This window comes from Xenopus tropicalis, chromosome 4, assembly GCF_000004195.4.
Source record: "Xenopus tropicalis strain Nigerian chromosome 4, UCB_Xtro_10.0, whole genome shotgun sequence".
NCBI classification, from domain to species: Eukaryota; Metazoa; Chordata; class Amphibia; order Anura; family Pipidae; genus Xenopus; species Xenopus tropicalis.
The window spans coordinates 138,971,012-139,115,190 of record NC_030680.2 but is presented as its reverse complement, the minus strand read 5'-3'; the positions used below and the strand labels follow the sequence as shown (position 1 = coordinate 139,115,190).

At 43.4% G+C, this 144,179-nt stretch overlaps 2 protein-coding genes across 9 annotated transcripts in view; one reads left to right on the top strand and one right to left on the bottom strand.

The window, feature by feature from the left end:
* setd5 (SET domain containing 5) overlaps nucleotides 1–54,638 on the top strand; it is a 57,227-nt gene extending 2,589 nt beyond the window's left edge. Inside the window, exons 2-25 of one of the 6 annotated variants that reach the window (XM_012961697.2) lie at nucleotides 21,579–21,640; nucleotides 28,769–28,952; nucleotides 29,692–29,867; nucleotides 31,915–32,020; nucleotides 32,324–32,538; nucleotides 32,687–32,745; nucleotides 34,001–34,188; nucleotides 34,811–34,849; nucleotides 35,702–35,944; nucleotides 36,547–36,695; nucleotides 37,172–37,289; nucleotides 37,946–38,055; nucleotides 39,392–39,644; nucleotides 39,927–40,175; nucleotides 40,888–41,211; nucleotides 41,595–41,837; nucleotides 42,552–42,669; nucleotides 43,029–43,285; nucleotides 46,288–46,344; nucleotides 47,918–48,397; nucleotides 51,814–52,112; nucleotides 52,194–52,327; nucleotides 52,656–52,735; nucleotides 53,070–53,708. In XM_012961697.2, the coding sequence (XP_012817151.1) occupies nucleotides 29,824–29,867; nucleotides 31,915–32,020; nucleotides 32,324–32,538; nucleotides 32,687–32,745; nucleotides 34,001–34,188; nucleotides 34,811–34,849; nucleotides 35,702–35,944; nucleotides 36,547–36,695; nucleotides 37,172–37,289; nucleotides 37,946–38,055; nucleotides 39,392–39,644; nucleotides 39,927–40,175; nucleotides 40,888–41,211; nucleotides 41,595–41,837; nucleotides 42,552–42,669; nucleotides 43,029–43,285; nucleotides 46,288–46,344; nucleotides 47,918–48,397; nucleotides 51,814–52,112; nucleotides 52,194–52,327; nucleotides 52,656–52,735; nucleotides 53,070–53,648 (4,344 nt within the window). In that variant the 5' untranslated portion in view covers nucleotides 21,579–21,640; nucleotides 28,769–28,952; nucleotides 29,692–29,823 and the 3' untranslated portion in view covers nucleotides 53,649–53,708. Of the gene's footprint in view, nucleotides 1–21,578; nucleotides 21,641–28,768; nucleotides 28,953–29,691; nucleotides 29,868–31,914; nucleotides 32,030–32,323; nucleotides 32,539–32,686; nucleotides 32,746–34,000; nucleotides 34,189–34,810; nucleotides 34,850–35,701; nucleotides 35,945–36,546; nucleotides 36,696–37,171; nucleotides 37,290–37,945; nucleotides 38,056–39,391; nucleotides 39,645–39,926; nucleotides 40,176–40,887; nucleotides 41,212–41,594; nucleotides 41,838–42,551; nucleotides 42,670–43,028; nucleotides 43,286–46,287; nucleotides 46,345–47,917; nucleotides 48,398–51,813; nucleotides 52,113–52,193; nucleotides 52,328–52,655; nucleotides 52,736–53,069 lie in introns of all 6 variants that reach the window. The other 5 variants (XM_012961696.2, XM_004914108.4, XM_002938389.4 and 2 more) reach the window with 5 other exon arrangements.
* An 11,643-nt stretch (nucleotides 54,639–66,281) lies between these two features.
* On the bottom strand, nucleotides 66,282–143,798 carry lhfpl4 (LHFPL tetraspan subfamily member 4). Of its 3 annotated transcripts, XR_004222168.1 has the most exons (6): nucleotides 142,898–143,798; nucleotides 77,980–78,216; nucleotides 76,980–76,996; nucleotides 73,733–73,845; nucleotides 67,099–69,842; nucleotides 66,282–67,049 (listed from the first exon to the last, which is right to left on the bottom strand). XR_004222168.1 is itself a non-coding variant. In XM_012960480.3 (5 exons), the coding sequence occupies exons 1-5, from the start codon at nucleotides 143,301–143,303 to the stop codon at nucleotides 69,806–69,808; spliced, it is 810 nt and encodes a 269-aa protein (XP_012815934.1). In that variant the 5' UTR covers nucleotides 143,304–143,798; the 3' UTR covers nucleotides 66,282–69,805.
* Between the last annotated feature and the right edge of the window lie 381 nt (nucleotides 143,799–144,179).

The following is a 144,179-nucleotide window of genomic DNA, read 5'->3' as shown; positions in this document are numbered from 1 at the left end:
CTTTGTTTAACCCTTTGCGCATCAGCCTTGGCGTGAAGCTCAGTCACAGATCCGTGAAAATCTGTTTCTGTGGAGGCTTATGTTTTCCTGGTAGGTTGCTGTCTAGAAAACTTCTGCATTTTGCCTTGTGCCTTTGCTGCAAAATTGTGTAGAATTAGCACCCAGGCACCAATCTGGAGTTAATATGATTACATTTGCTGAATGGAGTTTGTAACTTTGTATATATTATTTCGACTTTGTTTTTGCCTACTCAGTGGATGTGTTTGTTATCAGTACTTATTCTGTAGGCAAGCTAAAAGGCAATTTGGCTCGCTTGGAGTTGGTATGCTAATTATTTGTGCATTGTGCTTGTTGTACCTCTCCTATTGGCATGTGCTCTGGGGTAGGGGGTGGGGGGGGGGCTTGCTCTGCCTGCTTTTGTTTATCCCTATAGCACGATCTGCTATTTGACCCCATTGCCTTTTTTTTTTGGTCAGGTTTTTCCCTTTCTTTATGCGTAGTATTAATTGTGCTTTGGGAAAACTTACATTTTTTTTACAATTTTACAATTTTATTTTATAAAATTAGAAGGTGTATATAGGGTGTATGCATTTGTGTATGTGCATATATATATATATAATATATATACACTACTATATATACTACAATTTATCTTTATCAGTGCCCAGTGTTCCATTAAGTAGTTTCATACAATCAGACCTGGGACCCCCCTTTAACCCATTGTATGCCAGACTGCTTACTTTGTGTTTTGGTGTGAGCTAAGCATTTCCTGCTGTTCTATCATGTGGATCAGTCTGTGAGTTTCTAACTGGCCTGTAATTTCCTGAACGGAGATCAGTGAAGCAGAGGAGCCAACTGTACAGGTTTGCTGCTCTTCATCTCATTTTTGTTCCTGTCCCCCTTTTTTTTTTTTTTTTAATAAACACCGTAAATGTGCTTTTGTCATCCATTAATGCAAATTCCAGCATCAGGCTACTATTCACACCCACTTTGCTCATGCCCATGGTTATTATCCAAGTTGTGCTGTGTATTCCACCCCCCCCAGTGCCATTTCACATGGGCTGAGTATCCTGAGGATAATGCATGGTTGCATTATGATCAGTACAATTATGAGGCTTTCCTGGGAGAGGTTTGTTGCATGACGGGGGCCACTTCTGCTAGATCAGGAGGGGAGAAGGGTTTAGTGCACAGCCCTACAGCCCTGGCTCTGCTGTTGCTACGTGAGAACCTCAAGTGGTGCTGTCTGTCTCCTGGGAACGGCGCAGCGTCCATTAGCACTGCTGTTCCTCGGAGGGAGGCAAAGGCTGAGGTGTATCTGGGAGATGGCTGGTTTTGTTTTTACCATCTGTTTTCCACCCCCCCACCTTAGCAGCATTACCATGACTTTTGCTTATCCCACGGCTGGAACAGTTCAGTTGCAGAATACGAAATATTAATGTAGTGCATTGCCCTTCTTTCTTGACCAAACAGCAATCTCATTTTATTACTTGGGCCATCCTACTTGCAGCGGCGACATTTGGAAGTAAACTTGCTTGTCATTAAGTATTTATAAAGAACCAGCATATGCTGCAGGGTGTATAAAGCAAACATACAGTGGTATGTTTTACCAGTGGTAAAGGGGACCCTGCTCTTTAGAGCTTACAATCCAACATGTTGCTGCTTTATTTCATTCCTTATAAAGGTCACATTTAATATCTCAATATTCCCTTTTGCTGCTTGTTTATTTTATTGTCTGTTTTATTGAATGGGTGTGTATATATGAGAGGTCTGAACTGTGACTTTTGCTACTTATATACACGATTATTTCTCTCTTATGAGGGACTTTCATATATCCTGCTCTGTGGCATAATGGTTAGTATTGGTGCCTGGAAGGACAGAGATCTTGGTTTCAGTCTGCATTACTTATGTGTTCTTTTGTACTTTGGTACTTATTCTATTAAATGTTGCATAAGGAGGAGGTTGGTGAACTACAACTGTGTATAGTGGCAAATTATCATATATTAATGATTTGTGAAACGTTTTTGTTACCAAGAGAGAGTAACACACTCCAACATTTGGTACTTTCATATTATTCACTGCATAAGGAGGAGGTTGGTGAACTACAACTGTGTACTAGTGGCGAATTATCACTTATTAACAAAAACGTTGCACAAAGCAATAATAAGAGAGAGTAACACACTCCAACATATGGTACTTTCATATTATTGCACTGCATAAGGAGTAGGTTGTTGACTACTACTGGGTACTGAGAGATCTCTATAATATCAGTTTTTCAGCACAGTGTACTTTATTTTTTTCTGATGAATTTTGTCTATGAATTGAGTAGTCCATACATTTTTAATGTTTTTTTTCAATGTATATTTTTACTGTATTTGTAATTTATTGATTCTTAAGTAGACTGGCCAGTCACTAATGAATTATATGTGTTCATGAATTGAAGTAAAAGATATCTGAATTCCACATTGGGTTGTTTGTTCTTTGGTACTTCTCAGGCGCTTCAGTGTTGAAAACTGGTTTGTTTATTGCCTACTTGTTTTAATTGAACCTAGTGAGTTGGTAGGTAGGGGCATTACATTATAAGCCTGTTTCTGAAATATTTTAAATGCTGCCTCTTTGCAGCTTAAGTTGATTTTATTACAGCCTTTATAAATCTGGCCTTAGCAGTTTCAGACTGGGATTCAAAATAGGCCCTGGCATTTCTAGTACAAAGAGGCCCAATAAATAGTGAGTGTCTATGGCACCTTACAGCAGCCCCTCTGGCATTTGCCGGAACCCCCAGATTGCCAGCCTGGGCCTGAATTCAGAGTTATAGATAAGAAACTGATTGCTGAAGGTTGCCCATCCCTTCAAGGGCTGGTCTCCTGGATATATTTCTTCTTTTATTATTGCAGTGTCAGTTTCCCTTTAACCCTGTCGGTGCCTGCCTCCCCGAGGCCTAATGAGGGCTTCCCCGTGTCCCCAGTGTTGCACACACAGCCTGATATGGGCTCACCTAGCATGGGCAGTCTGATGAGCTCACCGGCCCTGCGCCCTCCAAAAGATACGGAGGGTGGAGGATGGGATATGCTTGACTTTCTTTGCTTCTGCGTTTCCTGTCAGAGGGGCCCAACCCCCTGGATGCAATTTCTAGCATGCCATTCCATTAGAGTTAAAGCAGCAAGTTTATAGAATTAACCCAGATTGCTTACTTTTTACCATCAGTTCCTTCCTTCGTTTAAAGAGAAAGGTCTTTGTCTGCAGACCTAACCAGCCTGTTTTGCTGAATGACTCAGCATTGTTTCAGTCCTTCCTTTAATGACAGTTGCTGACTTTTTTGGATTTTTTTTCCCAAGGCACTGCATTCTTTTGCGCTGATCACCTGATGGATTGTGGGAATGTTTTGTTAGTGAGAGCATGGCTGAAGATTAGGTTAGAATGAGCTAAAAACCTTTAATATGTCAGTATACTATCTATATGCTGTGGGTGTTTCATTCTGTAATCTGCTAGCAGTTCTTTTCATTTATGTAGCTGGCCACACATGCCCTGAAATATCTGACAGCTTTTCCTCAATATATAATTAAGCAATAAATGTTGAGTGACCAGATATCGGTTGGTTGCCACACAGGCTGGTCATTCGAATGTCTGTATGGAGGCACAGGTCCTTATAGGTCTGAATTTTCTCTACCCAGATGGTTTGGTTTGCTTTTGTCAATTCTACCAGTTAGGTTGCCATACTTACTTTGGATTGGCCAAATTGCTCAGCTAAGGCTACCAATCACTGAACTGATTGCTGATAATGATAACCATTCTACTAACAAAGCCAACATATATGTACCAATAATCATACAAAGCCCTTAGGCCTTCAGCTATAAGACTTGCCTTTGTGCAAATGACTTATCTAGGCTCCATGGTGAGATTATTCTTGTGCCTACATGATTATAACACAGCAGTGCCCTGAACCTCCGTTCCGATACTGTAGGAGTTGTTCAGTAATTCTATGGGAACCATATGGGGAGGATCCCATCTCATGTGGGTCTTAACACCAAATAGTGCTCTGAATTGGCCTCTCAGGGCTTCCTGTACGTAGGGTTGTAGGCCTGACAGCAGCCCAGAGCATGGGCAGTGAATCAGTAAAAGAGAAGATGAGGAGAAACTGGGGCGTTATTGAGGGGCAAACCATTTAGGTTGTCCTTTAAGGCCTTTGGGTTATGCTAGTCATCAGCATTTGCTGTTTTTCAGTTTGAGCTGTTCCATTATAATTTGTGTTTAACTATTTCTGTTAGTTTGGTCATAGGGGCAAGACTAAATTATTGTAACTCCATAAATACTAGTTAACTGATGAATATCTTTGGCAGCAGTTCAATAACAGTGTTTACCAGCCTATGATGTAACTGATTAACCACCTCTTTTTTTTAAAGCTGGTAATTGTCTGTGTGGGTTAAAGGTTTCCTTTTGGTTTTATGCAAATATGCACTCCTCCAGATGTATACGTACATAGGCCAGTTCTACACAGAACTTTCTTAATAATTCTGATTTTAATCTGTAATTATTAATGATTCTTCTCCAGGGTTGTTTGTTCCAATAAATGTCATATTCACAGGTTAACTTACTGTGTGTTTTTTTGTGACACATAAAGCAACTAAGTGTGGTTTTGTTTATGGAAGCTGAAGTATATGCATTTTTGGGGGTGGGCAATTTTATGCATATTGGCCTTATGTAAGTTAAATGCAGGTGGAAGGCAGCAAGTTGCTTTTTTGCATTCTTAGTCTATTTTTGTGGCAGTTGTCTTTTAGACAGTGCAGAAGATCATTCTTGATTGAGCTCTAAAATGATATACCATCTGATCTTTTTATGGCATAGGTTATTACCCAAGTAGAAAACATAGGCATAATAAACTGCTGTAATAGGCCAGTACTGTCATTTGGTCTATAATGACATTTAATGCCTGTGTCCCATTTGCTTTTGACACTGCATATAAATTCCTGAACTGCAACGTAAGCACATTGTGGCACCTTGCTTTCCATCACATTTACCTTAGGAATGGCAGACCAGCGATGAAGCCTGTATATTTTATTGATGTGATTAGCTGCCTTTTTTCTGGAATATTGCCCATTATTTTCCTCTATGATGACCTTTGCCAAGACTTATCTTTCTTACCCCATAGGGCAGCTACATCATCATCTTAAGGGCTGTGGCACATGTAGAGATTTGTTGCCCGCGACAAATCTCCCAGAAATGCCATCCCACAGGCGAGAATGTAAATCGCCGGTGGGATGGCATACGCGGCGCAGTGATTTCCCCCGAAATCACAGAAGTTGCCTTGAGAGGAACTCTACGTTCCTACGTGTACCACAGCCTTAAATGTAGAATCTTTCCTTGGTAATTACTATAATAAAGTAATTTTGCCCTAACTATAAGGAAATTAAGGTATTAGATTAAAAGAATAAAAGGAAAAGTTGCCCCTTCTTGCCAGAATTGTTTCAGAGCAATTTCCATCTGACAACCAGTGTCTGCCAAAGGCAACGTGCTTCCCCAATTTCAAAGAATGAAAATTGCCCAGATATTGATCAAACAAGTTTAAAAATCTCACTGACTAGGAAAGATTGGCTTGTTGATGGGGTCCTTTCTCTGAGGACCTTTATAGCAGTCACTGGCACCCTAGGGCCAAACGATTGGATCAGTTCCATATCACCCAACTCAATGTGGGAATATCCGCTCAGTTTGTGACCTTGATAATTGAGTGGATCTTTTAATGTATGGCCAGCTTTAGCCTATTTCTGTCTGCAGAGATTTGGTTAACCTGTTCCCGGCCATGTTGGCTAAACTTTACAGGTGACGAGAGCAATGATCCGGATCACTTGGTCAGGTTTCACAGTTAAATTAGGATATGTTCATATTTGACTTTGTATGTGGCTGTTGGCGATTTTCCACAGGGATCCCTAATGATCCAGTGATTTGGGTGGATGAGTGAATAATGGTGATGGTGTGTAGCAAGCATAGGTATTCCATTGAAGGATTTGCTTTCCAGCAGCCCTAAGCACTGTAGCAAGATATCAGCCGTGACTGACTGCGTAGATCTGACCTGAATGACAAAGTAGATGCTGTGTAGTCATTTCAGCAGGATACAGCTTGAGAATGAAACAACACAGGGCAGTTCAGAATGGAAAGTTATAAATGGAGTAGGAGTAGCCTAGATTATTTCCCTTTCATATTCAGGTCACTTGCACATTGCTATATGCAGTACTTTATGCTTTTTGTAGACTGGTACAGGGTAGGAAAAAGGCGCTCAGGCTCCCCCACCCATTACAGCTCAAATTCATAGAACTTCATTGATCTCCTTCCTGTGAGTGCAGGGCAGCTTAAATACACCCTTTTCCTTGGCAAACAGCACTAATGTCTATAGAATCACTCTAAGCAAAACATTGCCCAACAACAGTCTTTATTCTTGTTTTGTCCACAAATTTTAATGTTTTATCACAGGTGGCTGACCACAGCTTGTGAAACTCAGGGAAACAAAATTAAGGCCGGGATTCTGCTTTGTGACCCAAATATTGGTTTAGAACTAGTGATGCACCACTTTTTCTGCAGTATTAAAGGTAGTCATGAAGACCCACCCTTCAAGGGGACCCATTTTCTGATCTGCATTATACATTTTCCCCAAAAGTGCACCTCTGTCTGTATAACCAGGGCACATACAGGTTAGCACTCTGACCTCTTCTGTTACATGTTGCCACCCCTAGGCAGGGTTAAACGGAAGTAGAGGAATCGGGAAAAGAAGCATTGGCTTTGGGGTGGGAATTAAACAGTTACACATACGTTCATTCAGGATTAGTTTCCCTTTAAGAGGTAACAGATTGATATATGTATATCTCAAGTTGCATAAATAGAACTACAAAACCCTATAATGCTGGTTCTAGACCTCTTCAGCTCTATTTCAGCCTCCATATGAGCCACGCACAGTGGCTTATTTCCCACTTGGCACACAGGGGAGATTCTGTTCATTTTCTGGCTTTGCACTCTTACTTTTCTGACCCAGTCCAGGTTTCCCTTTTAGGACTTCTCCTTACAGGGATTTTTTTATGCTGAACTCCTGCTTTTCTCTGATAATCACAGTGCCAATGTAATATTGTAGAATTTTATTGATATTTTTAGACTGGTGTATTACAGTTGAGGTTGTAGCCTTAATATATGCTCCACATTAAGAAAAGACTCCTTTATCCAGAAAAACCCAGGTCTCAAGTATTTCATATAAAAAAATAAACTAATACCAGTATTGATTTTACACCTTGTGTTCCTGTAGTAGTCATATGCCCACTCGGAGGAAGCTAATAACAAATGTAGGGCTTTTAATTTTCCTATTTTACGCTGTCATGTTTCCATGGAGACCCAAACTGAGCTGTGGCTTTACTATCCATAGCTGTAAATGGGAATAAAGAGATTGCAGAGGTTCATCAATACAGAGCAGGGAGTAGTAATGGGCATTGCAGCAATGGAGAATATACCCAGTAAGTAGAAGAGTTTATTGTATATTTATTTTTTTCCTATATACAGCAGAATGGGATTTACCATATTGCTTTCCCAACAAAGCCTATGCGCTAATGAAAACATACTTAGAGGTTGTTCCAATGCAGAGGATTTTTCCATGAGAAAATAATTGGGTTCAAAGTGCTGTGTGCATCACCGCTGAGGGCTGTCATATGCACTATTAAACTGCCGATACAAACAGTGGCATCAGATGGCTGCTTCTTCATATTTATGATGTCATTGTCCCAGTTGCACACTAAGCAATCTGTGTATTGGCCCTTTGGTCAGTTCATTGGAAATCAACCATGATGTAGGCTACTTGTCATAAAAATCAGACAATTTGTGGCCAGCTTTACGGCCATTGTTTGCTTTTAAAGGAGAAGTAAAGCCTTTTATGCTCCATGGGCCTCTACCAGCCTCATCACCCATGCTCCCTGGCGAAGGGTCCCTGTTCTGAAACATGGTTAATAAAGCTGACCTGGCCCTGCTTTTCATTGCACAGGTTCTGGCTTGGGATGGCAACATGTGGAATGTGCCACTCTTGCCAACAGGGAGAGGGGCCCTTTTTGGGAGATGGGACCTATGCAGGGGGGCACATTGTAAATGAAAGGCTTTACTTCTCCTTTAAACATTTGAGAAGAGAGACGCTAGAACAAGGAGTGATAAGACTACATCATTTCCTTAGTCTGATATAGAGAGGAAAGTTACTTTTCCTAATCAATTATTTGCCTTTGATAGTGTCAGTCATTACTAAACTGAGTAAACTAAATGGCCAACGCCTTACAAGGAAATGAGGGGGTGCAAGGATTTTGTGCAGCAGTAAAACAATATATATCTGGTTCTTTTAAGATATGAGCCCTTGATCGGTATAATTGTTAGGCTAATGCCACACGGGGCTGAATCTTGGCCTGCAGATAAATGCCTCAGCATTGGCATTGGCATTGCCCCGCCTCCATCGGGCCTACCTGATTGACATCAGATATCAGTCAGGTTGGATTGAGAACCACATTGGCTTGTTGATGCAGTCCTCTCCCTCACTGCCTGTATCCATGTGATTTGATTTTGCCCACCTTAGGTTGGTATATCGGGGACAGGTCTGCTAGCCAGGGATAACTTTGTGCAAACATAGTGTTGGTTGTGGGAAAACAAAAATAAAATGAATAAAACAAAAATAATAAAATAAAGAAAATGTGTATGCAAAAAGTAATTTTTAAAGCAGTGTTTGGCATTTAGATGGTGATGTGTGTTTTATGTGCAACGCTGGGCTAGTGCATATACCCTGTGTAGTTTTACTATAGTGCACACACACACCAGCCCAGGGCTCTGTGGGAAATAAATATGGAGGTGCAGGGTCCGACAATAGTGATTAGATGCACTGAGGGTTGCCTAACAAATTTGGCACTCTTCCTCTCTGCAATTGGCCTTTCTTTGTCCTTTAATACTTTCCAGCACTTTGCCTGGCATTTATGTAGATATTAGCCAAGGCCGGGCCACCTTTTGCTGAAGACAGGGCCATTAAGAGTTAATTTAACCATATTGGTTTGGAAGGGCTCTTACAACTGCTCTTTAGTTTTAGCAGTTTCAGCAGATAATTTGAAAAAAAAAGTATCTGTCGCTTGATGGCTGTGCACCTTGTTACTGCCCAGGCAGCGGGAAGTTAATTCACCTTGAGGTTTCTTAGTCCTCTAAAGGAAACATGTCAGCAGTTCCATGTGCTTACAGTGAAACATATGTTCCATCGAGGTACTGAATATCACATTCTGACATGTTATAAAAAAAAAAATAAAAATGTTGGAATGTTTCTTGTGGGCAGCAGTGATTTGATTTAAGTAAATAACATTGTCTGGAACCCAGTGCTTGTGCGTGGCATGCCTCCATTTGTAAGTGTTACAGTGTGTGAGCAGTTACAGAACATCACCTCTTTCAGATGTTCCTTGTCCATTTATTGAAATTATTAGCTTTATTCATATTGAAAGCACAATGTTTCAGATAGTGCTGCCTTTTTTTTTATTGTGAAGATCTGCTCAAAAATGCCCCCAAAACTGATGGAAGGTGTCCCTGTTTCCACACTTTTGCTGTGCTAATGGCACTTGCATGGGGCATATAGACCAAAGCTGCACTCAGGTAGAACACTCCTTTCTGCCTATGGCAAATGTGCCAGTGACTGGTGGACCCCCCATTCAGAGACTCCAAAGTCCCAGTGTGCCTTTAGCTTTGTTACATTCAGTTGGATATCTGGACCAGTAAACCGTTAGATTAGTTCATTCACACGTGGAAAGGAAGATTGGGGTAAAGGTTCCAGTCTTTTGTTTGTTATTACTGCATATTGGATATTATACATTTTGGTCAGGCATCTGGATTGCCGAATGACGCTGATTTCTGGCATTGCTGTGTCAGGGCTTTGGTAGCTCGCTCCGGAGGCCTGTCAGTGAGCATGGTAGAAGCTTATGAATTATAGGAAAAGCCATTTTTATTTTGCTCCGGAGATCTATCAGTGGGAGTTGAGGGCAGGTTATGAATTATAGGCCATGTTGTCACAAAAGCCATTTTGATTTCAATTGTGCCCACCTCCCAGTTCAGTGCAGAATAGCAAGGCAAATGCAATAACGGGCAGAATTCTGGGCTCAGCCTTATTGATGGGGTCCCCTGCTGTGCATAATGTTTATTTTCTAACACTCTAGTGCTGCTGCCACAGAATAGAACCTGGCGCAGGCAATTTCTGCTTGCAGCACTGTGTGTGCCTATGAAAGACCTAATCACCAGTGCATATTTGATCTCTCTCCCTGGAGACGTGGCTTGATCTCTATCTAACCTTCTGTCCATCTCTCTAATTGTAGGCCTGGAATTTTATGGCTTGGACTCTTCTTTAGGCTAAGTTAGTAATGTTGTTTTATTTTAATTCAAATAAGACTTTGTTCTATACATACATGCTGTATTGGCACTCTTAGATTAAATGATTTTTGTTGAGCAGTTCAATGTTTTGTCATGCCACATGTATTAAAATAATGTCATACAAAAGTCTATGGGGCTCTGGGCAGGCTGGGGGTCCATAGACTTTGCAGGGCCACATCCAGCCCACGAGCCCTTAGTTTCCCAATCCTGTATTAAGGCACAATGTTGTGTTGTGCTTCCTAGAGACAGCAGCTCCGTTCTGCTTGTGTTCCATTTCCTTAGTCTCTTACTACAGTGGATAGGTACAGTGCAGGTACTTAACCCACTGCTGGACTCCTTCTGGGCCCCTTTATGCCATAGACCAGTGATCCCCAACCAATGGCTCGCGAGCAACATGCTGCTCACCAACCCCTTGGATGTTACTCCCAGTGCCCTTAAAGCAGGTGCTTATTTTTGAATTCCTGGCTTGAAGGCAAGTTTTAGATCATCAGTGATCCCCAACGAGTGGCTCGTGAGCAACATGCTGCTCCCCAACCCCTCTGATGTTGCTCCCAATGGCCTCAAAGCAGGTTTTGATTTTTGAATTTCTGACTTGAAGACAAGATTATGAGGCATAAAGATCACGCATACTGCCAAACAGAGCCTCCTAGTCATCATTGGGCTACCAAATAACCAATCGCAGCCCTTATTGGTCATCCCCTAGGAATTTTTTTCATGCTTTATTTAAATGTTGCTCGCAGGTAAAAAAAAGGTTGGGGACCGGAGTTTTAGATACATAAAAAACATGTGTACTGCCAAACAGAGCCTCCTGTACGCTGCCAGTCTATATAAGACCTACCAGTAGCCAATCACAGCCCAAATGTGGCATACTGAATTCACAACTGCGGTTCTTAGGGGTGCACGTATCAGGGGTTTCTTGACGCTTTTAGATTTCCTTTCCCCTCTGGCCCAAGCCTTGCACAAAGCTTCTGATAATGTCAGTAAATCTCATCTCCCCCCATGGCAGTCCCTTGTGTGGCTTTACATTTAAAAAAAACACTTTCACTCTGAACTTGGCAGAAAAGCCAATGTTTACTATTTTAAATACAGCCTTTGTCTTTATCTTTGCAAATAGCTATATCTTTCTATATATTATGCTCCAGATTCTCAGGCTTCTTGTTTGTGCCTGTCAGGTTTTGTGGCTTAGATAAGCTACTGCATTGTCATGTTTTGTCACTTATATTGGGCTAAATTATGGGCCTCTGGAGAAGGTCCCCCCCCATCTTTTTCTCTATGTGTTAAAGGACCAGTAACACTAATACTTAATATTCATATAATATTCATTATCTTGACATGCTGTTTCTTTCTGTGCTGTATGTTTGAAATGTCCAAGTTAAATCTAAGGTCTTGTATTTTTATTACTGTATGTTTATCAGCTCTTGCACTGTTCAGCCATTTTTTATCTGTTCTCTAAACAAAGCTCCACCTGGTCATTTGTGTTCAATATAGTAGATAATACATATTTATGGTCTACTGCCAAAAGCCCTGCCAGAAAAAGCACAGGTATTTTTTTTTTAAATAAAATATATCCTTTTTAACTGACGCCCAGTAAGAAAATGTGCACTCAGATCATATGTAGGAGTTTTAAATATTGTTTTGGTGAATTTAAAAGGGCGTGTAATCCAGAAAAAATTTTTGGTTTTAAAGTTATATGTAAATGTAATAGCTATTGAAGCAGTATCTGTACCGCTGGGTTTTGGTTGGAGACATTCTTTAAGGCATTGCGCCCCAAATCATGAAAAACTCCTCATTTGTAATAATACGCAATACATTTTATACCTCTATGAAATGTTTAGTAACTTTATTATTTTTTGCATGCCTTTTTAAGCACCTTTTTAAATTTGAAATTAAATTGACTTAACCCTTCGTTTGGAAACAATTTCCTATAATGTATTCTTAATGGTTTAATTTGCGTTGCTGGTTAATAATCTCACTCGACTGTCTTCATTAGCACGCCTGTGAAATAGATGTCTGATGCTCACTGATATATAAAGATGAGGCAGAGGCAGTTTTTTGATTGTCTTGATCTAAATCAATTTGAGAATTTGGTGGGATTTCTTGCACAACAGTTGATCATGGCATCAGCTTACGGTGGCCATACACTCTAAGATCCGCTCGCTTGGCAATCTTCTCCCGATTTCCCCACCTACGGCTATATCAAGGAGCTGATGCGTTCCCCCGATCTGACTAGTTTTTAAACCTGTCTGATCAATTTCTGGCCAGGCGTTGGTCTGGCAGGCCCGTCGGTAGTGCCCATACATGGGCCGATAAGCTGCCGAATCAGTCTAAGGAACCGATATCGGCAGCTACAATTGGCCTGTGTATGGCAGCCTTTATGGGGGCATTGCCACAAAGGCAGCTGGTTGATGGCTGGTTGTTTTGTGCTTCATCCAGTCAGAACAGACAGCTTACAGACAGCAGGAAACAGGTACAGAATTTTCAGTAGCCCTCGAGATAAGGGACACAGTTGAGAGTCCCTGTTAATAGGAACACCCTGACCTTTGGCCAGACCAGATGTACAGCTGAGCACATTCTCACTTGTACCCTGTTGTGGAAAGCACAATGATTTGGGCACAGTAGTGCAAGGCACAGGGTGCTGTGTGCTAGTGAGCTCGACGTCAGATCTCCCTTCTTCCTGTTGCTGCTTTCAGTTCTGGTTATGACTTGCCCCTTGAGTCATTTTAAGCACCCTGCTAGGTATGTCGTAGGCACCTTGTGGCATTTTGTCCTTTAAAACAGATTTATTTGAACTTATTCTGGCACATATCACTGGTTATACTTTTCCTGCTTTCAAAAAATCACATTTAAAGGGCAGAATAATGAAATAAAATCACTTTAATAGAGCAGAGTATTTCCTGCATTATTTACTCCCTTCTCCCTAAAGGTGGCTAAACACGGGCCGATTGTAGCTGCCGATATCGGTCCCTTGGACCGATTCGGCAGCTTGTAGGGGCAGGAACGAGGGGCATCCCTGACCGATATCTGGCCTGAAATTGCCCAGATATCGATTGGGCAGGTTAAAAGATTTAGTCAGATTGGGGACCGCATCGGCTCGTTGATGCGGTCCCCGAACTGATTGCCGCCATTGCCCACCTGTAGGTGGGAATATCGGGAGAAGATCCGCTTACTTGGTGACCTTCCCAAGCGAGCGAATGTTTATGTGTATGGGCACCTTAACAGACCTTGATGAGACTTTAAGAAGTTTGATATTTTATTGAAAACTGACTGACTCCTTGTAGCAAGTCACATGACCAACTGTACTTTTAATGGCCGATGCTATGGGATTCTTCCTGATGGCCATAGGCCATCTTTGGCAAATCTAGGTCTATGCTGGCTGCCATATGTTTTGGGCTCTGAGTTGTTATATCAGTGGGTTATAGGACAGGTTCTTGGGCGAGCAATATGGCAACATAGAATAAGGAAGGGCAGTGCAGATGGCACAGTTTATGGGGCCCCAATCATTGCAGCATTTTTTCATGTATTGTGAAGGTGTTACCACTGCTATACCAAGGGCTGCCATCTGAAACCTACTGTTTTCAAAAGTGCCGCCTGTAAGTATGTAATTTTTTGTGCAGGGTTTGGAACCACTGTAAGAAAACTCCACCACTTTAGAATAAACATAATGAAAATGAAGGTGTAGTGGCCCTTTCAAAGCAAGGTAAATGTACATATTTGGAATTGCTAGGCTATGTAGTTTTTTCCTTTTTTCTTTTTAAAACAAACATTTTCCTTCTGAATGCCTTCACACTTCTCTGCTGTAGCATGACTAAAGAAGCCTTGTTTGCCTGAGAAAATAAACCCTCTGTGCAGCTACTTTGTATTGAAAGGCACAGTCAGAAAGACAATTAGTAGCTTGCTGGCTACTTATTACATTGCGTTGTCTCTTATGGATCTCTCTGACGGGTGCTCAGAGTCATTGCTAATGTTATACAGCTGGGATGTCTAGACTGCTGCCCTCCAGCATTCCTCAATAACTCTTATATACTGAAGGCATGATGGCGGGTTGGCCATAGGTTGTTCAGCAGTGTTAAGGTGGCCATACATGGTGAGATCCACTCGCCACCTACTGGTGGGTGATATTGGGCTAATTTGGTCGTTTGGTCCTGGGGACAAACAATCAAATTAGAATGACGGGTATAGGCGCCGTTGGTTCGAGGAGCCGACACAGTCCCCAATTTGACGGAAAAATCGAGATCTGGCTAATTTCAGGGCCGATATCAGCAGTTAGAATCAGCCCGTGTGCCCACCTTTACAGATATGGCTCATTATGATTATTATACACTTATTCAACCTATATGGTAGCTCCATTCAAAAGAAAGGTTAATATATCAAACATACAAATACTGATGAATACAGGAGGCAAATTGGACCCTGTGTTGTAGAGCTTACAATCTAAACGCATGCCCCTAGCAGTGTGCTGTTAATGTCCTACAGCAGTGTGCTGGAAGATCCCTAGTAATGCACAGGGCATGTCTGTGACTGCACAATCATCCGCAGAAAGTCATTTGTATGCAGCCTTGTGACTGTGTCAGGCACTCAGATAGGACTGTGCCAAGGGAAAATGTGCCATTATATATTCAGACCTGCTCTCATGGCAGCCCATCCTGGGATGCTGCTGAAATTCCCTCCCCCTGTTTCCTTATATCAGTGGGAGAGATGGGGCATGAACCGTCCAGATGGCAAATACTCAAAAATTCAGGAATCTTATTTTTCTAAAAGATACAGCTGGAAATACTGCATTCCCCAAAGTGCAAGATAGCCTCTTAACATACAGACTCAGTATAACATACAGTGGGAAGGGGCGAGGATGTCATCTCCACGGTGAGATTACACGTATGTTGGAGTAACCCTCACAAGCCGTGTTCAGTGTCCTGTCTCCATGGTAACGAGGACCAAATCTTGGCAATCTCTTCTCCTAACACTCCTGTGTTGATAAGGGAGGTAGCTCCCATCTCGCTGTCATACAGTATATTGGACTGTTGCACGACCTTATGAATATTTACAGCGTTGCTGCCTTGTGAGCCTCCGCACAGGGGCAGAAGGGGAGCGGCTGCATGTTGCAGTATTTGGTTCTCAAACTTAAATCAAAGGGGCTGTAAACCCAAAAATATAAATGGGGTTGTAAGCAACTTTCCTGATGCGCTCGCTTTAGGAATTACAGGTGGATTTTAAAATATTAACTGTGACTGCAATAGTCGTTATCTCTTGCAACAATGTAGCTTTCTTCCAGCCAAGGTTTTATTTTTCATCACTGTTTCTTGCCTGCTTCTGCTACATTGTTTCAGTAGTCAGAACCCTAAGTGCAGGGAACAGCAAAACAGATACATGCTGTTTGTAATAGCAATATTTACTAGTTTACAGTATACTGTTTTTATTCCCTTGAAAAATGGCCTTGTGGCAATCTGTGGCCTAAAGGATCTGTGGCCATGTGTATTGCTTTAAACCGCTGGGCACCTATGCTTCTATAATGTCACTGAACTTGAGTGTGATCTTGGTCAGGGTTGGGCAGCCTGCAACCCTCGGCATGTTGTTCTACTGCAAATGTAAGGTTTTGGCAGTTGATAGGATGTGTAGAATGTTTTATTCAGGGAGCTGCAGGCTAATGTATGTCTTTGTTTCAAGGAAGTGTTAAAATGATGCAGTTGTGGTCACTGATCCTTGGTCTTAGTCTCTAAGAATTCTGGGTAATCTCTCCAGTTCCTGCTGCAGACTGTTTGAATGTATAAGTAGCAAACTGTTAAAGGCTTCATGGAATCATTGTGCTGTAGAATGGGGTGGTAGGGTGTTTTCCCTTTCAATTTCCATTTTCAGTATTTTTTTTAGATTTAATTGGAGTATTGGGTGGAGCTTCTGTGTGGGCTTTGTATCTCATTCTGGAGGGGTGGGGGGTGATGGAGGAGGAGCATTGAGTATTAGACTGAGGTCACCAGGGCACTTAGCCATTATATTTCTGTACATGATTAAAACTGAAAGCAGAGCTGCCGAGACTCATTCACCGCTGGTGTCTTACTGGGAATAAGATTAACGTTTCAGTATCGGGGGCAGAATCGATCTAATAGAGGGGAAAGGGAATGATACCAGAACTTGGTACCTTAATGTCCCAGCTAGGCGTAGCCATGTCCTTTAATGTTGTGAATATAGGGGAGTATAAGGCTGAGGGTGCTGGAAGAAGCCAGGGGTGCCGTCCAAGCCATTGCTAGGGCAGTCAGTATTTTTAGACACACATGTTGCTGGGCAGAGCCCTTTGCTTTGTGATCTAAATGCTCTTGCTAATGAGCGACATGAGTCTGCATGCTAGAAGCTGCAATGCAGCCCAAAAAGCCGTATTTGAACCACTTTCTACTCTGTACATTAAGTATAATACCTGCAATATCCCCATATTCACTTACTGGGCCCCTCATTTGGGTGCCTGATTAATGGTTACCCAGTCTGCTTGTCTACATACAGCCGGCTTTATGGATATTTGTACTTGTATGACCACTCATACTTGTATGCAACTAGTCACTGTGACTATTGTGGCTTATATGTGCAGGGTCATATAAGTTATTGTGGAGTACACCGCTGGGCGAGGGCTCACCTTTGTTCCAAAGCACACTCCCTGCTTGCTGCATTTATTCAGCCCTCATCCATTGGGGCCCTGTAGGCCTGCAGAATTAGGCTGGCCATACACCTAGAAATCCCCCCCTTACTAAATGAGCAGAGGGACCACCAATCAGGTTAGCCTGATTTGGTCCAGAACAGGCACAGATTGGATCTTTCAGTGTGTGGCCGAGCTTAACTCTGTTGCAGCAGCTTTATTGTACAGTCTTGTTTTCCCATGAACTGGTTTGTTCCACCGTGCTGGCATTGAACTTCAGATCTCTGTTGGCAGTAAAAAGGTTAACAAGAAAGGCAGAGAGAGATCCACGGAGGTGCCCTTGAGTCTGCATGGATTATTGATACTGCACTTTGTCTGCTCTCAGCCTCTTTACACCAGGATTGCATCATCCGTAGGCCAGCGGCCAACTCCATCCTTCCCTACAAAGAGGGAAGCAGACAAGGGCCTGTCTCTTCAGTGCCTTCTCCCTTCTTCCTGCCTCTTCCTCAAACCACAGAAAGTCTGGCCCATCCGAAAAGAGTCACCTTTGTTCCAAAGCACACTCCCTCCTTCCCGAAGCCTCCTCCCCAGCTGCTTCTTCCTTTCCCCTTGCTCCCGTTACACACTGACATTGTACAAAACCTGACACTGGTGATTTCACTTGCTCTCTGAAAGCTGAATGAATGTATATTGCTTAATATTAAGCCTAAGTTTCATATCAGTCCATTTAATTTTTTAAGCAACTAAGGCTTTGGTAGGGCGGAACTGGACTGTTATAATTGCAGGCTAAGCCTTCAAAGCAAAGCAGGAGACCCTTGTTTTCTTATTCATTACTTTTTAAGCAATTTAGTCTCTTTGCAAACTATGTTAGATTGTAAAAAGAAAAAAATCCCCACCTTTTGTCATGGGCTCATTCAGTTGGGCTTATATAAAGAAGGTGTATAAACACTGTCTCTGATTCCTCAAACTCGGAGGAAGCCATGATAGTTTGCCTCATCCCCCCCCCCCCCCCCTTAGGGTGGCAGTCATTTAACCCCTTCCTCACCTTATTCCATGTTGAAGTGGTGGATTTATGGATTCAAAGTCTCTCTGCTTAGAAGATCATCTGTGCTCCACCCACCATGGGTGTTGTCACATGTATTGTCAAAAATAAGAGTTAAAGGGGTAGTTCACCTTTACATGAATAGTTATGATGTAGCTGATGATGATGAAAAATTTGCCATTAGTGTTATTTTTTTGGCTTTTGAATTATTTAGCTTTTTTTGTTCAACAGATGTACAGTTTGCAATTTCAGCACCTCTGGTTGCCAGGGTACATTTTACTCTGGCAACCAGGAAGTGGCCCAGAAGATGAATATGAGAGGGCCTGACTAGAAAGATAAAGTAACAATAGCAAAACTGTAGAGGCAGAAGAGGAATGTGGCAAATAATTCAAACACTATTTGACCATAGCCATGGCTATACTCAGCCCAGGAGCCCCGCTTCCTTAACTCTTCCGACTTGCAGTTTTTGAATATGCTGCCATGTTATCTCCCCCCTTTGACCTAAATATATTTCCCCCTGTGAAAAATGTTTTCCTCCTGTCATTTGTGTTTGTAACATTAATAAAAATAAATGTGTGTGTATGTTGATTATACATATATCTCTAGGAGTTACCGGCAGATAAGGTATCACATGAGCTAAAAGATTATATAGAAAACATTTCCTTGATAGAAGAAACCCCCCATGCCTTGGCTGAGTATCTCCCAATTATACCATTGTGTGTGGGTGGCTCGTTTATAATGGTGCTGTTTTGTTTCCAGTTTCATATGAAGCACTGCTGGGCACTCTTTTGGGTCTATGAAAACACAAGCGCTTTGTCATTTCTCATGCCGTTGGCATAATGTCTCCTTGCTGGTTGTCCCAATTAAGCAGATTTATGCACATGCAACTGTTTAGCTGTAACCTGAGCTGCTGCTTGCTGGTACCAGGAAGGGTCCAGTCTGGTGCTGATGCTTTTAGTGCCAAGTGTTCACGGGGGCAGCCTGGAGGCAGAATTGGGTGAGATTTAGACAGAAAGACATTGGATATACTGGATGTTTTAAACCTATAAAGTCTGATAATTCATCCTAAGAGTAGACTTGGCATTTTCTCCACTGGCAGCCAGATGCCCATACGAGCCATGCCTGTTACTAATGACTTTAAAGGCAAACTATACCCCCAAAATGAATACTTAACCAACAGTTTATATTATGTTAAGTAACCTATTAAAGAATTTTGCCACACTGCAATATATATATCAGTAAATATTGCCATTTTACATCCTTGCCCTTGAGCCGCCATTTAGTGATGGGCTGTGTGCTCAGCTGACAGGAAGTGATGCAGCTCTAACTGTAACAGGAAGTAGTGTGGGAGCAAAAGGCAGAACTCTGTCCATTAATTGGCTGATGGTGCCTAGCATGTATGTGTGCCTTGGCTTGTTTGTGTGCACTGTGAATCCTATGGTCCCAGGGGGCGGCCCTTAATTCTTAAAATGGGAGTTTTCTATTTAGGATTTTCCAGTAGCACATAATACTAAAAAAAAATATGTTTTTATAAAAATGCTTTGTTAAATGAAGCAGGGTTTTACATATGAGCTTGTTTATGGGATATATTTTTATAGAGACCTACATTGTTTGGGGGTATATCTAGGCAATCTAGGGGATGCATTATGGTAACAAGCCCTCCTTGCTCCTGGCACCCCCCAAGCAGTCACTATGTAGTCTAAAACACCCCCACTGCTGGCCAAAATTGTGAGGTTAAAGTCCCCTCCCAGGAGCTAAACCAATCTTGCAGTGGCCACTTTCACTATTAATTTTAAAGCCATATGTTCTTTGCTCCATTATGGAAGAGCAAATGATTGGTTTTCACTGTTGCTTTTATTAACCCCTCCCCCATGGAAACTCCTTTGTTTACTTTCCCCCCACGTTCAATGGAGCAGAAACACCTGCCCCTCCGGCCCACCATCTTCCCATGAGCACAGTTTATGAAACACATGTTATTCTGCTTCTCTTTCCCCTCCACGTCTTCCCCTTCCTTTCTGCTTCTGTTGGTTCTTCTCTCCTGGCTATTTCTTTTGATGTCGCCGTTCAGTCCTTTCATATTGCTGACGGTGCAGCTCCCAATAATGCTCTCCTATGGAACTGCAAGTAGAACAATATCGTATTGTTGGTTCCTGTGGCCAAGGGAGGTAAAATTACTTGCCCAAGGTCACATGAAGTTGACGGGAATCCAAACCAGGTCTCTACATATCATGTACCAGTGGCCCTGATTGGTACTTTGGCCTAATAGCCCTGCAGCACACCTGGTTCTTTGCTAGGAGACTGTGTTGGAATAGTTAAACTTATGTCGCAGATCGGGATCAGTAGCTGCAATTTCATATCCCGACTTACAGCTCTTTGCCCAACACTGTCACCGTAATTTTTTTTTTTTAAACAATTTTTATTCTTTTTCATGCATTTTATTACAGAAACAGCTTGGTTATCACTGTAATTTTTTAAGAGCTGCTCTGATAACCCTTTCCATACCAAGCCACTGTGCTTAATCTGGTGTTGAGGTCTGCTGCAGCATTTATCAGCCAGAAGAGCACTACTGCCTTACACACCTGTTGCAAAACTGCCGTGCAGCTCCCAACATGCTCCACCAAGTCTTCTGCTTCTACCCGATTTAATAAAGAGTGACGTAATTAATATTGCTTCCTTCAGTAGTCTTATGTATTCGCACTCGCTGCATCCCAGACTGTCGGAGCATTAACCAGATAATATCCAGGGGCATTTTGTGTCCCTTGGTTATCATGGTGTGCAGTGATTTCCTGAGCATTGTGCTGCGTGCATCATTACACATCCTGGGAGGGAAGGAAGGGATTTGCCTTATTAGTACTCTTTGCAGTGCATTTTATTTTATTTATAGAGCAGCACTTTATTCCCCTGTTCTCTATAGTGACGTTACATTGTCATACATCAACAAAACGAGGTGCCGCGGGCCCCCCTGGCTGGCAATCCTAGTACGGTGATAAGGGATAGCGCCTGCATCTGTGATTCCTGGCTTGCCCTCACATCCAATATTTCCCACTTTGGATCTCAGGTGTTTTGCTGTACCCTTTGGGCAACTGACTCCGCACACCTGCTGTCTCTAGCAATCTGCTGCTGGGCTACCAAGTCCTCCCAAGAGACTTGTACAGTATTTTAAAGGGCGCTTAATGCACATTGCAGCACACACATGGCTAGGAAACGATAGGAGACCATGTGCGTAGTTGTAGCAGGAAGAAGAGAGAGAAGAGGGTGTGACAGCAGGAGAAAGAAAATCCTTTGCCACACACTTTTCCTAGGGATGCTGCCAGCGCTCACTTAGCCAGGTTCATGCTAGCCAGCTCTGAAATGCCAGCTCCCTGGGGGTGCCGGAGTGGCGTTTTGGCTTCTCTGACCTGTTTACACCTTCTCTGAATGTTCAGGGTGAGCACTCCTGGGTGTGGGTCCTTAAAGCAAGTCGTTTGAATGTTGGTTTTCTAGTGTTGTCATAGTATTAAAGCCAATCATTTTCTCATTGTGCAGGTCTCCGAAGAACTGGGTCTGAAGAGATTACTGGGACTTCACGGCCATTGGCCTGTCTAAAGGTAATGCCCCTAATCTATTAGATTTCATTTCTTCAGCGCCACAGCCTTTATACCTCGGCATATGTGGGGTTAATGGAATATCTTGTTTTCTTCTGGTGGAATGAAATGTTCTGGCTAATTGAGCTGAACCGATGGAGTGAATCCCAGTGGGAAGATTTGGGGTCAATAGCTCCTCCAGCCACAGAAAGGTGTCTGATAAATCACAGCGCCTCCTGGGGACAGGATAAAGGAGGCGACCCAGTCTGGTTGCCATTAGCACAAGCTGACAGCATTGCTGCAAATCTCACTATTGATTTAGAAGTAGCTGAGAGGTTAGAACGTGCCTGCCTGGGTACTGCTGGGAGTCTTACTGCAGAATGCCAGCTGTGGACAGGAGAAGAGGAGGGGGAATCAATAAAGAGAGGGAGCACAAGTGATTTGGTGCATATTCATAGAGGCATAGGAGATAGCTCTTATGCGCAGTGCACAAAATTCAGCAGCATTTAGGTCACATCAGGGACATTCTCTCATTCTGCCATCTTATCGGAAATGGGTGCTCTTTCAGGCAGGGCAAAATATGTCATATTAACCTTTTCAGTGTCTGGCACTTTGGGCAGGGAGCACTGGCATTGCATTGACAGCTGAGTCGACTTAAGAAAACGACTGGTGTTTGAGGGCGCAGCCTGCTCTGATAATACAGGAGGTGGGGCTCTTGAAGTACCCGTGATCTATGGCACATTTGGTTTTTAGCTTGTATTTTACTGATATTTCTGTACTGATTGGTCCTCCAGATAAGCCAATGTATATCCCACTTAGGGGCTACAGAACACTTGGCCTAGACCTTGGTTGTTTTTCCATTGGTCGCTTGTGGGGAAAGTCATTTTGTCTCTTGAGTCCCAGAATGCTCAGTGCAACTGTAAAGGCAGCCTTGGTTACTGTAGCCCCTGTAGGTGGCTTTGAGCCTTACATGCTGTATACGTGCTTCAAATGGGAGTGTTATCCAAAAATAGACCTTTTAATAGATTCTGTATCTGGTGATTCAACATGGACTGAGTTGTGGTTAGCTGGCAGTTGCAGTCCTGCCATTGCCAAAAAGCTGATGTTTGAACACTTTCTGCATTGTTGGTTGTTAGTAGGTATTCATTTTTTTCTTAATTGTTAAAGAAGTTGTTAAGTGCCCATTAATAATTAGCAAATTATGTTAAACATGTCTGCAGTTTGTACCAGACAGTTTAAATCCTTCTAACACAAAGAATGATCCTTGTTATGGAATTTGATTTAAGCTGGTGGAATAACCAGCAAGTAACCCAGTGCTTTTTAGAATTAAAAGGCTTGTAACCGTGACCCAGGAAGTTTTTGGGTCAGGCTAATGTTTTTTGTGATGATCATGTTTGCAAGCTATCGTAGATGTATCATGCATCATCTAAAGAAAATGCTTCTTTGGCAGCCAGCTTAGCGGTTAGGCAAAGGCTGAATTGTGCAGACTCTGAATACCTCCATACGGCTACCATGGGGAATGGATTATTATGCTGTATATACAATTACATGCTGTCACATGAGCCACCAGTTGCTTAGGTTCCATATCTCCATAGACATTGCAGTCTCTAAACATCTCTTAGCTTAAGACCCATGGCACATCATCCTTCACCTTGTGAAGATAAAGCGGTTAGTTCTCCATCTCAAAGCCAAGACTGTAGGGTTACAGACACTTTGGGTCTCTGTTACGTTTCCCCCGGCCTGCAAAGGTCTTATATCCCTGAATAACGATCATAGGCACAAACATAATGAATGCATTTGGTTTTTGCCCATTGCCTGTGTATTTCTGTGTGCAGTTTTGTCCATGGCCCTTTAATACAGATACAGTAGCAATTTGCCACTTGAACTAGTACAATGCTATTCGAAGGGTTAAATAGCCAGTGTATCTAGTGGTGAGATCAGTTTTTATTTAATGATACGTGGAATCCCAAAGAGCTGATTGTCAAGATCAGGTCATTTAGTTAAGGTCCCATGTAAAAAGGATCTTCATTAAATATAATCATGTGTTTTTAATGGCCAAAGCAGGAAATAGAGACATTGCTGACAAGCTAATTATCAGCTTTGGGTAGAGCTCGAAATAATCAGGCTTGTTGGCTTTGGTCTTCAGTAGCTTAGAAGCAAACATGGTAATAGGAAACATGAAGCGGAGTAAAGCTTTGGCGGGTCTTACTTCCGTATTATTATTTTCAAATGTTTGCCCAAAAATGTGTCTGTCTTAATTGGAAACTCTGCAGTTGCATCATGGGACTAATGGAAGTTCAGATACCGAAATTCACTGTTTGCCCAAGTTGTGCCAACAGGTCCAGAAGCCCAAGCTTCTTCAGCAGATATAATTCCTAGTTTCTAGCTTAATGGTCTTTTTACTCAGTGATTGCAGCGATTGGTTACCCCCGAAGCTACGAGACCCCAAGCTGTTGTGTAATAGTTTCTTAGACTGGATTTACCTTTAACCCAAATACCTTTTCATAACCTCCAGAAAAGCATGTAAACCCCAGATGAGACTTGCCAAATAGCACATTGTCACATTGACTGGCACTTCAGAAACTGTTATGTCGTAGGCCCCTGGGTTTGTTCTCGAAAACTCTTTTTTTGATGGATTGTGCAGTGTAAAAAAATGTTGCAGACTTGCTTAATGGGTCATAATAGCATTGGTAGAGCTTTTTTAGGGCAAGGAAATAGAGTAGGGTTCTGCAGAAATATAGATGGATTAGTTGTCTCCTATAAGTGTAGGCTCAATACTTGTCATGTTTTTGAATTTGCTATTGCAGCACATGAATGTTGGGGATGAGTTTTATGGTGGGCAATCTGGTAAGGAGTGTTTAGAAATGTATTTAGTGTGTTAGCAGGACTAGAATAATACCATTAGTAGGTAGAGATGGTGCCATAGGGAAGGGGCTGTGGGATAGCAGGTATAGTTGGGTGAGATGGTGCCTATAGTAGCAGTGGGGGGATAATAGCCTCTGGGAAGGGACTGTGGCTGTGGGATAGCAGGTATAGTAGGGAGAGATGGTGCCTATAGTAGCAGTGGGGGGATAATAGCCTCTGGGAAGGGACTGGGGCTGTGGGATAGCAGGTATAGTTGGGTGAGATGGTGCCTATAGTAGCAGTGGGGGATAATAGCCTCTGGGAAGGGACTGGGGCTGTGGGATAGCAGGTATAGTAGGGAGAGATGGTGCCTATAGTAGCAGTGGGATAATAGCCTCTGGGAAGGGACTGGGGCTGTGGGATAGCAGGTATAGTAGGGAGAGATGGTGCCTATAGTAGCAGTGGGGGGATAATCGCCTCTGGGAAGGGACTGGGGCTGTGGGATAGGAGGTATAGTAGGGAGAGATGGTGCCTATAGTAGCAGTGGGGGGATAATAGCCTCTGGGAAGGGACTGGAGCTGTGGGATAGCAGGTATAGTAGGGAGAGATGGTGCCTATAGTAGCAGTGGGGGGATAATAGCCTCTGGGAAGGGACTGTGGCTGTGGGATAGCAGGTATAGTAGGGAGAGATGGTGCCTATAGTAGCAGTGGGGGGATAATAGCCTCTGGGAAGGGACTGGGGCTGTGGGATAGCAGGTATAGTAGGGAGAGATGGTGCCTATAGTAGCAGTGGGGGGATAATCGCCTCTGGGAAGGGACTGGGGCTGTGGGATAGGAGGTATAGTAGGGAGAGATGGTGCCTATAGTAGCAGTGGGGGGATAATAGCCTCTGGGAAGGGACTGGAGCTGTGGGATAGCAGGTATAGTAGGGAGAGATGGTGCCTATAGTAGCAGTGGGGGGATAATAGCCTCTGGGAAGGGACTGTGGCTGTGGGATAGCAGGTATAGTAGGGAGAGATGGTGCCTATAGTAGCAGTGGGGGAATAATAGCCTCTGGGAAGGGACTGGGCCTGTGGGATAGCAGATATAGTAGGGAGAGATGGTGCCTATAGTAGCAGTGGGATAATAGCCTCTGGGAAGGGACTGGGGCTGTGGGATAGCAGATATAGTAGGGAGAGATGGTGCCTATAGTAGCAGTGGGTGGATAATAGCCTCTGGGAAGGGACTGGGGCTGTGGGATAGTAGGGAGAGATGGTGCCTATAGTAGCAGTGGAGGGATAATAGCCTCTGGGAAGGGACTGGGGCTGTGGGATAGCAGGTATAGTAGGGAGAGATGGTGCCTATAGTAGCAGTGTGGGGATAATAGCCTCTGGGAAGGGACTGGGGCTGTGGGATAGCAGGTATAGTAGGGAGAGATGGTGCCTATAGTAGCAGTGGGGGGATAATAGCCTCTGGGAAGGGACTGGGGCTGTGGGATAGCAGGTATAGTAGGGAGAGATGGTGCCTATAGTAGCAGTGGGGATGAAACAATGACTGTGGCACCTGTAGCAGGTATAAGAGGATAAGATGGCCCTTAATGTTACAGTAGGCATAATAGACTTTGAAAATGGACTGTGATCCTTTAGTTGTGGCCTGGCTACTCGCAAGCTGTGGATCTCCCCAACCATGTATTGGTGCTATGATTCCAAGGCTGACATTAAGTAAATCTAAATTGTAACATTCATTTTTGTTTTAATAAATAATTGAATACGTCTACTTTCTTGGCCTTGAATGTCAGTGTGGAAGCAAAATTCTTCTGTATATTTAAATAGATAATAATAGAATCTAAGTGTGTACTTAACTAAAGTAATTTGGCCAAATGTGAATGGGTTACAGTTCATAAGCAATAGTTTGGGGAAGTGAAAGTTCTCTTACTTTTCTTGAACATTCTGCTTTTAAGGAAATAGTGGTAGCTGTTGCCCTAAACAAAATCAGTATCTGTTTTTTCCCCTGTTTATCATCCCTTTGTATTGGTTTTAATAGCTTACAGAGAACATTAGGGGTTGGTTCACTAGTAGAGATGCTAAATGCTTGGATTTTTGCTCAGATATTTACTTGTAATTTATAGAAGTCTGATCAAAACTGATTGCCGATACGTTGCCATTAGTGACTGCAGTATAGTTCTTAGTACCTGAGTTGGTAAATTAGCCCATGACTGCTGGCAGCCCTGGATTTTGCTGGACAAAAAAGACCTATTTTCATGGACCCTGTCTTTATCTGTACCCCAAATCCTGTATTTAGCAGAGTGGATTTTAAAAGGTTTTTTTCCAGGCAGGGGATTTCCATGATGCTGATTCTCAGGAACTTACCTTCTGCTCTGATATATCGTCAGGCTTGCTATATTCTCCAAAACGGTTGAACCAAAAATGTGGTTTTCATTACATAGTGATACATGCATCGTTTTCTAAATTCACAATTGGTAAAATGTCACTTTAAATACCTCTTGAATATAAATTAAGTGCCAAGTTGTTCCTTTGCCCCTCCCCCATGTACCTATTTGCACGAAAACAACCATCTTTTTTTTAAACTCAGGTATGTAAGTCACAATATAGGCCATACAATTTGCAGCAAAACTGCTATTCAACTGAGCACAAAGCCTTTACAAGTCGAAAACAGCCCTGCAAGACAAGTCGCAAAGAACGTATTCTGCTAGGGCCCTTTGTGTGTGAAGAACAGTCCCATGCTCTGAATGCACCTATTAATTCATTTTATGGCTCCCCCCAATTAACCTTTCATGTATGTCCCCCATGACACTGCACATCTCTGTGTAATTGTACACCTAGGAGTAGCATGGTGGTACTTGGTACCAAGAGAGAGGGTAATGCCCCCTCTGTACATAATTTATTTTATGGAAAATTCAGTTTTTCACTGGTTGCCAAGCAGAGCCTTCTGTAGGCTGCCAGTCCACATAGAGGCTATGCAATTACCAATCATAGCCAATATTTGGCACCCCTAGGAACATTTTTACATTTGAATGTAAAAAAGGTTGGGATCCCAGATATAGGCCTTCATATTTGTCCACAGCAGTTCTCCAAGGGATCTTATTGGGCCATCTTCCTTATAATGTGCTATTGACATTGTATATAAATGTATTTGTGAGACAGTCCCTAAGCTCAGGTAAGTGACAGAAGCTCAGAGCAGGTGCTGGGAATCGGCTGGCCCAAGGTGTCAGTGGGCCCTTCTGTTCACCCAGCCATTTGCCTTGAATGCCTGTACCATGGCCAGTCCCATTTCTGTAAGATAATGAAGTGGAGAAATGGAAGGATAGGTGACCGAGTATGTATGGAGAAGTGATTAATAGAATAGTGAGTGAAGAGAGAAGTTACAATAGATTGGAGAATGGCTCTGCTGTCTAAGATTTTGTGGTGGGGCCCTGGAAGAAGCCCAGTTCAACACTGGGTGTAGCATATGTAGCCTAATTCTTTGTTGACCTTTAGTTTTCCCTTTTAAAGCTGTAAAAACTGAGCTTGGGGATTTTACTGTCATCCTAAGAGCCCATTGTGAAACTATCTTAGCTGCAATGTGGGAATGGAGGTTTCGGAGAGGTTGCCTAACCGAGGGAAAGGTTATGTGCAACGTCTGCAGCAAAGCATAAAGTGGGCAGACCCGTTCCCATAAATATACAGTTACCAGCAAAAGCCGCTCTGCTGATTCATCCTAATTTTAAGCACATTTTCTGAATGCTTTGCCTTATTGTAATATTGCCGTTTACCTTACCCTGATATTGGTTTGGCATGTGTGTAACAGACTGAGGATTGTGTGCCCTGGCCTTACTGATGTGTATCAGAACGTTTCCCCTGGACTTGGCTGCTCTTGGGCCTTGGATTATCTGGAAGCAAGTTCTGTTTGTTTTTTTTAACATATAATCTACCCTCTATAAAGACCAAAGCTGTTATTTCTGTTTAGCACTGAGTACTACTACTGTAACCAAGCCCCTGCCCACCTATCTTATGAGATAACATGGTTACAAGTATAAGAAACTGTGGTTGGAACAGTCACCCTTGATTGGTTTCAGAACTACATAATACTATAAAATAAGCATTTACCCTCAGATTTGTGTATCCTTATAGCTGTTCCACACAAATTCATTTTATTGGCACTTCCTAGGGTACAAAGCTCCTACAGTTTGGAAGCCACTGCCTTGGTACATGCACAGCGATGAATATTGAGACACGTGTTGATTGTCATTTTTGCTTTTTTTATGTAACTAAATGAAAAATCAGATATCAGATTTGGACAAAACCAGTGAAGACGATGGTTTATTTGCAGGTTTCCTCATGTCCGTGAAGTGTCTTTCGAGGCTCTGCGGCTCCCCGCCCTCGGTGTGGTCAGTCGCTGCGATTCCGACCCCGTGATTCCCTCCGACCGCAGTGCCGGACGTCATGAGCATTGCAATCCCTCTGGGAGTCACCACACCAGATACATCCTATTCAGACATGGCCGCCGGATCAGAGTGAGTACAGGTTTCTGAGAGAGTGAACTAATCCCAAGATATATGGGAAGAGGTTATACATTTTCACTTTTGAAATCCATTTGGTGTCTCGTGTTCGCTTTCAGTTGTATAGAATCTGTGCATTGAGTTCATGGCCTTTAGCACGCTATACCCTGTTATGCAAGAAAAAGTACTTTTTGGAATTTCTGCATTTTGCAAGACTTTATGTCTTCCTTCTCTTGCTTTCTGCTTTCTTAAACCTTAGCAGTAATCTGTATTTTATTGTCTTTTAAACTTCCCTTGACAAAATGACTTCACAACATTGCACGGTGATTTAAAGGGAAAATGCTCCTTATTTCTTAAGCAAGGCCTCTCGGCTTCCTTTTCCTTTAAACAGACAAACCTCATTGTGTCATGGAACATTTCTTTTCTGTATATTTTGCATTTTAACTAGACTGCAGTGTTCCATTAAAGGGGTAATCAGATGCATTCTTTGTGTGATTTTCTTGCCGAGTAAGAAAAAAGTGCACTCTCGTGTCTCTGTGCACGTAAGCACACTCTGCCCTGTTTCCTTTAAAGGACAAGAAAAGTTGTATTCACAGGGGGCTGTTAGTTTGTTAGCGTCCCCTTTCTGAAATAAATTACCTTTTACCCCTGACTGCCCCAGGGTACATTTGTACTCCCAGTGATACTCACAGCTGTCCTTGACCGTGCGCAATATTCTAAAATTTCTGCTTATACTTTACTACACATATGCTAGAGTCCTGCCGGAACCAATTTTTGAAACTCGGACCTGCAACCCGCATTTCTACTCGCTTGGACCTGCTGCCCGACCCACAACTGCCTTACCCACAACCCAGTCCGCGACCCACTGACTGCCATTAGACAGGGAATGCTGTTGCGGCGGACAGGAAGTGACATCAGATGTGGGCTGGGGTAGACTTTTTTTTTTTTTTTTTAAATGTTTAAAGTAGTAAAATATAGATCATACAAGGAATATAGATAGGGCCCCTAACCGACCTGCAACCTGCAACCTGCAGACCCACATTTATACCTGTATCTGAAAATCCTACCTGCACGCTGAGGTGACCCGCTGGTACCGGACCCTCTGCAGGGCTCTAAGGTATGCTATTTCTAGTGCCCAGTCCAGGACAGCTGCCAGGAGTCCCTAGGAAGAGAATAAAGATGGCGGTGCAGAAAGGTTGGAAGAGGAGTGCCAGCCATAATTTCCTGTGGCATCTTCTTCCCCAGATTCTCCACTTCCTGTATCTGAGTCTCCTTGACCCTGTACCCTATTCCATCTGTTTTAAAACAACTTGCTTTCTCAGGACTTTCTTCACGTTTCCTACTTCCATCCTGGACATTTCACCCCCACCACTTCAGTATGTTTAAGTTTATTTATAAAGCACCACAAGGGTACGCAGTGCTGTACAATCTTACAAAATACAAAATTACACAAAGGGAGGACAAGTGTTATAATAAATAAATATATATAAATGCACAGGGAATAAGTGCCATGTGGTATCAGAGTGAGTATTTGGGTATAATATTGGATTTATTGGCAAATGAAGTTGCTTCTACTTTAGCAGCCTGTTCAGCTTGTTTCATTGTAGGCAGCGGAATGATTTTAGGAAAATACAGCCGTGAATCTGGTATGGGAGAAAGGCTGGTAATGTGTACAGAGGATAACTTTGGGGGCAGTGGTAGTAGTGATTACATGTAAATGGTGCAGAGGTTCCCAAATAACATGGCTGCTTCCACTCATGCATTAAGGCAGCTGTTGAGGGATAGAGTACTCGGTGTACACAATAAATCCCTTACTAAACAACAAGTAAAGCCTTAAGCTCCTTTGTGTTCTGCTGTATGTTCTTATGCTTCAGGGCTGTAGTATCTGCCTGCAGGTACACTATCAACTCGGTGGCATAAAGTTACTACCCTTTCTGCTTGGAACAGCAGCATAAGTACATTCTACAGTGTGAATTGGTTTTACTTGGCCTTTATTGGAATTCAATTATAAAAATTATTTTTATCCTGCCAATTTCAAGTTGCTATACAAGCTCATTCAGTTGAGACTTATGTGCTTTCAGCCTCATTGATCCAATGCTTGGTTGGGTCCCCCCCCCCCCCCATAGGCTCCCTATGTGGCTGTAATGTCATGCTCGTTGGAGCTGCATTCCGCTCACTGCATTGTTATAAATTCCTTCAGCAGGGCTACCTGTTTACCAGCTGCCAAAAACTACAACTCCCAGCAACGCCAGAAGCACGGCTAACGTGGTATTCTCGGCAGGTGGAGTGCCATAGTTTTGTCCTTTCATCCCCTGGGCGAGGAGGAAATGTTGCCTTGTATTTATAAATTAATACTCCCACACTGTTTAAATCTCAAGGGCTTTGCCTTTTAAATACCTATATAAAGCCATCACTTTTGGGGTTCAGTGTCTTAAACCCCCAGAGAGTGTATATGCAGCTGTAGCTGCGCAAATAATCCAGCTGCGTTGCTTCCTGTAGCCTGCGGCTGTGTACGTGCCTATTCCCTGTGTGCTCAGGTGAGCGCTGTAATATTTCTTAAAATAGTCTCTTTTCTTATCTGTGTCTGACATTGCCTGAATCTGTAGGAAAATAAGATGCAATTTTCACATCTCCTTGGGCTCCAGGGGCTGGGCCTAACCTGATAAAGCCTTGTCTGCTGCAAGACTGCCACCAACTGGCTTTGTGCTTTAACTACAATTCCCAAAAACGACTCAAGTGATAAGCACTTTAGGTTGAATAAAACCAAGGTGTTAGGAAGTTTTATCGCTTCATGTTGCAGTTCATGGCTTCAAATGTTGTTAACTGCAACTCCCAGCTTCCCCCGGTTCATCTTTCAGTGGCATAATGGGAGTAGTAGTTGAGCGATGAGGGTTATTTTACACCCCGCTTAACATTTTTACTATGAATGGAAATGAACTCTGCGATAGCTAAATGTTAAACCTTTTCTCCCCTGCAGCCCTGAATCAGTAGAAGCTAGCCCAGCTGTAAGTGGGAAAACTGTTTATGCTACCCATAACTACCCTGGCACCCAGAGTCATGGCTACAGAGGTCTGCCATATGCAGTAAGTATGGTGTGTAAACATGAAACTTTTTTCTTAACGAGATGAGCAATGTATTTGTGTATTTGCTGTGCCCACTTCTACGGGCATGTATAAAGGGGTGCTGGTTGAAATATGTGCAAAATAAACTTACTTGAATATGTTATGACTTCGTGTTTTTAGCTGGTTCCATATATTTATATACTTTCATTTAAATATAAGGTTATACTTCTAGTGTTAAACTTGGGCTTTAAAATAAAAAAACATCTTTTATCCTTATTATGTTTAAACTTAAATGGGTTAAAATATATCCACTCCACATAACAGGACCACAACTATGGTGCCCCTCCACCACCCACGCCTCCTGCATCACCACCTGTCCAAGCAGTCATCCCCCGAGCAGAGCACAACGGTATTCACTCACCGGATGAGGAGGAGAACTCTGGGGAAAGCGATAGCTCCTCGGAGGGGGAAGACCTTACCAATTGGTGCCAGTGCAGCCTTTCCCAGGAAGGGTTTCTCATCAAATGCGAGAAGTGCAAGTAAGTTGGCTTTAACTATGCTTTTATATTAAATATTAAATCCCCATAGACCTAATATTCAAATGGGATCTTTGGCCAGTGGTTCTCTAGCAGCTCCATTTTCTGAATCCATATTGAGATTTTCTGCTTTTCTTTTTACAATTCCTAGGGGTGCAAATCGTGGAAAAGTCATCCAGCTTAATCACAGGAAGCAGGACAATGTCTCAGGTAAGAGGTGTAGTTCATAGCATATCATCTTCTCACTTGTATTTCATTTCGTGTCAAGGGCTTGGTTCTTGTGTTGTTCATTTATGATTAGTAAAAAAGATACTATAGTGCCTCTAAGCCACAAATTCAAAAATAAGCACCGGCTTTGAGGCCACTGGGAGCAACATCCAAGGGGTTGGCGATACAACATATGTATGTATGGGCAGCCATATTGATGTTTTCTGTCTCTCTTATTGTATATAGAGAGATAGCCCTCATTAGGGCTCATACAGGTGTGCACAAAAACCTAAAAAGCAATATTTCTGATGGTTTAGAATAATTATCATAGGCAAGTATGTATCTGTTGGTTTACCAGTGGCGCACTGCAGCTCAGTTACTGTGTAAAAGGTTTTGATTCAACACCTAGGGTAATATTACAATATCTGACAGCAGTTGTCAGTTTTGCACAAACCCAGAAAACTGGCCAGGCTACACTGATGCTGTGCTGTATATTTATTCTGTGATGTTAAAGACATAATAACTAAATGTCTAGTTGCTCTGATGTCCATATATAAACACATTCTTTATACACTGAATATGATTTGATGATCAGATTCCCATCAGTTTCACTCTGTAGCTTTTATAAATGCTAGAACTGCTCCTACACTTACCTGACATGAACCAACCTTATTTTCTCCATTTCCATGTAACCAATAATACATTTGTCAAAGAACAGCACACAGCATATCTGTGCAGTCTGCATTACTATATTATTCTTATATAGCACTCATATGTAGGAATGGCACTGTGGCAAGAATATATCACACACTAAATTGTCTGCCTTATAGCAGACTAGCAAAAGGCAACACCACTGAGCACCCTTCTCCCTGCGTTGACCAATGTTTAAAACACTGCAAGTTACATGGCACTTTATATTAATTTATAATGAACAGGGGTCCCACAATAATTCAATAAACCAGGGTTATAGAGTATAAATAGGACCAGAGGTCCCTACTGACAAGAGCTTACAATCTTAAAGGTTAAGGTTAATTTGAACTTCTCTTGAAAGCATTTGGTTGAATTTGGCAAGTCTTTAGGGAGCATTTGGAAGGAAGGGCAGAGGCTGATAGGGCTAGGCAGAGAGTTCCAGAGACAGGCAAAAGCCCAAGAGAAGTCTTTGATGAAGAGCCCAGCTTTTTTTAAGTCACAGTGAAAACATTAATTACTTCAATTCTCCATTATATGATTATTGACAAAATTGTAATCCCTTGTTCAGGAGGTGAAAGTAGCGCTACAGAAAGTTGGGATGAAGAACTGTCTCCATCCACTGTGCTATACACAGCAACTCAACACACACCAACCAGCATTACTCTCACAGTCAACCGGGTTGGAAAAAGTAAACCAAAAAAAAGAAAGAAAAGCACTGAAAAGGCTCGTACTACTCCCAAAGCAAAGAAAATAAAGGTATGTTGGCCTCACTCTTGGATGCATAACTGTCAAGTAAATCCGCCAACCGTTTCCTCCAATAACAACCGCCATTCATATTGAACCTGGGGTACTGGGAGGTTACCCTACATTAATGTTGGGGCTGTATGCCTGCCCTGGGGTAAGCTCATTCGCAGTTTCTGGTAATTGGACAGGGCTAATAGGTGGCAGTCTGCAGGAGGTTCTGTTTGTCAGTACACCTGGTTTTTATGCAAGCAAAACTTGCCCGTTTTGAAGCCACTGGGAGCAACATCAAAGGGGATGGGGTGCAATATGTTGCTCACAAGCCGCTGGTTGAGGATTACTACCCATGACAGTATTAGTATGAGTCACTTTAAACACACTATAAAGCTCCTTATTCAAAAACATTGGGGAACAGGATCATCAGCTGTAACCCATTCTAAAATGGCATGGTGCCCAATCACTTGCCCTCTCTACAGAGGAAGCTTTCAATAACCTTCTTAAAGTATTCCTTTATGAAGTGTGCTGATCATAAATCATACAACAACTAGAGGGCTGCAGCATTGAATTTCTCGTTTACATTTACTTGATAGGACTGGTAGTTTACCCGTAGCCCTTAATTATAATTCACTCTTTGCAGGCTTTCCGGGAAGGCTCACGCAAGTCCTTGAGAATGAAGGTAAAGCACTTTCTTTGCTTTTCTAACTGAAATATTTTGACTTTTACCAAATTCTTCACATCAGCAAAAATATCACCACTAGGTGCACCATTTAGACCACTGCAAAACACTAATGCAGTGTAATATTTTGGCTGCAGTTATGAGTCACTTTGAACACACTATAAAGCTCCTTATTCAAAAACATTGGGGAACAGGATCATCAGCTGTAACCCATTCAAATATGGCACCGTGCCCAATCACTTGCCATCTCTACAGAGGAAGCTTTCAATAACTTTCTTAAAGCATCAGTAACACCAAAAAAAGAAAGTGCCCTAAAAGCATATTCAGATGTTTAGTTAAAGCCATTACAAAGAGGTATTGTCTCATACTAGACAAAGGGTATTAACACAGACTGTTGAATATATAGATTGGCAATTCATTAACATTACCGCTGCTGTCTTGTAGATCATTCAAAAAAACGATTGGCCATCAGATAGGCAATGTACACATACAGATGTTGTAGGGACACAACTAAAATCTTAAGCTTCAGAATGACCAATGCCCATGTTGTGATATCTGTCTATATTGTTTGCTTGATACACACACATTATATAACAAAGCCTGCAGATGGATATCTGTAATGAAACAAAAAAAGTGCATAGAGAATACCACTTTCTTTATACTGTGTTGCTATATGAGCAATTTCTGCAACTTGCTATAGTTACATTATTCTAATATGAGCATTGGCCAACCTGCCAGATGGTACCATGGGACATTGCATATTATGAAACAGTTTGAAAAGAATGCACTGTTCCTTTAGCGCTATGCTGTTTTCCTTCTCTCATTAATCTTATTAAATGTGTTTGTGTGTAGAATTCTCCGTCCGACGCTCACACCTTGGATGAGAACACCACGGAAGACTGGGAGAATCGGATTCGGCTGTGGACTGACCAGTACGAGGAAGCCTTCACCAACCAGTATAGTGCTGATATGCAGAACCTGCTGGAGAGTCACGTTCGCTCCAGCAAAGAGCTTATTGGCAAAGCTGCAGCTGGTGAAACGATAAAAAAGACTGAGCTGGCTTGTAATAATACAGTTGTCGGCTCCCAGATGCAGGTATTGCATTTTAATTATGTATGTATAAAGACAGATACACAGCAAAGCAGAAATGCCTTTTTGAAGTCATAGGCTGTATTTGTAACCTAAAAATCCAAGTGAATAATTTATAATAATTAGCAAGCTCAGCGAATTGACTGCATCCGGTGAGCAAACCCCTCTTTACCTTCTGCGTAGTATATTTTCCCTTCTCCCTTTGTTCACTATTTGAGAATTGTGGTGCCACTTAGTAAATACTTAATAAAGAAGTGCGTCTGTGTGCCCCTTCTCCTTTGGTGGTGAACTGAGTGTCCTATCCAGACTCCAGGTAATAGTCTTGGTGCAGATGCATGGACATTTGCTGAGTGTAACATTTCACAGATGGGATTTCCTAATACAGTTGTACATTTTACTCTGGAACAGTAATTCATAGCAATGAATAATAAAATGTTACCTCTCATAGGCCTAACTACAGCTAATTAAGTTTGCATCACAATTTACAGATAGGTTGCTATGTCGGTGTAAGTTTACTCTGGGGCAGTCTACACTGCGCCTATTTTTATGTAGGAATTTGGTCGATTTTGGTTTCCATTTCCTACCTTCTAAGTTTATTGTTCTTTCAGTTACAGTTGGGAAGAGTCACCCGTGTGCAGAAACATCGCAAGATACTACGGGCAGCAAAAGATCTGGCACCTAACACCCTGGTCATAGAGTATCGTGGAAAGGTCATGCTACGGCAGCAGTTTGAGGTCAATGGGCACTTCTTCAAGAGGTGAGAGCTGTTCCTAAGATTAAAAAAAAAATAGGCACTTAGAATTAGTGAATACATTTTTGCTTTTGATTCAACAGGCAAGCTCTGTTTTTCACTTTTACTTGGATTCAGTAATAAGAGGTGCACCATAAAGATGGTAGATAATTAATACAATGGTTCTGAGGAAAGAAGGAAACAACGAATTCCATTTTTCTAGTTCAATGCTGTCCTTTAGGGGATATTTATGACCCCAATCCCTGCGTTAGGGACTTTAGGAGCAGGATCACTAGCTAGCTTTGGATTTATACATAAGGTAGATACAGGAAACAAAAGCGGTTGTTGGGAAGACAGTATGTCACCCCATACACACTGGCTAGGAGGCTATACACCACCACGGAATGAGTTGAACTAACAACTTTGATTCCCAATCCGTTTTCTGTTACTAAATATTTATTCTGCAGAAATTGTAATCATTTTGCATTTGTGTGTTTTCTCAGACCATATCCCTTTGTGCTGTTCTATTCTAAATTTAACGGTTTAGAGATGTGTGTGGATGCCCGTACCTTTGGAAACGATGCACGATTTATAAGAAGGTCATGTACACCGAATGCAGAGGTAAGTCGTGTCCTTTTATTTATTAAAAGGGTTGTTACAATATGGCTGTGCATCTTGCACAGTGTTGCACCTCATTTTCTAAGTCATCTAAACGGTTTCAAATGCAAGCAGGCTAAATGAGTTGGCTCTTATATGTTGAATCTTGTCTTTAGCAGAGCAGTATACTTACCCCATAAGCCTACAGACGCATAGGTAATAGGCTTACTGCTGACACTCAGCAGTTAGAGGGTTAAAGACATTTTTCTGCTGACTAAAAGATATCAGTCAGATTTGATTCCCGCAACCTGCCTACCTTTAAAACTGCTCAGACATCTCCAAGTGAGTTAGACATAGAAGATATAACTTTGTGAATTCTGCTGCTTTTCCTGGTAATTTGTCCAATGTTTTTACTTTTTTTTTTTTATTATTTAGCAATCTATTTTCTCATATCTTTACTATTTAAATATGGTTTGATTAATATTCAGGGAAAGAATACTGTACTGAGACAATTTTTATTTTAACTTTCAATTCTCTCTTGAGCTCATGCTATAGAAGTGGTTACAGATCTGTAAATATATAATGATGAATATGAATAATAGGAACTCTAGCTGTGGTTATAAAGCTTTAGGTTCTACAGCTGTGACTGCACTTCAATAACATCTCTGTGTCTGTTCTAGGTTCGGCACATGATTTCAGAGGGTATGGTCCATCTTTGTATTTATACTGTTGCTGCTATTGCAAAAGATGCTGAAGTCACCATTGCCTTTGATTTTGATTACAGTAACTGGTAAGTGTGTGTTTTTTTGGCAGAATAGGGTCTCCTTTAGCTGCTGAGTGATGGACAGCTTCATACCTTTTTTTCAAAACCATATGACAGGTGTCCAGATACTTTTGTTAATACCATGTAAATGGTGTTGGTGTTTCTTTGAAAATGTATTTATTAGTATGACAAATGCTTTGTTAGTGCTAATATGAGCTTTCATAATAAGGCTCCAGTCAAGTCAATTATTTCCCCCAGTGATCCATACAGTGTTTTTGCTGTTACTGGCTACTTTTCTTGTACTTTACTGTTGATTTACTACATTATTGATTTTTTTTCTCTCTTGTCTATTGAGTCTTAAATTAACTTTGTTAGTAGATAGTGCTAAAGACAGTTTGTAATTGATCTTCATTTTTTATTTGTGGCTTTTAAATTATTTAACTTTTTGCTCAGCAGCTATCTAGTTTGAAATTTCAGTATCTGCTTGCTAGGGCCTTGTTTGCCTTAGCAACCAAGCAATAGGTTGAATGAGAGACTGAAATATGAATAGGAGAGGGCTGGATTAGAAAGATAAGTACTAAAAATTAAAAACAACATTGTAGCTTCGTAGAACCACAGTTTTTGACTTCTGGGGTCAGTGACCCCCCCCCCATTTGAAAGCTAAAAAATGTTTGAAGAGGAAGGCAAATAAAAAAAAAAAACAAACATTTCTAAGAATTCTATAACTTATTAAAAGTTAACCACCCCTTTAATATCCGACACCCAACAGAATAACCCTGTTTCCTAACACTAAATTCAAGTATAGGATTAAGAGAATAGCAATTCAGCCTGGATAACTACCTTTTAAAGGATAACCCTGTTTCCTAACACTAAATTCAAGTATAGGATTAAGAGAATAGCAATTCAGCCTGGATAACTACCTTTTAAAGGATAAAATCAAATATCCATGCGTGAAAAAGTCCTTTGGGGATGCCAAATAAGGTCTGTGATTGGCTCTTCGGTAGCTCCATGTGGACTGCTGGCCTGCAGGGCTCTCTGCTTGGAGTTAAAACTGTCTCTCTCTCTCTCTCCCCCTAAAAGATATATTGAATCAAACTAAAATCTGGCACCCAGCTCTTGCATGAAGAGAGAACGAAGAGAAAAATGCTAAGAGAAAAATTGTGATAGAGAATTTTTAATTATATATAATTGATATATTTAAAAAGTTTATTTTAGTAGGATTATATTAAATTTTCATGATAGTTCCTTTTTAATGTAAGTTCTGTCTAACATTTCTTTTCCAGTACATTGTGCTGTTCCATTTAAGTGTATCCCATAAATACAAAGGAATTTATGTGCATTGCACTTTATCTTCTCTTTACAGTAATTATAAAGTGGACTGCGCGTGTCACAAAGGCAATCGGAACTGTCCTGTTCAGAAGAGGAATCCTATTCCCATAGACCTGCCACCGCCGGCCCCTCCTCCTGCACTCTCCATAGGTGCAGAAACTAGGCGAAGGAAAGCACGGCGGAAAGAGCTCGAGCAACAGGGCTTTGTTGTTGAGGACCGTGCCAACCATCAAACGGGGGAGCCACCAAAGACACCTGTTGCAGATGTAGCCACCAATGACCAGGAGGTAAGTCATGGAACAGAGCAAGGCAGATCGAGAGACTTTGAGGTTGTTCTTATAAAGAACTTCACCTTTCTTGTTTCCCTAACCTTGAAACTTAAACACCAGCAACATGGTTAGTAATTTAATTAATAAAGAGAGAGAGAGGCCTTTTTAGCATCCTTACTAAAGTACTAAAAATTAAGGCCCGTGGCACTTCAGCAGTCAAAAAATGTTGTTCCCTTGCAGTTTATTTTTTTACCCACTTCATGTTTCACCTACACGTCTGTGTATCTCTCTCTTTTTCAGGCACAGGAAGAGAAGAAGGCAGAGCCTGCTGCTCCTGTGATTGAGGAGAGGAGAAGAAAGCGTAAAGATCCAGCTTTGGAGCTAACCCTTCCTGAACCTGAGGTTCCATCTACCGTTGAAGATGTTAAGCCACCAGAGGAGTCCTCTCCGGTTGAAGCTACAGATCCTGAGGCTGAAAATATGGAGGCAGAAGAGATTGCTGCTAACAATAATGTAGGAGTTAACACACGAAGATCTTCACAGGCAGCGGTGAGGAGATGTTTGTGTATGTATGTGTGAGTGGGTGAGGCTGTGAAATGGCAGTAACAGGTTAGGCAGTTCAGGGACCTTACCTACAGCTCATACCCGAGGGATCTCTGCTGAAAGAAATGTCTCCATATAAAGGTTGTCACTGGCTGTCGTGTTCGCTGAAGACCGTTAAAATTTGGCATGTATTCAGTATCTTTGTCCATTAAAACACCATTTAAAACATTGTGCAACCATTCTTTATGCAGTGTCTTCGAGGAGCCACTTACCACTTTTCTTCGATGACAATGCTAAACATCTCCCAATGGTATGAAGTTTGCTCACAGTCCTGTGAAAATAAGGATCCTGACTTATGTCATGGAGAACTTTTTTATTTTTTTGTTTTATTTTTTTTCATTTATTTTTTTTTTATACCCACCCCCCCCCCTGCATTTTTTTGTGTGTTTGTTTTTAACTTTGGAAATGATCCACTATTTTGTAGATAAGGAATGGAGAAATAATTGTTAAAGCTTTATATGGGCACGGATTTAATGTTTATATCCAGTTGCTATCTCACCAAGAATTAGACCTTCGCAGTAAAGGAATCTGGCTGTTTTATGGTTCAATACTTGCTAAGATGTATCTCAGAGTATCTAAGGTTGAATGGGACTTGTTTAGTAGGAAATTTTGTTTAGTGAAATTGCACACTGTGCTAATTCTGAGATTCTCCGAATAGGAAGTTGTGGCGGAGAAACCTGCTGCAAAGCCAATTCCACCCAAGTCCTCCCGGCCACGACCAAAGAGTCGCATGTCTCGCTACCGAAGTGCTTCAGCGCAAAGGCTTAGACGGCAGAGGCAAGCAGTTGCACAGCAGGTTGAACAAGTGCATACAGTTGCTGAGGAAGGAGGAGCAGTAGCATCATCTGCAAACACCACAGAGCCAGGCGCAGCAGAAAGTGTAGGGCAGAGTGGCAACCCCCAGGGCGCAGACTCACCAGCAGTTTCACAGACCGCGTCTCAGCCTTCCCGAGCTAACCTTAAATACCACAAAACTAAAAAGGTATGTAAAGATCTTATTGGCAACTCTTGTATGTGTTATGTTCACAAGAATATAATACCCTTAAAACAGCCAGTGTGCACACATCAACCTTGTGCTTAAACATTTATCTTGTATAGTCATTGGTTTTTGTTTATAAAGAACCCTCTGCACTTTAAAGGTTATGTTTATTGGTGGTTATGTTTCGGACGACCTTTCTCAAGGCACCCTCTTGCTGGGACCGAAACGTCAATAACAACAATAAATAATTTCACTTATTTATACTTCCCTTGAGGGCTCCGATTTAAACTATATATTTATACACACACACATTTTTATTTTATTTATTTTTTTTGCTGGACTTGTAGATTCCTAAGATTGTAACTTAAACTTGCTCTTTGTCTCAGTACTTGGTTACAGAATGGCTCAATGACAAGGTGGAGAAGCAGGACTGTCCTATTGATCACCCCTTGCGGATTACCACGGACCCGACTGTTCTGGCCACCACACTTAACATGCTTCCTGGGCTTTCCCATTCTCCTTCCATTTGTATTGCTCCCAAACACTACGTGCGCTTTGTGTCTCCTTTTATGCCAGAACGGCGGAGAAGGCCACCAAAAGCGGACGGGACCTATGGCTCCTGTAAAAAGGTTAGATTCACACTAATAGAGCTCTGACTTTCCTTTTGTGTCTTATTTCAGAAATATTCTTTCATACAGGTGCTTATGGCTTAGGTTTTTAATAAACCTAATGTTTTTTTTCCTACTGAACTGTGATTATTACAAAAGAATACTAATGCTTGCACAGTTTTGTGGTGTCCTCTCTGTACGCACTATGTCCTTGTCAGACTACCATGCTGCCAGTTACTTAACAACACACCCCTGGACTTTGATGCCTTCTAGTTAATTTTAAGTAAAGCTGGCCTTAGACAGTGAGTGCCTTAAGTAAGTCTACAGTTGCAGTCTGAGCTAGTAACACCTTGATAGAAAGTTTGGTATACAGAGCAAGAGGCAAATATTTGTACAATACAACTTAATTTTTGTGAGACTAACAAAGGGCAAAAGGGAAATGGCATGGGTAAAGCAAGGATGCCACATACTGGAGTTGGGGAAGGAGACAGCTGGGCATGTACCCACATAGAGAGTTGTAGAAGAAAAAGGTTTGGTGGATGTATTTTGGGCAATTGTGGTCACTTTGGAACGGACTGTATTGTAAAGGAAGGTCTGTGTTTGTGATTGGCTGTGTAAACTAGCAGGTGATGTATTGAATTATCCTTCTCTACATGGACAGCTAGTTAGACAGCATTAATTTGTAAGAAAAAATGATAGAACGTGTGTCTAATAATAAATTGCCTTCCTTTTTAGCGATGGATGAAACAAGCCATGGATGATCTGAAAACGCAACCCGTCAGCCCCCCACAAGAAAAAACCCAAACTCTATACCAAAGTAATGAGAGCAGCCTCTCTTCCACCAACAGTACAGGTATAGTCATCATAATTATAACAAACATTTTGTAATCCATTTCTACATTGCCAGAATTTATGGGGCAGTCATTGAAATAAACTGCGTTTTGCTATATCTGTGTGTGTAAATTGTTAAGGCATTTTTCTCCTTATTCTAGTGATTGTAGTCCTCAGTTGGCAGAATAGATCCTGGATCAGTATGGTTGGGTCAGTGTTTTAGCATGCCAGGACTGACCTGACTGCACAGCTGTATCTTAGCTTAGACTGACTTGGATTAGAATCAAGTGGGTAGTGTGTATATTAAGGCCTTAGCGCACAGAGCTTCAGATAATATAACAGTGTCCTTAATTCATCCAACTGATCTTTACATTTCAACAGGCACGACAGCCCCTTTTAAAAAATGGAAGATGAAATATGTCCTGGAAGAAAACTCTGGCACCTTAACAAGTCCTTTGTCGTTTGTCACACCCCCCTTGCTCCCAAACTCCTCAACCACAGACTCCCTAAGTCCACTGCAGACAACACCAAGTTCTTCCCTACCTGGGGAAGAAGAATCACGGTTTGGATATGGACTTATGTTCTCTCCGATTCCTTCCCTTGCTGCTAGCCGTTGTAATACTCCACTACAGTTTGAGGTAAGATCGAGGTGCTACCCACCAAGGAATAACAGAAAACAAGCCCTCTGCATCTCATTGGATACCCTTCTCTTAACTTCCATTCTGTTTTCATGTTTTCCAGTTTCCCAGTCCTAGGCCAAATATTACACATTTTTCACTTCCATTCTCAGAATTGGGAGCCTATTAAACACCTACAGCTTTAAACCATTGCACTTATGCATTGGATAAAGGATTATCAAAAGTGTAATTGTGAAATTTCATTAATCACAGTACGAACCTTTTTTTTGCCCCACAAAGGTGATAGCCCTTGAGTCAGGAGGAATCTGCACTCAAAAACTGTTCTTTGCATATTGGAAACAATGTAGTTCTAAGCAACCTTTAAATATGCATCCATTACAAATTCCCAATAGCTTTTAATTACTTTATAGATGTAATTGCTAAAGAAAGCCAAATCTGTCCTCTGCACTATGGGTTCTGACTCCTGTTATATTTTTTCCATAAGTCAGACCCAGAAAACTAAGAGGGACAAACAGCTTTGAATTTCAATTGAATTGTATATTGGAAAGTTGCTTAGAATTATTTTTTTTTTTGCTTAGAATTATTTATTTTTTTTATTAATAAAAAGAAGTTTTTGGGTGGAGTTTCCATTCAAATGTGACAGCTGGACTGAGTGTTCTGAGAGATTCAGTGGGGATCAGTTGAAGCAGTGGGTATTTTATTATTTTTTTTTTTTTACATCCCTTAAGGTCCCCATACACTATAAGATCCGCTCACTTGGCAATGTCGCCAAGCGAGCGGATCTTCTCCTGATATCCCCCACCTAAGTGTGGGCGATATCGGGAGAATCCAGGCTAATTCAATCGTTTGGCCCTGGGGTATAGGAAAAGTCAGTCCGGGGACCGCATCAACGAGCCGATGCGGTCCCCGATCCAACTTGATTTTCTAACCTGCCCGATTGAGATCTGGCCAATTTCAGGCCAGATATCGGTCGGGCAGGCCCGTCGGTAGTGCCCATACACGGGCCGATAAGCTGCCGAATCGGTCTAAGGGACTGATATTGGCAGCTAGAATCGGCCCGTGTATGGGGACCTTTAGAGTAAATACCTTAACTTTAAATCCCTGAACAGCTCTCCCCAACGCCCCTCCATGTTTCCCATCAGCTACCCTCACCTGCCTCTCATATCATTCCAGCGGCTTTCATCGCAGCTTTTCCATCTCTCTTGTAACTTGCATCACCAGAGAATGAGTAGTTTCCTAAATATATTCATGGAAATTTAATAATATTGTTTTGATATTTTTAGTTAGCTTTTTTATTAGTACACACACTTTTTTTTTCCTTTCCCCTTAATAGATGAGTTCCACCAAATGTTTAAAAATATTTCTAGACAGAAAGGCGCAAGGGTAGCTACATCCAATTCTCTGCCAGGGCTATTTTGGCTGGCTGAAAAGTTCCACTAACAGTCCCTTTTGGCTACCATTCATTTGCCTAAAACTTCCACTACAGGTGATTTTGAGGCCAAAAACCGCTGTCATTTTCAGATTGAAAAGCACCTATACCAGATGTTGCAAACATGAATAGGAGCCACATTAGGTGGTTTATGGCTTTTTTTTAGCATCAAGGTAGACTCGAGAAGCAGGCGAAAGAAATGGAAGAAGGGTTCAAGAGGTACTATAGCCTAAAAAAGAATATAGCTGTATATGCTGTATTTTGTATATTGTACTTTCTATAGCAGCCCAGAGGTTTAGCAGCCTTATAATAGTAAGGGTGAAGACACACTGAGCTACTAGTAGCAGCTACTTTTTAACAGCTACTAAACCCCAGAAAATCCCCTGCCATAGACAATCCTGATAATTGCCTCTGCTAAAACACACACAGAGACAATTATCAGTAAATGATCAGCATTGTCTATAGTAGCAGTGACAAGTAGCTGCTACTAGTAGCTCCGTGTGTCTTGACCCTAATAGTCCAGCCTCCAGCATCTTCTGATCTTCATTGGAAATGATCAAAATATCAGCAGAAAATGAGGTTACATTTATCATTAATTCTGGTGCTTAACACTCTGTTGCGGTTTGTATTGTAAGTCTGAATTAATACTAATCAGACTTGAAAGCATTAGCTTAACTTCATTTTTCCCCATTGCTCTTACATAATAGAAATGAAGCAAGCCAGAAGCTGTTCTTTAATCAAACCCTTATTTAGAGGAGTGATGAAAATGTGAAAACCGGCCAATCTTTTTTTACATTGTAGCAGAATTGCAGCACCACATTTTAGAATACTTTAAGAACCTGTTTGTGCTCATCATTGCCTTTGTTGCTTTAATGCACAGTTGATAGAGAACCATAAATGCTTGTTTTCTAAATGGTTTGTGCCTTTTTTTTATTTATTTATTTTTCTTTTAACTGTTTGTGCTGAACATTAACCACAGCTATAAAGGCTCTTATACTTCTGGCATTTTCCTTGGTCTAATCCCCTCTCCCCCAGTCTTATTGTATTATTATAAAGCTATAAAAATTGTGTTGGAACCAGTTTGTTTAACCAGGGGAAGACAACACAATCTTTGGCACAATCGACTGCAGCTGAATTAATGATAGGTTGAGTGAGCTCTTACGTAAAACATTCAATATCTTGAAAGTCATAAGACTTTTGAACATTTATTCAACAGATTGGTGTTAAACTATAACTCACAGTTCCACTTTATATATGGATGTGTGTGTGTATATATAGATATATGTAGATATATAGATATAAATATAAATATATATAATATACACACACGTGATGGACGTATACTTATATATATTTATATGCACACACAGGAACTGTAAGTTATATTTTTAAATCTTGAATTTACCCCTAGAAGCACAGCCAATAACGTTTCACTAGTGAGATATATTGCACTGCTTGTCTTGCCTTTCACAATAGCTGTGGTTAACATATCTGCTTGTTTTTTCTCCAGTTTATTTTTTCGTTTGCTTCTTGACTTTAATTAGACGAATAACCAGATGCTTTTCCCTCCTAGAACATATCCTCCCCAGAGACCTCCCCAGCGCATAGGCCCGAGTCCCTGTCACCAGAGGTAGTTATCATGCCGTGTCATTTGCACAGGAGAAGCGTTTGTTGTGTGAAGTGTGTGAGATGCAATTAAAGACAGCACTTTGTGTTCTAACGACAAGAAACAGCCGGCGACAGCTTTTTACACATGCAGATAGGATCTGTTACTAGGAAATAATGGCACTACCAATGCTTTTGTGTCAGTGCGACAACTGCACAGTGGCCAGAGGCAGACAATGTTCCCTTCCGTGTATATTTCTCCTGCAGTGAAAGTATTAGAAGTGGTATTGTGTGGGTTATTGTGCTCCATAAACTGCAGTTTCAGTCTGCCTCTTCACAATATGCTGTTTGCAGAGGCTAGATTTCCCCCCGCCTACAAGATTATGCCTCATATGGAGCATGTAGGAAGCCTGCCTGGCATGCTCGTGTCACGATCAATAGGAATTTTAACTGGCTGATTACTGCTAGCGCAGGGCACGGAAGGGGTTGAATTGCTCCTGACGGCAGGCTCTCAGAAGACGGTCAGATATTGTCTTCAGATAGAAATGTAAACTATACAGTTACTGCACTATTTAGTATGGGGGCTGTGTTGTAGGTTGTAGGTTCAGTACCAGTGCAGCTGTCTATGGCTCAGTCCTGCCCCATCCTTTTTGCTAGAAGGAAATGCTCACATGAGCACCATAAAATTGATCCCCCCCCCCCACAAACAAAAAAAAATGGGCCATTTTTCCAGTGCTACAATGTAGTGTTATGCATTAAAGAACATGTAAAGTCTATTTCACTGGGTGGTGCCAAAATATTAGACACCCCCAGGAAAATAGATTGCTTACCCCCATGTATTGTAAGGCGCTATGTTTGCCCAGGTGAAGTAACTCATAGCAACCAATAAGATGTTTGCTTTTATACAGGCGACCAGTAAATGCTACCTGCTGATTGGTTGCTAGGGGTTTCTGCTCTTGGGCAACCTTAGTGCTTTTTATTATGTAACCCCAGGCCAGAGAAAAGTACACTAACCTGTGTGGGCATTTTACATAATTTATTTTCTAGCATCTCTTGCGAAAATCCAGGTTCGCCTATGCGCAGTAGGATAAACCCGGCAAGACCTATACTGTGCATATAACGAACGCCAAGGTTAAGGAGATGCTTGCACAGCGCTCAGGTGGTTTTTCCATTGGCCGGTGCAGTTTTTTCCTAACCATAGCACCAGCCTTTGGAAAAACTAAGTAATCTGTTTCATTGGGGGGTGCCTAACATTATGCCCCCCAGTGAAATAGCCTTTACATGTCTTTTCATTTTCTACAAAGTATCCTTTAACACAGTTCATGTGAGAGATACCTTGCAGCATCTAAGTGCCATTATGAATGAGGTTGTACAGTATATGTGTGAACTCCCGTACTGTTACAGAATGTACATTACATGTGAAAATTCCATCTCCAGCAAGAGATTTTATTTTCTATTCTGACATGAGTAAACAGATATACATTTTATCTAACAATGTTTATTAATCTTTGCATTGTGCTTTTCCCCCTTCCTCTGCTTTTTGTTCATTTCCATTTACGTGATCTTTGTTTTTATTTTCCTTTTTTCTAATTTCTCAGCCCTGTCTGCGGCCTGATCTGGAGATTCCAAAAGCCAGTTTCTTGGATTCCACCTCTGAGATCTGTCCAGATCAATCGTCCATCGTCACTGGTCTTGCTGAATTAGCTGGTCAGTCCCCCAGCACATCTGTAACATATGGTGGAGCAACAGAAAATAACTTAATGGGGAAAGGTTCAGAAGGGTCCACGCTGCTAAGGACATCAGAACAGGCTGTCCGGACAGAATTCAGTTTAATGTATGCCTTCTCCCCATTGAACGCTATGCCTCGGGCTGATGGCTCATTACGAGGGTCACCTCTTGTTGGGGAAAGGAAACCTTCCCAGTCAGAGGCATATTGTGGCTCTCCGGTAGAGGCCTACCATGGGAAGCTTGGCACAGGACTTCTGAAAGAGGCAGCACAAGGATCAATGTCTCCATGCAGTGAAAGGATTTGTGATGGGATTCGATCATCTCCACAGAACCCACCACAAAGGAAAAAGGTAAATGGTTATTGGATCCCTTATATAGTAAACATGGAACATACATTTTTATCATTCGGTAATGTTAAATAAAAAAATGTTCTCACCACTTTTAATACCTTCTTCCTGTAACTGTGTATATACACGTAAGGACAGTGTGCCATATTATAGCCCTGCACTCACAGTACCAACACAGTGGCTGTCTCTCTTCCATGCCCAGTTTCCTTGGTGGTGATAGACAAGCCTTGGGCCAGGAGCTTGTAAAGATAGTGAGCCTTGAAGCTAACAGTTAAAAGTGCCTGTGGGGTGGCGTTAATTCCCCCTTAAGAAACCTGTGCACATTTAGATGGTTAAGGGGGTAAAAAAGGGGCACTATACATCTTCCTTGGATGGCTGTTAAGCTGGGTTTCGATAAACTTGTTTAATATAGTGTATAGTTTCTTGTTACAGTAGGTAACACTTGTCAAGCCGGAGTACTGATGCACATCATAGTGCTCCCTCAGTGTCTCTGAGCAAACAAAAACAATTAGAGAAAGCCAAACTAGAGGAATTCAGGCAGAAGAGGTACATGCCCATGTCACTGTTGCCCCCTAGGCACATGCATCTTCTCCCTAGCCCTGGCCCTGGTTACCTCTATGGTTTCTAGGACAGGGTTGATGATGTCCTTTTTTAAACAGCCATTTTACTGTATGCAATTTGACATGAACAGATAGTTCTTTAGCATCCAAAAGTCCATTTATTATGTACACTAAATAATGCAGAACCAAAACTCTTGCCACACTTCGACTTACAGAATACACAGAATATTTTCCATCTCTTAATACTGGTTCTCTACTGGGATTCACGGCTGAACACAAAAGTACAACTCCACAGGGGATGGTTTTTAAAACATTCCGACTCATGTGCTATGCCACTAGCCATTGTGAGGGCACACAAGTGGCCACACAAACAAAAATAAGCCATGCTTGCCCGCTACATGTAGGGACTGCTTGGGGCAGTATTTTGGCAATGTTCAGTACAGTGTTCATAAACAGAGACTATTAGTAGCATTAAGGACAGTGGAGAAATTGGCCTCGTGTGTTACATTTTACCTCTTTGCATTATTTCTGGGTCCTGCAGCACGTTATTATTTATGTTGGTGCAACAATAACACATACCAGCATTGTATATAGGGAGGCACAGTAATATTTCCTATACAGTTTCCTTGGCCCCTGGGACCACATTGAACCAACATTTGGAGAATTCCCTCATTACCTGTTAATGTGACATACGGCTTCAACTGCATCACTAGTGCTGTTTTGAGAATCATAGCCATTTTGTGCTGTTAATAGTCCCTTATTTATGTAACTTAACATATGTAACAATGACCAGGCTCATCTGAAACATCATAACCTGCACTTAGCTGAAATATCCCTGGCATCTTATTTCTTTCATTAAAAATAAACACAACAATGAAAAGGTTGGGAATGGCCCAAGGCAGCATTAATTTTTGTAGTTTGCATTTAAAAGCCTTTATGGTTGTACCAAACTGAAATTTCGGCTATGGCGTATATCCGCTACAAAGATCCACCGCTATAAAGCTCTATAATAAAACAAATGGACAGTATGGTTTGTGTGGGCGCTTGCCCTGCCATGCCTCAACTCCCAAACCGGTTATTCCACAGGTCATTTGTTCAAAATAGTAATTTGCTTCAGAATACACTGATAGCCTTTATTTGTTTTTTTTTTAACATTTTTTTGCATCATGCGGTTGGTCAGCAGCAAGTGGAATGAGAATGGGAAAGCTGTCCGGAGAGAAATCAATACTGAGCAGTGCTGGCTTTCCAGCTGAGGTCAGAGTGGTGCCGTCCTGAGAGATGGTGGCAACGTGACCTGAATGTTAATGGGTTAATTTCTCAACCGGGCTGCAATATCCATTTCTAATATTCCTGCATTTTTATTTTTTTAGTTCTTGTCCGTGTTCTGCTCTTTACCTTTTTCCATTAGTCTGCTCTTGCTTCTGAGCTTGCTGGATAACATCACCGCGGTGTATAAAGAAACAGACTAAAGGAGCTTTGGGAGAGCTCCAAGAAAATAGAAGCATTGTGAGGAATATTCATCTTTCCTTATATTGCTTCTTTCTGTGTCATGTCGGGGGCCCTCGTAGGATTTCATAAGCGCACACAATGCAGTTGATCACAAATGAAATTCTTTGCCGGAGCTGAGAGGGAAGCTTTATTTGTTACAGGCTGTAGCTGCTTTTCCCTCGCTTCTTACTGTGTGGCAGTGTGCAAACTATAGGGGGAAATACCACCCTTTTCTGACATAAGCTCCTTCAGTTATATAAATATATTTTTATTTTACACAGACGCACCTGATTTCCACAATAAGGAGGCCATGTGAGAACCATTTCCCAACCTCCATTAGGCTCACAGTGTAATGCTAACCTTCCCAGGGTGGTGCACAGGAAAGCAGAGGGATATCAAATTCAAATCCCAAAATCCACCACTTTGCAAAGGAACAAGGTGATGGAGGGGTTGCATGACACAGTGAGCCTAAGGGAGGTTGGGAAATGGTTCAGCAGTGTCATGGTTTCCTTTTAATCTGTGGATCCAGGTATGTCTGTGTATAAGATAATACATTTTTTGAAAGCGTTAATGCACCTTCTCTGAATCTCCCAAAGTGGAGTAATTTGTCCCTTTAGATAAGCATGGCTTTAATGTAGTCAAAAAGACCATTTTGATGAACTTGTAAAGAGTCAAGTCCCCTTGCTTTAGTTCTATGGAAGAAACTGCAGCCATTTTCATAACAATTATGAAGAGCAAACTATTGAGTCTGATCGTCCAGTTTTCACTAGCACAGTCTGAACAGGTATTTGTTCATATTTCCCATGTTACAGCCAGAGAACCCTGGTGCCTCGTTATAAGCTATGGCAGTAATCACAGGATCTGTTTTGCAAACCTTCAGATGACTGCTAGCTCTGCGGCCCAGTCTATCTCTAAACTGTATGTCATGGCATTCACTAAGTACATATGTTTTGTTGGGGTGGTGAACAGAAATAGCTTGAAACTGAGCTCACTGCATGTTACGCGTGGGATTCTTAAGAGTGTAAGTGATTTGCTCTGTCTTTTATGGCCTTCCCCTACATCTGGATGGTGTTATGTTTGGGGAAGTTGAGGTTAAACCCACAACACACGCTACTGCCTGCTCCCTGCAGTAAAACATGGTGCTAGATGAGCTGTAAAGTTGGCAGCCTTCTTGTGGAAGTCTTTGCTAAATACTGAGTAGAATTATGTCAATGGACGTAGATTTCCTCTTCCTTTAAAGAACCAGCCACGCTGCCTACTTAGCAGATTTCTGTATTGCTAAAAAGTGGTGCCCTGGGTCCATAACTGTTATTGCTTCTCTGTTACTACTGCTGTTTCTGATTCCTCTTGTTTATTGCTGGGTTTCCCTAGGTGTCCCTGCTGGAATATCGCAAGCGAAAACAGGAGGCAAAAGAGGTGATTTCATCCCCTGTGGGAGACATATTTCGCTGTGTGGGGACCCCAACTCGCCAGAGCAGCAATGGGTCCTTATCTGACACAGACTTGTCAAGTTCCTTGCACCTTCAAGCCCAGTCTTCTCCACATAGCGGCTTTTCTTCTCCTGCCCATCCCTCAATGCCTCAGATAGAGGATGTTAGCCCTCCAGACACAAAGACTTCAGGCCCTTCTGTATCTCACAGCAAGCATTCTGAGAACATCAGCAGCAGGTGGTAGGTGTCTCTTCCATGGTTTTTATAGCTCTGCTTGTGCATTGCTCAGCGTGCAGGTTTACATTAATTTCTCCCTTCCAGGATGGTCCCAACTTCAGTGGAACGGCTGCGCGAGGGGCAGGGCATTCTGGAACGGGTTCTGCGCAGTGGGGTGAAGGTGTCGCACATTGGAGAACCTTCCCCTTCTAGAGACATCAGTGCAGATAGAGACCCTGGTAAGTGCCACTGTCTAGAGCAAACATTCAGTGCCACTATTATCTTGTAGTAAAGATAACCATAGCCAGTACTATGTTTAAAAAGATCATGTTTCCCTTTAAGGATAAAATTAGCGTTCCCAGGGGTAAGCTGATCTTAATATAATTTTATTATAATTGCTTTAGCCTTTGAGCAGCACTTGTATAAAGGGATGCTGTATTTATTGTTGCATGAATGGAAAAAATGTCAGGGCCACAGGCTTTAATGATCTCGCTTTGTGTCTCTTTTCTTACTGTTAGCATTGTTAGTATGTTAAATACAACAATGAATTTCTGCTTCTTTACACAGAGGAGGGAGACCCAGAGATGCCTAGCATGGCTGTCACCAAAGGACCAAGCGTTTATAGCCCTTCCAGATACAGTTACCAGGTAATGTCAACACATTAGACATGTATTCAACAAAACCGAAACAGACTGACAATGCAAAATGTGTAGAAAGCAGCGGCAAGCTTGAAAAGTCAGAAAATAAAACATAGGTGGCAAGCATGGAAAGGCAGGATGGGGCTCAGTAGAAGGCAAGGAGGTGGGTTGGCAGTGAGGCCATAATAAAGTGGACAAAAAGAGAAATTTTAATAAGGGGATATTCCGGTTTGGGAATTGTACTTTGTAGATCATAATAGCAGTTATAGGGATAATTTTCTCATGCCCAGTATCATCTGCCAGAGCTTCCTTCCTTATCTCTGTTTATATGTATGTTTTACAGCAAGTCCTCCAGTGTGACAGTCCTCAACCAGAGTCCCTCAACCTCCTTTCTCAGAGTTCATCCCCTTTCCGAGGACCCGCAGCACAGTCCCACGGCTACAGCTATCGGACACCTCAAAGAGCAGGACATCCGCTGCCCGATTCCTCTGTCATTTCCGGCTCATATTCAAGTCCTGCTCACACTGCTTCCATGGACTCCCCAACCACCCAGTGTTCAGGTGGTCCTGGCTTTTATAATAGCCAGCAGCTTTACGGGAGCAACGCCGGCACAGGCCAGCCAAGGAAGAGCTTCCATCACAGAGGCCCCAGCTGTGAGGCAAGTCCAGCTCAGTTGCTCAGGACAGACTCTCTACCCACAGACTCTCAGCCCAGCACTGGGGCATCTAGCAACTCCAGCACCACGCAAGGATCAAGATCGGACTCACGAACTATTACGCTGCCCAGCCCTGGACACCAAAGTTCCAGGATATCTGCAATGTCCAGTCCCCAGCATTGCCCTCAACGTGTGGCTGGGGTGCAACAGTACCGGCTGCAGCAGGTTCAAGGATCAGGAGTGAAGTCTCAGACTGGCTTTTCCTAGAACTGACACTTAATGGAGAAGCAGGACAGCACTAGCCCATCAGCCATTCCGATTCCCTCCACAAGATGGGGTGGTTTTATTAATGGCTCTGGCCAGCACCTAAGGAGCTGCGTTGTATGAGTCTTAGACTTGAAGCAGGCGGAAAGTAGCCTTGCGAGTAGCGAACACCCCTACTTTCCACACACAAACATTGCAGAGACTTCACATACCATGATCACAGGAACGATGCGAATATTATGCATCATGCAATTATTTTTTGTTTTCCTTTTGTGTCACCAGAAATCTCCTCTAGTCTCTTGTGCAGTAAAGGACAAATTTTTTTACATGATTAAAAAAAAAAAAAAAAAAAAAATCTTCAAATTAAAAGTGAATTAAAAAGGGGGAGTAGAAGAAGTTTAAAGAAGCACCTATATTTGTAGCATCGGGTTATAACATTTTGGAGATTGGGTGGGGGGAAAAAAATGATGGGAGGATCTTTTATGGCCATTCATTCCAGGCACACATGTTTGTTAGCCGTTCGCTCTGTTCTGGGTGTCACCACTTCTGATTGGCTATAGCGCTCTTGCAGAGGATCGCGGAAGTGAAGCTATGGTTTTGCTTTTTGTTGCTTTTTTTTTTTTAGATTTTAATTTTTATTATGATATATACAGAACAGATAGTGCTGTAAATCTGTACGGGCTTGTAAGTTTCTGCGTTTAGCCATTTTTACTGAAATGTTATAATTCCCAGCGATTAACTGCACGGAACACGTTTTCCACCAAATCCAGATTGCTTAAATGGCCACTATACTCTATTGTTTTCTAAATAGGGGACAAACATGTGCTTGGCATAGTTTCATGTATCTTTCTGTACAGGGTAAGAGAATCCTAGCATGGCTGTCCCTGCCCTGGGGAGGGCTATTTGTGGCTCTGTTCCATAGGCCACAACCCCATAAAACAGTCAGGGGATTAAAAGGAGGTTTATCCAAGTCACCAAGGAAGATCATGGCTACTGAAGCTAGTGCTTCCCAAACTGTGGGGCTGCCTGTCCCTCCTGGGATATGTCCGTAAGGGTGAAATTTGTGCAGAATGCCTGTTTGCTCTCCTGGATACACCTGAAAGCCCAATTTAAAGGTCAGGTTGAGATTGGGGTAAGTGCTTATTTCCATTTACCCTCAATCTGTAGCCTCATAATGAGCTAAGGAGGACTAAATGTTGGAACTCAAAGATGGGCTTTGACTGAAAAAAGGCACAGGCTTCGGCAAGCTAAAAGTAACAGCTTAATAGGAACTGATGGGGGTGCAAAATCATATTAAATATGCATCCATCTCTTAATATTTCCATTTGGCTATTCAGTGGAGTTGAAAGTGAAGCTATAGTGGCCCTTTAAGATAAAAGGATGTTGTCTGTTCGCTAAAATGCCTATGAGATATGTGTACAGAACACCAACAAGGTGGCAGTTAAAGGAACAGTATATATTATGTACTGTTGCCCTACGCTGGTAAAAGTTGCATGTTTGCTTCAAAAACCTTACAATAGACTATATAAACAAAGCGGCTGTGTAGCCATGGGGGCAGCTATTCAAATTGAAATTAGGAGAAAAGGCACAGGTTACATAGCAGCTAACAGATAAGTTGTGAGCTTCCCATTGAATTTTACAGCATTTATCTGTTATCTATGTAACCTGAGCTTCCTTTTTTCCCAGCCTAAATGGCTGCCCCCATGGCTAAAGGTCCCCATACACGGGCCGATTATAGCTGCCGATATCAGTCCCTTGGATCGATTCGGCAGCTTATCGGCCCGTGTAGGGGCAGAACCGAGGGGCCTGCCCGACTGATATCTGGCCTCAAATTGGCCAGATATCGATCGGCCAGGTTAGAAAATCCAGTCGGATCGGGGACCGCATCGGCTTGTTGATGCGGTCCCTGAACCGACTGCCCCATTGGCGCGTGCAGAATTCCATCGTTTGGCCTACATGCCTCCCCGATATCGCCACCCGTAGGTGGGGATTTCGGGTGAAGATCCGCTCGCTTGGCGACATCGCCAAGCGAGCGGATCTGCCCGTGTATGGCCAGCTTAACACAGAAGCTTTCTGTATATAAACAATAGTAGGGTTTTTGAAGCAAACACACAGCTTTTACCAGTGCAGGGTAACAATACATTTTATTTTACTTATTTTTAATTTTAAAATATTTTTATTTTTTTTGGTGTTACTGTTTCTTTAAACCGCTATCTATTTGTTGTCCGGTTAGCAAATAAGAATCTTTTGATAGTCCGACAGCCTAACTAATAGCTGCCCTAACTCGGCGGGGTGTGCATGGTAGATGGCTGTATATATGCTTGATACTGTACTATACGCACTATAAAGCAAGAGTATATGCTCTGTAGAAGGTTAATCCTTGGCAATGTGTCGCATTGCAGACTCCTATCCCCCCCAGCCATGATTTATTTTTTTAACTTGAGTTTTTAATTTTTTTTTATTTTCTCCAAATTCCAAATGAGTGTTGTGGCAGTATGGAGGAGTTGCCAGTTACAGAAGGCCCTTCTATTTTCTTACCCTAAATTTCTTGCAGAATCTTTCAGGTAAATACCATTAGGGGGAAGCCAAGTCTCTGCTGGCAGTGAGGCAACTTCAGGACTAGGGGTTTGCTATGGGTCACTTTACATGGACAACTTTGTTTTAGGGAATACACGGCAACCTCACAGCTTCAGATAACAATCCATGCAGGCTCAGCCCTTCCTAACCCATATGTGGTACAGTGTACCCTCTCTGCTGCCCAACTGGTGCCAAGGCAAGAAAAGATCAGGCTGACTGCTTGCTGTGTATATGTGGGGAGTCAATAGAAAGCACGTTCATGGCCGAACACAAAAAAAAATGTATTACAGGTCTGGGCTTTTTGCCCCATTGTTAAAAAAATCTTTAAGTTAAATGCACTTATGTACAAACCCTTAAATGCAGAGCTGCGAGCTGTTCAACCCCAGCGTCCAGTGTGCTAAGGGTTCCAGTTAATTCTTCTGTACCAGGAAGGATCCTGATGTAGGACAGAGTTTAGCCAGTATCTCAAGTTGGCATCAAGGCCTGATTTCATATTGTTTTCTAAGCAGCACAGCACAGTGTGAAGGGAAGTGTGGCTCGATTTTGGCCAGTCAGACTACCAGAGGCCCTACCATTGAGCATTTCCCATCAGCCCTTTCTAATTCCCACCATAAGCCCATTTAAACCATATAAGCATAATTGTCAGGTTCTTTGGTGGATCCTGGGAGAACCAGTCCTGATACTGACTCGATTCTGGATGCTCCATAAAGACAGTTTCTGTGTCTAAGCCCATAATTTTAGCAGGTTCAGACACAGGAACTATGTCATTTAAGTGCTGCATTCTCCATGTGTCTTTGCTGCTTTAACCAAAGGAAGGCCCCAGACCTCATGTTTGCATCTTAAAGTCCCCATACACAGGACGATTCTATCTGCCGATTTTGGTCCCTTAGACCGTTTCGGCAGCTAATCGGCCCGTGTATGGGCACTACTAACGGGCCTGCCCTACTGATATCTGGCGTGAAATCGAGCAGATATCGATCGGGCAGGTTAGAAAATCTAGTCGGATTGGGGACCGCATCCGGCTCATTTATGCGGTCCCCGGACCGACTTTGCCTATACCCGTCGTTATAATTCGATTGTTTGGCCCCAGGGCCAAACGATCGAATTAGCCTGCATTCTCCTGATATGGCCCACCCATAGGTGGGGATATCGGGAGAAGATCGCCAAGCGAGCGGATCTGATGATGTATGACCACCTTAAAAATGGCCATAGAGGCGCCTCATTAATGTGTTTTTGCCAATTGAAGAAACGTCTGCTCGCTGGTATGTTGGCTGAAACCTTGGAGCATCCTATTGAGCATCTATGGTGCTTATATATAGAGGGTTTGTGGCTTTATACGCCAACTGGTCACGGGTTTGTATGGTAGTGCGTCAGTGCCTGGGTGAAGCGATTTCAGAAACTTTTTTATTTTTTTCAACCAATTCTTTGGCATTTTAGTCAGAATTAATGTTGCTCCTGAAACAAAGAATTCTTTGTAACATTCATAAAGATCTCACATTTTATATTGAATAATGGACCCCCTATTGTAAAAGTGCAGAGTGCTTTTATACAGGTCGTCAAACTCTGAGGTAACTTTTGAATATTCTCATTTTACAAGGGGTCCATTATTATCATACACATCATGTGGCTTGAATGACATCACTAAGCACCATTTCTAAGGATATATTTTACAACATGACTCTTGTGTATTATATTAATGTCTAATGAAGATTGTAATGGGGCCATTGGGGCAAGTTGGTCATGAAAATCTCTCCAGGGGGCACATCTGAACCCCATTCAAGGCATCTGAGAAATGGCAGTGGGTACAAACCTGCACCTATCATGTCCTTGTAGCTCCAAAAATGGGCCTAGATACAACTTTCCAGAAGGCGAGACAGTTTGTATGAAATGATCTATTTGTGAATGTTATAAAGGTAACTTTCCCCACCGAGCAACCCTTAGCTTCCATTAAAGCCACTGTATTCCCTCCTGCCAACCCCAAACGCAGGCCTTTGGTCCCAGTGGCCTCCCCTGGGGGGTTTTCAGTAGATCTGCTTTTCCCAGGCCTTCTGTATAAAGCGACTGATTTGTAGAAGGTTCTTACAGATGTTATTTCTTCTCTAAAGGAGATTATTTGGGGTTTTAACTGTACAAGAACGTATTGATGTCCCCCCCCCCCGTACTGTTCCGCCATACTAGCGCTGGTAGTCACATGAATGTAAACCGTTATATCTTCCAATGGGATGGCTCATTCTGTTATGGGCAACCTGGGCTAAAGCTCCCCCCGCGGGCAGCCACGGTTTGCCGTTACCTGGTGAGGCGCCATGTTTCTTCCCCAAGTGACATCAGGCAGTTAGATATTTTTATTTATCTGATTTTATATTCAGTTATATGCTAGCTCATAATACAGACGTTATAATCCACGGTGCTACAATGAGTTTCTCCTTTCAGGCAAGATAATGCTGTGAGTCTTTACCTCTTCCCTCTCACTCCTTATCTCCGTCTTTTCTCCCTCTCCAGATCTCCAAAGCGCAGTTGTCTTTTCAGATTTATTTTTTATTTTTTCTACGTTTTTCGGTGACTGTTACAAAACATTTTTTTTTTTTTGGCTTTTCTCCGTTGAAATAGGAATCGGGTGTCCCTTGGATTAGGAGGGAGCGATTTTAATCATTACTGAGACAAGTATAAAATCATTATTTTATTTTTTTTTGTTCTTAGAAAAAAAATTGCACAAAAAAAAACGAAAAAAAAAACATAAACTTGTCGCCTCTTTTCCAAAGCTGTACAACTGTGAGACTGGTTAGGGATGGAAATAGTATCACCCTTGTTTTGGGTCTTCTTGTATACTGTATATTATGTGTGTATAAACATCACAGGGTTTAAATGGCAGGGACCTCTTTGCGCTTCGCTTCACGCCATGACGCATCGCCTCAAAAAAACACGACTGGGATCTTGGGGGTATTTTTTTTTTCCACCCCAGTCGGCAGAAATAGTCCGTAAATATGGCTCGTGGCGCGAGGCGTGGGGGGGGGGGGAGGTGCCTGCAGTTTCATCACTCACGTGCGGTTTTTACACAACGATGTAACATTTGATCTTTCAAAAGAGATGTAATAATTTTGATAATAAAATACTTACCTTAAGAAATGAGCGCTGTTCTGTGTAAATGAGATCCGGCGGCGGTGGCTCCAGTTAGGACACGGGTGCAGGGTGAAGAATTAACTTTCCTTTGGATTTCTCACCTTAAGGGGCAGGTTTATCAAAATGTGAATGTAGAGCTTAAAGGAACAGTAACACCAAAAAATGAAAGTGTATAAAAGTAACTAAAATATAATGTGCTGCTGCCCTGCACTGGTAAAAGTTGTGTGTTTACTTCAGAAAGTCTACTATAATTTATATAAATAAGCTGCTATGTAGCCATGGGGGCAGCCATTCAAAGGAGAAAAGGCACAGGCACAGGCACATAGCAGATAACCGATAAAACACTATTGTATTCTACAGAGCTTATCTGTTATCTGCTATGTAACCTGTGCCTTTTCTCCTTTTTTCCAGCTTGAATGGCTGCCCCCGTGGCTACACAGCAGCTTATTATATAAATTATAGTAGTGTTACTGTAGCAAACACACCAGTTTTACCAGTGCAGGGCAACAGTGCATTATATTTTTATTACTTTAAAGCTTTCATTTTTTGGTGTTACTGTTCCTTTAATACATAAAAACTCCCCCACATTCTATTCATTCCTATGAGATATTTAGAAGCGTATTTATCAAATAGTGAGTTCTAACTTTCACCCATTGATAAATACACTTCTAAATATCTCATAGGAATGAATAGAACGTGGGTGAGTTTTTATGTATTAAGCTCTAAACTCACATTTTGATAAATCTGCCCCTAAGTATTGGTCTTTATACTTGGTGCTGCTTGGGGGGGACATATGGGGGAGCCTGTGCAACATCTCATTCCCAAACCAAGAGGATTAATATGAAGTTGCTCCTCCTTTCACTGCTATAACAGCCCCCCATCTTTTCTAGGATGATTCCCCCAATGTTGGGACATTGTTGGTGGGTTTTGCTTCCATTCAGCACCAAGAGCATTAGTAGATAAGGCCTAGCTTGCACTTGACTTTCCAAGTGGTCCCACATGGGTTCAGTTGGGTTGAGTTCAGGGTTCTATTTAGGCCAATCAAGTTCTTTCCCTCCAATCTACGTAAGCTTACTGTCTGTATCAGGCTGCGTGCATGGGGTATTGTTATGCTGAAATAAGAGCTTTTCCAAACCTTTGCCACAAAGTAGAAAGCATGGATTCGTTGAGAATATACATTGTCCAGTTGAGGATAAGTAAATGTAAAACTGGGTGCTATTCTAAGCACATTTTCAATTTACATTCAGAATTTTTTTTTTTAATTTCACATTCCAAAATGTTATGGGGAATAAGTACTGTTAATATGAATGATTTTTGTTACAACAGTGCCACCTGCTGGTCAGTTTCCCACCATGATCCAGTCGAGGAAGTTGTCAGGAGAAAGGAAGAGATCTGGTCTGGTTTATAGGGTATTTTATAGCCCATGTGTGGCTGCCCATATATTTTCTGTGCATTTAGCCCCAGGACTGGAACTAGGGGTAGGCAATAGAGGCATTTGTCTAGTAGGGGGGCAAGTCCAAGCAGAAACAACAAGAAAAGACCCATACACATGGGAGAAAGGGGTTAATGAGCCTGGAACAGGAGTCCTATCTGCCTCTACAAGTGGTTCCATGCACTAGTTCAGCAGACCCCTGAGCTGGGAGGTGAGGGAGAGCAATGGCATTGTCAGGAGCCAAACAAGGAGAGGAGGGTATCTGGGTATTAAAGAGACAAGAGGAAGGAGTTCCCTGCCCCATAGAGCTTACAGTCTAAGTGCACATGGGCCCTGGGCCACTTAACACCAGCATTTCTTCACCAAGGCAGAAAATAAAGGATTTTGGTGAACTCCAAAGGACTGTGGGTAGCCGATAGCAAATACCTCTTTTAGGTTTTTGGCTTTCTAGTTCTAATGATTCCTAGTGCACAGGCCAATCCTGTCCTACGGTCAGGCCAGTGCCATTTATTGTCAGTACTGCGGCTCCAGGGGGCAGTGTAGAGCTGTCATGGTGGCACCACATCCCCCCCCCCCCCAGACTCTGTTGGTTCTGTTGCTCCTTAGCACACAGCAATGATAAATATGGTATTTGACCGGCCCAGCAGGTAAACCATTAGCCAGGGCCATGGCGGGAATTATAAAATTTGTAATAGCCTATAAGCCACTGCTGGATTTCCCCCTTCTAAGGATTGTTGCGCCTATGCGCTGCCCATTTCCCCTGCCCATTGGCGGTATTTAATTACAAAAAAGTTGGCAACCCTATCCACTATAGTTCCAGTACTATCCACAATGGTAAATGCGCCTTCGCCCACAAATGTCACCCTAGTTGCCCATCAAACTGGGCTTATTCTCCACTTCCCTGAGTCACCCCCATAGTTTGTGACCAATGGCCTACGGCGACATCTAATAACAAAAGAACATGTACTGAAACAATTGCAATGGCACCCCCTGGAGGCAATTTCTGTCTCTGCTATGGTTATAACTAACCCCCATCTTTGCTTCTGCCTCCCATTAATCAAACGTGTGGGTTGGTTTTTATACCGAAATGACAGTGAATTGACTTGAGACTGATGTTATGATTGGCTGCAGGAACACGATGCATAACCCAGCTAACGAACATGTGTAATTACAATGTGTACACGCTAGTCAATTACATGTGACACGATCCCTCGCTCCTGGGAGAATTCACTTTAATTAACCCCCGCTCCCTGCTGCTGCTGCTACCTACTTTCTGGCAAGCCCACCTCCACACCATGTGCTGACAGAGCAGGGAGCCAGCATCAGCGTTGTTATGGCAACCACTGCAAAGTTTCCATGGCAACAGTCATATGCCTATAGCAACCTAATTATTCTTCTCGGTTTAAGGTTTGAGATGAATTTAAAGTAATTAATACAGTTGTGTGTGTGTGTGTGTATCCAGGGATGTATTATTACCATAATCATTATTTACCTACAGACACAGGATCTGTCAGAGAGAGTCTCCCTTATGGTACCATGATAAGGCCTGAGATTAATGCCACTTTGCTGCTCCTGGTACCCATAATAACACGGGGGGGGGGGCTATATTTTATGTATATCAGACACTGTTATTCGCTAGGGGGGTCCTGATGTTGGGCACGAGAGCATGGAAACATTTGATCTACATAGCCCTGGGCCCTTAGATATGGGTAATATCTGACTCTCTTGGTTTCTTTTGAACCAGATGATCAACCTTTGTGTAAATAGAGGTCACCTCAATCTAAAATGATTGTCGAGCAATCTGTAGGTGTGCTTGGCCGAAGGAACAGTGTACATACAGTAGGTCCTGGATCAGGTCGGTGGGGAGACGGAGACTGAGACTGGGAGACTCCTACTCAAGGTTGGACTGGCCCATTGGGATACCAAGAGTAATCCCAGTGAGCCTTGGCCATAATGGAAGTTATTACCCCAGGTCTTTGTGCTGGATATCAACAAGTTTTCATGTTGGGGTGGGGGGGGGATAGACAGTGTTAACAGTTAACAGTGGTCTGGAGTATTACTGGGACACAGAACAAGATCTTTCTATTGCCCAAAGATGATCTCTTTGCAGGGCTCTACTGCAGCCTGTACATTGCTGGACCCCCAGTATTGCAGGGACTGATCCACAAACCAGGAGAAATCCCAGCGAGCCTTGCCCATAAGTCAAGCCGTCACCCCAGGTCCTTGTGCTGCTTATCAAGTTTTCATGTTGGGGGGGGCGGGAAAGATGTTAAAGCTGGCCATACACGCACAGATATTATCGTACAATATTCGGTGCGTGTATGGCGGATCAATGAGACGACCGATATCTCAAAAGCTTCGGATATCGGTCGTCTCGTTGATTGTCTCGTTGATTGGGCGGTACAAAAGATTTTAATTGGGTGCCATTGAAGGCGACCAAACAAAATCTTTGTTTAGGGCTGAATCGTCAGGTGGAGGTAAAATCCCTATTATATCCAATAATATCTGACAATTCATCCCTGAACGTCAATGGTCGAAGGAAATATTGTAATTGGTATGTGTATGTAGAGATGTAGCGAACCTCACAAAAAAAGTTCGCGAACCCGTTCAAGTTCACACGCAAAGACAAAACGCTGCAGTACTGGATACGGAATATATTATTGCTGGTGGAAAAACATCGCTCAGGTGATTTTATTGCAATGCAATGTCACTACTATGTGTAACGTATTGGGTTACAGCAAATGAGATCAGCAGGAGAGCTGTCCCCAGCAGCTACATACAGAGCAGTAGAAAGTAGATTACTAGTCAGAAAAGCTACCTAAACTGTCCCTCAAACCCCTGCACAGCTCTCTCCCTATGCTAACTCATCAAGCACACACAGGCAGAATGTAAAATGGCTGCTGGGCTTCGGTTTATATATGGAAGGGAGTGGTCCGGGGGTGGTCCAGGAGGGAGAGCTGCCTGATTGGCTGCCATGTATCTGCTGGCTCTGGGGTGAGAGGTCAAAATTTGGCTCCAGCTAAGGCGAACCCAAAATTGCGAACTTCGCTAAAAGTTCGCGAACTTGCGAACTTGCGAACACCCGATTTTCGTGCGAATTAGTTCTCCGGCGAACAGTTCGCTACATCTCTATGTGTATGGCCACTGTTACAGTGGTGTGGTTGTGGTCATTCAATGGGCCAGTCCAACCCTGAGTAGAGGAGTCTCCCGAGCTACCTATCGTCAGGAGGTCAGGTCCTCTGATGGCTTCCAAAACTTGTCTCCAAGTCAGAGATTTAATAATGGCACCTACTCGGAGGCCGCTGGGAGCAACATACAAGGGAATGGTAAGCAACATGTTGCCCCGGAGCCACTGGCTGGGGATCACTGCTCTACACCAACATAAAGGAGAATAGACATTTGCAAAGCACTAATGGGGGGCTAAAGTAAGGTTAATGGCATTTTTTACAGTGCTCAGGTCACAACCCCTATCCGACTTCCATAAAGACTATGACTACGACCGATAACAAATATTGGACCATAAAAGGCGCTTTGAGACAAAAACTGCTGAAATATTTACCCACAAGGGGGACCTGAAGACTTCTGCTTAATGGTGACCCGAAGGATCATTAAACACTATGCAATCCAACCTGACTGCTGTACAAAGCTGTAGCCTATCATAATCTGCTCACGGTCAGACTTCACTTACTGACCTGTATGGGGTTTAGCAGAATTATGTGAAAGCCTGTAGTGTCCATTAGGCCCCTGATAGTCTTCAATGGTCATTGGGATGGTGACATCCCAATGACATTTAGTACTATGTCAAGGCCAAGGTACAGGTATGGGACCCATTATCCAGAATGCTCGGGACCTGGGGTTTTCCGGATAAGGGGTCTTTCCGTAATTTGGATCTCCTGCCTAAAGTCTACTAAAAACATTATTTAAATAGTAATTAAACGCAATAGGATTGTTTTGCCTCCTATAAGGATAAATTATATCTTAGTTAGGATCAAGTACAGGTACTGTTTTATTATTACAGAGAAAAGGGAATCATTTAACCATGAAATAAACCCAATAGGACTGTTCTGCCCCCCAATAAGGGGTAATTATATCTTAGTTGGGATCAAGTACAGGTACTGTTTTATTATTACAGAGAAAAGGGAATCATTTAACCATTAAATAAACCCAATAGGGCTGTTCTGCCCCAATAAGGGGTAATTATATCTTAGTTGGGATCAAGTACAGGTACTGTTTTATTATTACAGAGAAAAGGGAATCATTTAACCATTAAATAAACCCAATAGGACTGTTCTGCCCCAATAAGGGGTAATTATATCTTAGTTGGGATCAAGTACAGGTACTGTTTTATTATTACAGAGAAAAGGGGAATCATTTAACCATTAAATAAACCCAATAGGACTGTTCTGCCCCAATAAGGGGTAATTATATCTTAGTTGGGATCAAGTACAGGTACTGTTTTATTATTACAGAGAAAAGGGAATCATTTAACCATGAAATAAACCCAATAGGGCTGTTCTGCCCTAAATAAGGGGTAATTATATCTTAGTTGGGATCAAGTACAGGTACTGTTTTATTATTACAGAGAAAAGGGAATCATTTAACCATGAAATAAACCCAATAGGGCTGTTCTGCCCCCAATAAGGGGTAATTATATCTTAGTTGGGATCAAGTACAGGTACTGTTTTATTATTACAGAGAAAAGGGAATCATTTAACCATTAAATAAACCCAATAGGGCTGTTCTGCCCCAATAAGGGGTAATTATATCTTAGTTGGGATCAAGTACAGGTACTGTTTTATTATTACAGAGAAAAGGGAATCATTTAACCATTAAATAAACCCAATAGGGCTGTTCTGCCCCCAATAAGGGGTAATTATATCTTAGTTGGGATCAAGTACAGGTACTGTTTTATTATTACAGAGAAAAGGGAATCATTTAACCATTAAATAAACCCAATAGGGCTGTTCTGCCCCCAATAAGGGGTAATTATATCTTAGCTGGGATCAAGTACAGGTACTGTTTTATTATTACAGAGAAAAAGGAAATTTAAAAAAAAATGTTTAATCATTTGATTAAAATGGAGTCTATGGGAGATGGCCTTTCCGTAATTCAGAACTTTCTGGATAATGGGTTCCGGGTAAGTGGTCCGATACCTGTATCTCCTAATATATAGGGGACCCAGATGGCCGCCATGACTCAAATAAACTTCCTGTGCTCAACTAGGGATAACAAAGACCTTTCTACTGTTCTAAAATCCATTGGAACTTTGTTGTTTCCTTTATGCAAGGGAAGGGCAGTTCTATAACTTATTTGTCTTAGCTCTAAATTACCTACAATACCAATGTCTAGGACACTCCATATCAATAAAACCGTAGCCCCACAGAGCAGTAGTTTTGAGCTGCTGGGGTCAGTGACCCCCATTTAAAGTGTCAGAAGAGAAAGGAAAATAATTCCTAAACTATAAGCAATAAATAATGGGCAGTGTGGAATAGAAAATGACAGCAGACACGTTAGGAAGAGAAGTGTTTTATTAAACACAACACGGACACAGTTTGAAAACCAACCTGACTTTCTGAACTATTTCTGGTTGCTAATCGGTGACCCCTAGCAACCATAAAGCAGTTGAAATCCCAGGCCGGAGAGTGGTAGAATGTAAATAATTGAAGAAATGTAAATTAAAAAAAAAAAGTCAATATCAAGGTTACTTTTGCCTACAACAAACTTTTAAGATGAACGTTTAGGTGAATGCCCCCTTGAAGCTGATTTCCTGATGGTGAAACTAGAATCACCGGTATCTGACTCCGAGCCTGACATTTAGCATTTGTTTGTCGTTAAATCACTAATTTTGTGGCTCAGACTTTGTTTTTTGTGCAAATCCACAAAGTGTGATGCTTTGTGTCCCTTCCTTCCTCTCAGTGTGTTCTCACAGATAAATGGCCATCCAACTAATTCCAACACACACGTGCCTCAGTGTAGGGAGCCCTAACAACACAACGTACAGCCAATACCCAGTTATACAAAAGCCTTGCTGCAGGTGGGATGGAAACAACACTTACCATTTGCATTACTGATACCCTGATGGTTACAAAGACAGACAAGATGGTACCCAAACCATTCATGCCTGCAGCCTTTCCTTTTCTGCTTGTCCTTTCCTCTCCTGCCTGCAGTGCTGCCATCCTTTCCTTCTGTCCTTACTTTCTGCTTATTCTTTCTTCTCCAATTTTCAGTCCTGCCTTACTCTCCCGCAGCCCTTCCTTCTCTTCTCTTCATTTCCTCTCCTGCAGTCCAGCCTTTCTGTCCTTCAGACTTTCCTTTACACACCTGTACCTGCAGTCCAGCCTTTCTGTCCTTCAGACTTTCCTTTACACACCTGTACCTGCAGTCCAGCCTTTCTGTCCTTCAGACTTTCCTTTACACACCTGTACCTGCAGTCCAGCCTTTCTGTCCTTCAGACTTTCCTTTACACACCTGTACCTGCAGTCCAGCCTTTCTGTCCTTCAGACTTTCCTTTACACACCTGTACCTGCAGTCCAGCCTTTCTGTCCTTCAGACTTTCCTTTACACACCTGTACCTGCAGTCCAGCCTTTCTGTCCTTCAGTCCTTCCTTCTTCTCCTGCATTTCTTCCTTCCTGTCCTTCAGCCCTTCCTTTCTGCTTTTCCACTCCTACCTGCACTCTTGCTCCCCTGACCCCCCCGACCTTCAGCCCTTCCTTTCCTCCTATTTGCAGAGCAGCCTCCTGTCCTTCATCCCTCCCTTCTGCTCAACCTTCTGTCTCCATTTTGCAGTCTTCTCTTCTTCTTCCTCCTTTCGCTCCTACCATCAGACCAACCTTCTAGTCCCACAGCCTCTGGTTTCACTTCCCTACTGTTCCCTGCTGCACCCTTGCTCTCCTACCTTCTCCTCTGCTCTTCCTTTCCTCCCTGTACTTCAGCCCTTACTTTGGCTCAGTCTCCATTCTGCAGTGCTCTTTTCCTCTACTGCCTGCAGTTCTCTCTCCCACTGCTCCCTTTCTTTCCCACCATCAGACTGTGCTTCTAGTTCCTTTCCTTCCACAGTTTTCTCACTTCCTTACTACGGCCCTGTCTTCTTCTGCACCCTTGCTCTCCTACCTTCTCCCTGTACCTGCAGCCATGCCACCCACCCTGGTCCCCGACACCCCTTCCTTCTCCTCTTTCCTTTCAGTTTACACTGATGTTGTTGGGAAGAGAGAAGCCCTGTCTTCTTCTGCACCCTTGCTCTCCTACCTCCTCCCTCTACCTGCAGCCATGCCACCCACCCTGGTCCCCGTCACCCCTTCCTTCTCCTCCTTACTTTCAGCTTACACTGATGTTGTTGGGAAGAGAGGAGCTTGGGCCTCTGCACATATTACGAGTGAGACAAATGCAGTCTGACTATACAATTCTACTATCTCATGTCACCCCGGCCTGCTGTATATAATGCTGTATAATGGCCCCCAGAATATCAATACATTGGAACCTGTGATACTGTTGGGTAAAACAATTATCCATTAGAGACTCTACACAGAAAATTAATCATTTTTGGTAATATTTTTCCTTCCAAGGGGAAAACAACCCCTATATTTAAGTAAACCTTAGCTTTTCATTTATTTTAACTTTAATATACAGTAATATTTGGGTGCATGACCTACTGTGTGCACTAAACATTCCCAATCTGCATTATTGCCTTTATGAATTGCCAAGTCAAGGCATTCCCTATACAATTCCCAGGATATGGCACATTTTCTATGACCACTAGGGGAGCTGCTGCACCAGCAATGTATAGTGAGGCAAGCAATATGGAAGTTCTCACTTATATATAAAATATCAGCAATTGATTTCCTGCACACAATAAGCTATGCCTTCATCCTTACTGTATATAGAAGGGAAAATAAAGGAGGATATATTATAATGCAGTATATTTTCCCTTTTACTGCTTCCCGCAGCACAAAGAACTCCATAATATCCCATAATAATACTCTTCACTCTTTACTAATACTCAGGCGTTTCGCTTCCTTACTGTACATTGCTGCAATAATACATTGGCGCTCTGTTAATAAAATGTATCCATAATTTAACGTATATCTTCAATATATGGAAAAAAAGCATAATTTTCATTTTTTAATGTAATAAACGTGCTATTCTACTATAAATTTGGTTTCGAGGGTAATTTTTTTATCCACCTGAGGATATTTGATTTGTTTAGAGACGCAGAACGCCTTCCTCGCTGACGGTGCCTCTTTCACCTCTTTCCCCAAGAAATGCTTAAAAAAGACACAGTTCCGACTCAGTAGTGCTAATGTAACATGTAGCTAGAATCCCATTTTTTTTTGTTGTTTTTACCCTGTTATGAGAAGATAAAGACCAAATTACAATAAAAATAACAACCAGTTCTGTAGACGGACACCTTGCACTGTACAAAAGGCAGTTCCTGATTGGCCGGTTGATTCTCTTGCGCCAAAGATCGGCCTGTCCTCTGCTCCTGTATGTACAAAGATGGCGGAAAGTTTCTTCCTTTTATTTTCAGTGCTAAATAAAACATCCTTTTTTTGGGGGTGGGGGGGGGGAACTCAAGTTCGATTGGTGCCAAGAGGTATAAATGGTTTAATCCTTCCCCCAGCATAAATTTCTTTACAAAACTGCAAAGTTAGGTCAAGTGGTCTAATAAAGACGCCATTTTGTTTTTTCATTTTTAGGGGCAAAAAAGCAGAGGATTCTGGGTAAACAATGTTTGATTTTGAAATATGGCACCCTCTGTCTCCTATGTACATCCATGGTTATAGCCGGGAGAAAGGGGGGGGGGGAAGTGGGGTAGCGTTGCTGGTTCTTCCAAAGCGAAGGGGGCTTGAGTCTGATCGCAGTGCAGGCACCGTGTTGGATGGGGGAGAATTCTCTTCAAGACTGAGATGCGGTACCAGAATTTACTAGAGGGGCCCAAGGCAGTGTGGCACAGGAGAGCAAGACAGGGCGAGGGCTTTACAATACTCATAGAATAAGGGGGAGCCAGGAGATGGTGGTTCTGCGCTGTAGAGGGGGTTAGTGTCTCACTTGGTTTTCCTCAAGTTTATATCCTCTGCAAAGAAAGAGAGAGAAAGGGTTAGACCTTCCCATATATCAAACCTGGGTGCATGGGCGGAGTTGCATAAAAGCTGGGGGAGTCTAAGTCTCCCCAAACAAACATGATGGAGCTGTTATATATGGAATTGGCACTGTATTTATCCTGCTGTGTGTTCTGGGGGCATTATATATGGAATTGGCACTGTATTTATCCTGCTGTGTGTTCTGGGGGCATTATATATGGAATTGGCACTGTATTTATCCTGCTGTGTGTTCTGGGGGCATTATATATGGAATTGGCACTGTATTTATCCTGCCATGTGCTCTGGGGGCATTATATATGGAATTGGCACTGTATTTATCCTGCCATGTGTTCTGGGGGCATTATATATGGGATTGGCACTGTATTTATCCTGCCGTGTGTTCTGGGGGCATTATATATGGGGTTGGCACTGTATTTATCCTGCCATGTGTTCTGGGGACAGTATATATGGGATTGGCACTGTATTTATCCTGCCGTGTGTTCTGGGGACATTATATATGGGATTGGGACTGTATTTATCCTGCCGTGTGTTCTGGGCATTATATATGGAACTGGCACTGTATTTATCCTGCTGTGTGTTCTGGGGGCATTATATATGGAACTGGCACTGTATTTATCCTGCTGTGTGTTCTGGGGGCATTATATATGGAATTGGCACTGTATTTATCCTGCTGTGTGTTCTGGGGGCATTATATATGGAATTGGCACTGTATTTATCCTGCCATGTGCTCTGGGGGCATTATATATGGAATTGGCACTGTATTTATCCTGCCATGTGTTCTGGGGGCATTATATATGGGATTGGCACTGTATTTATCCTGCCGTGTGTTCTGGGGGCATTATATATGGAATTGGCACTGTATTTATCCTGCTGTGTGTTCTGGGGGCATTATATATGGAATTGGCACTGTATTTATCCTGCCATGTGCTCTGGGGGCATTATATATGGAATTGGCACTGTATTTATCCTGCCATGTGTTCTGGGGGCATTATATATGGGATTGGCACTGTATTTATCCTGCTGTGTGTTCTGGGGGCATTATATATGGGATTGGCACTGTATTTATCCTGCCATGTGTTCTGGGGACAGTATATATGGGATTGGCACTGTATTTATCCTGCCGTGTGTTCTGGGGACATTATATATGGGATTGGGACTGTATTTATCCTGCCGTGTGTTCTGGGCATTATATATGGAACTGGCACTGTATTTATCCTGCTGTGTGTTCTGGGGGCATTATATATGGAACTGGCACTGTATTTATCCTGCCGTGTGTTCTGGGGGCATTATATATGGAACTGGCACTGTATTTATCCTGCCGTGTGTTCTGGGGGCATTATATATGGAATTGGCACTGTATTTATCCTGCCGTGTGTTCTGGGGGCATTATATATGGAACTGGCACTGTATTTATCCTGCCGTGTGTTCTGGGGGCATTATATATGGAATTGGCACTGTATTTATCCTGCCGTGTGTTCTGGGGGCATTATATATGGAACTGGCACTGTATTTATCCTGCCGTGTGTTCTGGGGGCATTATATATGGAACTGGCACTGTATTTATCCTGCCGTGTGTTCTGGGGGCATTATATATGGAACTGGCACTGTATTTATCCTGCCGTGTGTTCTGGGGGCATTATATATGGAACTGGCACTGTATTTATCCTGCCGTGTGTTCTGGGGGCATTATATATGGAATTGGCACTGTATTTATCCTGCCGTGTGTTCTGGGGGCATTATATATGGAATTGGCACTGTGTTTATGTATAGACAATAGGTTCATTGGTTGTTGTACGAGCTGCATATCAACTAGCTGTGAAGTAACAATTGCCACATGTATCAATTTATTCCCCCATGCAGACATATATCCCACACCCCAGCTGCACACATATGCACAATGTTACACGTGATACTGATTATGCCCGTTTCCTTCAATAACATATGAGAAGATGCATTTGCCCTAAGTCAGGTTCAGTTCTCCTTATCCCAGGTAGGGTTTCCACCTAGCCAATGAATGAATGAAAAACGATGCTTGATGCCAATGTTATTAACTGGGAAAATGCATAAAAATATAGGAATGACGGTATTTATTTCCAGAAAAACCCTATTCCCAGGGCATCTGGCCAACTGAAAGATAATAGGTAGGGCTAGAACCATAACTATGATTATCACCCGATTGGTATTTTACCAGAGTTTCTAGAGCCACTGCTCTAGATTCTAGAACCAATATAGTAACCCAACCCCCCAATCAGCGTATGATTAATTATATATATTATAAAGATATGCTGACGGCAGCACTGGTAGGTCAATTTGAGTGACTCATCTACTTTAATGAATTCAGCCCTGAGGATAAAGCACCGTTACAGGGGCCCGGGGAGAGGGTTAGGAAACACTGGTTTCTAACTATTGCTTCATTTTAGTCATTATCATCAGAAGGTGCTATTGTCTTATCTGGCCACCAGGGGTCACCCTCCCCTCAGGGACCTCTTTCTCTAGAGCTCAGTGTGGGCAGAGTAATATCTTATTCCTCTTAACATCTCTAGGCATCTGTCCCTGCTGCCATAACCCTTTGTATCTGCAAATACAGCAACAACTGAACAACAAAGGACTTTTTTGTGATCATGTGGTGCCTCCTGGGTATCCAAGGTGATTCCCCCTTTCTATCCCGTCGTAAAATCAAAGAAGAAGGATCTTTCCATAATTTGGATCTCTGTACCTTAAGTCTATTAAAAAAATGTAAACATTACATAAACCCAATAGGATTGTTCTGCCCCCAATAAGGGGTAATTATATCTTAGTTGGGATCAAGTACAGGTACTGTTTTATTATTACAGAGAAAAGGGAATCATTTAACCATTAAATAAACCCAATAGGACTGTTCTGCCCCAATAAGGGGTAATTATATCTTAGTTGGGATCAAGTACAGGTACTGTTTTATTATTACAGAGAAAAGGGAATCATTTAACCATTAAATAAACCCAATAGGGCTGTTCTGCCCCCAATAAGGGGTAATTATATCTTAGTTGGGATCAAGTACAGGTACTGTTTTATTATTACAGAGAAAAGGGAATCATTTAACCATTAAATAAACCCAATAGGGCTGTTCTGCCCCCAATAAGGGGTAATTATATCTTAGTTGGGATCAAGTACAGGTACTGTTTTATTATTACAGAGAAAAGGGAATCATTTAACCATTAAATAAACCCAATAGGGCTGTTCTGCCCCAATAAGGGGTAATTATATCTTAGTTGGGATCAAGTACCGGTACTGTTTTATTATTACAGAGAACATAATACAGTCCTGCTTGGGTCACACATTTGGCATTTTCTTCTGCCAAACATCATGATAAATATACCATGTATATATTAAACACAATGCAAACTATTAATCTCAATTAATAAATATTTGCTACAGTTTGGATGCGTGGTTATAGTTCCCATTTAAACTGAATTATTGAGTCTTACAAAATTTGTTGCTATGGGGATGGTCAAAAAGTACTGGCCCATCTCTCCCCGATAGAGTGGATCTCGTGAGAAGCAGAGGGAGCTACAGGTATTGTTGCTTTTGGGTCAGCTGATGAGATCCCTGACTTTCTATCTGGATTGCCTGACCGTGATCCATTTGGATCATACAACATTGTCCCAAACCTGCTTCCATTAATATGCTAACTGTCACCGAGGGCCTGAGGCGGCAGAGAAGAACATACGGGGTGGGTGAGGCCCAGATATAAACTCGACCCCCCTGAGAACTATTTTATTTTCTTCTTGTGAAAGCCTGCATTCTCATTGGATATCTGTAGCTGATCCCGTATGTTCGGCAAGCACACAGTGGCCCATAGGGGGCAGGAATAGTCCTTATATACCTGGCTAGGTAGCTGTTAGCTGTCAGTCCAGCCCCGAAGGAAGGAGGGATACCCTTTTGCTGCCAGCCCTCCAGGTTTGCCCTGGTTTCTACAGGGTTGCTCTGGAGGGACGGCTGGAGGAAGAAGAAATACAAATAGTGGTAAATAATCTCTTATTCCTTTCAATGCAGAGAGTTAGGAAAAGAGGAGAAGCGCAGGAAGGCTGGGGTCCCAACTAGGTTGGGGGAACAAAAAAACATAAACCACTGATGGGAGCTGGGGGGGCACAGAATATACCAATTATTCCCTTCCCTACAATAAGCCTTGAGCTAAAATGGGCCAACTAAAGGGGAACCAGTGCCTCATTTAATTTCCAGTAATAACCAGCTTATATACGTCTCCGACCAGGCAGTATTGCCCTAAGGTACCTCCAACCTAATCTTTCTAAGCCCACAATCAGCCTCACCAATAACATTTTGGCCACAACTTTCCTCCATTGGAGAAGAGCAGCAGTCAATACACTCCTCTCTGCTTGACACTTTTTTTTTTTATTTAGTTTTCAAGATATTAGAAGTTTTAACACTGCTAATATAATCAACACAGCGCCACCTGCTGTTTATTTTAGCCCGTTGACTACAGTTGGCTTTTGTGCTGTTGCTTTGCTATAAAACTAACCAGACTCTTCTCTACTCACCGAGTCTGAAGGGATGACGGGGAGACCGCCACACAAACACCCCATTGGCCATTCCCTTACTGCAGTTTCTCATTCTATCACGCCCCCTTGTGCTCATTGGCTAGCTGCCAGGGGAATCATCCCAAATCACAAGACTTTGCAGCAAACAAACCTTTCATTCTGCACAACTACAGGCAGTTCTTGAAAGGGAACTATCGCAAAAAGAAAACTTAATATAAGCTTTATATCATGGAAATAAGAAACTTTCTATATGTAATGAATTAAATATTATGTTAAGTTTTGAAATTATGAAGTTACTCTTTACTGTCCCCTTCTCAGCAACCTGTCTGTCTTCTTTCTCTCTTCATGCAGGAGTCTAATACATCTTTTAGGGGGGCTCACCTTACTTTCAGTAGAGCTCACTGAAATGACCAACTGCAGCACCAGCAAATCTAACAAAAGAACTGACTCTGGCACAAATCCTGCATGTAGAAAGACAGGATTTGGATCAGAGCAGGTTATTTTTAAAGAGTAGCTCTAATACATCTTCTAGGTAAAGCATGTAACCCCCCCTCCCCATAGGATGTATTAGAGCTAACTTGAAGCAGCGTAGGGGGTTTCCTCACGGTGAGGGCAGTGAGGTTGGGGAATGCCCTTCCTAGTGATGGGGTAAAGGCAGATTCTGTTAATGCCTATAAGAGGGGCCTGGATGAGTTCTTGAACAATCAGAATATCCAAGGCTATTGTGATACTAATATCTACAGTTAGTACTAGTGGTTGTATTTATAGTTTATGTATGTGAGTGTATAGATTGGTAGGTGTGGGTTGGGTGTGCTGGGTTTACTTGGAAGGGTTGAACTTGATGGACTCTGGTCTTTTTTCAACCCTATGTAACTATATGTAACTGCCAATCAAAATTCAACTCTATTCTCTTAATGCAAAAGTCAAAGAGAGACAGGTTGCTGAGAGAGGGATAGCATGGAGTAACTTTATTATTTATTAAACAGTACAGAATTTTTAATTGATTATATTTAGAAAGCTTCCTATTTCAGAGAGATTTGGTTTATATTAAATGTTCATTTTTGAGATATTTCCCTTTTAAGCAACAACATGCATTTTCATCCCATTCATGGTACCAACAGTTATGACAGTTCACACCCAGGCAGGTTCCTTTGCCTCAGAGTTATTCAGTGTTAGTCCTGGCACCCTACTCCTGATGCCCCCCTTTCCATTCTCACATCAACCTCCAGTCCTTCTTTCAAGGGAACACCCCCTCACCCATTACAGGCCAGAACCCTCCAGTACAAGCCTCTAGGGATTCCTGTTGTACTAGGGTAACAATTCTACCCTGCTCTGCTCCTTTGGTAACCTTACTCCTTGGTGGGGCTAGAGCTGCCCTTAATCACTCACTATATCTCAGGACTTAGCTGGAGCTATGACACCAGCTAACCCTGCTCTGGCTAAGCCTACTTGGCACCTTGCCTTCACTGAGTATGTCTGGACTACGCTTGTCTACTGGCCTGGCTGCCAAAATTAAGCCTGATGCCAGTGTTACTGATAGTAAAGAGATATGAAAATATAGGAAGGCCAGCATTTCTTTCCAAGGAAAGGGAACACCCCTAGTCAGGATTGAGATTCATGGGAAGCCCTGGCATTTCAAGTACCCAAGGCCTAAATAGCCTATATAGCCCCTTTGGGACATGGCAGTGTTCAGGTCTGCCGCTGAGTCTAGAACCTCAGGCTTCTGGCTTTATTCCTGATGTCAGGAACATTGGGTTCTATACTTTCTTTTAATACCTTGTTGGGTCCACCCACTTCTCTAGAACCTTTCAGGGGATTCCATGCCCCTCTTGTGGCCACTACCAGCAATTACACCTACAGTTCTAGTATTAGAGCGGACACAACTTTTATCCCTACAGAACTATTGCATCCCTTACAGCTGAAGGGCCACAACACCTTCACTGTCCCCCATCCACTTTTCCACCCCCACCCCAGAAAAGTGTCCATGAGCAGTAGCTACCTTTTTGCATGCATTCAAACCTCCTCCATCATTCTGGTCATGGAAGCTACCAGAATACTTACTACTATTAGCTGCAATGCTCTTTTCTAACCAACAGGTGAAACCCAAGCTCCATGGGGGCCCACATCTGTGGGATACGTTCCATAAGTCAGTAATGTCCAACCTGTTGCTGTTGTCAAAATGTATCAACCACTCAACCTTCAGACTCAGCAACAGCTTGGGGACCGCAGGTTGTATATCCCTAATGCATGAATGTTATTTAATATGATATGTATTTTCATCTACATTTATACTTTAAAGGGCCCCCTGTGCTGGTAGAGGCTCATGGGAAAAACTCGCCCTGTCCTACAAAATCCTCCTAAAATCATCCCTGCTCAGCGCAGAGGCAGCCATCTTGGCCAGTAGGGTTTCTAAAGGCATTCATTATCTCAAGAACGATCATGGATGGCCCTTTAAGAGGAGGAAGAACTACAAACACAAAGCAATAATGGAACAAGGACTTGCTGGGTGAGATGAGGACACAAAGGAACAGTCAGGGGGCTGGGGGGGGGGTTGGATAAGTTTCATTCACTTACCGCAGTTCCAACAAAATCTGAAATAAAAAAAATAAAAGACAATTTTTAGTGTTTATTCCTTCCAGAACATTCTAATTATTTGGCAATTTGGAGGCAATATGCTCACAGTGGGGAGAAAGCAAGCATGATCATGTCATGCATTCGGTATTCATAGACTTCTAACTGGCTGGCAGATAAGAATGATGGGATTAGCTGGGTATTTTTGGCACACAGAGGGGCACAATATTGATGTAAGCTGGCACAGAATGACAGCACGCTAGCAATAGAATAAATAAGAGACTGCAACCTATAAAGGGTGATATAGCAATGGGCAACGTCATTCTGCTGAGAACCAGGTCTGGACTGGGATTCAAAATAGGCCCCGGCATTCCAAGTACCCAGAGGCCCAAACAGCCCCCCAGCCCAATAAATAGTGAGTGTCTATGGGATCTTACAGCAACCCCTCTGGCATTTGCCAGAACCCACAGATTGCCAGTCCGGGCCTGCTGAGACCTTGCTTGCCTTCATGGGTACTAAGTGACCGTAGCCGTGTTGGTAGGTTCATCACTGCTGATGTCCCAACCCAACTGGGACAAGTGGTCCAGTATTGTTCAGTATGGCCAATAGCACTCATCAGTTCATTATACAAGTGGATCTGACATCACTGTTATAGAGCCAATAAAGTTTTAAAAAGAAAGTTGATCTTGAAATCAACTGTTACTATGATATAGATAAAGACATTAGAAACTGTGTGTAACTGGACATCCCAAAGTCTTCAGAAAAGTATGTTTAACGGCCCCACCACCATCCTTCTCACAACCAGTGATCCTCCCCCATGTCCTTCCCCCCCCAAACCCCTCACAATAACAGGGTCTGCTCCCTTTATAGTTACCCCACCCGACACTGCTATATGATTAATCAGCTCCCCGACCCAAGCAACCAGTAATTTGTTACACTGAATGAAAAAAATGGAGACTACATCTCACTCAGCTGAAGAGACGCCCAACTCACTCACGGTTACCTTTGTTGTCTGCCTTTAGCTCCTCGTGTAGAAGGTCATTCTGTCTGTTGCCCAGGACAAAGGCCAAGAAGGAAAGGATGAGGGCATTTAGGATCCCAATAATTGCCAGGATGTAAGCCCAGCGCACTGAACAGTCACCCAGGGAGTATTTCCCTGTCTTCTCTCCACACATATCTCTGATGGTCTCTGAGTCCCACCCGTCTGGGAATATCATGCAAGCCAGCACCAAGCAGACAGCTAGTAATGCAAACACAATAACAACATGGTTAATGCATCAAAGAGGTCAATACAAGAATATACGAGCAGGGATTTTTGTTTTTGTCCCCTTTGTGTAGGTCAACATTTAATCCCCCACACCCCTTATCAAGGGTACAGATATAAAAGACCATGGTATACCGTGTCCTGCTATAGTTACTAGAATATAGAATAGAATATATGATCAAGCAGGCCTCCATGTTGAAACCCCCACCCAGGAGGGGCAGCTCCACAGCTCGGGGACATCACATTTAGAGAGTATTTATAAAACTATTATCACATAAAGCAAATCACAAAAAGAAATGATAGGTCAGTTAGAAAGTCTTTATTCTTAGTTGGATCCCAAACCTTCTAGACATGGGGCCACCATGCCCCTTAACTACAGATGCCTAGGATAATTAGATTATTTTCTTTCATTACAATTAAAATGTTCCCCCCCATGATTAGGTTCTTGTCCATCAATAGGCAGTCCTCATTCACAAGGTTTCTCAGGGTTGGACTGTGGTGGTTGGGATCCTTAGGAAACCTCAGACAAAGGGTAATTTTACTGTCATTTTCTGCTCTTCATTTAACTTCTCCCTTTGGATAGAACTTTAGCATTTCTATCATCTCTCAGTCTTTTTGTTTTCTATCACTCTAGTCGCCAACTGACTTGTCTTATCCTAAAAATTCCTTCCATTCTAACGTCTTTCCTACTCTTTGTCACTTTGAACCCTCCCATTCCACTTCTCCTTCCCACTGCATTTTCTCCTATATGTTCTCAACAGTGTCTCCAACTGCTTGTATAATTACCCAAGGGGTGCAGTAGTCATAGTGGCTTACAAGGGGTGCCAATGTACAACGGCCTATCTTTATTGGGAATTGAGAAGTATATCATGGTGCATATACTATTGGTGTATATGTCATGGTGCTGACAGAGACTTTAGGTCAGCTGGCTGGATAGCCTAGAACAGTGATCCCCAACCAGTGGCTCAGGGGCAACATGTTGCTCCCCAACCCCTTGGATGTTGCTCTCAGTGCCCCCAAACCAGGGAGTTATTTTTGATTTCCTGACTTGGGGCAAGTTTTGGTTGATTTCCTACCAAATAAAGCCCCCTGTAAGCTGATAGGGTGCATAAAGGCCCCTAATAGCCAATCACAGCCCTTATTTGGCTCCTCCATGAACTTTTATGGTGCTTGTGTTGCTCCCCAAGTCTTTTTACATTTGACTGTGGCTCCCGAGTAAGAAAGGTTGGGGATCCCTGGCCTAGGAGGACCACTAAGCCCACTGGGGTTCTCCTGTAATGCCCAAAACAAACTTTTATAGTTATCCATAATATATTAACTGCTGTGCTTTCAGTGCTTCCCCACCCAGTTATACATTCTTTAAACATTTTCAGTGAAAATAGCATTTGTTCATCCCTTTTTATCCTCTAGTTCTGACTCTTGAAACAATGAAGCAGAATTCAGTTTAATCAGGTGCCTTCGGTCAAAACCAGCAGAGCAGAGAATATAAACAGTCCCTTCCTGATCAATTTAAATTTCTTTTAATAACAGTTCCAATAATAATAATAATAACACTATCACAGAACTGTATTTACTCAGTACAATTACAAAACATATCAATTCTGAAAGCGATTGGTTTTTTTTTTGTGCTAAGTGGGCAAAAGCCGCCGTAATTGCCTCCGTTCCCCTGCTGTGAGGCTCGGGGAGGCTCTGCAATAAACAAGCAATGGGTAGGAGCTTATTAAGTCTCTGCTCTCCATTCACTCTGCAATTAGGGTCGGATTCTGAGGGGGAAAAGCGCAGATTTGTATTTCAAACGCCGGGCACAATACAATATTGATACTTGAGACTCGGAATGAACTTCCCGGCACTAAGGAGACTACGGAGATTTCGCCAAGTAATTCCCCCTCTTTATCAAGGAGCCTTTTAATACTAGAAGTTTAGTGAAGGCGTCATTCCTCCTCTGCAAATTACCATCCGCCGCCAATATTAGGTCTAATGAAAACCCTGCTCCCCTGTTACCCAGAAGCCCTTGCACACACTTTCAGTTTTAGCACTCGCTGCCGCCTACTCTTCTTCTCTTTACTCTTCATGTATTTATCTTAATTTCCAGTATCACAAATGGCAAAGTGTGATTGGAAATGGCACCGACTTTACATATTATGAATTATTTGGTTTCCGTAGGGAATTTTTGGTGCAATTTTGCAAATAAAAAGGAAAGCGCAAGTGAGTCAGTTCAGAAAGGATTTCCAAGTTTCACATCCAGAATGTAAAATTGGTACTTTGAATCAGTATATTGTAGCCTGAAAGCCAGGTCTTCATAGCAGGGGCGGACTGGGCGGGCGGAATACTGGGAAAAATCCTGATGGGCCCTGGCCCTGCTGGCACTCGGCGGCCCAGACCCAATCCCTGTTACCACTTCCCTGCCCAATGGTGTCCTCCCTAGGAGGGGAGGATGTTGGGCGGGTGGCAGGGGCCCCTGCGGGGTGCGGGGGACAGGACCAGTGAGGCACCTTGGGGGGTGTGGGGACCCTAGGGAGGGCCCTGCACCCCCCAGTCTGGCCCTGCTTCATAGTTATATAATGTATTGGCCAGGCCATAACAATAGAACCTAGGGCAACTGCTGGGAAATCCTAGACAGGCCCGGACTGGCAATCTGTGGGTTCCGGCAAATGCCAGAGGGGCTGCTGTAAGGTGCCATAGACACTCACTATTTATTGGGTTGGGGGGGCTGTGTACTTGAAATGCCAGGGCCTATTTTGAACACCAGTCCATGCCAGGTCCAGACATGGTGATTCATTAATATGACACTGACAGGTAAGCAATTTTAATATGTGTTGGTAAAAAAGGTCAACTTCTTGATGTTTTGCTCCTCAGGGGTGGGTTGATTTTAAGGAGACATATTGGATGAATGGGAAAAACCTTAATTTTGTAGGCAAATGGTGCTGGTTTCACTTTGTGCTAAAAATTAATCCTATCTGTAAAAATGGCCCCTTTATTGGAGCTCCCTATAGATCCTATCTGTTCTCTGTCCGAGTTTGAAATGAGGGGTGGGTGTGGCCTAATGGTCCCTGCCAGAAGCACAGTAGGAGGGGGAGAGCCAATCACAGCCCTGCAGTCACACAAGCACAGACAGGGTTCAGTTCCCTATCAGGTCAGCCTAGCTGCTGATTGGTTCCTATCCTACAGTGTAGTGTGCTGCACATCCAGAGAATTCAGCCAGCAGGAAGTGGAACAGATGGGCGGGGCTAGTGGGGTTTGGGTGGAATTTCTCAATAAATCAGTCTAAGACTCAACTTTTTTTAAGCACAATCCTTCTATATCTAGGGGAGTATAATTCACTGGTACATTCTTTATTTTTATAGGATATGTCTCCTGGTGGAAGGTGAAATCTGAGTAAAAAGCCTGAGGGGAAAGGCTGCTGCTACCTTCCAATGGGCGAGATACAAAAGTGTTCAATGTCAGCCCATTAAAACAATGAAAACCAGAATACTTCAGTAGATCCAATGTCTACTTAGACTCATAAGAACAGTGGAATACAGCCGAGCAGGACCTGGCGATGGTCACTTTAAAAGCACAGTTCTGCCAGCACCAAAGTGGATCATGGCACATAGAAAGTTATAATTGGGTTCTATACTATCAGATAAACTCTCATCCCTGGCTCTCCTGATGGCCCTTACTTTGATATAATATATGATATCTATGGTTTTGGGGTACTGCCTTAATAAAATACTATAGCTACCAGGGGTCCCCAAAATATGAGCTCAGCCAAATATAAATCAGTATTAAATCATTACATGTAATTTCCTCCAATCCCAGATAGAGGCGCCTATTTTTCCTTCAATGCCAGGGGCCAATCCTTCTCTTCCAAAAGCATGGATGTTGCAGAAAGTCATATCCCATCATGCCTTCTGATCCATTTGGAGGATGTTAGGGGGTACAAGTTCCGCAGTGCCAATCTTGAGCGCTTGAAGGTTGCCAGTCCCTGATTGGTAGTCATTAATGTTAAATTAAGCCTGGTTATTATTTGAAATTGTCTTTCTAACCACCCTAATTAAAGTGGATATTCCAATCGCCAAGTGAGATTATAACTGACAAGGCTTAATATAATTTACCCAACAGAGTGATCTCAATGTATTGTGAGTGCAGTAACTGTAATAAGGTCTCATTGTAAAGCAGAATGTGCTGAATGCCAAGTGCTGTAGGCTCCAGCTATACATTCTCCCCTATCACCTCTGCTCGCTGTTCTGCCGCCCCAAGGGACAAGCCCCGTGGAATGAAACCCCTTTGGAAAAACTGACAGAGGGAATTAGAGCTGAACGTGACACCCAGTGCCAAGAGAGAGACCCTACTGGCAATGGGAGACACTGATACACTCAGAAGGGCTGTCAGATAACGAGCCCGGAATATCATCACCATAATTAATTATTATAAAACATTTCACACTGTTTGACACTTCTCTCTTCCCCTGTAACTGAGTGTTATATGGAACAGATGGCAGATATATGGGATTGGAGAAGAGGAGATTAATTGGAGCAATGTCCTCTTATAGTAGAACTTTGGGCTTATAAAGTATCTCACATAACATTTTAACGCCTTTTCCCATAGCTCCATGCCTGGTATTATGCACACACATTTCCCATGTAGTGTTTTATAGTCTTATACATGAAAAAAAATTAACCAAGTAACTAATAATTAACCAAGTAACTAATAATTAACCAAGTAACTAATAATTAACCAAGTGCAACTGATCAGTTCTTGGTTTCCACCAGGTTTATGTTACCACAATAGAATTCCTATTGGAGACAGGTTCTAGACCAAATCAAACCAGACCTACCATGATAGTCACAAATGATCCATTTGACGAGCAGTAGATCATGATAAGTCTCAATTAGTTCAAAAAACAAAACAATTATATAGTGGAACAAGGTAAACAGCTTACCCTTGGTCACGGTGGGTCCGGGGTGATCAAGCCCCAGACATTCAGCTTAGGGAGCGAACCAAAAATATACACTGGGAAAGCAGGCTGGAACTCCAGATCACCCAAAAGTAACATTTTTCAAAGCAGCTCCAATTATATTAAAAGCATTCTTAGTTTATTGAATCCATACACAATATACAGGGAAGCCTTACCTGTTTTGTGCCACAAGAGGCCTTTAATCATATGCTTAGGAGATTTTCTGTCTCAATTAGACCCAATTCAGTAGAGGTGAGGGGAAAGAGTTTAAGCACAATTGGCCCAAAGACACAAAGAGAACATTGGCCAAGAGAGCCAAGAGAGCACCAGAGAATTTCCCATTGGGTCCATGCACCAGCCTTGGTCGATTCCCACCAGCTCTTTCTTATTTCCATAGGCATATACAACACCGACACTATTTAGCATGTTCTATGGCTAATATTTGAGGGCTATTAGTCTCTCTGATGGGCATAGTGTGCCTGAAGTGTATCTGAAACAGCATATGGCCACCAGGTCCAGACTGAGATTCAAAACAGGCCCTGGCAATTCAGGAAAAAAGAGGCCCAATCCATAGTGGCTGTCTATAGAACCTTATATCTACTCTGGCATTTGCCATGATTTACAGTTTGCCGGTCAAGTCTTGATGGTCACCAGGGGCTTCAATTAACTCCATGTCACTTTATATACTTTCAACTAGTGTAATGTAGGGAAGCCCAATGTGAGGCTCTAGTGAGGCTGATGTAGGAACATCAATGGGAGGCTGCTCATCCCTGGGGCTGAAGGAAGCTGTCCAACCCCTTACCCCTATATTATGTGGGGGTGATTTGTTGTTCCATTGATTACTATTTTGATAAATCCCTAACCAATGAAAGGCAGGGAGCAATTTCACATTATTTCTTGATATTGTTCATAATGCTGAAAGCGCTTTCCCGATAGCCCCTGTCACTGCCCTGTCTGCTACCAATAAAGAGCTTGTTTATCACAGAGCGCGGCGGGATGAGCTTTTAGCATTAATGGTTCCAGTAATCACCTCTTTGTCACAGACACACGCACATGCACAGACAAAGGGGATTTGTACTGCTCATTGGACTTAATTCTCTGGTCTCCCGTCCCCCTGGGATTCATGCACTGAGTGTGGGGGGCGCTTCCTCTGACTCCGCAATCAATAGCAAATTAATTGGAACAATCTGCAGGGACCGTATCTAAGCCTGCCTGTATCTATAGGTGCCATTGCCTGACACCCATGTGGGCGGGAGGGTTTCTGATTGGTCCGTGCTCTTCATCATTAATTAGGAACACCGGGGACCTGGGACTCTTATTCTGACACAGCGAGGCAGTCTTTCAAAACAATTGCTCTTAACTACCCCTAATGCCCTTGGGCTCCCCAAAATCTGCCCTGTTGATTTATTCAGAGCAATGCCAACTTAAGGCGGCCTATAGGCCCATCTAAACCTTTAGTTTTGGCAGCTACAAAGGTAACTGGGTCATAGGAGTGTAGCCTTTGGGCAAAAACCAAACACGGGGTGGATGGGTGACTTCTAGGGACAGGCTAATGACATTACAGGGGGAGCAGTGACACTGGAGGGTGACTGGTGATGTTGGGGACCGGGTCCTGACATGTGGGGGGGGGGTGTGGTTGTAATGTGTGTGGGCAGGGCTTTGATATCAATGGGAATTTGGATTCAAAATCGATTTGGTATTGGCCAGATATTGAGGTCAAATGCAAAGATTATGGATTTGGTGTGTCTCTAATAACTGTAAAAGAAAATCCCGATGTTGTTATAGGAGCTACCTCGCTGCCCCCAAAGGGGTAAAAAGCAGGTTGAATTCATTTGCCCTTGGGGTATTTCTGCTGGGGGTAATGAAAATGTGTTTTAAAAGAAGAATTATACATAATATAAACAATTAGTTTGATGTAGGCAGCTGTATTCTAAGACAATTTGCAAATAGTCTTGGCATTTTAACTGCTATATGGTTGCTTAGAGCTTCATTACTTGCCTAGCAACTGGGCAACAGTTTGGAATCTAAAATATAAGCTATAAAAGGAGAAGGAAAGGAAAGGCAAGCAATTAAAACTGAGAAAAACAACTTCTGGTTGCTGGGGTCAGTGGATAGCAGAACAGGAACACCAAGACTTCTCAACCCATATAAAATAAATAATGAAGACCAATTGAAAAGTTTCTTAGAATAGGGGGTCTATCTATAAAATACTAGGTGGCTATCCCTTTATATCAAAAGTGCATTTCCCTATAACCCCCATTACCCCTACAGAACCAGGGTACCCTATAGCAGTGAAAGGCAGATATTCATGGGTAGCAGATAATTAACTGATAGATAACCGGCTGCGGATATTCTGCTGTGCCTTCATTTATATGCAAGGGGCACGTATGGCCTGGCGAGCAGCTTGTGGGGAGGCTCGGTATATATCAGAGGGACAGCTCATTAACGCTGCTATTTTCTTCTTAAAGTCACGGCATTGGCAGAAGTGTAATGCAGAGAGAGCACAGAGAGGCTCAGGCCATTGATTACGGCCGCAGACAAGAGATGAGATTGCTCAGAACATGGAGCAGCCCATTAGAGAGAAGGATGGGAGCACTGTAGGCAGGGATCAAGTACAGAGGAATTGGACTCGGCAATGCTTGCCGTATGGTGCTTCAGTCAAGGGGCTGCAGATAGGGATATGGGGGGGGGGGGGGGGGGGGAGTCAGTACAATGAGAAAAAGACTTTCTAATCCTGGTGTTAAATCGGCCAAGCCCCTAGCTAGGCTTGTGTGTTGTGCCCTCAAAAGCAAAACCTTGTTTTGACCATAATGCTACACAATATAATGCACCTATTATACTTTCTTATCTGTATTTACCCCTCGGCAAATGCCCAGTCTGCTCTACCCTAACCCAGGCCTGATGTGTCCATATGGATAGCCACTATAGCTGTTCAGCACCATCCATGGCTGCCATGTTGTCTTACACTTGTGTAGAACCTCTAGTAACCAACTAACTGATGTACAGATACTCTGCTTTAAGCTTGATGTCATATAGGAAGACAAGTAGATGTTACATGTGGTGGTTAAGGGACATTTCATTATTTTCCATGGTGAAGTTACTCTACTGTACCCCCTATAGACAACTGAAGCTATTCATAGCCAGAGTAGACGTTGGTGGTCCCTGCTACTTTTGAATCTTCCCTTGCTCAAGAATAAGTCAGAATGCACAGAGAAGGTAAGGCAAAGGGTTATTTTATGTTTTAGGTGCCGAGTAAGACAACCCAGACCCAGGGGTTGGTCAAGGAACCCAGCCTTGGCATGTTTCTCAGCCCTAATTGCCTCCTTTCTCCATCAGTCTGACCTGTGGTTACTTAGCTGCCCCAGGAGTTACTGCTCAAGGTTCCCAAACTGCCCCCAAGCCCCGGGCACTTATGGAGCTGTTTATGAAGCTCCGACCATTTGGACGCTCTTCCCAAACGAAGGGAGCGTATGGTCACTCCTATGCCATCCATCCATTGGGTCTGCAGGCCGATCCGCCAAGTGCCACATGGGTCTATTCTTTACATAGCTGAAAGGGGCTGGATTTCAGAACAGACCAGAAAACTGTATTGTTTATACAGAGCTCATGTTACTCTCTATCTAAACTAGCTGATTAGAGGGAGAAGGAGAGGGAAGTATTAAGTGTAAAAAAACAACAATGATCAGTAAGTGCTGAGGACAGATTGGAATAGGCAGAATACATTTCAATAGGACAGAAGTGTTATTGTGCTCAGGGGTGCATGTAGGTGTATTTTACCCCATTAGTTATTATTAACACATTCATTGGTCGCCCCGGCAGTGATCAATAGTTTCTGTTCATCAATCGGCTTCCATTGCCGGTGCTTTACAGAGCCACGTGGGGCTGAGACCATCAATCACTGGCGGCTGAGCGATTGTATCTGTTCAGAAGCTGCTCTGTCACATGGGGAAGGGCTGCCATAGAGATTTATCATTACAACGTGATACATGACTGGCAGGGGTGCAGCAGGAGCTGTCATACAGTCTATCGCTGATGTTTAGGCTCTTGGCTTGGAGGGATAGTCTCTGGCTTTTAGAGATTATCAGTGCAATGGCACAATGAAGCCCTGTACTTTACCCCCGATAAGGTGCTAAGTAAACAGTTGTCCTGATTTGCCCCCACACCAGCTGGTCAACCATAGTCCCCCTTTCCCTGTAGTTTGCCCCTGAATGCAATAGATTGGGGTTCATGTGTCTGTGACTGCAACGTGCTTAGCTTGGGCCTAGTAGCATAAACATTTTGCACCATATTTTGGTGGGTAATAAAAGTTTTCTTTAAAGGAAAACTATACCCCTAAACAATGTAGGTCTCTATAAAAATATATTGTATAAACAGCTCATATGTAAAACCCTGCTTCATATAAATAAACCAATTTCATACATAGTTTTTAGTAGTATGTGCTATTGGGTAATCCTAAATAGAAACTGCCATTTTAAGCACTAAGGGCCGCCCCCTGGGATCATAGGATTCACAGTGCACACTAACAAGCCAAGGCACACATACATGCTAGGCACCATCAGCCAATGAATGGGCAGAGTTCTGCCTTTTGCTCCCACACTACTTCCTGTTACAGTTAGAGCTGCATCACTTCCTGTCAGCTGATCTCTGAGAGAGCACACAGCCCATCACTAAATGGCGGCTCAAGGGAAAGGATATAAAAGGGCAATATTTACTGATATATATATTCCAGTTTGGGGAGATAGAACTGAACAGACTTTACTGACGCCAATGCTGGATTGTGATTGGTGCACGACCCTTTGTGCTCACAGCGACGTGATGAATTGCTGGGAAATCCCAAAGAACCTACTATACAATGCTGGGGGGGGGGGTAAAGGAGTGGGACGCAGGGAGCCCTGGGGAATAGACATGTGTGTTCTCTACCTAATGTCAGTATTGTGCCGGCCCATGAACATCTACTGTATCAGAATGGACAATGTTGTACATGGGAATTATGTTTGGGTCATGCTAATTACGGGCGGGTGATTAATAGTGTCAAGTTTATACCCTTGTAACGTTTATCCATATACACAGTGATTAATGACACCATCAGGTACATTGTATAACAGGGGATCTGTGATGTCACTTGTGTCACATGACTAATATTAACTTGTGTGTTATAAATATTAATGTTCTCTCAGCATCAAATTATAAGGATATTATATGTGCCCTCATAGTTTCAGGGCCCTGTATAAAAGAACACAGTCTGGTCTTTTGTCTTTATGGTCTACTATCTTTACGTTTTGCAATAGGGGTAAATTAGGGTAGACTGGTGTTCTAATTTTAAAAAAACAAAGATATTAGATGTCAGCTTGATGGTCTATAACCTGTAGGAATGGAATAAACCTGCAGCCTTGTGCCTTTATATGGGCACAGAACCCCTCAGTGACTGCTAATATCCTTATCATTTACAGTAGGGGGTACATTATCCCTTATAATACATGAGTGATACTCAGAGTTCCCTGTATAACTCAGCCTGCAGCCTTGTGCCTTTATATGGGCACAGAACCCCTCAGTGACTGCTAATATCCTTATCATTTACAGTAGGGGGTACATTATCCCTTATAATACATGAGTGATACTCAGAGTTCCCTGTATAACTCAGCCTGCAGCCTTGTGCCTTTATATGGGCACAGAACCCCTCAGTGACTGCTAATATCCTTATCATTTACAGTAGGGGGTACATTATCCCTTATAATACATGAGTGATACTCAGAGTTCCCTGTATAACTCAGCCTGCAGCCTTGTGCCTTTATATGGGCACAGAACCCCTCAGTGACTGCTAATATCCTTATCATTTACAGTAGGGGGTACATTATCCCTTATAATACATGAGTGATACTCAGAGTTCCCTGTATAACTCAGCCTGCAGCCTTGTGCCTTTATATGGGCACAGAACCCCTCAGTGACTGCTAATATCCTTATCATTTACAGTAGGGGGTACATTATCCCTTATAATACATGAGTGATACTCAGAGTTCCCTGTATAACTCAGCCTGCAGCCTTGTGCCTTTATATGGGCACAGAACCCCTCAGTGACTGCTAATATCCTTATCATTTACAGTAGGGGGTACATTATCCCTTATAATACATGAGTGATACTCAGAGTTCCCTGTATAACTCAGCCTGCAGCCTTGTGCCTTTATATGGGCACAGAACCCCTCAGTGACTGCTAATATCCTTATTATTTGTATGGTAGTTTAGCTTTTCATTTTCCCTGCAAGGTCCACCTAGTGGCAGAATGCAGAAGCGCATAATCTAATAATAAAGATGAATCAGTAATGGGCGGGGCTATTTATAATGATTTGCTACATGCCCAGGTTTCAGTCAGTGGCCTTTTTCAAAGTTTGGCCGGGTACCCAATTTCTGGTCACAGGGTTCCCTGCTGCTTAGAAAGAGAATGTACTTATTCTGTGTTTATATTTCCAGATGCTATCCAACATCACTTGCATTTACTAGGAATAAATCCGATTACATTTGCTTAATAGAACTGAATACATAACAATTTATATCCATAAAGGGCTCGATTTACTAAAGATAACCTTATTTTTGTTTTGCTTTGCTTCTTATTTGTGATTCTGTCAGAGAATTGTTTTTAAATGACTGGAATTATATTATATTTCAGTTGCTATAGTAACTATAAAGAACAGCGAAATGTCGGGGAGCGGAGTCAGCGGCAAATCAGACATGGAAATATATCTGTCATGCAAGATGATACAATTGTTCTTTTTCCTGACAATAAAAATCAAAGAATAAAAACCCCCAAAGAATAAATAGTTGTAAAGGGATCCTGTATATATGTACATATAAAAGTTACCATTTCTGCCTGACAAACATGCGAAAAAGATTGATTTTCCGTTATCACCTTTTTACTAACATTGGGTAATGTAATAAAATAGTAAGGGCTCTTTCCATACCACCAGAGAGCAGCAGTTGTGCCCTGCTTTATGGCGAAGCTTCTTGTGTTCCCAGTAACAGAGCATTCAGACCAAACTGGTCAGAGGTATAAGTGGATTGTAATAAAGGCTTGGGGAGGGTATTGTATTTATCTTTATCAGTTCTGGGGTATAATTCATGCTTGGGACCTGGAGTATGCTGGATAAGGGGTCTTTCTGTAATTCTGATTTCCTACCTCAAGTCTCCTAAAAAAATCATTTAAACAGTAATTAAACCCAATAGGATTGTTATGGCTCCAATAAGGGGTAATTATATCTTAGTTGGGATCAATTACAGGTACTGTTTTATTATTACAGAGAAAAGGGAATCATTTAACCATTAAATAAACCCAATAGGGCTGTTCTGCCCCAATAAGGGGTAATTATATCTTAGTTGGGATCAAGTACAGGTACTGTTTTATTATTACAGAGAAAAGGGAATCATTTAACCATTAAATAAACCCAATAGGGCTGTTCTGCCCCAATAAGGGGTAATTATATCTTAGTTGGGATCAAGTACAGGTACTGTTTTATTATTACAGAGAAAAGGGAATCATTTAACCATTAAATAAACCCAATAGGGCTGTTCTGCCCCCAATAAGGGGTAATTATATCTTAGTTGGGATCAAGTACAGGTACTGTTTTATTATTACAGAGAAAAGGGAATCATTTAACCATTAAATAAACCCAATAGGACTGTTCTGCCCCCAATAAGGGGTAATTATATCTTAGTTGGGATCAAGTACAGGTACTGTTTTATTATTACAGAGAAAAGGGAATCATTTAACCATTAAATAAACCCAGTAGGGCTGTTCTGCCCCCAATAAGGGGTAATTATATCTTAGTTGGGATCAAGTACAGGTACTGTTTTATTATTACAGAGAAAAGGGAATCATTTAACCATTAAATAAACCCAATAGGGCTGTTATGCCCCCCAATAAGGGGTAATTATATCTTAGTTGGGATCAAGTACTGGTACTGAAAAAGTTAATTATTTGATTAAAATGGAGTCTATAGGAGATGGCCTTTCCGTAATTCGGGACTTTCTGGATAATGGGTTTCCAGATAAGGGGTCCAATACCTGTATTAAAAGGGGTTCATTTTAATCAGACCCAATTTTGGGCCCTCATATATAGGTAAAGAATGGCTGACGTAGACAAGAATATATATATATATGATTGTATGTTTGGACAGAGCCTCCTACAGTGCATGTTTCCCCTTCTATAGCCGGAGGCAGCTAAATGCCCTTTAGTGTTCATGCCTGTGCGCATCTGAGCGTGAGCGATGAATTGTTCTGCATGACATGGCACCCTGGAACTGGCAGAACCACGGCATAAATCACTTGCAGAACCTTAGTGTGTCAGATAATCCTTCAGGTTGCATAACATGTCAGAATAGTAAGGCAGGCATCTGCTCCTCTATCTGCCTCCATTGGCCATGGAACAAAACAAAGAGAATGCAAAGTTGCTGGGAAGTTACATTATGTTACATTATGCTTCTCGTGTACCTGCCGGCTTAGGCCAAAACCCATAGGTCTTCTGCTTCTGATTGGGGAACACTGGAGTTTTTTTATGATGTTATGGGTGTACATAGAACGCGGTCCATTTAGCCCCTGCACCTCTCCGAAACCCAGTGCAAGTGCTATACACAATTCACAACATGGTCCTTAGGGTACAAGGTGCAGCCCAGAGACCCCCATACATAAAGGGAACATACATTGTAATATTGTCTTAAATGAACCAGGGTGCCCCCATATAAAAGAAAATCATACTCACCTGCCTTTTATTCACCATTTAAACCCCATCTCAGTGGCAGCGCAATGCTGTCTGCAGCACCCAAGTGACCAAAATGCTGGTGGCACCATGTCCCTAGCCCAGTGATCCCAACCAGTGACTCGGGGCAACATGTTGCTCTCCAACTCCTTGGATGTGGCTCCCAGTGGCCTCAAAGCAGGGGCTTATTTTTGAATTTCTGCCTTTTGAGCAAGTTTTGGTTGCGTAAAAAACAGATGTACTGCCAAACAGAGCCTTCTATAGGCTGCCAGTCCATACAGGAGCTACCAAATAGCCAATAACAGTCTTTATTTGGTACCCCGGGAACATCGTTTATGGTTGTGTTGCTCCCCAAGTCTTTTTATAAATGAATGTTGCTCACAGGTAAAAAAAGGTTGGGGATCACTGCCCTAACCTAACAGATCCTAACCAAGAACAGGAGGTAAAGGAGTGGGGGTCTAAAGAGATTGTTGGGTGCTTTTGCCTATCAGATGAATTCTGTAATCCAAGAGGGGTCTGGGAAGGCTGAGGGATAAAGGTACCAATCTTCTGTCAATATTCTCACCTAAAGGTAGGCAATATCAGGCTGATCAAAACAATCGAATTAAAATGGCAGGCATAGGCACCGTCAGACCGAGGACCGTATCAATGAGCCAAAGTTCCCCGATCTGCCTGATTGAGATCTTGCCAATTTTATGCCAAATATCAGTTGAGTAGGCCCATTGGGGGTGCCCATACACTGGCAGATCAGTCTGAAGGATGCAAATTAGCAGAGGAGATCTGCCCGTGTATGGCCACCTTAAGGCAGTTCAAAACAGACTTGGGCAGATCTGAAGCATGTCCAGATAGGCATATAGGCAGCCCATGATTCCTGATGGCAACTCATCAATCTTCATAAAGAATTTCACAAGCAGCCAATCTTCCAGGACGTTATAGCATCCCTAGGGTTACTCTGGTGCTACTCCTCTGCCCCAGCCATAGTCAGTCCTATAGAGCAGGGGTCACTACTACATGGAAGAGCCCCCAATACAACACAGCCCTAATGCCTCTGGTACTCGTGACTTCCCAGTGTCTGTGATAATCAAGGTGCAATTCAGTGTGAGGGAGAGGGATACTGCCCCGTCTGTGCTCATGGGTTATCAGTGGCACCTAATTGCTTTAGCCCTGGCTCAAACACATCTTCCTACAACAGTATCTTCTGCTCTGTTCATCCCAATTCCTGAGCCATTAGGGTTTATGGATTAGTGAGAACACCCCCCTTTCCTTGTTAAATCGCTCAGGAGCTGTGTAACCGGTCAATGAATCAAACGGCCATTGTTGTTGTGATTCTTTTTCTACAAGGTCTCCAACTGGGCAAGAAATTCATATTATGCCACCCAGAAACTAATACATTTACTTGCTATTCAACAATTATGGATTGGTTCCATGCTGGGAAGCACCGAGGAGCAGATACATATCAACCGAGTCCTGCTTATTTACAGCTCGGTTATAGGAGAAATAAATGCGAGTTCTATGCACGTAGCGCAGCTGTACAGTAGAGTGGAGACAACCCTCGGGGCATAAACGTCAAAGCTGGAGCCTACTGGAGCGTTGCAGCCCACTTTAGCACATTACCAATATTTACAAACTAGAGGGCGGCCATTATTTGCCTGGGGCAACAAACGGAATCGCTATGTTATAGGCTCTGCTGAGCCAGAAAGTAATCACTGGGTAATTAGGATTTTAAAGGGTAAGTAAAGTCTACAACGTTAAGATGAACCTATCATCTACATGTAAGGCTTGCTCTTGCTTCAGTCTTTCCCCACAATGTAGCAGTGAAGGAAGGGTTTCCTCAGTGATGTGGGCGCCAGTGGTTCTACGTGTTCTACTTCTGGAACCTCACAACAGAGTCTTATCAGTAGGGTACATTTACTTTATAGAGTCACTTCATGGAAGAGTATTCACTTCCATGACAACCGGAGCCCAAGCAGGGCATTAGTTAGAGCCAGAAGTTGTACTTACAGCTGCCCAGCCTCAGAGTACAAGGCACTCACATTGGTGCTCCTCTGGAAATCTCTCTTTTGCTGAGAATTCCTCTTAAGTCCCTATGTTGGTGGGTGGTTTCTAGGGTGCTAACCTTTCTACTCTCTCTGCTATCTATCCTTAGCCTACATCGTGTACCTAGAGGGAGCTATAACTGTAATTAGCCCTCCTATTAGTTAGTCCTACCATAAAGATCTTCTTCTACTCAAGGTCCCTGTTTCAGGCTCTGCGGCACCATTTGCCCCCTCAAGCAAGTGGTTTCTGAGCCCCAACCATGGAAACCTTTTATTTTAATATATAATGAAACCCACACAATATCCTTAGGGAGCTCTCAGTCTCCCCGAGGGCCTAACAACCTAGAAAAAGGACTGTTTCCTCCTCCCAGCTTTCTGTAGATCCAACCCAAAGCTGCAGTTGGCTCCTTCCAGCAAGTAAAGGATTATTCCTACATTTCCACACACACAAACAATAATAGTGGTTGGAGTTAGAGTTGGACTGCCATACAACTGACATAGACTGCTAAGAACTGTAAGGTGTTCTGGGCACAAATAGCTGTAGCATTGTTGTTATGGTACAGCAGATGGGTTTCTGGGTATTTCTAGCTGAACCAAACAAAAGAACTAGCATTTTGGGGAAATACTTGGTTCAAAAGGTTGGAATATGATCAACAATAATGAGAATTAGTGGCAATGATCTGCTGAAGCCAATGGAGATACTGGCTGTGGTGATAACTGGTACTGCAAGGAACATAATTACTCAAATTCAATGGCCCCCCAGGAATGGGTCATCATCCTCACCCATTATAATCAGCTGAAAAATGCCCCTCAACACAGGCATTTGACGGGGGAAATGGTGTATTTCTCTATAGTAGGTAATACTTCCTATTTAACACTCATTTTATGAAACTGATCTTTTTTATCCTCAGCTACAATTTATTTAATTGTTATGCCAAGTTCACACGATGCTCGGCTCTTGGTTCATTGGGGTGTGATTTTCAGAGCAAAATAAAAACACACAACTCCTATTTTCCATCCCTGGGGTGTTCTCAGTGCGGGGGCATTCCAGGCATCTATGACCCCACACTTTAAATCCACCAACAAATCTATTACCAACTTATCAATGGGAACTATTTTTGATCAAAATTGGTAAACAATTCCTTTTGTTGGTTGGTTTTCCTGTTGCCGTAACACTGGTCTATCTTGGTTTTTCGGCCTAGGTCAATTGTATCCTTCTAGATATTGTTGTATTCCAACTACCCAAAATCTCCGCCCCCCCCCACCCCGTGCTGAAAGTTGTAGTTCAGTACAATATGAAGGTTTGCCCTGTACCTAGTGTAAAACATATATATGTCATAAAATCTAGTGTTTTTTACTGGACAGTTGGCTGTATGATCAGCATTTGAGCTGATTTAAAAGAAATGTATATATTGGAATAGCTGAATATATCCTGGTGAATATATAGATACCCCCCCACCACTGGTTTCTTACTACGTCCCCCAGCAGTGGATCCTTCATGTGCTCCACCACAGGGAAACAGCCTACTGGGCCGTGTATGGGGGGTGCAATTGATATTCTGGTTGGGGATTGGCAGGTTTGAAAACCTCATTGGGGAAGGAAAGTATTGGCCCGCTGATGTGGTTCTCTCCGGACACATGTGGACAGTACCCTATGTGATTTAATCTATTGCTCAGGGGTCAAAAAATGGATCATCCCAATTAGGCCCACAGCCTGGGTGTCTAAATCAGGCAAAGGTTCATCTCTTTCTGTGTATGCCTGGCTCCCCTGCCAAAGGTATCAATTAAAACCCATTGCCCTCCTTAGCAGGCCACCCTCTTATACCCTCTTTATACCAAGAGCATTGTCCTGTTTTCTAACCAGTTAATTACATTATCATTTTTAGCCATTCTACATTTCCTTTCACGTATCTTCAAAACTTCTCATTAATTCAGGACGTTCTCTCGCCAGAATGGCTGACCTAAGGGCAAAGCAGTCGGACTGCGCAAGAAAGGCCTCTCTTTGTGCGGAGACGTTAATCCCAAATGGATTCGTTTGGCCGAGTGTCGGACATTAATTACTAACAGAGAGACGATATCACTTCCCATCCAACTAGTGGGATTGCCTTGCACTCGCTGATGAGATGGAAGCTGATAATGACACAGTAGATTGGATGTGGGAGGGCTGCCTCTGCCAGGCTGTCACCTCCGAGCTGTTATTCATGGTGAGAGGAGGGGGACAAACATATCAAACCAGAGAGTGAGAGACAAGGACAGTCTGGTTTCGTCTCTGGCTTGACACATTCATGTGACTGTCTCTGGCTCTAGGCACTGGCACTCTCTTACTTGGCTGACTGAGGTCACGACAAACTTCTCCGTTCCAATTGAAGGTCTATGAGCCTCAGTTGGCTCAACAGTTTACGGTTTAAGGTGGGCACACACTGGCAGTCACACACGGGTACATACGGATCAAGCAAGGAGACAATTCTGCTGCCTGGACTGGGCTTCAATACAGGCAATGGCCACCACTTGAATGCAGGCAATGGCCACCAGTTGTGCTTAGGGCCCATATGTGATCATTTGCCCCACCACTTTGGTAGCCGATATCTCTATACAGTCAGACCAACTTGGGTGGGTTTAGCAGGAAGTGGGTGGCATAATGGGCAGGTATGACTTGCCTTGCTCAACCATATGCCCTAGGTACATTGGGGATTTGGCCAAAAATGTCTTCATTGTTCTCAAGTACAGGGCAATGTGTAAGTGGGCAGATCTCTAGGTGGCTGCCCTTCAGCACAAAAATACATGCTATTGGACTTACTTTGCTTTTGAGAAGCTCTAATGTAATTAGGGTAATACCAGTGCTAACTGTCAGCTAAGATAGGAAGAACATGGGAAGTGAAGCTCAGTGGCAGCCGTGCAGGGACCTACAGTCACTATACCTTCCACCAAGCAGTAGGGTGCGACCTGTTCTGATCATTCAGAGTTGAGGCAACAGATGATTTTAGCTTCCCAGATCAAAGTTCTACTGCACTCAAAGGGTTAATCCCAAGCACAAAGCTCTCAGCGGTTATGCATATAGAATATGTAGATTATGTAGATGACAGTGGGTATGATGGATAAACGGGACACCCTGAAGGTCACTTGCAAATGTACAATCTATACGGGCCTATGTACATCAGCGCTATGCCCATCATTTATCCCATAATCCAGGCTTTTATCTGGGGGATAATTACACCAGCCCCACCGATGGATTATCCCTTTATTTCATAGCTGCCGTCTTTCTCCCACAGAGATTCAAACAGGCCAACTGCTGTAGGCCCCTTTCAGAACAGGGCCGTAGGGCAAAAGAGGCAGGGGCTTATAGGTATACAGTAGGGAAGCAACATGGCAGCACTTTATACCAGTGTGCCCAAGTGTTGGCAGCTAAAGGCCTCACTAGGGGGCACTTGACCATAAGTTTAGGAATCAATGCCCTACCTGTTATGAGCTCAGTTTGCCATTTTAGCCTTGTTTAATTTGCAATCACCCCTGGATGACTGGCTTTCCATAGCCTTCCTATTGTGTTATATAGTTCACTAACAGTACTGTTTTTAGTGTTTTATTCAACCTGCAGCCCTCAAATTGCTCAACTACAACTCCCAGAAGCCCCTTACAGACGTTACATCTGCCTCTCTGAAACCTGGCTTTTATTTACTGCCTTTGCTGATAACTCAGCTGATATGTTTATCCAATTTATTCACAAAGTGCCAACGGGCGGGGGAGACAGACAAGGCTTGCAACGCTGGGAACCACTCACACTGCACCCTGGGAAACTCAAGGAGATGAGAACCCCGATCACTTCTGGTTACATGTCTGGAGGAAATGAGCTGGAATCAATACATATTATAGAGTATCCATGGCTTATTAGCAGTACGGGCACATAAGAGCTTTCCGTTAATATGGCAGTTGATGTTAGGTGACATTCACAGCTCAAGCACAGAGAATAAACCCCACACAACCTTAAAGGGTCATTAGGTTCTCAGAGGGGTCTCCATTTAAACACCGATAGATATTGTGATAGGTAGGAGGGAACATGACAGATTTTCAAACCTGCCTGAAGCATAAAATGATTGAAATGATAAAGCGATCTGTCTTAACCAATCATTTGCCAGGGAATGGCGTGGGCACAATATCTGGAATGGCAATCAAAGTTGGGCCAAAGGGCTTTGGCACCCAAGGCAAAAGTGTCAATCTGCAAACCCCCCAACGGTGCCCCAAACACATTCCCACAGACCCACCACAACATTACCCCTGTCCCAGAAAGGAAATATGGCAACCCCCAATGGCTACCCCTACTTACAGCCCAGATGGCATTTGCTAGTCACTTGGCAAATATCATAGACCGATCTTACACAGCTATTGTTGCCGCCCTTTTCTATGGACAAGGAAGGGGGCCACAGGGGCCACAGGGGTGTCAAGGGGGTGGGTCATGCCATAAAGCGTGGAACTGGGAGGGAATTTGGTGAGTGTGGAAGCCAGGAAAGGATTGGAGGCAGGAAAGTATATTGCCGGTAAATCTGTAATACTGGCCCGGCCTTGGCTGGTATTTTACTGAATAGGCTGGAGAAATACTGGCCAGGCGGCAACCTGTGTACAGCAAAGGTGCTTAGCTACACTGTAGTTCTTGCTGCAGCCAGTAAGCATTTCATGATGTCAGAATGATGATGATGATGGGGCTCCCTCCTGGTGCTTATAGCGAGCTCCAACAGGGCTGCCATTAAGGGGCCCTAAGAGAAACTGAGGTCCAATTTGTAGTTGCATTTTGGGCATAATAGGTCTGGGCAGACTAGGGGCATGGATAGGTGGGGATTTTAGTTCCCATAGTTTTTTTTATTGTGGCCCTTTTCTTCTTAGTTGATAACTAGTGGGTTGGACCCTGATAACCTTCCAGTTTGTGCCTGTATGTTACCCAACCACTTAGATTGTAAGCTCTACGGGGCAGGGACCTCCTTCCTACTGTGTCTCATACCTCATGGCACTTACTCCTTTTGCATTTATACTTATTTATTGTATTTATTATATCACTTGTCCTCCCTGTGTGTAATTGTGTATATTGTAAGACTGTACAGTGCTGCGTACCCTTGTGGCGCTTTATAAATAAAGTTAAACATACATACATAGTACTGAGCCCCATGTTTGTAAGGTCACACTTGGCAAGTCTTGGCTTTGTGGCTCCAGCCTGAGAGAACTGCGGCTCACTGAGCTGGGGGTCAATGTTCCCTCCCCGCTCCTGTGGGCACACACACATTTTGAGGCCAGAGCACATGACAAATTATTTAAAGACACCACATTTTGTATCCATTCTGACCTGAACACGACATTTTTAAAAATGCGCACACAAGTTTAAAACGCACGCACAAAGGTTTTTTTTGGGCACATACCCGAGAAGGCATTAGAAGCAACATGGCTTGGGGTTAACGCTGCCTATGATTAAAGCAGAATCTGCCCAGCCATTTATCTGAGGCTGAATCTCTTCGCCCTATAGAACAAGAAGCACTCAGGTTACTTACAGGAAAATGCATTCTATCCCTGCCCGCAGTACAAGTGCTGATTAAACACAGTCCCTTGGAGCCTGGCCGCGTCCTTTTGGCGAGTTCAAGTTGTTTATTTTGCCACTTGCTCGCTTTGGAGAGTTCCCACTGATGAATCTGGCGCAGACGCGGCGCTTCTAACTTCCATCTGATCCGCTGGGAGAGGCTTAAGTACGGCAAAAGCCTTTCGAATCTCCGGCCATGATTGCCTCGCTACCCAGAGAGGTGGCTAAGAGCCTCCACCCGCTGACTGCTGCTCTTAACAATCAATTATCTCTGGCGGATGCATTATCTGGCGCTGCTCGGAAGGGAACGTTCCGAAAACAATTTATGAGTGCGTCTTTCCAGCACTTACACAATATGAGTGCATTTTACCCTTTGTTTGTGGATTATTCTGACTTTCCTCCATTATGGCCCATTCTCTGCAAAAACAAAAGTCCAGAAGGGATAATGCGTCTGAAGTGGCTAAAAGTTTTGATGGCGCACGCTTGGGCTTTTATACTTCCCCTCATGTAGTTACCTGTATTAACCAATCAACGGTTAGCGTTCAGCAGTCCAACGCAGGTAGAATGAAGAAAACAATTACGTGATTGGTTTCAACGGGTAACTCCACTGAGCCACATAGTCTTGTTATTCCAAACAGGACTTGTTTAGGGGTTGGGCATTTGTCCTGTGCCCCCAGCATCAGAGGGGTCCCTAAGGAAAACCAAGGCTTTGATTGCCATAGGGTAATCATTCTCTAAAGTTGCTGCATCTTCATCTGACACCCTTCTCCATCTCAGGCCTTTCTCCAACTCAGGCTCCTCTCCATCTCAGGCTCTTCTCGAACTCAGGCTCTTCTGCATCTCAGGCCCGTCTCCATCACAGTCCCTTCTCCATGTCAGGCCCTTCTCCGTCTCAGGCCCTTCTCCATCTTAAGCCCTTCTCCATCTCAGGCCCTTCTCCGTCTCAGGCCCTTCTCCATCTTAAGCCCTTCTCCATCTTAGGCCCTTCTCCATCTCAAGCCCTTCTCCATCTCAAGCCCTTCTCCATCTCAGGCCCTTCTCCGTCTCAGGCCCTTCTCCATCTTAAGCCCCAGGGGCGCTTCTGCCATTAGGTGAGTTGAGAAACTCGCCTCAGGCGGCAGAAGCGCCCCAGTTACCAGGGGTGGCAAAAAGCCGCTCCTGGTAACTTTAAGAGATGAAATTCCGGTTTTTAAACCGGAAATTCGGCTCTTCTAGTGCAGAGAGCGCAATTGCGATCTCTGCACTAGCGATCTCACCGCCCCCGGACCCGCTCCTGCGCTCAGAAGGTAAGCGCTGGGGAGCGGGGGGGGGGGGAAGGGGGGCGGCATCCAGGAGCCGCCTCAGGCGGCTATATGTCCAGAATCGCCCCTGTTAAGCCCTTCTCCATTTCAAGCCCTTCTCCATTTCAAGCCCTTCTCCATCTCAGACCCTTCTCCATCTCAAGCCCTTCTCCATCTCAAGCCCTTCTCCATCTTAAGCCCTTCTCCATCTCAGGCCCTTCTCTGTCTCAGGCCCTTCTCCGTCTCAGGTCCTTCTCTGTCTCAGGTCCTTCTCCGTCTCAGGTCCTTCTCTGTCTCAGGTCCTTCTCCGTCTCAGGCGTTTCTCCATCACAGTCCCTTCTCCATGTCAGGCCCTTCTCCATCTCAGGCCCTTCTCTATTTCAGGCCCTTACTGAGCCTCCAGTCTTAAGATCTCCAGCCACATCCACCCTCTCCATGCTGTGGAGTCCAAAGAGACACAACCAGGCACTAGGCAACAGGTGCTACTCAATACCCCTGGGCCTAATGGGAAAATATCCCATGCACAGGGCATAGGTACGTGTCCTTACAGAAAGGATGGTTCACATCCCTTGATTCCCAAAATTATGTGGTACCCTAAAATCTCATTGGGGGACCCAATCACAAGGCATGACATTTTTGAACTGAAATATTGGGGCATGTTTTGTGAGTGAATCCAATATCCCCTATATAATAATAATGAGCATTAATAACACAGTAGTGGCAACTAGATAAAACTTTCAATGCACCGATGCCCCAGAAATCATTGCACCAACGAGGCGCAGGGACGCGTAAAATCCGGCACAAGATTAAAATGTAACTTGAGGCCATGTACACATAAAGCTGTTTGGATTTCCAGGCTACAGAATGAAAGTGTCTGTGTCAAATGGCTGTGGCAATAAAAGCCAAGGACACATCGGCCTCTCCGCACCTCTCACGCTCATCCTTAATCCGCAAGTGATTCATCTGCTCCGTGCCCGCGACTCTGAGCCCAAACAGCCCACATAAATAACAATGCAAATCATATCACTCCTGCGCTGAATTGCTGCCCACTCCGCTGCCGCGCCAGCCATTGCACTTCATTATTGGCCATCGGCCATTATCTTTTTATTTGGATGAACCTTTGTTTTCAAGATGCCACATTTGTTCTTTAACACCTACTTGCATTATAGCGATGCCACAATGGGAAGGGTTTGGGTGGTTACATCACAGAAGGGGGCAAAGTATGGGCACTGATGTCCAGGGCCGCCATCAGAAATCACGGGGCCCCTCACAACAAAATTTTCTGGGCCCCCCTCCACCCACACCCTGCCCCCCAATGGCCCCTCCCATCAGTAAAAAGGACACACAGACATTGGTAGCTGGGGCCCCCTAAAACATTAGTAGCCAGCATCTCCCCAGCATCCTCCAGTTAACCCCCCTTCCTTGTCCTCCAGCTCCTCCCTCTCAGCATCCTCCAGCTCCCCCCCAGCGTCCTTCCCAATATCCTCCAGTTCCCACCTCACCAAGCATCCTCCGGCTCCCCCCCAGTGACTTCCTGCGGGTCCCCCCTCTTGATATGTGCCCCAGCTCACCCCAACATCTGCACAGCTCCCCCAGCATCTTCCACCTCCAGCCCCCCCCAGCAACTTCCTCCAGCTCCCCCCCAACAACAACTTCCTCCAGCCCCCGCCCCAGCGACTTCCTCCAGCCCCCCAACAGCGACTTCCTCCAGCCCCCCCCAGCAACTTCCTCCAGCTCCCCCCCAACAATGACTTCCTCCAGCCCCCCCCCAGCAACTTCCTCCAGTTCCCCCCAACAACGACTTCCTCCAGCCCCCGCCCCAGCAACTTCCTCCAGCCCCCGCCCCAGCAACTTCCTCCGGCCCCCCCAACAGCGGCTTCCTCCAGCTCCCCCCCCCAGCCCCCCCCAGCGACTCCTTCCGGCTCCCCTGTGGCTTCCTCCAGCTCCACCCCCAGCGACTTCCTCCAGCCCCCCCCCAGCGACTTCCTCCAGCCCCCCTCCCCAGCAACTTCCTCTGGCCGCGTCTTCTAGTTCTGTGCCGGGCTCCCCATGTGTACGGACGTACAGGGCGCAACCAATCAAATTTCACACTGGCCACCAATGACAGGGCCCGTAGTTCTTTAAAGGGGGCCTGAGCCCTGATGGCGGCCCTGCTGATGTCACCAGTGTGCCATTGGCAATGCCCGGTGAGCTGCCCAAACCTGTGCAGACTGCTGGTAGTTTGTTGGGGGGGGCGCAGAGCCCTCGTATTCAAAGACATGCATTAAAATTGGCCACGTTATTCTGTGTGGCTGGCACCAAAGTCAGGCCAATTGGCATGTCATTTAAAGGACAAGTTTGCACGGTGCCTCCGAGAACAAATATTTATGGGAGCGCTTGAAGGCCGGGTGCGTAATTCTCAGGATAACAGCGCCTGACATTGCAATAGAGAGAGATATACCCAATGCAGTGAAACGGAGCAGCAAAGCGAACGCTTGAGCGAGTTACTGTAGCAAACATATCGACTTTCTCGTAACAATCCAAGATGAGCATTGAAGGAAGGGATATTCCTGCGCTTAAAATCTTACTGTCCCTGTCAGAATACCCCAACCTTATTTTATAGAGAAAGTATTCCCAGTGTGTAGGGGCAGCTTCATTTCTGTATATTCTGTAAATATATGAGCATAATACACACATGGGACCTGTTATACAGAATGCTTGGCACCTGAGGTTTTCTAGATAAAGGATCTTTCCCTAATTTGGATCACTATGCCTTAAATCTATTAAAAAAACATTTATACATTAAATAAACTGAGTAGGGTTTCTTTGCTACCAATAAGGTATTAACTATAATTTACTCAGGATCAAGTACTGTTTTATTATTACAGAGAAAAGGGAATCATTTAACCATTAAATAAACCCAATAGGGCTGTTCTGCCCCAATAAGGGGTAATTATATCTTAGTTGGGATCAAGTACAGGTACTGTTTTATTATTACAGAGAAAAGGGAATCATTTAACCATTAAATAAACCCAATAGGGCTGTTCTGCCCCCAATAAGGGGTAATTATATCTTAGTTGGGATCAAGTACAGGTACTGTTTTATTATTACAGAGAAAAGGGAATCATTTAACCATTAAATAAACCCAATAGGGCTGTTCTGCCCCCAATAAGGGGTAATTATATCTTAGTTGGGATCAAGTACAGGTACTGTTTTATTATTACAGAGAAAAGGGAATCATTTAACCATTAAATAAACCCAATAGGGCTGTTCTGCCCCCAATAAGGGGTAATTATATCTTAGTTGGGATCAAGTACAGGTACTGTTTTATTATTACAGAGGAAAAGGACATACATTTTAAAAACTGGAATTGTTTGATTAAAATGGAGTTGGCCTTCGTGTAATTCTGAGCGATGCAGGACAAATGGTCAGGAGCAGGAGGGCCCACTGACACCTGGGAGTTTTCCTGGTATGGTGGTGGGCCAGTCCGACACTGGGTAGCAGGCTAGCAGGTCTGTTTGGGCATTTGAGCTGGAGGGGGTAGTACCAGGACACCGGTAGACCAGTCTGACCCTGAGTTAATCCCTATACAGCAGCCTTATCTGTATATTTGCATTTATTATTACGCACAGGAGCTGCAGTGATTACTTTCCATAGACCACAATAAAACAGCGCCCCCTAGTGGCAATATTGCTACTAAGTGACAGAATCCTTGCTTGCGCTATCAGGCAGTAATGTTTGAACGAAGTTAGTAACTGCCCAGAATTTTTGACCTTCAAAAGGGATTGTTATCTTAAAATTAATATTTTTGTACATCACAAAGGGAAGTAACTAAGGGTAGTTTCATTCTGTATACTATATATATGTCTTGATGTTGCTATACAGTTGCTAGGGACGGCTACGGCACAAAATGTCTTAAAATGCCAATATCATGCTAAAAGTTAATTACAAGATGAACTCCCCATCTTCCGAACTCCAAACGTTCCACTGTCGGAAATCAACAGACCCGGAGAGCATTAAGTTTCCCTGACCCCCGGGTTACTCTTCTCCATCGGCCTCCTCCGCTTCCCCCCGACTCTGGGCTGGCCAAGGAGCCGAGAAGTCTAATTTATATTGAAATGATTTGCTATAGCAAGGTCAGTGCGTGCCGCCCGCAGGTTGCACGGAATTCGGCGTAAGCTTGTTCAGCGCAGAGCTGCTCGGAATGGCTAATGAAGCCAGAGAGGGGGAGAAGGCAATCAGGGAGGGAGGGAAGGTAAGAGGGAGAGAATGAAGAGAATAAATAGAGGAATACTTTCATCTCATCTATAGTAAAGGGGAAGGCAACCAGTGTCATTGAGTTACTGATAGACTGTAGCTGGGAATATTAAAGCGGATATTATTCTGACCTTATTTACACTCAAAATCTACAGAAAGTGTTTGCACCTATTCTGTATTGCACCCAGTATCAGAACTTCCATGGCACCTATTCTGTATTGCACCCGGTATCAGTACTTCCATGGCACCTTTTCTGTATTGCACCCGGTATCAGTACTTCCATGGCACCTATTCTGTATTGCACCCGGTATCAGTACTTCCATGGCACCTATTCTGTATTGCACCCGGTATCAGTACTTCCATGGCACCTATTCTGTATTGCACCCGGTATCAGTACTTCCATGGCACCTATTCTGTATTGCACCCGGTATCAGTACTTCCATGGCACCTATTCTGTATTGCACCCAGTATCAGTACTTCCATGGCACCTATTCAGTGTTGCACCCAGTATCAGTACTTCCATGGCACCTTTTCTGTATTGCACCCGGTATCAGTACTTCCATGGCACCTATTCAGTGTTGCACCCAGTATCAGTACTTCCATGGCACCTATTCTGTATTGCACCCGGTATCAGTACTTCCACGGCACCTATTCAGTGTTGCACCCAGTATCAGTACTTCCATGGCACCTATTCTGTATTGCACCCGGTATCAGTACTTCCACGGCACCTATTCAGTGTTGCACCCAGTATCAGTACTTCCATGGCACCTATTCTGTATTGCACCCGGTATCAGTACTTCCACGGCACCTATTCAGTGTTGCACCCGGTATCAGTACTTCCATGGCACCTATTCTGTATTGCACCCGGTATTAGTACTTCCACGGCACCTATTCTGTATTGCACCCAGTATCAGTACTTCCATGGCACCTATTCTGTATTGCACCCAGTATCAGCACTTCCATGGCACCTATTCTGTATTGCACCCGGTATCAGTACTTCCATGGCATCTATTCTGTATTGCACCCGGTATCAGTACTTCCATGGCACCTATTCTGTATTGCACCCGGTATCAGTACTTCCATGGCACCTATTCTGTATTGCACCCAGTATCAGTACTTCCATGGCACCTATTCTGTATTGCACCCGGTATCAGTACTTCCATGGCATCTATTCTGTATTGCACCCAGTATCAGTACTTCCATGGCACCTATTCTGTGCTGCACCCAGTACCAGTACTTCCATGGCACCTATTCTGTATTGCACCCAGTATCAGTACTTCCATGGCACCTATTCAGTGTTGCACCCAGTATCAGTACTTCCATGGCACCTATTCTGTATTGCACCCGGTATCAGTACTTCCACGGCACCTATTCAGTGTTGCACCCAGTATCAGTACTTCCATGGCACCTATTCTGTGCTGCACCCAGTACCAGTACTTCCATGGCACCTATTCTGTATTGCACCCAGTATCAGTACTTCCATGGCACCTTGTTGTCACCTGATTGTCTACGCTGTCTAAATCATGGCAAATGTTTATGGAAAAGTTTCAAATGCCACTAAACCAAACTATACTTTTCTATGTTGTTACAGGCAGACATGTCAGCTCCATGTCAGATATTTGAGGTTTCCCACAGTAACAGCTCAGTCACCTGGTGTCAATCATCTTGAATTATGGGGTCCCATACTACTAATTTATCAGGGTTCCCCTAGGCCCCCTTGCATGGTGGGTTATGTTAACAAGCAGCAAACATGTCCCTGATCCCCCCCAGCCATAAGCCAATATGCCTAAACCCCACCTATGATCCACTCAATTCCCACCCACTGTCCCTTAAGCCCTTCTCTTGTGGCCGTCCCTGCCATAGGACCCCTAACTGCCCTGCCGGGAGGTATCTGGAGTTTAGTCAGGATACTGACTCACTTTAATGAATGTTTATGACACAGTTATGCCTTATGCAGAAAGTGTAGGGGTCGCAAGATGATTTTGCTGGGGGGCCCATTAGCAACTCAAGTTCTAGCTCTTTATGCACAAAGTCCCGTCTGTTCTTATCTGCTGTGCTGCACGCCATCAGAATAAAAATGAAATAAATTGGCATATTTCCCCTTATTCCTGTTACTGTGTGATCTAAAAGCCCCTCCCACCTCTATTTTCGAGCTAGCAATGAAATCCTGCTATTTCTAAGGCTCCATTGTTCTACTCCCCCCAGGGGCCTTTTACCTTTCCTTCAGGCCACTGTATATCTCTGAGCCGTGCCTGCCTTCACTCAGACTTGGGGAAAGAAAGGACTCCATGTTCAAAGGGAAACTTTACACTTTTATCTTCAAGATTCCCACTGATAAAAATAAGCACTTTTATATGAATATGTCAGTTTCAACCTTTTTCTCTAAATCCTCCTGGTCACAGGTTCCTGTTAGAAGTCTTTTTACTGCAAATCAGTGTATCACATATTTCCCATCATGATAAAGTTGCACACAGTCTCGCTTTGTGGCTGTAAAAGGTGGTGGGACATGATACCATTATAGTGCAGCCACCCATGTTGTAAATGAGCCCCACAGTGTTAGGGGACTGCTAAAATGCAAACTTTATTTAAACATTGGCCCAGGCTGTTAGGCACACTCCAGTAATTGTATTACAGATATAGTATCCAATATCCAGAGAGCTGTTATCCAGAAAGCTCTCAACTACAGAAAGGCCATTTCCCATAGACTTCATTTTAAGCAAACAATTCTAATATTTATAAATGATTTCCTTTTTCTCTGTAATAATAAAACAGTACCTGTACTTGATCCCAACTAAGATATAATTACCCCTTATTGGGGGCAGAACAGCCCTATTGGGTTTATTTAATGGTTAAATGATTCCCTTTTCTCTGTAATAATAAAACAGTACCTGTACTTGATCCCAACTAAGATATAATTACCCCTTATTGGGGCAGAACAGCCCTATTGGGTTTATTTAATGGTTAAATGATTCCCTTTTCTCTGTAATAATAAAACAGTACCTGTACTTGATCCCAACTAAGATATAATTACACCTTATTGGGGGCAGAACAGCCCTATTGGGTTTATTTAATGGTTAAATGATTCCCTTTTCTCTGTAATAATAAAACAGTACCTGTACTTGATCCCAACTAAGATATAATTACCCCTTATTGGGGGCAGAACAGCCCTATTGGGTTTACCGTATATACTCGAGTATAAGCCGACCCGAATATAAGCCGAGGTACCTAATTTTACCTAAGAAAACTGGAAAAACGTACTGACTCGAGTATAAGCCTAGGGTGGGAAATGCAGCCGCTACTGCTAAGTTTTAACAATTTAACAATTTATTTCAAAGAAAAACCGTAAACTAGCTCTGTAAGTGGAGAAGAGGGTCAACAAAAACAATATGAGTACTACCCCACGCTCATTGCACATTGGCAAACTGGCAGCAGACCCAGTCCCGGAGGGGAAATAAGTATTGGGGAAATAAGTATTGCTATTGGGAGCCTAGGCCAGGGCACTGGAGGGTCTGGTTGCGGGGGCCTAATTTGCACACAAAGGAGAGAGGGTGCTAGTCTGGAGGGACCCATGGCACCCGACTCGAGTATAAGCCGAGGGGGACTTTTTCAGCACATTTTGGGTGCTGAAAAACTAGGCTTATACTCGAGTATATACAGTATTTAATGGTTAAATGATTCCCTTTTCTCTGTAATAATAAAACAGTACCTGTACTTGATCCCAACTAAGATATAATTACCCCTTATTGGGGCAGAACAGCCCTATTGGGTTTATTTCGTGGTTAAATGATTCCCTTTTCTCTGTAATAATAAAACAGTACCTGTACTTGATCCCAACTAAGATATAATTACCCCTTATTGGGGCAGAACAGCCCTATTGGGTTTATTTAATGGTTAAATGATTCCCTTTTCTCTGTAATAATAAAACAGTACCTGTACTTGATCCCAACTAAGATATAATTACCCCTTATTGGGGGCAGAACAGTCCTATTGGGTTTATTTCATGGTTAAATGATTCCCTTTTCTCTGTAATAATAAAACAGTACCTGTACTTGATCCCAACTAAGATATAATTACCCCTTATTGGGGGCAGAACAGCCCTATTGGGTTTATTTAATGCTTGAATGATTTTTTAGTAGACTTAAGCTATGGAGATACAAATTACAGAAAGACCTCCTATTCAGAAAACCCCATGTCCCGAGCATTCTGGATAACAGGTCCCATACCTGTAGCTTCTTTTAGACTCCGAAGCAGAGCTCCTCTTCTAACAAAACTGCACCCCACCTTCATTGTTACCCTGGGTGGGTGCATAGAAAATATTCCCTGACTCTGTAGTGCTGTGCAAGCAGAGAGGATGCTGGGACAGCAAAAGCGCATGGAGGCAGAGAAGTGCAGACTCTGCGTTTCTGGGGATCTGTAGCCCTGACTCTTATTAAAATACACAATTTTTTACCCCATCTACTAGAGACCTGTCCTGAACCCGAAGCCCACTACCCGCAACCCCCAATTTTACTCGCTTTGACCCATTACCTGACCTGCAACTGCCTTATCCGCAAACAGGAAATCAGAAGTGAGCAAAGGGTAGAAAAAACGTTAAAAGGAGTAAAATATATATAATATTAGTAATATATTATAAGATAAGAATATAGATAAGGCCCCCAAAATCCAACCCTCAACCTGCATCCAAAAAATCTACCAGCAACTCACAGGGTACCTGTATTTCTTGCCGCCCCCTGCAGGACTCTATCATCTACTACAACTGGGTGAATTCCTTTATACTTACCCTTTAATTGCTATTGCATCTGCACAGTGGGAAATCTCTAAGCCCTTGCTGATAATTAGTACATGGGAAAGACTGGGGATGCTTCTGGCAAGGAAGGGGTGTGTGCGTGATATTTTGCCGGAAGTCAAACTGCTGAATTTTTAGCAATTTATGATGCAGCCTCCAATGCGAACAAAGAGACTTCCAGGTATTGATTTCAGCCTGGGGGACTGCAGGGGGAGCACAAAAGCAAAGCTTTGGGGATAATGAATAAGAGGAAAGAGGCAGAAGTGATTCACTTACAGCCGCTCCGCTCCAATCAGACTTGCTGCCCAAACAGCCAATCAGATATGCAGATTGCACAAGTGCCCGTTATTCTCATCAGACCCTTTTTTATTTATACAGGAATGTTTCTCGTTTAATAGTCACTTTCAGCTTCAAGGATGGAAATTGCAGTCTGTGAAAAGCCTGGAATGAACTGGCCTATGGAGTGTAGCAAGTCTAACCATTAAAATAAAACACTCCACCTAGTGGTAATATAATATATAGGAGTCACTGTTCATTCGCCAGCAGCCAACCTGATTCACTCTGGTTTCACTCCCACATTCATAATGTAATTCTAAGCAACTTTCCAATATACAGTATATTGTACAGGTATAGGACCCATTATCCAGAATGCTCGGGACCAAGGGTATTCCGGAAAAGGGGTCTTTCCGTAATTTGGATCTCCATACCATAACTCTACTAAAAAATCAATAAAACATTATTTAACCCAATAGGATTGTTTTGCATCCAATAAGGATTATTTATATCTTAGTTGGGATCAAGTACAGGTACTGTTTTATTATTACAGAGAAAAGGGAATCATTTAACCATTAAATAACCCCAATAGGGCTGTTCTGCCCCCAATAAGGGGTAATTATATCTTAGTTGGGATCAAGTACAGGTACTGTTTTATTATTACAGAGAAAAGGGAATCATTTAACCAATAAATAAACCCAATAGGACTGTTCTGCCCCCAATAAGGGGTAATTATATCTTAGTTGGGATCAAGTACAGGTACTGTTTTATTATTACAGAGAAAAGGGAATCATTTAACCAATAAATAAACCCAATAGGGCTGTTCTGCCCCAATAAGGGGTAATTATATCTTAGTTGGGATCAAGTACAGGTACTGTTTTATTATTACAGAGAAAAGGGAATCATTTAACCAATAAATAAACCCAATAGGGCTGTTCTGCCCCAATAAGGGGTAATTATATCTTAGTTGGGATCAAGTACAGGTACTGTTTTATTATTACAGAGAAAAGGGAATCATTTAACCATTAAATAAACCCAATAGGGCTGTTCTGCCCCAATAAGGATTATTTATATCTTAGTTGGGATCAGTTACAATGAACTTTTTCTACAGAGAAAAAGGAAATCGGAATTAACATGTTGAATTATTTAATTAAAATGGAGTCTATGGGAAACAGGTTTTCCAAAATTCGGAGCTTTCTGGATAATGGGTTTCCAGATAAGGGATCCCATACCTGCACATGAATTAAGCAATAATATACAACCAGACACACATGGCAGGCCCCGTCCTTAGCTGCCCGTGCCCCTTAGTGCTCTTCCGCCTGGGGAATAAGTACTATATTTCCCCTAGAATAAGAACTGGCCAATAGAGTGTAGCCAACGTAACTGTCAAAATATAACTTTTGTATATAATTCTGAGTAACCCCATCAATGTTGAATTCTGGCCCCCGGGGAGCCCTTAGTTAGCCGTGCGTGATATGATGAATGGATCACGCAATTGGTTACGATTCGTAACATTTCATCACTCTTTGCCGAGCCCCCAATTCCGTTTTTTCTGCCCGAGTTGGTGGATTCTGGATTCTGGTTGCCATGGAAACTATCTGCAGCAGTTGCGCTATGTAATCATGCGCTGTCTCTGGCCGACTCCTGCTGTTCTATTCACGCAGCCGCCCCCCCCCTCCATTTATCTCCGCTCCCTTTCTCTCCTCTGATTCTCACCCTCATCTGGTCTGCCCCCCGACTCTCCTCTCTAGTGTCACTATCGGGGGCACAAGCAATTGCCTCTCTAGCATCACTATCGGGGGCACAAGCAATTGCCTCTCTAGCATCACTATCGGGGGCACAAGCAATTGCCTCTCCAGCATCACTATTGTGGGCAAAAGCAATTTCCTCTCCAGCATCACTATCGGGGGCACAAGCAATTGCCTCTCCAGCATCACTATCGGGGGCACAAGCAATTGCCTCTCTACCATCACTATCGGGGGCACAAGCAATTGCCTCTCTAGCATCACTATCGGGGGCACAAGCAATTGCCTCTCCAGCATCACTATTGGGGGCACAAGCAATTGCCTCTCCAGCATCACTATCGGGGGCACAAGCAATTCCCTCTCCAGCATCACTATCGGGGGCACAAGCAATTCCCTCTCTAGAATCACTATCGGGGGCACAAGCAATTCCCTCTCCAGCATCACTATCGGGGGCACAAGCAATTCCCTCTCTAGAATCACTATCGGGGGCACAAGCAATTGCCTCTCCAGCATCACTATCGGGGGCACAAGCAATTCCCTCTCTAGCATCACTATCGGGGGCACAAGCAATTGCCTCTCCAGCATCACTATCGGGGGCACAAGCAATTGCCTCTCCAGCATCACTATCGGGGGCACAAGCAATTGCCTCTCCAGCATCACTATCGGGGGCACAAGCAATTCCCTCCCTAGTGTCACTATCGGGGGCACAAGCAATTGCCTCTCCAGCATCACTATAGGGGGCACAAGCAATTGCCTCTCCAGCATCACTATCAGGGGCACAAGCAATTGCCTCTCCAGCATCACTATCGGGGGCACAAGCAATTGCCTCTCTAGTGTCACTATCGGGGGCACAAGCAATTGCCTCTCCAGCATCACTATCGGGGGCACAAGCAATTGCCTCTCCAGCATCACTATAGGGGGCACAAGCAATTGCCTCTCTAGTGTCACTATCGGGGGCACAAGCAATTGCCTCTCCAGCATCACTATAGGGGGCACAAGCAATTGCCTCTCCAGCATCCCTATCGGGGGCACAAGCAATTGCCTCTCCAGCATCACTATCGGGGGCACAAGCAATTGCCTCTCCAGCATCACTATAGGGGGCACAAGCAATTGCCTCTCCAGCATCACTATCAGGGGCACAAGCAATTGCCTCTCCAGCATCACTATCGGGGGCACAAGCAATTGCCTCTCCAGCATCACTATAGGGGGCACAAGCAATTGCCTCTCTAGTGTCACTATCGGGGGCACAAGCAATTGCCTCTCCAGCATCACTATAGGGGGCACAAGCAATTGCCTCTCCAGCATCCCTATCGGGGGCACAAGCAATTGCCTCTCTAGTGTCACTATCAGGGGCACAAGCAATTGCCTCTCCAGCATCCCTATCGGGGGCACAAGCAATTGCCTCTCTAGTGTCACTATCAGGGGCACAAGCAATTGCCTATCTAGCATCACTATAGGGGACTCAAACAATTGCCTCTCCAGCATCGCTATCGGGGGCACAAGCAATTGTCTCTCTAGCATCATTATCGGGGGCACAAGAACTGCTTCTCTATCATCACTACTGGGGGCTTAAGCAATTTGATAGGGACATGCTAAACTGGCAAATGGGGTATGTACATATATATATAATATATTGGCAGATATCCATTTGTACATTAGCAACAGTCAGAGTGCGGGAGGAAGGGAGATCATAGAATGAGCACAGACGGGGCCCCAGGCAATGAAGAAAGCCTGGCACCCATAAAATGAGAGAAAATAATAATACATTATTACCCGTGACCTTTCCGCTGCTGCTGAAATACAGTTCCTAGTGCCACTGTCAGCATTTATAAACAAAGATATCTGGGCTAATTTACTAACCTACATGTTCAATTGAACTAGTGCAGTCGCCGATAACAACCAATTAGATCCTTGCTTTCAGTTTCTAACTTGTAGCAGCCTTGTCAAAACAAATCACTCATTGGCTGCTGCTGCTGGTAAGTGCACTTGTATAGTTTAGCACCTATGTTAGTAAATGGGTCTTATAACCGAGGGATGCACAGAAACCACTTGGGAACTGGCCAGACTGAGTCTGAACCCTACACTCAGTAACATAAGCTATGGGGGGGTGGGGGGGTGGGGTGGGTGCAGGATGTACAGCTGGGCCCCCCCATCCCCCTCCAGTGAGCCACAAGGGGGTATGGGGGTGCCAGGTAATTCCGCCACTGCATACACTTCACAGCAAAATCATGTTAGGGCCCCCAAAACATTAGGGGGATGACTTGTTTTCCAAACTTGTATTGAAATTTCTCCATAATAAATACATTTGTCATTTACAGTGCGCCGGATTCTCTCTCTCATTATATACAGTATATACAGAAGGGGCTCAAAATACATCTGGATATCAGGATCATACAGAAACTAGGTGAAGAGACATCATTCAGATTAATCATTTGAATTGTGTTGGTCTTTTAACTGAATCACTGTGGTCTTTCAAGCATGACTTTCTAGTTTTCATGATATTAGCAGTTTTAAACTGCTGCTATAATGAACGTGAAACAACAGCCCCACCTGCTGGTTATTTCAGCCACTGACTCAGCTTAATTTTATGAGAATAGGAAAGTCTTGTGATGTTGTTTCACTTGGAGACCAGGGAAGACTCACAATGTGGTTTATATAAAGTATATCCTTATATGTGGATGGGGGGGGGGTTGCACATATATATTTATATATATATCTCACTGAGCAAAATGCACCAATTCCCTGTGCCGTTAGGTAACGGTTTGAGTAGAAATGAAGGTGGCCCTGGTACCAACCAGTTAAAAATTTTAGAAATCATCTTTATTTGTCAGGGCTCTCCATATCAATGCTGCACTATTTCCAATGACCACAAGAGAGCGCTCTTCAGTTTTAATCTTTGACTGATATTTAACTTTTATTTGGGAACTCTCCAGGTTGCTAGGGTCCAAATGACCCTAGCAACAGGCAGTGGTTTAAATGAGAAACTGGAATATGAATAGGAGTGGGTCTATAACAATAACAATTAACACATAACAACAACAAATTACAAATAGCAATAAACAAATAATAACAATAAATTTGTAGTTTCACAGAGCAATTGTTTTTGGCTGCCGGGGTCACTGACCCCAATTTGAAAGCTGGAAAGAGGCAGAAGAAGGTGGCAAATAATTTAAAAAACTATAAAAAATAAAAAATGAAGACCAACTGAAAAGTTGCTAAGAACTGGCCATTCTATAAGATACTAAAAGATAACTATGTTACTATGTGAGTCTATAAACAAGTAACCTGTCCTTATAGATGGGTTTTCCTGGCAGCCAATTATCCGGCTCCTTGTGTGAGCAGTTGTGCAGGGGACCAGATATCATTCCTTGGATTGGTTGTCCTATCCATGTGGCCTGTCTTATGTCTATACAGGACCCAGGGCATAGGAAGTGATGTAGTGCTTTGTTCAGAGCAGGCTCACTTGGCTACATTGCAGTAATGCTACTCCACAGCATTTGAATGCCAGGGGAATGCTTCTACTTGCAATTCAGCCCAAGGGCCACAGGTCTGACATCCCTAATGTTACCCTTTATATTAGTATTAGAAATAATTGAGCTGTAAGGGTCCTGAGGTGGATTCCAGCATTGGACATATGATTGGTAGGTTGTTTTGGGAGCATTTACCCCATCACCTGCCCAATGGATCCCTCCTCAGGGCCCTTACGGCTCCCTTATTTCTAATACTTCCATCATTGATGCCTGGAGCCTTTGCAGCAGTGCCATTTTCCATGCATTGTAGCAGTGGCACTGCCCCTAGTGGCAGAATGCAGAACTTCACATGCATATAAGCATATTGGGAATCTGACAGACTGACTGACACAAAGACAGGTTCTTATTGCAGTTGATTTATGGCTGCTCTGCACAATACACCTGACAGTGGCCCCGGCTGTGGAAAGATCAGATCAGCACTTACAATCTCTGTATTGAGCCAACCATTGTCTCTTGGCCGGCACCGCAATGCAAAATGCTGACTGCGCACTATTCCTCTGTGATTTTATTTTTGCAGCTTCTTATCTTTATAAGGCAGAAATGTGCTGAGCTGGGCAAGTGGATGAACCAGTGCCAGCATCTTGCCGGGCCCCAGAGAAACCGAGAGGGGCTCCTGACGCATCTCAGGCCCCCGGGTTGTGACGCAATAGGGATTTCCTGCTAAATACTGATCCCAGGACTGATGCAAGGAATCCTCTCTCTGTAAGGAAACTGGGAGTCCCCAGCAAAGAACAAAGCATCTCTGTAATACAGCGGCGCTGCCACACTGTGACCATTGCAAGTCATCCCGTCTCTCCCACTATAGGAATAAGCTAGGGCAGTGCTATTCCCAGGCCAATTATTGGCCATACATAACACTGAAATGTCATACAAAGAGTCCTTGAGCTGGCAAGTGGCCATAAAAATCTGGCTATTGGGCTACTAATGTATCTGTGGAGTCCTTGAGCAGGCTAGTGGCCATAAAAACCTGGCTGTTTGGTTACTAATGTATCTGTGGAGGCCTTGAGCAGGCTAGTGGCCATAAAAACCTGGCTATTTGGTTACTAATGTATCTGTGGAGGCCTTGAGCAGGCTAGTGGCCATAAAAATCTGGTTCATGGGCATCCAATGAGTCTGTGGAGTTCTTGAGTAGGCTAGTGTGGGGCTTATTTATCACATTTAACACACCTTGGCAGTAACCAATAGCAGCCAAACAGTAATTAGCTTTTTTTTTTAAATTTACCTGCAGATAGAACAGTGAAAGTCAAAATTTGCCTGGTTGCCAGGGGATACTGCCCAGGTGCAAAATGTGGCAATAACAGATTTGTGGCAAACAGGATTAAGTTGCCTGTGTAAGGAAATAGTGCCACCCTGAGGAAGGGCACTGATAAACCACTAGGCATCCAATTTGCAGTGAATCAAGTAGTTTTTATTTAGTGCATCTGTACAGCTAGGGCCTCAAACTATATTGATAAATCAGTCAGTTCTTAATTAACAGGAACATAGAACACCCTCCAGTACAGGGGCAGAACTACTGGGGGGGTGATTGTGACTGGGCCCACACCACCTTGGAGCCCTCCGGATGCTTGGAGGGGGGGGGCATGAAATGAGCGGCGGGGGTAAGAGATCCCAGACTAGAGGTGGGCAAAAGTAGTACCTGTCTAGCACCCCTTCACTGTTGCACCCAAGGCAGGTGTCTCTTCTGCCTGCCCCTAGTTCTGGCCCTGTCTTTAGAGTCGGTTGCTTGGTTAACAGTCGACCCGCACATCACTGCTTCCCACTATGAGATCTCCTGGTCAGTTACTGATCTGCCAGGAAAATACTTTAACCCGCCGGGACAGACCCGACCTTTGCCGGCGCTCCCCCTGCCAGACTATTCCTCCTCTGATGCGTTTAACTTACGCGCGGGGAGGACACCGGGTGGGGGCCCCTGCGGGGGGGTGGATAGGGGACGTGGACGACGGGGGCACCTGCAGGGCTCTTGGGCCCTGGACCCCCCAGTCCGACCCTGGTTAGTACCACACTAACCCAGACCCAGTCCCCACCGGTGCTGCCCTGTTGATCTCCCTCCCATAATTGTGCAGAGGATAAGTATAACATACATGTGCTCCAGGGGGAGGGGGTTGGGCAGGCAGTGGGGGGCCCCGGGGGGGGGGAAGGTGTAGGGGCCACTATGCGACCCTGCATAGTATAATAGTATAACAGTATTTTTAATGTTTTTTTGATTATTTTATCATTATTTTTTCCCTTCAGTCTGGGGCCTCTCACAGTACCACATGCCCCCAGGGCCCATTCTCCCCTGTGCAGCCACAAGCAACTCGTGCTCCTTTATCCTTCTGAATAAATCGGCTTCATTGTAATCTATTCATTCAGCCAAACTACTGACGCTTCGTCCTTGTGAGTCACCGGCCCCCGACCCAGAAGGCACTATTCATGTGACACGTTTGGGTCCCACAATGAACGCTCGTTACTACATTCCTGTCGTCATTAAGAGACAGTCCTTGTGGGTTAAGTGGCACCTTTTCCCAGAAGCGCTGAAATGATATCAGAGAAACATGGCCACTTCTAGTCTAACCTTTGTCAGACGTCTGCCGGGCGCCACTAAGGGGACAGCCGAGCGTCCGACTAAAGGTCAGCGATGTAGGGAAAGTGGCAGCTACATGGGAATTATGTTACCATCACTGGACTTCTCATATCAGGCCCAGACAGGCTGTGTAATCTGTGGGCAAATGCCAGAGGGGCTGCTGTAAGATGCCATAGACAGTCACTATTTATTGGGTTGGGGGGGCTGTTTGGGCTTCTGTGTACTTGGAATGCCAGGGGTTAATTTGAATCCCAGTCTGGACCTGTCTAATGTGCACCCCGCTCATTAGGAAAGCAAAATAATCTTTGTGAGAAATGGGGACCCCCAAAAATCCAAAAAACATATTAGGCAAATGAATGAAGTCCATTATGTTGTTTCCCCCCCAGATCCCCATTTCCATCGTTTCTGTCCCACAAATCTCAGGCAGCGTAAGAGGCTGCAAACTGCTTGAGTTGGCTGAATCCGTAAAGAGGCAGCAAACTGATTAGCGAGCGTTTAGCGTGTCAGAAAATCACAGGCTGCGAGTAAGCAGACGGCTCAGCTGCTAATGTATGCAGTCTCAAAGCTGCAGAACGGAGTAAACAAAATGTCTTTTAGATTTCGCCGCGTGTATTTCGCGTATTCGCTCTCGCAGTCACTAAAGCACAGTATGGCAACACTGACCCCCATGACTCCCCCATAGAAAGAGATAGTTATTGCTGTGATACTGTACGGGTAAGTTTAAAGCATGTGCATCATTTGTTTCTGGTCTTGTAACCCATAGCAACCAAACGTAAACCGTGAAATATGTGGCGTCACTTCCACAGAGCCCGTGGCCCCTGACCCCCTCACCCCCAGTGCTGTTGCAGGATTTTCTATGGAAATCCGCAGCTGAGGCTGGGGGCATATACTTTATATATATATATATACACACAAGTATGGGATCCGTTATCCGGAAACCCGCTATCCAGAAAGCTCTGAATTATGGAAAAGTCCGTCTCCCATAGACTCCATTTTGATCAAATAATTCAGATTTTTTAAATTGATTTCCTTTTTCTCTGTAATAATAAAACAGTACCTGTACTTGATCCCAACTAAGATATAATTACCCCTTATTGGGGGCAGAACAGCCCTATTGGGTTTATTTAATGGTTAAATGATTCCCTTTTCTCTGTAATAATAAAACAGTACCTGTACTTGATCCCAACTAAGATATAATTACCCCTTATTGGGGGCAGAACAATCCTATTGGGTTTATTTAATGGTTAAATGATTCCCTTTTCTCTGTAATAATAAAACAGTACCTGTACTTGATCCCAACTAAGATATAATTACCCCTTATTGGATGCAAAACAATCCTATTGGGTTTAATTAATGTTTTATTGTTTTTTAGTAGACTTAAGGTATGCAGATCCAAATTACGGAAATACCCCTTATCCGGAATTCCCTTGGTCCCAGAGCATAAAAATATATATTTTTTATTAAAAAAAGAAACCTGCCCCCCTAGGCACAGGTCCACAAGTGCCTTAGTGTAAATACTCCACTGGTGCAATTTATATTCTATATATACAGTATAGTGTGCCATTTATATTCTATATATACAGTATAGTGTGACATTTATATTCTATATATACAGTATAGTGTGCCATTTATATTCTATATATACAGTATAGTGTGCCATTTATATTCTATATATACAGTATATTGTGCCATTTATATTCTATATATACTGTATAGTGTGCCATTTATATTCTATATATACAGTATATTGTGCCATTTATATTCTATATATACTGTATAGTGTGCCATTTATATTCTATATATACAGTATATTGTGCCATTTATATTCTATATATACAGTATAGTGTGCCATTTATATTCTATATATACAGTATAGTGTGCCATTTATATTCTATATATACAGTATATTGTGCCATTTATATTCTATATATACAGTATAGTGTGCCATTTATATTCTATATATACAGTATAGTGTGCCATTTATATTCTATATATACATTATAGTGTGCCATTTATATTCTATATATACAGTATAGTGTGCCATTTATATTCTATATATACAGTATAGTGTGCCATTTATATTCTATATATACAGTATAGTGTGCCATTTATATTCTATATATACAGTATATTGTGCCATTTATATTCGATATATACAGTATAGTGTGCCATTTATATTCTATATATACAGTATAGTGTGCCATTTATATTCTATATATACAGTATAGTGTGCCATTTATATTCTATATATACAGTATAGTGTGAGTGGGGGCATCTTTGGGGGCAAAGATCTTCCCTGCTAAAGGGCTGGGAGGGCTTCAAGTACACAGAGGCCCAAACAGCCCCCCCAGCCCAATAAATAGTGAGTGTCTATGGCACCTTACAGCAGCCCCTCTGGCATTTGCCTGACCCACAGATTGCCAGTCCTGGTTTTACTGTAAAAAAATCTAAATACCCAGATCTCCTGAACACCGGCTGTGCCAGCTCCCTGAATGGCGAAGGTAACATTAAGTCTCATTTGCCCGACATTATGAGCTGATGGTAGAACAGAGGGAATTCCATGCCTTATAATCACACGGAGGCCCGGCACTTAATGCGGCCGCATTCCCTGATATATAATAATTGCGGATGAATTATTTCCAGGGGCAGAGTGATTAGTTTTATCATTTTTGCAAATCCGTTAAAGCAGTCGCTTCCACTTAGCAGCAGCAAGGTATATTGGCAGAGTAATGGAGTGAGAGAGACATGTCTCCCGACAGCCGGAGAATTATGGGCCATTGCTTTCTTAATTCCGTAGTCTTGGAGCAGCTGCCCCGGCGCTGGACAAAGTGTCCTGTCTCACTCTGTGCCCGCGTATGCCCTCTAATAGCAATATATGCACCTGGCACTGCTAGCCTATAAGCTGGTGTCATTTTTAAAGGACACTACCTGTAAATATAACAAAATAAATATATATATATATATATTTTTTTTTTCTTTATATAAAGATATAGATAAATAGATACATATTTATATTTGTTTATTTAATACTGCATGCCGAATGCTTATGGCTAAGCCCACTGTCTTTTCAGTTAACTTAATGGTTAATCCTATTGAATGATTAATAGCCAATAAGGTCAGTGCTACCCATTCAGAATGGACTCTCTGGCCCCTGATTTGCAAATCATGAAAGGGAGGGCTTGTAGCAGAGTGGGTTGGGCTTTGGTGGATCGTGGGTGGAGTATCCAACATTTTGGGGGTATGACTGGGGTGGATCAGGGAGTGGTCATTAGGGAGTGGGACACTTTTTTCATTGGGGCAACATCCTACTTGTTACCAAGGCCCTTCTACCTGGGGCACAAGTAATCAATAGGTTCATATTTGAGGGCCCCTGGGGGGGAGAGCCCAGCTCACTTAAGGTGGCCATACATGGGAAGATTTCTGCTGCCGATTTGGGTCCTTCAAACCGATTCCACAACATATCTGCCCATGTATGGGCACCCCTGATGGGCCTACCTGACAGATATCTATCCTCAATCTTGATCTGGCAGGTTTGATTTTCCCGTTGGATCAGGGACTGCATTGGCTCATTGATGGCCCATTTACCCACCTAGAGCCAAATGATCTAACCACCTTTAGTATAGGGACCCTGGACAGAGGCATTTTAGACCTCCCTGGTCTTCTTGTGTATATAAATGGGATAGACTTTAGTCTTTAGGTAGGCAGAGACTGGCTGGGATTGCTGTGTACCCGAGTAAATCCATGTCTCCTAGCAGAAGTGTGTTTCCCATGAAGAGGAAAGAGAACAGAGTCAGACTGGGCATACAGGACACCGGGAAAACCCAGTGGGCCCTGGCCCTTGTAGGCCCTGCTGACCCAGTCCCGAACACTGCTGCCAGCAACTTCACCCTCAAGTTAAAGAACACAATGAATGCGATGCATGCAATGCAGCAAGACAGTGTGATGCAGTGTGCATGGGGGGGGGGGCAGGGTAGAGGAGGTGCACCCGTGGGTTAGGAACTTGCGACTGGGGGCCCATGAGGTGGCAGCCCCGGTGGGCACCAGACACCCCAGTCTGGCACTGAATGAGAACAAGGGGTAGGCAGGCGTATGTGCCTTGGGTGCAATGGGGGTGCTAGGGGGAGTGAGCAGAGGTCAGTGGAAATCAAGCTGGGGGGTTGACGTATGGACTGAGCAGGTGGGGGTACCATGCGTGTGGTCCATCGGTGAGGGGGAAGGGGTGCTGGGGCCTCTGCCATGGGCATGACAGGTGTTAAAGCAGGTAGCTGGGCCAAGTAGTATTGCCTCTGGTGCCAGTATTACTTTGCTTGGCTTTGGTCAGTGAGCACAGGCAGTTTGGTCTCTGTGTTTTTCGCAGTTTGAAATGCCAGATTGGCATCGGCGTAACCAGGTTAATTACTTGTCAGTGAGTAAATTGTCATTTCTGGTAAAAGCTTAGTGGGAAGCAAAGTGGGTTTGACTCTCATCTTTTTAAAGTGGTGTAATAACGTATCCATTTCTGATGCATTTTACTGCATTCCATTGATTCTTAATGTTCCCATTTCTTTGTGCCATGCATCCACTTGGAAAGTAAGTACTGCCATTATAGTTCTACTGCTTTCTTCTAAATGCCGGGGACACTGTGCCGCTATCTTTATAAATGGAAACGTAGAAACATAAAATAAATGAAGGTCTGGAATTAAGTGGAGAAAAAAGGGATACTCACAGGCGCAGCCATTTTTTTTGCCTTTATTGAATCAACAAACTCCTTTTCATTAGCCCCATCCCCAGGAGACCTGACAAAATACACACTTTGAGCATTTTTATGATGCTGACTTATGTTTGCCCTTGACTTTCACTGAAAGCATTAAAATCATTGTCTGGGGAGCAGGAATCTCCCTGTGTCTGTAGATTAATGTCCCACTGCCGTGCCGTTGGAACAAGTTAGAGTTCCACGTTCCCCCTGCCGAGCAGGTTCCATTTTCTGGGTTCTTGGAAGTTTGCAAAGTTAGCAATTTGCAGAATCCGGCTAGAAAAGCTGTTTCCCTGTTACAGCAGGGACAGCAGGGTTCTTGAAAGTGGCAACCCTAGTCTGGATCTTTATAAAACATCCATAAACATTCATAAAACTTTGGCTAAGGTTACAGGACTGGGGAGAAGCTATTCCAAACACCCCAAAGCAGAATGGAACTGCTGAGTTCCTGTTGGACGTCTAAGGCTATTTATTTGGGGTGGTTGGGCACCTGTTTATCTTTGCTTCATCTCTTAAAATGCTCTGGAACCCTATTCTAGAATCCCACTGTAAATGGCACCTGGGGGGGTAGATATAGCGAGTCAATAATATACCCTCAGGGTTAATCTGGTTTCTCAGCCGTTTATGTTTCAGCCCAATTGAAAGAGAAATATTTATTAAACCACACGTGACCTCAAATGTAAAAAGGCCTTAGTTACTTACTGTCTACATCTCACAAAATTAATTTTAAAGGCAAACTGCTCCTTCAATGGATATAGGAAAAGGTTATACAAGGACCACATTATCAAGGGGCATAAACCCATATTTTTCAGCATGGATAATGGATTTTGCTAGTTATATTGGCTAAAATGATTATAGACATTCCTTAGGCATTAGTCGGTTCACAAAAGCTGGTGGGCAGCAAAGTTGCCCTTTCTCTGTATATTTCATAGATTTTTTTGCGGTATATCCTATGGTTGGCTGAGGGCTCTGGAAGATGTAGTTGCTTTTCCCACCTGCATGATGTTGGTTTGTGTGCCCTATTTATATAGCACTTGGCGAGTCACTGCTTTCTACAGTGCATTATACAGCGTGCTCCTTCATGCATTTTGGTGCCATCGCAAACAGGATACCTTTGGGATACCATCCCTTTTCTGAGCCCCCAGTAAAAAGGTTTGGGGCCCTCTCAGCACCACTGATGACCCTGCTGACCTTACATACCCCAACCCCCACCTTGCACGGTACTGCTCGAACTCCTACCCCTTCATTTGGATTTTACAGAAAGACCCCTTATCTAGGAAGCCCAGGTGCCAAGCATTCCAGACAATAGATCCCCATAGCATTTGATTAATTGTATATAGGAATTGCATTTGCCTACTAACATTTCAGGTTGTGCTTATTTAATCATTATCTGCACATTTGGTTGCAAGAAAAGTCTTCTTTTTGGGGAACCTAAGCTTCTTCCAACTTCCCCAGCCCCTGTATCTCAGTGGTATATATAGTCACGGGTATTAAGTGATGGGTTGCAGTGCATTCAGTGAGACTTAATCACACGGAACTGGTTTGTAGTAATTGGTCCCTTAGAGTTTCATGGCTAGTAGACCATGGGTAAGGAGATGGAAGCTGAAAGAAGAAGAGGAAGAGATATTGTGGATTCAGGTGCCCTAACTAGATAGTGCAGCATTTTTCTTCCAGCTACTGTTATACTTCTGGTGCTCCCCCAATGCCAGGGTTACAAGAGAGCACTGACCAGGCAAGGGAAGGCAAAGAAAGGACATTTTTAATGTTGGGAAGGTTGGGGGAAAAGGTATAGAGACACACCAGGGACCCTTTCCATGTTCTGGCACCACTGAGCAGTGTCCTACCTTCCCTGCCTGAAATGGGGGTGGGCTGGATTTCCCCTTCCTCAGTAGAGTTACGTTTGGCACCTCCTTTGGTACCAGTACCAGGATATAGGGGTTTGGGGTGAGGCACCGTTTGCTTTTTCTAGCTCGTCTCTAGCACAGCAATGGGTGCCCAGCATGGTTGGTGACCTGCTCGTTTCTGTGGTGTTACAGAAAGCATTCTAGAAGCCATATTGTGAAGAATAATTTATTATTGCTAGTTTTGTGTTGTCTTTGTTTTAATAAAGCAGTGGCCTTTGTGGCCTATGGGTGTGTATAATTAAGGCTGACCAGTGCCCCTGCCATTTCTATGACTGTGCCCATTACCCAGACTGTAGTGCAGTTAGCAGCTATAGAGACTCTGGAATCCCCTCTATGTGTGTGTTTCATGACCCTGATATATGTAAATCATTACCCAGACTATCACCTCCCCCCCTCCTGTGTATCATATATATTGATAATGTGTCTCAAGCATTGATTAGCATTAATTGGTTACATCAATACACACAGAGCGCCAAGCGAGGCCCCATTACGCATATACTATATTATATCCGCGTCCCTCTCAACTCTCCCAAAGCTTAAAGGGGTCCTGTCATTAGTTGATCATGTCTCCCTAATGGAATAAACGAGATTACAATCTAACATACAGCCATACAGATATGGAACGTTTCATTAACAAAATGCAGTTGAACTGTGCACTTGGGTTGTTCCGTAATTATCACTGAATGACCTTGCGAGTAGGTTAAGGAGCCCGCCATGAAGCTATAAACAAAGCAAATAAAGATAGAATCGGACATGGCTGTCACTACTGGAACAAGATGTGGAAAGGGAAATAATTGCCCATTGCAATTGCACCCGGTGCATCAAACCAGTGCGACTGTATTTGCTCATATTGGTGCAAGTTGCAGATAACATTTTCTGGTGCATGGCATTAAAATGGGGTTTTGTGTGATTCTTTAGGAGCAAGTTGTGGTTACAGGGTTGGGCCAATGGGACACTGGGAAAAAACCAGTTGGGCCCTGCTGATCCAGACTCGATCCCTCTCTACCCCTCCCTTGTTGCTACCCCATTGCCCTCCCTTCTCCATGGTAGCAGCCCCAGTGGACCTCATACAACCCAGTCCGACCCTGTGTGGCATTGGTCCCACCAACAAGTTCAAATATCTAGTTTTCCCAGAAAAGTAGGGGCTGTAATGGCAGCAAAGAAAGATGGTCCAGTTGGCCATATAGTGTATGTGTATAGCCAAGTATGTATAACTAAAGGGAAGAGCAACCAGGTCTACCTGTCGCCCAATGCACATGTGCAGAGGACTCTCTCCCCCGGGGGAGTATATGGATATGTCACTGTCACCAGTAAGAGGGTAGAAGATGAATGGGAAGTCATTTTAATTAATTAATGGGAGAATTTCTTCTTTGTCAAATGATGGGGCTGCTGTGCTAAAACCCCTATAATTTACAGCAATCCATACACATTAATACTAATGATGAGATGAAGAGCAAGGCTCCAGTTGTCCTTTGCATCAGTGGAGTCAGGGAAGGGTGGATTTGTTCCCTGCATCGCCTTCTTGTATACATTGCCAAGTATATAGTCTGCCTATTCCTTGGGCACCACATTTAGATTGTAAGCTCAATGGCTTTCTGTGGCTGAAGAGTTATTAGTGAAATGAACTTTATAAGAACAGATACTACAAATGTAGGGAGGATATGTAGTAACATTGTTTGCTCTACACCAGGATGCCTCTTCTTTTCACAAATAATGGTACCCCCTGGTAATTTATTCCCCTGTGCCTTTCTGTCCAGGGGAGCACTTGCCCTAGGGGGCACACACTCTATAGGGATGTTGTCAGCCATCTTGGTTCTGCTTATGTTAACAGCATACGCAGAATGGCCTTTTGAAATCATAGGGTCCCCTGTGCCAAACCGGCCACGCCCAATTGCGCCTAAATAATCTTTTTATAACGTCCAAACCCCAAACTTTCTCAAAAAGTCACATGATAGTATAGGCCAATAGTGGTACCATGCCCCCTAATGGTGGCCCTGAGAATACTAGTAGCAAGATCCTTATGAGCATTGTGCCTACAGCTGATAATACCTGTCCATTGGCCACACACATGCCCAATAGAAGGCACAAGGTGGAGACTATGTAAATAAAGAATAACTATAAAAAACATTTTTGTTCCATTTTGGCCCATTTTACAAGTCCCAGTTACCAGCAGAATGGCTGTAGCATGAAGCATATTGATTTCTAATCTGGAGTAAGGGGGAGAAAATTCCATTAAGTTGATTGTTACAAATGAATTAATGCATTTCATTCCTCCCAGTGCCACGCGTTTAGCAGCCAGCTGTGAGCAAACTGCCATCAGATCACTTTAGACATTTTCAGCTGAAATTCAATGACTCCATTGTTTTGATTTGGGCTTTGGAAACATCTGATATACATGATATGAAACTTATTGGACTCAATGGAATTGTAACACTCACAGGGGTTTCCTTGTTTCCCTTGAACTAGCTCTTACATAACCAATACCATTACTAATTATTCACCAGGCTTAGCAGGAACAGCCCCCCTAAGTTGGCTCATAGCCTGTACAGAGAGATACCATAAAACTATGGCAGCATAGGGATTCCCCTGTACTAAGCACAATTCAGCAGGAACAGCCCCCTAAGTTTGCTCATAGCCTGTACAGAGAGATACCATAAAACTATGGCACATAGGGATTCCCCTGTACTAAGCACAATTCAGCAGGAACAGCCCCCTAAGTTTGCTCATAGCCTGTACAGAGAGATACCATAAAACTATGGCACATAGGGATTCCCCTGTACTAAGCACAATTCAGCAGGAACAGCCCCCTAAGTTTGCTCATAGCCTGTACAGAGAGATACCATAAAACTATGGCACATAGGGATTCCCCTGTACTAAGCACAATTCAGCAGGAACAGCCCCCTAAGTTTGCTCATAGCCTGTACAGAGAGATACCATAAAACTATGGCAGCACAGGGATTCCCCTGTACTAAGCACAATTCAGCAGGAACAGCCCCCTAAGTTTGCTCATAGCCTGTACAGAGAGATACCATAAAACTATGGCAGCACAGGGATTCCCCTGTACTAAGCACAATTCAGCAGGAACAGCCCCCTAAGTTTGCTCATAGCCTGTACAGAGAGATACCATAAAACTATGGCACATAGGGATTCCCCTGTACTAAGCACAATTCAGCAGGAACAGCCCCCTAAGTTTGCTCATAGCCTGTACAGAGAGATACCATAAAACTATGGCACATAGGGATTCCCCTGTACTAAGCACAATTCTACAAGAGAATTTTAGGACATAACTTTACATTCTGTACATTTATGATATTTTTTTTTATTACAAATATGACAAAACCTTCTTTTAAAACAACTTGTAGTTAAGTTTCCCTTTAACTAAGGAAAGCATTAATCATATCCCAGCCCTGATCTCGGGTGGGGGGCCTTATGTGAACGGATCTGAACACACACTGAGACGTAGCATTAGAGGCTTCCATTCACCAAGCTGCTTAATGACCCAATCTTCAAATTAAATACAAAATATACACGGCGTGATTATCTTTATGGATTAATCCCCCTCCCCGAGCTGCACAGCGTGAGGCTTTATCTGACTTTTCTCTTTCTTTCAGTCTCTCCAAAGTTTTCTCATTTCAGCTGTTCCTTCGCTTCTGGGCCCAAGAGACCGAGTGTGCCGTATCCACACAACTCTCCTGACCTGCTCTTTACAGGAGTCCATATTATCAATCATCCCAGCGGGCAGAACGTGGCTCATTACAGACATACATCTACCCAATCCCTCTGTTTGGTGCTTTCCGTGTCCCAAACCTAATCAGGAGTTGCTAAATGGGTTTATATGTCCAAAATGGACTCCCATAGTCTGTGCAGGTGTATCTAATGGGAAAGGAAAGACAATTCCTTGTGCCTCATAGATTCATATATTACAGATTTGTCAAATGGAGGCTGTACCATTATATTCCTGTTGGGTTATTTCCCCTTGCCTGTATAAAGGGACGGCTCGCTCTTGCCATTTCTACCTTGCACAAGCCCCCCATTGTCTTTATGCTAACACCCTCCCCCCATCCCTTCTATTGCCCAAAAGGGGGCAGGAAACAGCAAGCAAGGGGTGTGGCTTGGCATCACTGGGGTGGTGTCAGCCAAACATGGCCGAATAGAACTGAGAAAAGCAGCAACTGCAGAACTTAAATCCAGGGTCGGACTGGGGGGTGAAGGGCCCTACGGGGCTCCCGCCCCAGGGGCCCTGCAGGTGCCACCCTCGGCCGCATCCCCTAACCCCCCCTCCACAGGGGCCCTCCTAACACCCCTCGCAGGGCCCCCCACCCAACGTCCTCCCCGAGCGCGTAAATTTTACATGTCAGGGGAGCAGCAGTTGGAAAGGGGGAGCGCCGGCAAGGGTCGGGTCTGGGCCACCTGGGCCCACTTGAGCCGGGGCCCACCGGATTTTCCCCGGTGTCCCGGGGGCCCAGTCCGATCCTGCTTTAATCCTACTTTAACTTGCAGGCTGAAGAGCAAAATGGCACAAAAATTAGCCCAGACTGGCAATCTGTGGGTTCAGGCAAATGCCAGAGGGGCTGCTGTAAGATAGACACTCACTATTTATTGGGCTGGGGGGCTGTTTGGGCCTCTGTGTACTTAAAATGCCAGGGTCTATTTTGAATCCTAGTCCAATCCTGGCCCAGACAAGGTATGGTCTCAATTTAGGAGATGTTTGGAGTTCACATTTTGCACATCTAAATGCACTGCCACAGCCATATTCTCCTTATCCAGGGGGCACACAACCCCCCTTTGTCCATAACAAGATTATAGTTGTAGGAAACCATTGGTATCCTTCTTTCAGCCATAGCAACAAGAAAATGTACGACAGCAAATCAGCGTCAGGTAATGTGGAGCGTGCAGCAGTTCCCTGCTTTAGCACAGCAGCAATAATTGTAATAATTGGGCTAATTGCTGTTTATTACGTTATCATCATATTAGTCATAATGAGTATTCCTGTGGAACGTATGCAAGCCCGCTTCCCTCTATAACATTAATATTTAATATGTTTTATTTTCAGATTTCCCATTACATTTATGCATGGGCTTCACAAGCTGCACAATCGTATGCATTTGCACAGACTGTATTGAGTATGGACAAATACACCATAATAAAATAATATCTATTATTATTTTATCATTTTTTATATTTTCATACCTGTCTTCTGTACTACTACTAACTGTGTGGGGGTCACAGTAACTAACCTGTACCTGTAACCTGGAGTTGTTTATGCTTTATCTGCACTATGCTGCTATTGTGCTCCGTGTCAGGGACAAAACTGCGATTTCTGACCGAGCCTGCCCAAAACATCAGGCTGAAGGTACACAGAAATATTCAGAATATTTGCAACGCAACACATGGGACACTGAAATACATGTCTGTTTGTTATCGCTGTGCTGAATCTCCCCTTGCTACAGGTCTAGGTAGGTGCTCAGTGAGTTACCCATCTGTGCCTACTGTTTGTTTAATATCTATTCATTAAGAAAGTTGCTCCCACAAGTGAAGCGTATGGGGCTAAGGTGCACTAAGCAGTGAGCAGTAGCTACAGTATATGGAGGCTCCATTAATAATGTGATTGCATTAATCTTAAAGATTGTGAGCACTAATTGTGACTGTGTTTTTAGGAATGGCTTGGAGAATTCATTCCATATCAGATCCATTAGAAACTGCCAGGGAATCTAGCCTTGTGTCGGTTAATATACTCCATTGCGTTTGTGCAGGGCTAAAACAAGGCTCCATCTCTAGATCCCTCTTGGCAAACTGTTTGCTTTTCAAACAAATAGTTTAGGAGGGCACACCACAATTGCTAAAGCAGAAATAGCTGGCTTTAAAACAAAGACAAGCAAAAAGAAGAAAAAGGGTGCAAATGAGAATCTGTTCCCCAAGCCCACATAGGGACTGTTTGCTTTTCCCCTCAATACACAGAGAATCCTTGTCATGTAGGGTTCATTTATCATGAGAGAGTTGTAGTGCCAGTAAGGGCTCCAAATTATCACTGCAACTTTTAAAAATGTCAGTAGCGGTGACTATCACAGCGACTTTCCCACAATAGGTTAGGGCTCTGGCACACGGGGAGATTAGTAGCCCACAACAAATCTCCCTGTTCGCGGGCGACTAATCTCCCCGAGTTGCCATCAGTTGCCATCCCACCGGCGAAAATGTAAGTCGCTGGTGGGATGGCACACGCGGCGGCGCGATTTCGGCAAACCTGAAATCGCCTGCGCAGCGTGTGCCATCCCACCATCGACTTACATTTTCGCCGGTGGGATGGCAATTCGGGGAGATTAGTCGCCCGCGAACAGGGAGATTTGTCACGGGCGACTAATCTCCCTGTGTGCCAGAGCCCTTAGGGTGAAGACACACTAAGCTACTAGTAGCAGCTTCTTTTTCACTGCTTTTAAACTCCAGAAAATCCCCTGCCATAGACAATACTGAGAATTGCCTCTGCTAAAACACACGTAGAGACAATTATCAGTAAATGATCAGCATTGTCTGTTTTAGTAGCCACAACAAGTAGCTGCTACTAGTAGCCCCGTGTGTCTTCACCCTTAGTATATAAGTCACTGTGACTAATCGCCCACGCGGATTCGTGGCTACTTATCACCGCAAATGTCTTTGCCCTAAGTCCAATCAACTGCTATGAGCCCAGAGCTTGTGCCTACCTGTGCAACCCTAAGGAGCATGCAGTGCCGCAGTGCCAGTTGCGCTTCTTGCTTGTAAGCAGGCTTGGGAGCCATATACATAACACCTAACCTGAGTAGGCACTGCGTATAGAGTTCTAGCTGCACATTATGTTTATACATGAGCTGTTATATTTACTAAATAGCGGGCAAATTAATGTTCATGTCCCGTCCTGCTTCCCCCTATTACATGGTAGGCACAGCTTGTGCCAAAATGCCCCTTACTCCTCTGGCATTGGGTACAAACATTTCCGCCAGGTTCCTTTACGCTGGAATTCAAAAGGGAAAATGGTGTATTGAAGGTATTGTGAAAGGTGCACAATAGATGTACATTGACCCAAACACAAGTGATAGAGCTATAAGGGGGTGTAAAATTGTGCCTCTTTACTTGTTTCCCTGGTCTTGTTGTGCCCCCTGACTGTTTAGGGGGTGGGTACGTGCCTACACCTACCTGCCCCACTGCTGAATGCTGAGAGAACTGAAGGCCATAATAACTACTGACATTTTTTTTTATAGTTTAATGTAGTTGCTGTTGGCAACACAGTGTGATATTTGACAAATAATTCCCCTAAGTATATTCTGTATATTTTCTACAACTATATATATTTCATAATAAAATATGTTTTATTTATGGTAAATCTTTAGCCTTAAGACTTTAATAATTAATTTACTAAGCTGTGTCCTTCTCTTTGGAGATTTAGAAATGGCCACCCTAATACCAGGGTCACACTGGCCCACCATGGAGAAAACCCAGTGGGCCCAGGGGACCCTGAACTCTTCTCCAGGGGGAGAAACCCCAGTGGGTCCAGTTCCTATTGGGCCCCACTGGGCAGGGCACAGGGGCAGACTGTGTCGTGGAAGAGCAAAAGGGGGTCAGAATGTGCAGAATGATAGTTGGCTGTGGCCATGATGCCCTAACACTGACATTAATACAGAGGTCATCATTCATATCAGTATCTGCCCCAGTGGAGCTTACAATCTAACACAACAAACTAGGGGTATGACGCAATTCCAGTTTTAGAGATTAAAGAGGATTTCTTTGAGAGAAGCAACAAACAAGCAGTTTTCTCTGGGTGCTTTATCTCTGTAAGCAATCAGTAGTCCCTATAGAACAGAGCAGACAAGTAAACGGCAGTGGAGACTGCAGTAATAACGACTAATGCTCCCGGCTCAATATATTCCAATAGGTACCATAGGGGCCTGAAAACCGCAGGCTGAATAGGGAGCACTGCATTCAAGTGAAGCCAGTCTCAGGCGAATTCCCCAGAAAAATCACGTTATTCACCTAAGCTGCTTACAGGGCTGCCTCACCTATGCACCCAAACCTACATGGGAAGCAGATAATCTCATTGCAATGCTAATTAGTGCTAACGAAATGCTGCAGACAAACAGCACTACAATTAGCAGCTGTAGCTAGTCATTTGTACAGTCTCAAAGCTGCCGCAAAATGGATACGTGATGACAGCTAAACAGACGGAATGGATAGAATCATTGGGGAATCGCTGTTGAGTCTGGGGCAGGAACATGAAATCTGCAGCATTGCCAGGTAGGAGATAGAGAAGACTGGGGCGGGGGGGGGGGTTCCGTTATCTGGAAAACCGTTATCTAGTTCCAACTTCTGAGGCCATCTCCCATAGACGCATATAGCAAATAATTCTACTTTTTAAAAAGGATTTGATTTTTCTCTGTAATAATAAAACAGTACCTTGTACAGGTATGGGACCTATTATCCAGAATGCTCGGGACCTGGGGTTTTCCAGATAAGAGGTCTTTCGGTAATTCATATCTCCTACCTTAAGTCTACTAAAAAAAAATCATTTAAACAGTAATTAAACCCAATAGGATTGTTCTGCCCCCAATAAGGGGTAATTATATCTTAGTTGGGATTAAGTACAGGTACTGTTTTATTATTACAGAGAAAAGGGAATCATTTAACCATGAAATAAACCCAATAGGGCTGTTCTGCCCCAATAAGGGGTAATTATATCTTAGTTGGGATCAAGTACAGATACTGTTTTATTATTACAGAGAAAAGGGAATCATTTAACCATTAAATAAACCCAATAGGGCTGTTCTGCCCCAATAAGGGGTAATTATATCTTAGTTGGGATCAAGTACAGGTACTGTTTTATTATTACAGAGAAAAGGGAATCATTTAACCATTAAATAAACCCAATAGGGCTGTTCTGCCCCCAATAAGGGGTAATTATATCTTAGTTGGGATCAAGTACAGGTACTGTTTTATTATTACAGAGAAAAGGGAATCATTTAACCATGAAATAAACCCAATAGGGCTGTTCTGCCCCCAATAAGGGGTAATTATATCTTAGTTGGGATCAAGTACAGGTACTGTTTTATTATTACAGAGAAAAGGGAATCATTTAACCATGAAATAAACCCAATAGGGCTGTTCTGCCCCCAATAAGGGGTAATTATATCTTAGTTGGGATCAAGTACAGGTACTGTTTTATTATTACAGAGAAAAGGGAATCATTTAACCATGAAATAAACCCAATAGGGCTGTTCTGCCCCCAATAAGGGGTAATTATATCTTAGTTGGGATCAATTACAAGGTACTGTTATTATTACAGAGAAAAAGGAATTAATTTTTTTATAATGTGAATCATTTGACAGGCTTTCCGTCATTCGGAACTTTCTGGATAATGGGTTTCCGGATAAGGGGTCTGATACCTGTACTTTATCCCAACTAAGATATAATTAATCCTTAACAAAGGCAAAATAATCCTATTGGGTTTAATTAATATTTAAATGATTTTCAGTAGACTTAAGGTAGGATGATCCAAATTATCTGGAAAACCCCAGGTCCCGAGCATTCTGGATAACAGGTCCCATACCTGTACTACATACAGTATTCATAAGCAGTTCCCAATACTCTTCTCTGCCCTACCCCAATCCTGACCCTACCTTTGTACTAGTCCAGCCACTGTGCATGCTGGGAGTTGAAGTTCTTTTTCTAGAACAGCAAATCGGAATCCTCTGCACTAAAGGACTTTCCTTAGATTGTATCTAGCACTGGAGTGGTTAACACAATGTTCTATACTAGTGGCCTGACCCGAATCCTGATGGCACGGATCTCAGAACATACCTGTCTGGGAACACAAGTACAGTACATTAATCAAAGTGACTGGGGCTCTCAAGCCAAGAGATGTCCTTAAAGACGGGCTGCTCGCTGCCTCTAACAACTGGAAATACGCAGTCCCTGAAACTGCATGCAATTCAGCTTATTAAACTCCGGAATCGTCTGAATATTGAAACTCTACTGCGGCAAAAAACAATGCGTTTCACCCCAGGGGGTTGTTTCCTTCCTCAGGGACAAATAAAAATAAACTGTGTACTTTGCTTTTTGTGCCTCGCCCATTGGTTACTATTATCATTACAAAGTAGGTGATCCTCATATCTTTGTGGGCTTTGCCTATGGTGATCCAGTTGTGCCATGATACCACATGTCCCATTTAATCAGATTAATGGGCAATTAATGGGTGGCTCCAGAGTCTAGCTGCACCCTGTACTTAGCTTGACTAAAGGTGGCCAAACACGGGCAGATTTAAGGTTCTGATTTGGGGCCTTCAGATCAATTCGGCAGCTTATCTGCCCTTGGATGGGGCCATCCTAAGGGCCTATCCGACCGATATCTGGCCAAATGTCAATTGGTCTGTTAAACTGTTTACATAGCAAATAATTCAGGCTACCATTTATAATTTTATTCTTGAACCAACAAATGTATATTTAGCTGTAATATTGGTGTGTAGGCGCCATCTCAGTGCATTGTGCCTGAGTCTGAGCTTTCAGCCAGCGCTACACATTAGAACTGCTTTCAGCTAACCTATTGTTTCTCCTACTCCCATGTAACTGGAGGAGTCCCAAGCCGGACTTGGATTTCTTACTATTGAGTGCTATTCTGATACCTACTGGGAGCTGCTATCTTGCTCCCTTCCCATTGTTCTGCTGATCGGCTGCTGGGGGTGGGGGGGGGATATCACTCCAACTTGCAGCGCAGCAGTAAAGTGTTCCTGAGTCTGAGCTTTCAGAAGGAGCCAGGGCTACACATTAGAACTGCTTTCAATTAACTTTCTCCTACTCCCATGTAACTGGAGGAGTCCCAAGCCGGACTTGGATTTCTTACTATTGAGGGCTATTCTGATACCTACTGGGAGCTGCTATCTTGCTCCCTTCCCATTGTTCTGCTGATTGGCTGCTGGGGGTGAGGGGGGGGGATATCACTCCAAGTTACAGCGCAGCAGTAAAGTGTGACTGAAGTTTATCAGAGCACAGGTCACATGGCTGTGGCACCCTTGGAAATAAAGAATATGGCTAGCCCCATGTGACATTTAAAAATTAAATATAAAAAAATCTGTGTTTTTGAAAAAATGGATTTCAGAGCAGGATTCTGCTGGAGAAGCTCTATTACCTGATGCAATATTGTTTTTCCATAACAGTATTCCTTTAACGAAGAAGGGCCTGGGGGTAATTGTAAATAATGAACTTAGCTGTAGCAGACAGCAGCAGCAGGATGGGCCACCAAGGTATTAACCTGCCACTAACGGGGGGTATAGATTTGCAGAGTCAGTAATATCTGCCCTTGTAAAGCTCTATCATGGCTTGTCAGTACTTAAATAATCCTAATTATAAATTAGTTTCTGATACAGAGACAGTTTTGAAGTTGCAAAAACCCCCTCTAAACACCCACATATATAAACTATATATATATACAGTATATACTGATCCCTATACTAAACTACCTGTAGATCTAGAGATCCAAATAGCCTTGGATACTCTGCTTATGCAAGAACTCATCCAGGCCCCTCTTATAGGCATTAACAGAATCTGCCATTACCACATCACTAGGAAGGGCATTCCCCAACCCCACTGCCCTCACCGTGAGGAACCCCCGACACTGTATCATATGAAAGTTCAGTTCCTCTAATCTAAAGGGGGGGGCTCTTGATCTTTGTTCATTTCAATGGGAAACAATCACCCCCCCCCCATCTGCCTATAATCCCCTCTAATGTACTTGCAAAGAATAATCATGTCCCCTTGTAAGCGCCTCTTCTCCAGAGAAAACAACCCCAACCCTGACAGTTTAACCTCATACTTGAAATTATATATCTAATATATAGGCACCCAAGGGCTGCCTCAGTGGCGTAACTATAGTAGAAGCAGACCCTGCAGTTGCGGGGGGGGGGGGGGAAACTGGTGAACAGGGGGACCCAGAACATGCTGGGAAACAGGGGGGCCCAGGGTCTGCTTCAGGGTTGGACTGGGCCGCCGGGACACCGGGAAAAATCCCGGTGGGCCTCGGCGGCCCAGTCCGACCTTTGCCGGCGCTCCCCCTTCTGACGGTTCCTCCCCTGCCGCGTTCAATTTATACGTGCTTGGGGAGGACATCGGGTGGGGGCCCTGCGGGGGGGTTAGAGGGGCCCCTACGGGGGGAGGTTAGGGGACACGGCTGGCTGGGGCACCTGCAGGGCCCCTGGGGCGGGAGCCCCGGTGGACCCTGCACCCCCCAGTCTGACCCTGGTCTGCTTTCTCTATAGCTAATGGGACTTGCTCTATGTGCGCACTCACTATAGTTGCTATAGATGTTATGGCCCCCACATCACTGTATGACATCATAATTTTGATTTACTTCGCCCCCCAACACGCTGTATGACATATAATTGGCCCTCTACATGTAATAAGTTGAACAGCTCTAAAATAAAATAAAGGGTACATAGGCAGGGGCCCCAAGTGACTGTCACTAATTGCTAGTTAGACAGGTGATCCAACAATAGAAGGGACCTAAGCCCCACTTTCGGGTGATTATTCAATTATTCCATTCTCTGCTGTTTATACTTAAAGAAATAATGTCTGTATGGCAATTCCTTGCACTGACTCCCTAGCAAAGCTGTGTAACCTGGTCAAATAGAATTATTCACGTTAAGCTAGAGGTGCATCTTATTAATGAATATACGGACAGGTGGAGCGCATAGTGGGTGAGCCGGACTATTGGCTTCTAACTTTGGCAAAACCAACCTCAATTATTGGCCCCATGCACCAAAAGAAAACAAAATACAGGCTCCATGCATAAACCTGCAGAGCAGAGAGCACCGTAAGCATGTATGTTACTGTGATACTATGTATGTAAGCACAGCCCCTAATGCACTGCACTACTGAATCCTATTGGGTTATGTACAGGGTCGGACTGGGGGGTGCAGGGCCCACCGGGGCTCCCGCCCCAGGGGCCCTGCAGGTGCCCCAGCCGCGTCCCCTAACCCCCCCCCAGGGGCCCCCCTAACCCCCCCGAAGGGCCCCCGCCTGACGTCCTCCCCGAGCGCGTATAAATTGAACGCGTCGGGGAGGAACAGTCAGTAGCGGGGAGCGCCGGCAAAGGTCGGACTGGGCCGCTGGGGCCCACTAGGCCCGGGGCCCACCGGGATTTTTCCCGGTGTCCCGGTGGCCCAGTCCGACCCTGGTTATGTAATAAAAGGCATTACGTTTTGCCCAGGTGCAGAAACCCATAGCGGCCAATCAGCGGGAAGCAAGGAGGGGGTCACTTTTAAAAGCAAATATCTTATTGGTTGCTATGGGTTATTGCACCTGGCCTTTAATTACACATGGGGATAAATGTTTATAAGTGTGTGGCACCATGTAGCCAATGGCTGGAAGGCCAAGCCTGAAAGCCAGTTAGGGTGAAAATTTGGGGCAAATACCCATTTGGGTCCAGCTTAAAGGTTAATTTGGGATGAAGGCTTATTTGCTGTCCCACATATTATTGAAACTGTGGCTGAATGACTGATAGAATAGTGTTTTCAAATATAAATAAGTAAACTAGATATGAGCAAAGGGTGTGGGGGACCTAAACAAATGATGGATCTCAGAGGGGACATGAACAAAAAAAGGCCACTGATATAGAGAAGTATGACCATGGGCAGATATATCTATAGGGATAATGGGAACCCACCTGGCATGTAGTACCCACCTATGAACAGTGGAAATGTTGTGCAATTTATTATAATTCCCCCCCCCCCCCAAATGAAGCTATAGTCCAACATTTCAACAGAGGGGCACACATTGGCCATACCCATTGGGATTGCAAATATATACACAATGTATGGGACCCCGTGCCCAGTGCTGTGTATATGGGGTGGGGGGGGGGGGTAGCTAGGGTAACTGTATCTCAACAAATGCTGGAGAGAAACAGATCTCTGTAGAGCTGAACTGAAATTCCATCTCCCAGGGCAGCCTGGGAACCTGCACTATACTGAATACAGAAAACCTCAGAAAAGAAATATGAATTGCATAGAAAGGCAAATAGGGAATAACTTCAGGTGAACTGTAGCTCCCCCCCCCCGTCCTGCCTGTAACAGCCTGTGGCTGAAGCTACGCAAGACGTTAGCTTGGGTTTCCATCAAATTTCCCTTCCCATTGTTATCCACGGAGCAGCACGCCAGAATCTCAGCATGTTCTGAACGAGTCATTAGCGCACTGACAACACAGTCCATTAAGTAACTTGTATTCGAATAAACGCGACCACTTTGTATTCGCAGCCGTTTCCAAAGTCAGCGGCCAGCCGGCCTTGTGTGCAGCCGAACTCTTTTCAAAGTGAATGGAGGCAGGAATCTTATGTTACCGACAGTTTTTCCCTAACTGACTTGATTAGATGTTTTTTCAGCATTTTAGTACAGGTATGGGATCCCTTATCCGGAAACCCGTTATCCAGAAAGTTCCAAATTACAGAAAGGCCACCTCCCATACACTCCATTAGAAGCAAATAATTCTAATTTTTAAAAATGATTCCCTTTTCTCTGTAATAATAAAACAGTACCTGTACTTGATCCCAACTAAGATATAATTACCCCTTATTGGGGCAGAACAGCCCTATTGGGTTTATTTAATGGTTAAATGATTCCCTTTTCTCTGTAATAATAAAACAGTACCTGTACTTGATCCCAACTAAGATATAATTACCCCTTATTGGGGGCAGAACAGCCCTATTGGGTTTATTTAATGGTTAAATGATTCCCTTTTCTCTGTAATAATAAAACAGTACCTGTACTTGATCCCAACTAAGATATAATTACCCCTTATTGGGGGCAGAACAGCCCTATTGGGTTTATTTAATGGTTAAATGATTCCCTTTTCTCTGTAATAATAAAACAGTACCTGTACTTGATCCCAACTAAGATATAATTACCCCTTATTGGGGGCAGAACAGCCCTATTGGGTTTATTTAATGGTTAAATGATTCCCTTTTCTCTGTAATAATAAAACAGTACCTGTACTTGATCCCAACTAAGATATAATTACCCCTTATTGGGGCAGAACAGCCCTATTGGGTTTATTTAATGGTTAAATGATTCCCTTTTCTCTGTAATAATAAAACAGTACTTGTACTTGATCCCAACTAAGATATAATTACCCCTTATTGGAGGCAAAACAATCCTATTGGGTTTATTCAATATTTAAATTATTTTTAGCAGAGTTAAGTTATGGAGATCCAAATTACGGAAAGATCCCTTATCTGGAAAACCCCAGGTCCCCACCATTCTGCATAACAGGTCCCTTACCTGTACATATTGTTTTGTGTCCCTACGGGTAACTAAATAGAAAGGGCTATATCAAACCTGTAGCTAATCAGAGTATTCAAATAATCTAGTTGCTAGGGGTCAAATTACCTAAGCAACCAGGGGGTGGTTTGAATGAGAGACTGGTGTATGAATAGGAGAGGACCTGAATAGAAAAACAATTAATACAAAGTAACATTAAGAATAAAATTGTAGCCTCGTAGAGCAAATAGTTTTTGCTGGGGTCAGTGACCCCCGTTTGAAAGTTGAAAAGAGAAAGAAGAAGAAGGCAAATAGTTTAAAAACTTTAAAAAAATAAATAATGCAGACCAGTTTATATGTTGCTCAGAATTGCCCATTTTATAACATACAGAGGGTTGAACTACCCCTTTAAACATTAACAGGACCAGTGTTGGACTGGGGTGCTAAGGGCCCATAATAAATGCTTAGACCCCAGGCCCAACTGTCATCTATTATTCCTTCCATTTCCCCTCTTTGATTTCATACACTAATGGGGAATGGCCATTGTATAGGCACACATCTCTACAAGCATTAATGGGTCACTATTGGGGGATTCTTTTGGAATAATTGGGCTACAGCAGGTCCAAACTCTATACTTAGAGGCCCACATGGTTCTATGACTGCCAGTTGGTTTAGCCTGAAATAATGTACAGAACATGTTCCAGACTCAGTATCCTGGTTTATCTAAAAGTACTAATCACATAAATAGCTTTATTATCAATAGTCTGTTGTCAATAGTAGTTGTCAATAGTACAGTCAAGCATCTGATTGGTTGGTATGGGTTACTGACCTGGGGTATATATGTCTGAAAATAAAGTGTGTAAGCAACCTGTAAGCAGAAATGGCTTTAGGGGAGAGCAGCAAACGTAGATAGGAAATAACAGGGATAGAGGAACAGTACGATAAGTCACAGTTACGCCCCATATCTCTGTTTCCTTTCCTGTGGCCCTTCACTATAACATATAGCACCCACAGCCAACTAAAACCTGTCTAAATAACAGGGTCCAGCAAAAGTTTTGCCCTTTGTCCCACTGCAATCAAAGAAAACTGTACCTTTAAGTGGGCGGGGCTTAAACTATCCAGCAACAAATCAGAGCATAGAAATGTTTAAACCACACACACAATATACAAACAATATATTTGCAAAACTCCTGTATATGCAACAATGTCAGTATATCATAACAAGACCATAGCTAAGAATAATGTTTTCCTGGTCCAGTAACCAATAGCAACCATCGGTGATACTTGTTTTCAGTAATCTTACTGCATAGACATGAACGTACTAACTAGTGATTGGTTGCTATGGGTTACAGGGCAGGACACCCTATGACCAAGTTCCTTCTTAATCTGATATTTTACCAGGCCCAGGAGGGGTTTGTTGCCAAAGGCCTGGGTTCTACTAATGAATGTATAAGAGTCATTGAATAAAAAGGCAGAACTCTGCAGGGTTGCTCGTTTTTATCTACATTCATATCTTTCCCTCTGCTTTATACTACTAGATCTATCTGGGATCTTGCAGGGATTTAGGAGTCAAACATTTCCCTTTGCACCATTGCCTTCCTGCTGTATCCCACACTAAATATTCCATATTCAATTCCCGATCAAGAAAAATAAACATTTACAGGAAAGAATTCAATTCTATCAGACAGGAGGAAGGCAAACGGCAAATCCCTAGGCCGTACCATAGTAAATGATAATCTAGAATGTCTTTTGAGAACCAGAAAACTCTCCGTATCTGATCTGACGGGTCAAAGTGGCCACAAATTATATAATAATAATAATAATAATATATCTGCAATGTATCTGTAAATCAATATATTCCCAGCAACTGAAAACTACAAGAGAGATATTTAGTGGCCGCGTTGCAACTCTGTAAGTAACGTAAGAAGGTGAGTGTATTAACCCCGGGGGCTTTCAGTTGGCATTTTGGAGTCATAAAGGCAAAGCTAACTAGGGCTGTAGGGTTATTCTCACATAATTCTATGATCATTATGGTCTCTGGTTGTTGGACTATGCTAAGACTTTAACAACGGACAGAGATTTTACCAACTTGGGTTTCACGCTCTGGTTCAACCGTCCCACTAGAGCTTTTTCGGAGGATTGAATGCAATGGACCCGTTACTTTTTTTTTAATCTTTATTCTTTACTATGTAACTGCTATATGGTATCCATTTAATTAGCCAAGTTCCCAATGTGTGAGGCTGGGGGACACTAAAAAGCCATTAATAGCTTATGTCTGGATTTCTAATGAAATTGCACAGTGGTACATTGCAGCCCAGGGACGGATATATATCTGCTGCACTACAGCACCCTGGTGGGGTTTGCACCTAATCAGCAAACATTACATTTCCTACCTTTGCCTCTCCAACAAAGAGGCTTGTGTCAGTAGAACCAGAATGAATAATGACTCTATCATATACCCCAAGCTTTCATGGTAAGGACAAGCCCAAAGATTCATAGTAAGCAGCCCACCAGAGAGCAGCTTGTCCCAAAGGTCTTCCATAACCCACCCAGGTTGGAAACCAACACACTAGCGTCCTCCTAACCTGTGCCCTACACAACTTCAAGTGGAGGTTCTCCAACTGAAATACCTCTATTTTATTTCCACCAATCAGTGGTCCTATAGCTGTGGCACAACTACAACTTTTAGAATCCCACAAAGGAGGATGTTGGGAAATGTAGTTCAGCACCATGTACAATGGATACGATTCCACTACCGCTAAATAAAAACAGACTCATGCATCACGGTATGGCTAATAGAGGTTGGACTTTCATATAGTCCATAGCAAAACCCAAGAGCGCTCTAATTAATTAAACGTGCCATGTAATTACATAGTAACATAGAAACATAGTAAGTTAGGTTGAAAAAAGATGTACGTCCATCACGTTCAACCATAATGCCTATATATAACCTGCCCAACTTCTAGTTGATCCAGAGGAAGGCAAAAAACCCCATCTGAAGCCTCTCTAAAATGAACTGCAGTTGTTCCTGGCAACCCAATTGTACCCTCTATATCCATTTATCCATTAACCTCCATTTACCTGCAAAGAGCTGCATCCAAGCACAGATCTTGTACACGGTGGCTGTGTTGCAGAAGAAGAACAGGGCGAAACAGGTAATGCAGCCCAGGATCAGCACCATGGACAGCAGCACAAAGAATGCGGCTGCTTTGAAGGCTCCGGACGGGATGGTGCTGAAATCGGTGAAGGATCCCCGGCAGGTCAACTCTCTGTTGGCCACACCGTTGCCCACGCAGTAATGGAACAAGCCAAAGTAGCCCGGCTTCGGTGTGTTGACACTGTCCCCTATCCAGTAGGGCTGAATGAAGACCACCACGTTGATGATGGCAAAGCAGATGGTGAATATAGCCCAAAGGACCCCTATGGCTCTGGAGTTCCTCATGTAATTGTCATGGTAGAGCTTGGACGCTTCTTGTGAAGGTAACATCTTGGCTGGGGATCAGTTGTCCTCTGGGCACTCACCCTGAGCACTCTCTTTGGGCACTCACTGTGGGCACTCACTAGCCCAAACAAATCACCTTCTCACAGTCTGTGCCCACCCAACCTGATTGCCCCTTGGCATTCAGTTGATGCAATGGGGGCCAGGCCAGATGCCTCTAGGATTCCAGCGCTAGGTAAGAGCCCAGGACGCAGAAGGAGACAGGGAGATCCCTTTTGAAGAGGCAGTGAATGTGCAAGAGTCCCTGGGAGCAGCATATGTCTAGGAGACAAAGGAGGAGGCTGCCGGAGAATACCAAGGGTTGGAGTGGAAGCCAGAACCCCCTGCCATTTGTAAGGAGAGAGAGCATTAACTGCACAGCAGAGGTTTGGACGGCTTGATCCCTCCCTGCAGCTGCTGGGACTCCATCTTTGCTGTGTGATTCCTTCTGCTGCGCGTCCCCGCTCCCCGGCGCGCTCCCGCGGCAATGCAGATTTGGGGGGAGAATAAAAGGGAACGGTTTCCCAGGCAGCTCTGGGCTTTTCATCTTATTCGCTGTGGGATTCGCTCTCTGCCAATTCGGAGCGCAATAGCCTGGCTCGGACTGCCTGGCAGAGAGATGGGGGGGGGGGCGCTGTGCTTTAATGCAGGGGCAGGAGGGCTACAGGCACATAAAGTGACTGATTAAATGCCACATCCCTAATGTGAAAATGTATCATACATCACTTGGGGTCGGTTATAATAATAATGTACAATCTGCATTCCGCCAGAGAGTGCTGAGCTGTCACTTGGGGATGTCGGGAGTTGTAGTTCACTGACAGCTGGAGGGACGCAGGTTGGATATGTGAGATAATTATCTGTCCTGAAAGAGGCTGCACCTAATTG

Coding starts and splice junctions, on each gene's coding strand:
- lhfpl4 (XM_012960480.3), bottom strand. CDS start 143,303: ATGTTACCTTCACAAGAAGCGTCCAAGCTCTACCATGACAATTACATG. Junction 78,217..142,897: donor TTGGATGCAGCTCTTTGCAG/GTAAATGGAGGT, acceptor TTGCATTACTAG/CTGTCTGCTTGGTGCTGGCT. Junction 69,843..73,732: donor GCTAACAGCTACCTAGCCAG/GTATATAAGGAC, acceptor CTTTCTTTGCAG/AGGATATAAACTTGAGGAAA.